Source organism: Labrus mixtus, chromosome 12 (assembly GCF_963584025.1).
Source record: "Labrus mixtus chromosome 12, fLabMix1.1, whole genome shotgun sequence".
NCBI classification, from domain to species: Eukaryota; Metazoa; Chordata; class Actinopteri; order Labriformes; family Labridae; genus Labrus; species Labrus mixtus.
In genome coordinates, this window is record NC_083623.1 from 20292439 (window position 1) to 20413041 (window position 120603).

Here is a 120603-nt window from a genome sequence, read left to right on the forward strand (position 1 = left end):
TGAGTGACCTTACACGGTGGTATCAGAGCAGGAACAGACTTCGGAAAGCTTCTAGGATGTCGTTGAAAGTTTGTGTGAGGCATCCCAACTGTACGCAAGCCAGGAATCAGAGCAGAAGTTTTTAAAGCCACTGGAATTAAGAGTACTTGTTTTTATCTCGTGTTACTCTGAGATGTAGTCCAAGTATAAACATCAGTGGGCATTTTGTTGTGTATCATTTTGAGTTTTGACATGTTTACAGATGATGATGATTGATCAGGGCGAAATGCCCAGAGAAGTGATCCTCAAATAAATATGTTTACTGCCCACTTAGCTGTAAAAGAGCAAGTGTGTGTCCATGTGTCTTCATACCTGTACAACAGCGCTCTGGGGGTGTTTGCAGACTAGCGTGCCATGAGGCCCGGGGCTCTAATCCACCAGCGCCACAGTGCCGAATCCAGGTAAAGTGATCCTAAAGCCTTCTTTACCCCTCTCCCTCCTCTGTTCTCCCTGCTCCCCTTTGAGCTCTGTCTATTAGCAGTGACGGAGATCAGACTGGTGAATATCCACTCAAAAGACCAGTCTGGACCAAGACCCACATTTTGACAACTTAATCTCCTCTTTGACGGCAGGCAGAAAAGAAGTGAATTGCCATGATACAAAGGGGTTCTGACTTGACCATATTCTTTTCAAATTCCTTCCTCTGGTGGGGGAGACAACCTTTATTCCTGCCCTTTGCAGCCTAGCATATACATAAGAAGCTCCACTTATCATGTATTTTTAAATGTGTTGTTGTAAAGTCTTTTCATTTCTTTACCTGTAACTTCTTGTCAAATATACATTTTCCATGTAACTGTGAGTGTCTTTAGGAAAGGCAGATAGGGACCAGAGGCTGGAAATAACAAAGCACAAATACATTTGTAAAGGTCAGTATAAGACATACAGTTCTTTCCACTAGGGTGGTCAAAAGTCGAACAAAAATATGTAGTTGCCGATCCCTACATATTCAAAAAAAAGCTCCTTACTAAAGCTGATGCATTTGAAGGAATTGTGTGTTGTTTTCATTTGCATCATTGTGCGCTTGCTTCACATACTTCAAGACTTCTTGAACCTTAATGGATGAGACAAGAACACATTAAATAAAGATTCTCTGGCGTCTTCCTCAGTGCAAACAGCATTCAACAGACAAAAAAATTACAAAAACAACGTTAAAGATGTTGAAGACAATATCTTAGCTCATAAAGAGCAGTAATATATTACCCATTGAGCTGATTTGCAAAGTGAAGCAAAGTTTATGTAAATTAGTTTTGATACATTGTATTGTTTTGTAAGTAAAATTTGAGTTTAAAAGTCTTTTTCTTTACATAGTAATCTGTACTTCTACGATTATGTTCACTTTTCCACGTCAGATAAGGACACAACATAAAAATCCAAACTTCACTCACTGCTTATAAAATGCCCACACCATAAATCAACCTTACTTCCAAATGCATGTTTATTCCCTTGGTTTCACAACACTGATTGAGCAAGGCGGCTCATTCCTGTATTTGAAGCTAACTGCTCCACAGTCTGTAACTCGCTGTGGTATTCCACTGATGTTGATCACTTTTGACCCGAGGGACGGTTTGCATTGCTGATATGACTTGTCTTTTGGTTTCTGTATCCGTGCCAGAATCACCCTGGGCTAAGTACACTGGGCGTGTACATCACTGTGGACGTTGCAATGTGTATGATGCATACACGTGTATGTGTGTGAGCAGAGGAGGGAGAAAGGACTTTCTAGTCTATTCTGTGGAACCCATAATTAGACCCTCGACTTTGACTCTCAGCCAAAACCCATATTTGTTATAAGCGTACATACTGTACCTGGAAAACATGTACACTACATTTACCCTGAGAAGAAATGTAAACATGATCCCATCTGGGTGTTTTCACCTTTCAGCTCTCTTTGTGATTAAACCCTGGATTAATAATAAATCCTCCGTTTTTCATCTTAGTATCCAACAATTATGGTGTTATGGTCAAATTATCATCTTAATTTATGACCTGAGTTTTACTGTTGAGAAGCCAAGTCAGTTAAAAAGTGCAACTTTAATCCCATTTGCCGTAGCAGCATGTCTGATGAGAGGGGGGTTGGGGGTCTCCTGAGGCCCCATACCACCATATCAATGGACTCTGCTGCTTTGTCCACCACTTCGGTCGTTCTTTTGAGATCATATACCCCCCCCCCCCCCCCAGGGGGAGCAACTCAGGAAGATTTCAGGGACAGTCGGTCTGACATTTTCTAGAAATTTTAAGGAGTGCAAATGGGCACCTGTGCAAATAACTCAAAATATACATATTTAGTATATAATATCAACATAAGATGTAAATTGTTATACATGTTCGAAATAACAGGGTCTGTATTGCATCGTCCTATGATGTCAGGTAATTTCGGTTAAATAGTATAAGCTGTTTCCTGTCTTCCATTCTATGAATTCAAACACAGAAATAGAATCACATCAGAATCAATGCACGTTATCAACTTTTTATGAAACTTTTTTAGTAGACATAGAAAGCATAAAGTGCTAGATTCAAACAGGAGCAAAGGCCACTTCCCATATAGGTCCATCCATTACGTTGTAAAAGAAAAGACTCCAATTAAAAATCTGCCACTTAAGTAAACATGGATTTCAGTGTGCTTGAAAGTGTTTTTGATAGAAAGACGACTTTCCCTGACATGCAAGGGTCGAAGGACAATTTGATCAATAAAGGAGGGCAAGGTTTCCATGTTTCATAGAAAGAAACAGTTCCATATAAAAGAAAGAGAAGGCATTCGGGTCTTGTCTCATTAGAAACTCCACTTCAGTCTTAATGCATTTCTTGTCATTAGCCAGGGCACAATATGTCACAATCCTCTTTAAAAGAGTTAGTACACATTGTTGGAATAATTGCCCTGTGAAGGACAGACAACCAGCATGTAAAATGGCATCATCATTCAGGTGCACTCAGCGAGGACTTTCAGGCCCTTCCTTTTCTTTGCTATTGTTGTCGAAGGCCATCTGATGTCAGACTGCCTCTCTGCTAGAGTCAGAATGAAACACAGAGCGATGTGCCAAACAGCAGCATAAGAGCTTGAGTGTGGACTTTCACACTTTTGTTCAGGGTTGCTGCTGCCATGATCAACACTTTCATCCTATAAAAATGTAATTCCCTGGTCTGATGTTCTGCTTTATACAGTGAATGTTACCCCCCAAAAACACACTCTAACAGTACTATCCTTCTGGTTGTCAATCAAAGAGGTGCAGGCCACATTTTCTCAGATATTTTAATTAATATGCATTGTTAATGAGCTTCTTTCTGTCAGACAGCGTAAATGGCAGCTTGCCAAGCTAAAAAAAAAACACATGCATGGATGACTGCCATATTGTCACGTGTTTTGTCATTACTCTCAGTTGAAGTCAAGGTTATCAGCACCCAGAGAGGTTCACAACTGATGACCTCCCCCTACATCAGTGCTCAACCGTTAAGCCTTTGGGAGGGCTTCTGAAATGTCTTCAAAACGACACAGTAAGTCCAGCTGCCCCAACTTGACGACATCCATCAACCTTACAGATATACTATGAACAGTCAGTACCTCTTGTGGGATGTTCAGGAATGTCTGCGGCCTTGAAGGCATCCTGTTACACCCTTTAGTAGTGTGCAAAAGGTGAAAGAAACCAACAAAAGGAGCACACAGACTTGGTCTCAAAGAAAGTGTTTGACATTTTGGGATATAGCTTTACTGCTTTAAATAACATTTTTAGCATTTTCATGCATTTATATCAAATACGAACTTCAGTCATCAGCTAGTTAGCTTTACTTAGCATAAAACCTGGAACCAGGTGTTAAGTGAATCCTTTTTTCTGACAGTAAAAAAATGCCAATCAAAGCCTCTCAAGATTATTGTTTAACTTATTTACCTCATTTGTCTCATCATAGACATGATGTTGACGGGCAGGTCAGTGCTCGTGGCCCAAAAAATAGTCATGCACGTGAAGCCCCAACTTGCTGTTTTACACATCAATTTTTTTACAGATTAAATGGAAAAGATTTAAATTGTCTATATTAGCTATAGGGATACAGGTGGTCAGATTTGGTTACCATTTGACAGAGCAGACTTCACTGTCCTCACTGAAGCAGTGGTTCCAAACATTTTGTCCTCTGGGCACCCCCTACTTGTATCTAAGAAAAGCTGAGCCCCTCCAGGGCCCACATGGAATAAAAGGATACATTTCTGTCAAAAGTTTAGATCAATTTAATTTGTTTTGATTCATAGCAACCCAACCGAATAGACCTCTACACACTTGTTCTTGTCAAAAGACCTTTGTATAAACTACCTGGTATTGTGTCATCATGATTTAAGTGAATTAAAGCAAAAACGTATTTTGACAACTTTGGAGCGGGGAATTTTTCACACTCTCCCTGAGGTCTTTGGCTCCCCCAGACCCCAGGGTTGGGGGAGCCAAAGATGTGCTAAACCAAGCTAAACCAAGCTAAACTAAGCTAAGCTATAATTTTTTTAAACATGATCAGGATGGTATGAACTATCTACTCAACTCTCTTGAGAAAAATTATATTAATGATACGAGTTTCCTCCAAAAGTCTAAGTGTTCTTTAATGGCACACTGATAAGTCCTTTAAATTCCTTTGTACACATCCCCATTTTACAGATTGTTGTATAAGTAAGTAAGTAAGAGGCATGTCTACAGCAGAAGGAATGTGGATGATTAGCAAATATTTGATTTTATATCAAATTTTATAATCAATTTTGTGAATTTTGTATTTGTTTCCTCCAAAAAAGTATGTCCCTAGCATTGATAAGAGCATTATTGCCGCAAACAGCATAAACAAATTAGAGCTTCTACTGATAAAATGTTGCCGAACATTAAACCTCTGAGGCTGCAGAGTTGGTTTGGTTGGTCAATATGCTGATACCACATCAGGACTCAAAAAGCTGACTGAACGAGCCTCAAAGCTATCTATTGAATAATCGTTAATTTCTAAAACTGAAGTCGGTGTTGAGTGTGATTTCCTTTTAAATATTGAAATAAGAGCAAGAGAGCCAGGGCAACTGTGGAGACGTAAAGTTTAATACCCGCACTCGGTCTGCCAAAGCAGGAAAAGCAAGGGTAGAAAAGGACACATTTTTGGCAGCCCTTCATCAAAAGCATAAAGCAGTAGCCACAAGGGGAGAAGTAAACAGATTAGAAAAGCTATTGACATTTCCACATAGCAAGGAAGGGGTGTCAAATGGCAGCAAGGATGATAAGGTGTACAGGCATTCAGTCCCCCCTCTCATGTTTTATGTATCTGTGATCACAAGTGATCGTGAGAGAAATTAATCAATAACAAAGCCGCCGGGATGTGTGGATGACACATGCCACTGCCCACCCCCACCGCCACCTTGTGCCGCCCCCCTCCTCCTCCTCGTCCTCCTCCTTCAACACCCCTTGCCACACTCCTCCATTCTCCACCCTCCTTCATTCTCCTCACCCCATCCATTTTGATTCAGGGGCCTGTTGTTCGCCCACGTCTAGGTGAGGGATTTTTACATCCCCGGCGTGCTTGGAGGAACTCCATATGGCCGGGATCAAAGGTGTTGCTGGGTGCATGGTTCTGCTTGGTTGCCAGCCACCGCCGTTAATTAGAAAACAAGATCAGAGGCGGTATTAAAATCCAATTAAGCCCGTATGAACAGATTGCCAAGTGATGTTCACTAATGCATTACTGAGCACCATGCAAATTTTAGTGGCAGCATTTGGCTTTATGTTATGTGTTTGTGTCATTAAGAGTGTGTGTGTGTGTGTGTGTGTATTGGGGGAGTGCAGCCGAGTGTGTGCGGGAGTGTGTCTATGCACGTGTCACTTGCTGGCTATCCAAGGCTGTGTGACATTGCCTGATCTTTTCTTTGATACACAGCTCTAATCTCATATAAACAATCAGCTAAAGCTCTGCAGAGCAACAACACCTCTCTGCACAATAAGATTGGATGATATTGCTTCTTACAATTAAAGCATAATTGAGAATGCTGAATTATTGATCCATCATAATTGAGTTCTCTTCATCTGATTTGTATGAGAAACTAATATGATGCACAGAAAATCTAGCAGATTTGGGTAAATTAGCTTAGAGTATTCAGTTCCTTACAAAGATCTATAACGTTTCCATTCGGTCTCCACTGGCCACTCAAAGACATAAATTACAAGAGGGACAGGAGCTTTCCATTAAAATCATTTTAAAATCTGAGATGGCTGTCTGCAGATATAATTAAACCATGTTAAGAAATTGGATGAGGCACATTAAAATGCGTACATAAAATCATTCTGCACAATAAGTGCCAATTTAGTCCATGAGTTTCATTCGCCACAGCAGACAGACAGGGCATCTGTACCAAAGACTGACAAGTGGATGCAGCTGGTGGCCTATGGCCCGAAGCATCCACATTATCACAGACGAGGGCTGTTAATGTTGGGCTGAATGGAGCCCCTTTTGAGATACAAAATAGCATTCTGATTAGAAAGCCAGGAAATACACATCTGAAGTGCCGGAAATTGTCACAATGCAGAGCCACGGCACATTTGGCACAGTCTCAAGCTGGGTATAGAGGAGGAAGATCTTAATGAAGGGATGTGCTGCTATCAAACACTCTCCCATTTCTCATATAGTTTTGCAGTTTATCAGTTTTGTTCGAATATGTTCTTTAAATCTTAGGTTGTGTCAAAGTTTACACCCTAATATTATGAAGTGACAAAACACTGCTGTACTGTGGGATGAAGTTTGATCATTTCTAATAACTAATTATATGGTTCAGGGTGTTTTTATATAGTAAAAAGGTTTTACAGATCTTATATTTGCCGTTCTCTGTGAGCCTCTCAATAGGCTATGCCAGCAGATTACATCTTACTATTTGTTCTAATCTGTTAAATCTTTGCAGGGCTTTTTCTTTTCTATATGAACAGATCTAGACTTTATAAAGTACCACTAAGGAATTAGAATGATGATCAACAGAAACATGTACCAATTGTGATTGCTCTATTACTGTATAAAGTATGGGAAAGGCACACTATTTAGCAAAAGTAAATAATTAGTTTTATTTTATTTGTTTACTTTTGATGATATCACTGTATGACAAGAAAAAAGAAAATCACAAGAGTAACAAGAAATATACAAAACCCACAAACTAAGAAAAAAACAGATTTTTCTGTAGATAAACAATATTCTGTAATGTGTGTAGAAAACTGTAATGCATCTACTTTTGTTGTTCCCAAAACCTTTAACTTTTGCAAAAACTGAGAGAACTGTTCCAACTCTCATCCTCTGTTAAAGTGTCAGCATGGTGGATCACCTTCATCAGGATTGATTTGCTAGCAGCCGTGTGTCGTTTGCTCGTTATGTCCTGATTGGTCAGTTCAAGTCACCTGCATGATACTTAAACGCTTCTCGGCTTGATGATGGCAGTGCAGCTGCTCATTCAACATGATGGCTTGTGTTTTCACTGCTGGGTAAGCATGGTTTTGTTTGTGACGTTCTGACTAATTTCTGCATGGTATAGTCACACTTTGTGTTTTTTTGTCAAAAGGGCTTTGCTGCTTGTTTTGCTGACTGGTTCAAGTTACAGCCGCCCTGTGAAGAAAGGTGGAGTATCTCTTTTATCAATATGTAAAAGTTGTTGTTCTTAAAACTTACGACCTGCTCTCTCTTCCTAGATAATAATCCCAGCTCAAGCAGCAGTCATGGTGCAAACCCTCCTGTTGGCTCAAATTGGGTAATGCCTTCCTATGGTAGATATGCCCCTTCAGCTACTGATTCGGGGGCTCTCTCAAATCCAGCTCCTGCACAAGCTGTCCCAGACAAAAAATATACTTATTCGCAACCCACTGGGCAGAAACAACCTAACGCTGCTGCACCTGTACCTCCAGGCTACGCTTTTCAACCAGCCACTATCCAAGGTAACTGGTGCTAATTTTACTGATTTTTTTTTTTTTGGTAAATTGTTTTGGCGCTATTTTTAGTAACTGTTGGTGCCTAATACTTGACACTGACTTTGAGTAACTTCTCATCCTAGAGGGCCCCTCATCCTGGGCTGTTGACCCTCCTAGGCTTCCTTCTGGTAGCGCTCAACGGGTGTCCAGTGGCCCTGATCCTCTTGCCTCCAGCTATGTCAGCCCTTATTATCCACAGTACCAGGGAGGTGAATTGTCAAAATATGAAGGCGACTTTGAGCACAGCAACTCTGAATCTGAGACTGAAACATCAGGCTTCCAGCCATACCCTTACTTTGACAATGTTCAAGCCCAACCACAGTTCACCAGTGATGTTCAGCCTCCATTCTATGGCCGTAGCTGGCCTTTTCTTCCTTATCCGTATGACTACATGTTCATGACCGGCCAGTATCCTGCAGGCACACTCACTCACTCGAGCCAAAGCTCTGAGCAGGGAGCAGACCAGTGGCAAGACTCACACTACATTAGGGACCACGTTCCCAGAACTCGGCAGGCTGAGATGGTACCTCAGACCTACAAGCAGCCCAGCCAATCTGTGGCACAAAGCACTGGCAGTGTATACTATCCCTACCAAAGAATTGGTCAGGCAGCTCAATAGGTGGACATGGAATGAGCACGGTAGGCTACTTCTTTTAGCTTCAAACAGAATTGTCAAAGCTTGAACGATATGAATTGTAATCTCTCTTTTTCATTTCAGGTTGGCTACTAAATTGATCCCGGCACACCTGTCTGTGGTTTCAATAAAGATCTCTTTAACTTCACATTTGCCTTGGTTCTGTTTGTTTAGTTGAGTCATCCTGCCAAAGACATCAGCAACATAATGGCTTGAAGTGTTTTCAACTTCGTAAAAAATATTCACCCATTCTACAGGTAGTGTTAGACTTGGGGCAAGTCAACTCCTTCGCACAATCATGTCACTGTAATGGGTTATGTTGGACATCTTACATGTAGCAGGTAAGCTAAAGGGTTTAAACTCTGAAGACTTAAAACTAAAGGCCTTGTTTATGGTACTAGAACTACAGTTATTCCTGCATGAGTTAATAATTGCTAGCCTTAAAGACTGCCTAATAAATGACGTTTCAATAGGTTGACCCATTGCTTGATATGTCTTGTAAAATAACTCTATGCAAGGGCTCTTAACCATAAGGCTGTTCTCCTAAAGTACCTTAAACTACTTGGCATGTACCAAGTTGGACTCCATCCAGTGGTAGTTTGAAAGTACTCCCGGTGGACATGTTTGGGATTTGCCTGAAACGATAGGGTGCTTTTGTCATCCTTGCCCATAAGCTTCCAGAATGTCTTTATGCCTAAATGAACTGACACATTTAAAAGAATATGCTCACTTTGTCTACTGCATGCCACAGGGAAACTGTGGGCCTGAATGTGGGTAATTAACAAGCATTCAGAATGAACATTTATATGCTCCCTCAAATCACTGGCATTTTCTGGGATCCATATTTTGGTGTGTAGAACTATTTACACAACTGTGGTTGTACAATGGTCTCTCATGGTACTCCTATACCCTTTAATTCACTGCTGATCTGCCTAATCAATGAATCAGGGTGTGGGAGTTTCAAATCCAACTTCCCCAGCTGCAACATTAGAAAGACATATTAGTCCATGGGCCAGACCAGATTCCGGTACCACTCAAGGTGGCAACGGTTAGTGAGGTTTTGGAAATGTCCATGTCTGTAGATTATATTTTGGTATGATAGACTTTCCTGAGTGGTCGCTGAGTCATAGAAATCAGCTCATGAAGAGACCCCCCCAAACTGAAATGCATTTTAGATGCTGGTGCATATCTTGGTTTAGGCCCATGTTCAGGACATTTGTCAATGTTTAACACTATTGTGTTTGGTATCATTTTAAAGGGGATGTTCTTGGCTTTCATTCAAGACCAATTGTGAATCTTTCTGACATACATTGGCGTAACTGTGGCTCTTGAAATTGTAAAAAACACACATTTTCCCCCAATTTCTGCCTAAAATATACTTTCTCATTTAGCCCTGTGACATCAAGGAACATCAGGGACACAAAACACAGAAACTGGAATACTCACAAGCCTCTAAGGATTCAGGAAATGTCTAATATGCCCATACTTTATCATTGTGAAACAATATTATGAGCCCTAAATCAGAACAATGACTGGCAGAAATCTCTCATGTTTACCCTCCCATTTCAGCTTGTAATGGAATGTGACGGGGCTAGAACAAGGTGAACTGTAATTTGTAACAGTATACTCTGAAAGAGAGTCATTTTGTGTCTTTAAAATAAATGTTTACTATGTTTTATAAAACAATGAAAAAATAAATAAACCAAATTAAAAAAATTAAGTACTTCGCTCACTCATACAGTACGCACTACTCACAGTACTTCCACTGTAAAAAAGTGAATCTTCTTTGAAGCCCACCACTACCCAGCATCCAGCACATGCCCTTTCTGCTTCAACCAGTACAGCTGTTCCAGCGTGTAAAGAAATTAGTGAGCCTGCAAGCTAGCTAGCTAGCTAGAGATCTGTGATTGACCCGGGAAATGGAAGCAAAGCTATCTTTTGGAGGGTATCAGAATATGTTTTATTGGCCAAGTATGTGTACACATATATGGCAATTGACTGTGGTTTACATTGCTCCCAGTCTATAACATATAAATAGACAAACAGTTATGAACAAGTTAAACAAATAATACATATTGACTGTGCTAACTTTACCCTCAACATACTGTATTGTTATTGTACATGATAAAAGAAAGGATTATCATAAAATTTTTACTAATTGCCCAAGCTTTGATTTGCTGCACCACTAGCCTGTGCACATCAGTACAGCCTTAACAACAATAACTTGCTGAATGCCTGACATACTGATTTGGATTGTTTAACCTGCATAGCATTAAGCATATACCACAGACTGTAAATATTACTGGACGGAGCCTGAGTGACGTCACCCATCTGTTTCGGCAGGAGGCTCTGGGGGCTCATCAGCAGCCGCCCTGATGGAAATCCTGTCTCACCCTAACTTTCAGTCAACCTAACGACAGGCTGAGTGCTGGAGCTGAGGCCGGTTTTAAGCCTCTTGACAAATAGTTGCATCGCGCCCAACTGTCAATCAGGTCAGCTACGCGCCTAACTATGGATAATTCATTGAGTTTTCAAAATCAAAACGGAGCCGTTCAACAAAAATTCACCCCCCGTACAGTGTGTGCCAGTGATGACAATAAATAATCAGACCTAAGTTTCAGCAAAAAGTGTTGACTCCTGGAGATCTCGGCTCAGGGCAGCTCAGATACAAAACCATGAACCAGTTTTGGAACTGGCAAAAGACACTCCTGAAGGTCAGGTCATTTCAGAAATCTACTACTGGTTGAAGCAGAAAGGGCATGTGCTGGATGCTGGGTAGTGGTGGGCTTCAAAGAAGATTCTTTTTTTTTTACAGTGGAAGTACTGTGAGTAGTGCGTACTGTATGAGTGAGCGAAGTACTTAATGTTTTTAATTTGGTTTATTTATTTTTTCATTGTTTTATAAAACATAGTAAACATTTATTTTAAAGATACAAAATTACTCTCTTTCAGAGTATACTGTTACAAATTACAGTTCACCTTGTTCTAGCCCCGTCACATTCCATTACAAGCTGAAATGGGAGGGTAAACATGAGAGATTTCTGCCAGTCAATGTTCTGATTTAGGGCTCATAATATTGTTTCACAATGATAAAGTATGGGCATATTAGACATTTCCTGAATCCTTAGAGGCTTGTGAGTATTCCAGTTTCTGTGTTTTGTGTCCCTGATGTTCCTTGATGTCACAGGACTAAATGAGAAAGTATATTTTAGGCGGAAATTGGGGGAAAATGTGTGTTTTTTTACAATTTCAAGAGCCACAGTTACCTCAATGTATGTCAGAAAGATTCACAATTGGTCTTGAATGAAATGCATTTAAGTTTGGGGGGGGGGGGGGTCTCTTCATGAGCTGGTTTCTATGACTCAGCTACCACTCAGGAAAGTCTATCATACCAAAATATAATCTACAGACATGGACATTTTCAAAAATCATCACTAACCTTTGCCACCTTGAGTGGTACCGACAAGTGAAATTTGGGGCTCTGGCCCATGGACTATATGCCACATATCCATCTTCTGATGCAATTCTTACATTAAGTAAAAGCCATACTATTACTGTATAAAGTATGGGAAGAGCACACGATTTAAATAATGAGTTTTATTTTATTTGTTTACTTTTAATGATATCACTGTATGACAAGAACAAAGAAAATCACAAGAGTAACAAGAAATACACAAAACCCACAAACTAAGAAAAAAACAGATTTTTCTGTAGATAAACAATATTCTGTAATGTGTGTAGAAAACTGTAATGCATCTACTTTTGTTGTTCCCAAAACCTTTAACTTTTGCAAAAACTGAGAGAACTGTTCCGACTCTCATCCTCTGTTAAAGTGTCAGCATGGTGGATCACCTTCATCAGGATTGATTTGCTAGCAGCCGTGTGTCGTTTGCTCGTTATGTCCTGATTGGTCAGTTCAAGTCACCTGCATGATACTTAAATGCTTCTCGGCTTGATGATGGCAGTGCAGCTGCTCATTCAACATGATGGCTTGTGTTTTCACTGCTGGGTAAGCATGGTTTTGTTTGTGAAGTTCTGACTAATTTCTGCATGGTATAGTCACACTTTGTGTTTTTTTGTCAAAAGGGCTTTGCTGCTTGTTTTGCTGACTGGTTCAAGTTACAGCCGCCCTGTGAAGCAAGGTGGAGTATCTCTCTTATCAATATGTGAAAGTTGTTTTTCTTAAAACTTACGACCTGCTCTTTCTTCCTAGATAATAATCCCAGCTCAAGCAGCAGTCATGGTGCAAACCCTCCTGTTGGCTCAAATTGGGTAATGCCTTCCTATGGTAGATATGCCCCTTCAGCTACTGATTCGGGGGCTCTCTCAAATCCAGCTCCTGCACAAGCTGTCCAAGACAAAAAATATACTTATTCGCAACCCACTGGGCAGAAACAACCTAACGCTGCTGCACCTGTACCTCCAGGCTACGCTTTTCAACCAGCCACTATCCAAGGTAACTGGTGCTAATTTTAATGATTTCTAAAATTGTTTTGGAGCTATTTTAGTAACTGTTGGTGCCTAATACTTGACATTGACTTTGAGTAACTTCTCATCCTAGAGGGCCCCTCATCCTGGGCAGTTGACCCTCCTAGGCTTCCTTCTGGTAGCGCTCAACGGGTGTCCAGTGGCCCTGATCCTCTTGCCTCCAGCTATGTCAGCCCTTATTATCCACAGTACCAGGGAGGTGAATTGTCAAAATATGAAGGCGACTTTGAGCACAGCAACTCTGAATCTGAGACTGAAACATCAGGCTTCCAGCCATACCCTTACTTTGACAATGTTCAAGCCCAACCACAGTTCACCAGTGATGTTCAGCCTCCATTCTATGGCCGTAGCTGGCCTTTTCTTCCTTATCCGTATGACTACATGTTCATGACCGGCCAGTATCCTGCAGGCACATTCACTCACTCGAGCCAAAGCTCTGAGCAGGGAGCAGACCAGTGGCAAGACTCTCACTACATTAGGGACCACTTTCCCAGAAATCGGCAGGCTGAGATGGTACCTGAGCTGAAGGCCCCTCAGACCTACAAGCAGCCCAGCCAATCTGTGGCACAAAGCACTGGCAGTGTATACTATCCCTACCAAAGAATTGGTCAGGCAGCTCAATAGGTGGACATGGAATGAGCAAGGTAGGCAAATTTATTTTAGCTTCAAACAGAATTGTCAAAGCTTGAAAGATATAAATTGTAATCTCTTTGATTTCAGGTTGGCTACTAAATTGATCCCGGCACACCTGTCTGTGGTTTCAATAAAGATCTCTTTAACTTCACATTTGCCTTGGTTCTGTTTGTTTAGTTGAGTCATCCTGCCAAAGACATCAGCAACATAATGGCTTGAAGTGTTTTCAACTTCGTAAAAACTATTCAACCATTCTACAGGTAGTGTTAGACTTGATGCAAGTCAACTCCTTCACACAATCATGTCACTGTAATGGGTTATGTTGGACATCTTACATGTAGCAGGTAAGCTAAAGGGTTTAAACTCTGAAGACTTAAAACTAAAGGCCTTGTTTATGGTACTAGAACTACAGTTATTCCTGCTTGAGTTAATAATTGCTAGCCTTAAAGACTGCCTACTAAAAATGTTTCACTAGGTTGACCCATTGCTTGATATGTCTTGTAAAACTCTGCAAGGGCTCTTAACCATAAGGCTGTTCTCACCAAGTACCTTAAACTACTTGCGCTGTACCAAGTTGGACTCCATCCACTGTCTACTGGTAGTTTGATGAAAGTACTCGCAGTGACCGTGCAGGCAAATGTTTGGGATGGCAGTATGACTATGCATGGGGCAACACTTGGGGCCCAGGAAAGCAAGATTTCAGTCCGTGGTCAAACCAAAGGGAGCTTTTGTCATCCTTGCCCATAAGCTTCCAGAATGTCTTTATGCCTAAATGAACTGACACATTTAAAAGAATATGCTCACTTTGTCTACTGCATGCCACAGGGAAACTTTGGGCCTAAATGTGGGTAATTACCAAGCATTTGGGATGACCATTTATATGCTCCCTCAAATCACTGACACTTCTATGGCATTTTTTGGCATCCATATTTTGGTGTGTAGAACTATTTACACAACTGTGGTTGTACAATGGTCTCTCATGGTTCTCCTATACCCTTTAATTCACTGCTGATCTGCCTAATCAATGACTCAGGGTGTGGGAGTTTTAAATCCAACTTCCCCAGCTGCAACATTAGAAAGATGTATGCCACATATCCATCTTCTGATGCAATTCTTACATTAAGTAAAAGCCATACATTTTTAACACGTGGGAGGCCAAAGAATGGCTGGTGAAAGGTCCTTTCTTTATCACACTTGAGTACGTCCATAAACGAATCCCAACGTCTTGTGTAGTTTTGATGTATAGTTTGGTTTGAGCTGCATCTCAAACAAGAGGGAATCAATACCCAATCTGTTACAGTGACATTGCCTGATGTCATTAATGGACAGTGGGCATCCTAATTCATATAACAAATCACCTCAGAAAGAGTCTCCATTGATCTTTAATTAGAAGCAGCTGTTAATCACCTTTATGACTCTCCTCGGTGGCACCGTAATGGTTTCTGCAGTGAAGCCACAGCAGTCTGTTCAAGCCAAAGAACAGCAGCATCAGCAGGGTGTGTTTACTGCCTCTGTTTATGTGCAGCAAAACACACTATTAATGGATCCCTTTCAGGTTATTTTGGACATTTAATAATTACACTTTTTTTTATTCTATTTCAGCCAGAGTGAAAAAAAGAAACACAATCTTCATCTCTTACCCCTCTGCCACTATAACAACCTAAAATCCTCTCTTTCTAATGGTCTTTTCAGGCAAAGGGACAAACAATGACCCACAGGAGAGAAATGGCAATTACCTCCAGTAAGGTGCCCACTTCACACACCTGTCACAACACAGATGAACCCATCATAAAAGGCCGGTGGAGAGGGACAAAAACGAGAGAGTTCTCCCCCGGTGACCCTTCAGCTTTCATAGTCTCCCCTCCTTTTCAGCTCGACTATTAAGACATAAAGGGGTCAGTCCCCAGACGGCTCCATCCTTTATCCTCCCCTCACACACTCATCTCTGACATAAAACCCTGAATGTGTTCTCTTATTGGTTGCCACTGAGCATTGACATCAAGATTGTAATTGTGGTTAATATTCTGAGGAAATGGCTTCTTCTATAGGGTTTCATTTATAGTTACTTTTCGTGACTTTAAGGAGTAAAGGCTTTCCATTTTAATGATCAATTGCTAGTTTTCTATGGTAACTTTGTTCTGTATAACCAAACTCATTTAAACTCAAATTACAAAAACAGGAAATTAGTTTGAAATATCACTTATAATAAATGTAATTTAATGCTTTCAGTGAGGCAGTGCTTGAAAGCGTTTTGCATGCAGCGCAGAGCAAAATGAATATACATATTACCATATGTTGCGATTTGGCATCTGGCGTCCTCCTGTGCCAGTCGATGTGAAGGTGGGATCTGGTTCGACTTAGCCATGTGGCAAATATCGGCCTAAACAAACATGGATTTCAGATGTCTGGCAGTAAAAAAAGCCAGATAAAAAGACATGGCTATATGGGGGAAATAATTTGCCCATAAAATTCATAGATCTTCATACTTGAGTGTTATTCCTCCAAGTGTTTTACAGCTCCCTCTTAACATAATGAAACAGAAATTAAATCCCTCGGGGGGGAAATATCTGACTTTTATTTACAGTCGTTCTCATCAGTGTGATTTCTTTTGATGAGATTCGGTCATTTATTGTCAAATTTACTTATTTATCTATCTAAGCTCACACACTCAATTTGAAGTGCACAAAGAACAGCAAATCCTTTATTCTCTGCTGAGATTCCTCACATTTGAATACCTTTGTGGTATGAAAACCATATCATTAAGTGCACCGCAGAAATAGAGGAGGCATCAAATTCCATTACCATGTACAACTGCTTTACTTTTTTTTTTTTCCAAGGGGGAGGGAAAAAAAAGGGATGTGTACAGACCAGTGTTAAAAATCTACCCCCAGCCACTGCGAACGGCCCAATTGCCTTGTGATTAACGCACAATAAAAGAATGTGATGGCTTAAAGAAGCAGCAGGAAAAGCTGCCCAGTGAAAGATGGGTGTATGGCACACTCTATAATTAAGCCAGTCTGCACTTGATGAAAGTAGATCACACTGGCGGGCCACGGCTTCACAGCCAGTTTGTTTTTACGACATAATTACAGTCCAAATCAAATGAGAAGATTTAATATTGCGCCACGACAAGCATGTGCCCAATGCCAACAATGACACTGACCCCCCTGTGGCAAGGTGTGTGTGTGTGTGTGTGTGTGTGTGTGTGTGTGTGTGTGTGAGCGTGTGGGGGGCAAGTCGGGCGTCAGGAAGCCTACACAGAGAATCTTCCCCACCACAGTAGCTATGTACCTGCGTCTGGGTCCACCTGGGAGGTCTGACACCAGTGGAATTAAACATACAGTGGGACGGGGGAGAGAGGAGAGTCTGTCTGTAAAATGAAGAAGGAAGGGAAGATGAGGAGTGGGAGGAAGGAGGAGTTATGTGGAAGAAAAGTTTATCTGGAGCTATAAATCGAGTAGAAGCAGGCAAGGTGACGAATCAGGGAACAAAGAAGTGAAAATAGATACAAGTGAGATTATGACAGACGGAGCGAGCCATGAAGAGAGAAACAGTAAAGGGAAGACTTAAATAAGCAGACACAGAGGGTGTGGCTGAAGCAAAAAGATAAATAAATGTTTAGCTTGATTGTGTCTCCATGGCGAGGTGACGGCCTGTTGAGAGGGAAAAAAAACATTGTTTAAGTGGATCACATCAGGTGTCTACGTTGTCATGTCTGCTCACTTTTTCTTACTATTGTTTGCAGAAGTCTTTAAAAGTCAATGTAAATTTCAACTACACCCAGTCTTATTTCTGCAGGTTTGGGGAACTAATCATTCAAACTGAAACAGCTATTTTATAATGACCTCATGTAATTAACCAAATGGAGACTAGCTGGGAATTTGGGATGATCTCTGAAGCCTTTAACTGATTCAGTGTTTTCTGTACAGAAAGATGTGGTGGAATATTTTGTCTGGCTCATTTGTTTCACAAGAGGTTTCACAAGAGGGTCATCTTTTTGACTCATTAGTTCTTTCTAGCGTCATAGCCTGGTAATTTAATCAGTCGGGTGTGTCTTATCAAAGGAAAATGCCTTCATCAGTGTATTTAAGTTAGATGCCTAACTGCTGATTCTGAATTGGAAATAAGTTATAACATAAGGATATCTTGAAAATGTCCTCTTATATTTGCAAACTAAAAACTTTAAGTATGTGTAGCATGAACAGATATCTCTGAATAAACGTCAGCCTCATTTCACTCTTTTCCATGTAAAAGTAACAATTGTTTTGATCTTTCCTATATATTTATGGGACTTGTGAATATAAGGGATCAAAAATAATCACAACCATAAGTTGTCATTTCTGTTTTCTGATGAGTGCAGTTTTGATGCTCGACGACATGGTTGCGTCGTAGACGACCAAAACCTCCCACCGAGTGGCTTCAGTGTTTTTCACCCTCTGAAAAAAAAACTGCATTTCCTGTCCTTTAGTTCCACGCTCGACATGACCACAAAGCCTTTGTTCCTGCGGGTCAGATTTTCCCAAAAGAGAGAGTCTTCCCAAGCCGCAGCTGTTGAGTGACCACGCTCGACCACACCGCTCTCAGTCTCCTGACCACCCTCCTCTCCCTGCTCGCCCTCCATCCATTTCTCCCTCATTTTACCCCCCTGTTTTCCCAGGAGCAGCCAGCTGTGCCGGATTTACTCTGGTGAAGCCTAGTGTGTTTACTGGGCGGGCAGTGTCATTTGACTGGGTACTGGTCAGGAGCAGTAGATTAGTGACTGTATATCTATAGAGAGGCCAGTGGGGCCTGAGCCCTGTGATCCAATGGAAAGTGGGGTCTCTGTGGCCGCCTTGTGGCTCTGTGTGGCCGAGGACGTCAACCGCCATCCCTGCTGACACCCTGTTCCCCGAGGACGTGGTTTTACTCCAAACCGTGATTTCCCAACTCCCGCTCTGCGACTCACTGTCTGCATCTACAGGGCCTCTGCCCTGCGCTTACTGGTGAAGAGGATACGGCACCTCCTCACCACAGGCGCTCCAGGCCACTTTTCTCCCACGGAGCTGGGCACACAGGAGGGGGGCCTGCTCCTAAACAAGCTTAAAAGAGAACTTTGTAACCTCGTGTCACATGTGGCTGGTGGTGAAGAAGTGGCCGGATCGGATCTGTGAGCAAACATTTGTGCGGCTTCCCGATTATACACAGAATAGCCCTTTCACAAAATAGACAGTTCAGAACGGGCTAAATAATGCCAAAATAGGTCGTGTGACATGAAGCATGAGGTTGTAATTACATTTGCGAGACAGATACACAACTGCTGCAAGTAAAATGTTTGCAATGCTGTGCAAATTGCATCCTCTTTATGTTTTCGGTAGAAAAGTAGAGAGCCTCGTTTGACAGAAGACTTAATTTCTTACTTATTTTGAATAATTTAAACCATTTGCTGCAACTAACCATGCAAAGAAAGTTGTGCTATTCCAATTGCTTTGTCAATAGTTCTGCTACTTCTGGGATAAGAGCTGTGGGAATGTGACATCCTCACAACATGCACATTTCTGCTGACCAGAAGACCAGAATCATCAACATGGCACCCAGATGTCAGCCTTCAGGCATAAACACACACAAACACAGTTAGGAAAGTTCCCCCCTGCAAACAGCGAGATTCTACAAACACCATCTATGTAATCAATTTGTATCTGCTTGTTTGATTATTGTCATGATATTCTCACATAATAATTATATTTTTACATTGGCTCATGCATAATTCTGAGATCCTGAAACACTTCATGGGTCGTTGTGTGTGGCAAGAACTGGCAAGCACCAAGAATTCTCACACGAACCTGCCCCCATTTTCTTTCTTCACTCCTCTATCTCTGCTCCATTGTTCTGCCTCTTCTCTCTCTCTCTTTTCGCGCTTTACACACAAGCTAGTGTGTACACACACACACCCACACACATAGACACACACACTGTGCACTCTTTCTGTTATGCTGTTATGTTATCCAATGGCCTGGAGGCTCAAGCGAGGACAGGCTTGACTGCGGTTGGCCTGATATCAAGAAATACCTGATGGGTCCCCACACTCATGCCAGGACTCATTTATGAAGCATGAGATGTTCAGCAGCTACATTCACAAACTAAACATATGAGTCATTTTTTCATTTGTATTGTTGTCTAAGACTAAGAGAGTTGTAGTAGCAGTTATATCTGAAAATTAAAAGTTTGGAAACTGATTTTCTTTCTGACCAATTACCTGGTGTTGCATCAAAACAAGACATTTTATCTGTGGGATTCTGATTCAGTATCTGTCTGTGTCTTGTCTTGCCCGCAGTACGTTCGCCAAATTGGTGAAAGTTAGACAGATTCTTCTCTGATAACATGCGGTAGATTATTAATTGAAATCCAATCATATAACTGTCAACTGATTTGAGAGGTCCACAACAACAACTTCTGTATGTTTTTATCCCCCCCTCATCACCAGAGATATCAGCGTTTTGGTGTTAGAATGAAGAAAAAAAAAATTGGGCATAATGTAGGGGGAATTTGATTCCAGCATTGTTTGAAAATAGTTTAAAATGAGAAAAGTACTACCTTTAAACTTGTTAAGAAACCATCGTATCACAGACGACTATCACAGCTTAACACATGAACTGCTACAACTCATTCACACTAAAGCAAACATTGCAACAGTGCAGGAGAAACTCTGGAAGACAACTAGGTCAACTTCTATTACCTCATTATTCTGCATTATGCTACATGCTAAAGGTTAAAGTTGTTCATCCTGTCGCAGTCTTTCTATAACTTAATAAAGCTTTTACACTTTTATTTATTCCCTTATTTACCACCGGGCTACACATATTTCACATAATAATAATAATTGAGAAGTCTTATTTTCTGTTCTAGTTAGGTGTGTCTTTTTATAGTTGTTTTAAATGCTTTAAATTTCAACAATGCATGGGTCAGCCACAGTTTGAAGGCAGATGGTAAAACTCTGACAAGTCATACTTTAATAAATCAGTTTGGACTAATTATAATTTAAATTGTTTATAGCTTATAACCGCCTGATATGTGTTGTTGTATGGGGTGTAAAGTTGTTGACATTTCCTGAAAGTTTTCATTGCATGACTACTAAATGAACATTGTATTTGGTAAACTCATAGAAAATGTTTTCTGTCTTAACAGATTGTTAAGTTCACAAGAACGGGCCTGAATCGTGGGATTCAAACTATAGAGTCTTGCATAAAGACTTTTTCTTTGCCGTGCACACAAACTAAGGTTCACGTATAACTGTCATCAAATGTGTCAACGATCGTTGAGTTAGGAGAAAAGGAAAAGCAAATAATCAGAATACAAAATGCCTCAATCGTAGAGCAATTGCAACATTTATTGAAGTGTTGGCTTTCTTGTATTGATTTTTCAACACATTACAAAAATACATATATGTTCAAAACAGCAGATGTGTACTGTTCTGAAATCACTTTTTTTTCACAATGATGCACTCCCCCCAAAAAGACCAAGGAAACTATTTTGTACAAAGAGTGTAAGTGAAAGTTGTGAAAAGTGAAATATGAAAATGTTTTTTTTTTTTTTAAATTACAGTTGTAAGTGCTGTCACAAGACCTTCAACCGACCATGAGGGGGGAAAAAAAAAAAAAGTTCATGAACATCTCAGAGAATTGATTTGGAAAAGCGTTCCGGCACAAAGCAACGTATTCCCCTGCCGAAGGCTCTTCTTCGTAATGATCATCTTATTCTTTTTTTTAAATTCATTTTTCTTTTACATCCATGAAGGATAGCTTCACCAAACAAACAACGGAAAAAAAAATATAAAAACTTTAAATAAAATAGAAAAGGTTGAAGAAACCAAGTCAATAATGGCACCACTCTTGTTAAAAAAAAAAAACAATAATCTGGCATGATTCTGCAATATTACAATTCAAAATGTGTCTTCCCATACAGTGAACAAGTAATCATACAGAAACATATCCATGAAGATAAAATCCCTCCACCAGGATAATCATACCAAACTGCTCTGGCAGTCAAAAACATTTGAAAGAACATTGGAGAAAACAATACTTTATTATCATTTTAAACACTTACACAGAGTATTTCATTAATGGCATACTTCAACACTGTAAACATATTGAAAGACTGAATGTTCATGTGTGATTTTAGATCTCAGGGTTCGTCGGATCATCACTTGAAGGTGATGTATTTTGTAGCTGTATGGCTCTTTGAGGCCTGACTCAGACTGCGTTGTCCTTAAATGAATACACTGTGCGTTCACAAAAGGATCTGGATTTTTGCACACATGCATCAATATGTGTAAGCAAGCTGAAAGCAGCTCTTCAGACGATTTCTTTGTGTTATTTCTCAAAACAGTACCAAACTAGGCTGCAACTGAATAGCTTATGGAGTGCTGCTGTGACCTCAACATCATTTCCTTTCTTAAAAAAAAAATCACAAAAAGACGAAATTTGCATTCAAGATAAAGTACAAAATTATTTTCCCATCAAAACAAGTATGTTTTGGCGCAAATGAAAGCCAGACAAGAGGGCATAAAAGGCAGGTCAAACTTTCAAGTGAAGATGATTTTGGTGATTGAGAATTGCAGCACAAAAATGAAACATGAGTCTCTGTCTCCTTTCATGTGGCTTTGCTCTCTCCCTCCCTCTGAGGCTCGCTGTCTCACTCTGACGGTCCGTTATATGATGTGGCCAGTAGATGTGCATTTAGGTACAAAAAAAAAAAACCTCACTTTTCATATGCTTCCAATTTCATTTGAATGACTCTTCTGCCTGGTCAAGGTCTTGCTCGCTCTCTCCCTCCATTTCTTTCTTCATTTCTCAGCTCCAATCTTTCATTTTTACTTTAAGAATAGCCCCTACCCAAGGTCGCCTGGCCTTACCCCCCATTGCAGCTGTGCTCAAAATTATCATAACTCATATAGCAAGATTCATTTCAGGATGAACGATGCAGAAAATAAAAAACTGTAATCCCCAAAAGTCACGAACATGCACACTGTCTCAGAATCTGTTACTGCGAGTTAAACCCATATCACTTTGTGAAGCGAATGAACAGGCTTCCCTTTTAAAAGCCGCTCTAATGCATGAATCTGAGCTAGTGAACTGTGAAAAGACGCCGTCGGAGAGAGGCTTAGAGCACGCTGCGGAGAGAAGAAAACACACACGCTAACACACACACTGATGTGAATTTCATTTGGAACCGTTTTGTGGGACACAGGGAGTCAACCTGGGTCATAGAGAGCGGCCAGGCCAGACATGAGAGGGAGATGGAGAATGATTCAGACGCTGTTACGATTGTTGAAGTAGCTTTAGTTTAACAAATGTGGGTGGGGAGATAAACAGGTGGGTCTGCAAAAGTTCTAATGAATGGTAGTTACACTTAGCATATACCGTGGATGATGCGAGCAGCTGGTCTTCTGATTGTTTAGTTAGTTGTTTAGGCCGTCTTTCACGTACAGTCGGGGCTACTTTAACATAAAAAAGAATATATTTACAAACAATAAACAGGACTGTTCTTCTTCTCACGTTAATCACAAGTAGTCTTAACTTTTTAGGGTGGTTTAATCCTACATTGGGAATGTACTGAGCATCAGTTAAGGGTGTCTCCATTAAGTGCAACCTTTATTTATGTCCTGACTGACGCGAGGACAGCAATACAGTAACTGCATTTGGAGATAATTATTCACATGCCAATATTCTAAAAGGACAAATTTCCTGAATAAATTTAAAGAAGGTAGCTAATCAGTGTCTCTAAGACGGTGATGGATTTTTCAAATCCACGCTGATGTTTTTATTGTCAGGCTGACATTCAGTGCTTTAGGCCTGTGTGAGGGAATGGATTGTAGTCCGCTGCTGCAGCTTATAATATAGAAAACAATTATTTTTACTTTTAAAAGCTAACTGCTTCACAAAAGTTTACTCTCACATGATAATAAGCTTCCTTAAAGGAAAAAAAAAGAAAAAAAAAAAAGAAAATTTGTATTAAGGGGGACTTCTTTCCAGCTATCTCATTTTAGAGAAAAAAAAACATGTTTAAGCACATTTCAAAACTAACTCCATATGAAATCCCACAAAGATGTACCTGCACATGCCAAATATCATTACAAAAAATCCAATAAATACAGAAATTATTGCACAGTAGAAAGGCTCCATGGATTCCTAACTGATAAAATCCTCAGACAGTTTGCCAAGAAACACCAAGCATGGCTTTCCAGACAACTTTTCATTAAAGTTTCCCTTTGTTTATATTCTCAGGTGGCAGTTTCTGTGACAAGAAAAAGATGGACATCAATCAGTCTAATTTTTTTTTTTTTTTTAGAGAAAGATTATCCAGCCAAGCCCCATAGCTGAAGAAGTGGTTATAGGGATTTTGTGTGTGTATGTGTGTGAGTGTTTGCTTGTGTACAAAGTCGTCTGTATGACTAATGTCTGCTGGCTTAACCTCTGTCCGCCTGCTCCAGTTTGACCTCACTGGCCATCAAATGTTCCCCGTGCCACTTCTTCATGTGTTTCTCCAGCGTGCTGTACACACTGAAGGGCATGTGGCAGATGTCGCAGCGGTACACCTCCTTCCCGAACTGCCCATGGGTCTTCATGTGGCGTGTCAACTTGGAGCTCTGGGCGCAGGCGTAGCTGCACAGGTCACACTTGTAGGGTCGTTCCCCCGTGTGGCTGCGTCGGTGCACCGTCAGGTTACTGCAGTTCTTAAACACCTTGCCACAGTACTCACAGGTGTCGTTCCTCCTGTCCTTAGAGCTCGGGGGCCGGCCGGGTCCAGGTCCCCGCATGAGGTGAGGAGTGCTGCTGCCGCTGCGACCTGAGGCGCTCCCTCCTTCCATCAGCTCCCCAGGTGGGGTTGAGAATCGAAGGCTTCCCGTCTCGGAGGAGGAGTGCTCCGAGGAGGTGGCGAACGGCGACTGGCGGGAATCTGTGAATCCCAAGAAGGGTTCTCTGATGAAATGGCGTGATGCGGCGTAGCCAGCGAGGAGCTGAGAGTAGACGTTCTCCGGGGAGATAAGGGGAATGGTTGGGGGAAGCTCCAGCTGTTCCTTCTCTATCTTGATCCTCTTGTTGTTGGAGGGGCTTTGGCTGGTGATCGGGGTAGGCCGACGCTGGAACAGCCCAGGAAAAGAGTCTGCTTCAGATACACTCATCCTGCCGTTCATCAAAGGCCTGTGCTCATCCTGCTCAGTTCGCTGTGGCTCTTCCTCCCTCTCATTCCCTCTTCCTCCTTCTCCTTCACCCCTCACTCCTCCATCCCCGTTGGGTTGCCTCTCCAGGCTTCTTTTGTTGGGGTTCAGTCTCAGGTGATTGTCCAGGTGGTTGTAAGGGTGCATGATGCCCATCCCAGCACTGTCACTTCCTCTATCCCCGCTCAGGGGTTTCCCCTCCGGAGACTGCCTTGTGCCGTTCTCCCGATTCTGGCCAAACTCTTGCAAATCCTCACTTAGGTTGGAATCTGTCCGACATCCATTCCTCAATTCCTCCTCCTCTTCCTCTTCCTCCTCTTCTTCTTCCTCCTCTTCCTCCTCCTCCTCCTCATTGTCGATTATCATCCCTCTTGAATCTCCATCCCTACTCTTTTCTTCCCCCTCTCCTTCTCCTCTGTTTCCCTGTTCTGGGGAGCCGCTCATGGACCCAGACTTGTTGTGCATATGTGTCTTCATGTGCCTCTTGAGCTTGCTGGCCTGGGAACAGGCATGATCACACAGATGACACTTGTATGGCCTCTCTCCTGTGTGACTGCGTCTGTGGACAATCAGGTTGCTCTGGAACTTGAAGATCTTGCCACAGAACTCACAGGATTTGGACTTGCCCGGGGTCTGGTTCTGTCCTTGAGGATCAGGAGGGGTAGAAGACCCGTGTCCCCCCTGAGAAGTTGGTGGCTGCGGGGCAAAGGTGAGAAACGTGGGAGGCTTGGCGCCAGGCTGGAAAAGTGTTGGACTCAACAGGCGGTGCATTGGTGGCACGCGATTGGGGGACAGAGGGGGTGTTGGCCCGCCATTATTGGTCGTGTTGCCTGCCAGTTCCCTTAGACGTCGTGAGAAGTCCATGGATGGCGGGTCCATGGGGGCCATCCGCATCACCCTCTCAAAGGCACTGGGGTGCTGTGACAGCAGCCCCATCTCCTCTGGGCCCAGTCGCTCTAAAGGGGGTCTAGGGGGTGGCGGGGGGCTGATGAAGGGCGGAGTTGCAGGCAGCCGGGTCTCCATGTACCCTGGGGGCGGGGCATGTTCCCTGAGCAGGGGCGCAGCCATGCGGAGGAGGTGGAATGGGTTGTTGGTGTCACCAAGGAAAGTGGGGAGAGGCGATCGAGGCAGTGCATCAGTGCAGGGGGGCGGAGGAAGAGCCATGCGGGGCATAAGGGAGCAGTTGACCAGGTGGTTGTCCAGATAGATTCTGATGCCGTGGGTGTGCTGGGCATGCTGGAGCAGGAACCAGGCGCTGGTGAATGTCTGCTTACAGGTAGTGCAGATGTAGCTGGATGGCTCATCTTTATCTGTTGGCAAAACAAAAGAAAATTTCATGAGTTTTGGAGACAAAAAAAGTTTAAAATCAAAATTCAATGATCTTAACCAACATTATACTTCATGTTCATTAACAACCTGTGTGGACTCATGTAAAATAAGAATTATTACTTGTACAGTTAACAGTCCTGTTTTTTTTTTTTTGCTTTATATGAGGGTCTGCCATGGCTTTTCATGTGTATGCATGATTTTGAGTGTATGTGTGTGTCTTCAGGCTAATGCAGATGGCAGATATTGCCCTAAGGCCATGACACATTATGCTAATTCTAATGTCAGCTTGGCTTTAATATACAGATCCATCTCGTCTACTCTGTCATTTCCATATGGAGACAGGGGAGGCAGTGATGGAACAAAAAAAGCACACCAATGGGAGAAAAAGGAACTACAGTAGAGGTGGGTGAGGAAGATGTGGTATGAGAGAGAAAGACAGACACACAAAGGGAGAGACAGGAGAGGTGATAAAATGTGTAAACAGTACAGACCCCTACGGTCTTAAAGCAGCATCCACATTAAATAAAGCTCGACGTCACTGGTGTAATAACAAGTACAGTAAAGTTCTTTGTTGTGGCTGCACACACACACCATCACACATCACTCAATGACAACTTGCCCCTTAAAATGGCACGACTTAATAATGTCAGATGAATCTATCAGTCACTGTGGCACGGCCCTGTCAGCCTGCTGGTGAATCACAAAAAAAAGAGTCTCGGTTTGGATTCATTTAATTCAACACAGGCTAACGTTGAAGGAGAATTTCTACAGTCTTGTGTTTGCTTGCAGAGCATCTGCATCTACTTTTATCATCAGTGGCTACCGCAAGCCGAGTCAAGTTGGTACGGTGGTCCCACAGCTCAGAGCCCGGAGGGTGAAAACAAAGACGGAGGAGTTACTTTTGCCCAAAGTCTCATGTGATCAAGAAAAAGAGCCCTTAAGATGGCTGACTGCCTCAAAGCGGCACATTGTCATGGAATGTAAAACACACATGCAGACACAGATACACGCGCAGGGTATTTTCTTTTCAGTACACCTAAGTACACTCTCAAACTCACAGGCACACACACACACATGCTTATATCTTGCAGAACAGATGAGCGAAAGCTGATGTTGGATCAGTGTCTCGTACAGGAACCTGATTTGGCGGTGTGATTGGTTTGGCTTTCCCCAGGGGAGACAGGGTCAGAAAGAGTTAATGAGGGGCTCATTTACTGATTCTGTCTGTTTTTCTCCACTATTAGTGGGGCTCTGCTGTAGCCGTCACTCTCACTGTATGTGTGTGTGGGTGTGTGTGTGTGTGTGTGTGTGTGTGTGTGTGTGTGGTGGGAGATGACCTGCCTCCTGTGTGTAGGAGCATGTGTGTGTGCATGTGTGTGGACATGTATGAGGATGTATTTTTGTGTGTGCGTGGGGGGCGAGTGGCAGGCTGCCTGCCCGTGTTTAGTTTGGCGACGCTTCACACGGCCGCTTGGCAGCAGAGAGCTGGACAGCTTAACAGCTTGGACGCGGAGAAGAGAGTGAGAGAGGGAAGGGAAGAGGAGGAGGAGAGGGGGTAAGAAGAGAGGTGGAGGGACTTTAAGGGCCAGACGTGCTATGGGCAAACACACACACACACACACACACTCACATTAACAGTGACACACACATAGAGAGCATTTACACGCCCCTAGGGACCAATGGGGTCTGTAGACTTGGGAGTTGTTTAATTCCATCAACAAATGAGGATCAATATGACATGAAGATGTGAAATTGGCAGAGGGATTGATCGTCTCTCTCAATTAATCAAATTCAGTTTTTTTCTCTTATTTTATCTCTGTTTTGCTCTGAACACACGGCCTCATCAATACACGCCACCAAATCATAGCGCTACCCCCACAACCTTCAAACCCACCGCCACTACAGCAACAAATTTGCATCTTGTCGTATCTTACACAGCTGTGCCATATGCTGTTAAAGGAAGCGTGGCAGCTAATAGACTGGCAGCTGATGGCTGCTGCCTAATGACGGCCAAAGACAAATTTCGTCAACATCCAAAACAAGCAGGCAAGCAAGAAGGGTGAGGAGGAAAACAAGATAGATAGATAGATAGATAGATAGATAGATAGATAGATAGATAGATTTCCTTTATGTACCTTGGCAATGACTATAATAGGCCATCAATTAAGGGAACATTTAATGCTTTCAGACTGACACGTTTGTTGATTGACAGCTGTATTGGGCTGTTGACTCAGTTATGGTTTTCTTCTGCTCCACCCTGACCTCGTCTGAAAAATTAGGAAAAAACCCAAACCTGCAGGATGGAAAACTTCCACTGAAAAACCTATGTGTAACATCATACTTCCCCCCTATAATATAACATGCACACCCATACATGCTCACAGATATACACACTCCAATCTTTCCTCTCACACACACACACACTTGCCCACATGCTAGGCGAGTGTGAATATTGTAACTGCGTTGCGCTCCAGCCAATAAAGCGTTCATTAGAGAATCACGATGGGCCGTGTCATGCTTCAGTTTGAGGTAATTATAGTCGTCTCTCTGACACACACGCAGGGACCCCTCCACTGCTGACCGCCAAGGTCAACTAGCAGTTAGAACAGTTACACTCTCGTCTCTCGTCACGCAGTCACTGATGCCGGACCTAATCGTCCAATTTACTCTGACACACCATATGCACACAGACACATAATGACGCACATACATTTACACACACGCTGGTCGGTAAATGCGTCTGAGATGAAAGGTTAAATGAAATGGATTTGCAGCAGGATTCTGTAAATTGGTGTTACATAATAAACTGAATGGGAAGTTTTTTTTTGTCATTTAGCCCGCAGTACAACAATATGTCAGTGTGACAGTGTGATGCATTTCCCTCAAAATGCTCAGAAACTTTGACTTATCCGTTTTTTTTTCGCTCCAAGGTGTCCATCCAGACATATTTTCCGAGGAAACAGATGATCACAACACGGATCTGATCCCAGCTCAGCACTCTTTGTCTTCTGCAACAAAACAAGGGCTAAGGGCCAGGAGGCCTGGAGGAAGTTATTAAAACATTGGCACATGCATGGAGCTGAGGTGGGCCAGTAATAATGCCCTCCCTCTCTCCTGGGTTTTTTTTTTTTTTTTTTTAACTAAACCACGGGTCCAATTAAGCCAGTCTTCAGGGACCAAGATCTGAGCTTTACATCAGATTTTATTCTTTCCAGATTGTCTTTTATAGCCATTATTTTGCCTTAAAAAGTACAAACAAAATGCCAGTGAATGAAGGGGAGCCATGATATTGACTGTTTGCATATGGCCAGTGGAGGAAAGTTGGTGTGAGCTTGGCAGGGTTTGAAGTAGGGACCAGGCGTATGGTGCAGACATGTGGATTTTGGTTTAATTTAGGAATTCACATATGCTATCCCAGCAGTCTGAGTTTGATTTATATTTTGGAGGCATGAGCTCCTTCCATTTACATTACACTTAGAGTTTGGGGGCTTTATCAGTCGCTCTAATCCAGAGGGACTTATAATAAGACCACAGAAGAATAACAAAAAATCCGCAAACTCAGCCTGCGACAAGATGGGCAGACTGGAGCTTCTCAGTGAACAGTGAGTGGATGGTAATGAACGCTCACTGATGCCAAATTAACTCTCTCAAAGCTTAGGAAAAAAAAGTAATTGAAAATAAGAAGGATTTGAACAGTAGCCCGCCAACTTCTCTGCTATGCTGCGTTCACTGACATGGACACTTCTGCAGCAGGCAGAAAAAAGACATACAGAGAGCAAGTTTGGAGCATGTAGTAAAATGTTGCTTTGTTGTAGAAAAAGAAGACAGTACACGGCCGGGTTGTTAACACGGAAGTGACTGGTGCAGTAGATGTACTACAGTAGATGTCACGTGTGTGTGTGTGTGTGTGTGAAAGTATATGTGTGTGTCCAAAGCAGCATTCCAGGGGTTCAGGTTTGCTGTTCTGCTCCGGCATTCCATCAAGGGCGACAGAACGCCACAGCGACAGATTTGCATACTGAACAAAGCCGCCCGCAGGCTAGGCCACTGGGACACAAACCTGCCCCTGCAGCCCCTCCCTCACATAAAACACACACACACTCACACACACATGTGCACACACAGGCACGACCCTGGGAGTATGTGCATGTGTGTGTGTGCACCTGTCAGGGGTTAGCTGACACCTCTGCTGTTGGCAAAGCAGCTCCTCATTAGCATGGCTGTGATCTAAGGGTCCCCAGGGGTCTCAGCCTCCTCACCTCGCCCGCTTGCCCCCCCTTGCTCCCTTTACACCTCTGCTCCTCTCCTCCTCTGCACATCTTCCATCCATCCCTCCTGCTCCCCCCTCCTCCTTCTCCAGTCTCCCCTTTGCTCTGACGGCATGTTTGTCATGAAGGAGCTAATCAGGAGGCCACTCAGAACAGGCTTGTGTGCGTGCAGGTGGGTTTCACAGGGTCACCGAGGGCTCAGAAGGTGAACTAGCACTGGCTGACCGTCGTATATCCAGTATGAAGTGAAAGAGAGAGAGAGATGGAGAGACAGAAAGAAGGAGAGAGACTGTGGAGGGTGGCGGTAGCAGGCAGGGGGTAAGGCTCTCACACAGTGTGACTGGCTCCATGCTAACTCAAACCAGCTTCGGCCTGCTAACCATATACATCTGTGTGCAAGCATGTGTGTGTGAGTGTGTGTGTGCGTGTGTGTGTGCGTGTGTGCGTGTGTGTGTGCGTGTGTGCGTGTGTGTAGCCAGTATGACCAGCTGAAATGCCTGAGAAGTTTTAAAGAAACAGTGCTGCTTAATGTGTTTGCTGGAAAGTGTGTGGGATGGAAAGCAAAAACTATTTTCCCTTTTCAGCTCCTAACTTCATTTCTACAGTTTCCTCTCCCTCGTGTCTTCTTTCTCTCTCTCACGTACACACTCAGCACCTGCACAAGGTATCTGGGTACTCCACCCTGACCCTCATGCCTCCTGGGATGCGGGTCAAATGAACAATAAAAGGGATCAGGTATCTTCAACAACTAATCACAGGCACACACACACACACACACACACACAGAGTGAGTCCCGCTCTACAACAATGCACGAGCAGAGGAGGCTCTCGTGTAGCATGTTAGTGACATGAGGCTAGCTATCCCAGTGAGGGCACAGGGGACACGCTGTGAAAAATAACTGGAAAGACCTCTCTGTCAGCGAAGAGCTATGACTTTTGGCTCGGCTTCTAGGACAAAGAAAGAGGGAGGGAGAAAGAGGGAGCGATATAGACGGAAGAAAAAAGGAATGAAAAGAAAAAGGGAGCTCCATAAAGTGCATTAGCTAAGCTCTCTGTGGCATTTCTCAAAGCCTGACTCATCGCCATCAGCTCCTAACTGGTCCCAGCGCCTGTATTTGTGTGTGTGTGTGTGTGTGTGTGTGTGTGTGTGTGTGTGTGTATGAAGGATATGTGCACACACTTGTGGGGTCTGTTGTCTGTCATGTGACGCTGACAAATGGATGACACTCAATCGTGCTTGTGGTTGCGAGAAGAAGCGAGAGAGACGAGCAAGATGGAGGAGAGGATGAAAGATGGAAAAATGAGGGCGGTGGGAGAAAGGGAGTAGAAGAAAAGGAAAAGACAGCACAACAGAAAATAGGGAATCACAGGAACTCTGGGAAATGGAAATGAAACAGCGCATAGTTTGTCTCATCACCTGTGCTTGTTTTCATTTTTCATAAAGATTAAAACCAATTTCATCTTCTGTTCCACAACCCTCCCATTTTACAGTGACACAGCATCAGGGTAGACGTGAGGCCATGCAATAGAAAATAAAGGAGCCAAGGTAGAACAGCAGGGGTGAATGTATGAATCCCTATTAGCAAATGCAACAATACAAGGTGACATCTTTAAAGTAAAAAGCCCCAACAGATGCGACGTACAAACCACAAAGACAACAGCATAATGTTTGGATAGGTGATGGCATCAAAGATAAAAACTCATGCGACTTCCACAATGAAATGCAGAGCGACTTTGTGGACTCGCACAATGTTTGTTCGAGGTTTTACATCCAAATGAGCTGCAGTCATACCCTCAGGGGCTCTCACTTTGTCCAGAAAGTTAATTTCCTATTCAGCGGCAGGGAAAAGGAAATTGACTTTGACATGAGAGTGACACGCAAATTCTGTTTTGTGGGTTTATTAAATTTTTCATCGGATCAATCATTTTATACAAACAGTGCAAAAAATGTATTATGTTATCCTTTGAATATACTTTTCTTGAACGGTCAACTTAACGAAATTAAATTGAACCAGAGTGTTTCAGCCTGTGATACAGCAGGTGTAGGCTACTTCTGCAAACTCCTCTAAGGCTGCAGTCAGATGTTGACTCTGCACTTACATGGCCCTAGTATGTGTATGCATGTGTGAGTGTGTGTGCCTAAAAGACAGATAGATATGGACAAGAAAAAAGGAAAAATAGTGCTTCTGTTCCTCTGTTTGTGATGTATGTATATGTGGTTTCATGAATGTGTTTGCATGTATATGCCCATGCTCAGGGTGTGTATCTCTGCTACCACTCTGTGACAGGGTGCTGTATTCTTTCAGCAGTAGTAATGGTCCCCAGCTGCTTTTTGCCCACTGGAGCCAAGCAGCCAGGCCCACTTAACTAGCAGCCCACAGGAAAATACCACCGAGGCCCTGAATGAAGCACACAGGCCCTTCCAACCCAATCAGCCCGCTATAAAACTTGCCCCTCACATGCTTTAGACATAGCGTAGAGTCCTTTCCAGTGATTAGGAAACAAAGCCTGAACATTTATGTTCTTATTTACTGTTATTCCAAAATGTTCTCAAGTTTAGTACGTGATTCTGGCCAGTAAAGGCTGTGAGAGGATGCATTCCTATTCCTCATGCTCCGACAACAAAGTAAAAGGCTGTAAGCATCACAGGAGAGAGCCCAGAAGTGTTGCATCATTTGACGCCAGTTTTGCAAGCCATCTAATGAGTGTTAGCTTACAAAAAGGAAGTAACAAAGAGGGGGGAGTGTTAAAAAATATAAAAATGAACCACAAATGTCTATAAAACTGCTTTGAATAATATTTGAAAGAAAAAAAGGTTTTTGTAGCCAATTTCAAAAACAAGGATGTGACTATGTGCTACCTAGTTGGCTTAGCTTGGCACAAAGAAGATGGGGAAACCGCTAGCTTGACTCTATCCAAAGGTACTATTCTTATTAAAAGTACCTCTTATGCTCAGTAATTAACTCTTTTTTCTTCTCGGTGTAATCCATACATGAATAGACATTTAATAATTACTCATTGTGGTTTTACTGTTCTGTATTAGACTATTTCCTGCTGTGAAGCAGTGACTTCCTGGAGTCTTCTTCTACAAAACAAGAGAAGAAATAACGTTTTTGTTAGTTGGAAGCAGTGCTTTTGAAAGGAAAAAACATCCATCTAACACCATCTCCAAAGTTTTTCTTTAACTTTTTAACTTTTTCTATTTGTTTGTACCTAGCTAAGCTAGTCAACTACTGGTGTTAGCTTCATATTCAGCATACAAACATGAGAGTGACACGTATTGTCTCCACTGAAGTTATGTTTACCAGAATGTCAAACTTTCAATCATTATATATCTGCAGACTAATTAGGAAAATTAGACAGAAAATTTGACATGAAAAATTAGTTTATTTCTCTACAAACATCTGAAATATTAGGAATGTAGAACATTTTAAATGTGCTATGATACAACACAATCATTGTCTTATCTGCTTATCTTTTAATCTGCCTTTCATCTTTGATCCCATTGTGATCCAGCGACGGCCAGAAGCACAGCATTATTAGCTGTAACGCTCATGTCTCCAGGTGCGTTCTGTTCCTGCTCTTTGGGTCCTATACATACTCAGGTGTGTCAAACCGTCTCCAACATTTAACCTTGAATGCTCCACACACACACCCAGACTCACACAGAGAAATTCAGATATGAGCATAGACCCATCTCTCATCATACACACCCAAGACATATTTATGGAGTGACAATTGTGTGTGAGATTGGGCTGACTTGATTGGCCTCAGGCCTCCCCCTGTGGGTTTAATGTGGCCTCTCCCTCTCTCTCTCTCTCTCTCTTGCTCTCTTTCCCTCCGTCTCTCTGTCTCTCACTGTTGTTTCTTCTGTCTCTTTCTCGTTTTTCTCTCTGTCTTTCTGGCTGTTATCACGCTGATACATTTCCTGCTCCTGGCACGGCTCCTGCATAGCTTATGGTTAAAGAAAGCTTTCATCTATCCAGTGCCTTGAGGACACACACACAAACCCACTCACACCCACACTCGCACACACATACTAACACTGGTACAGGCCAGCGCTGCCCGACCAGACCACAGGCCCAGACAAGCTCCGCTGGCACCAATCACCCTGATAACATCTTAGGCTTTATTTCATTTTGGCTCACTCTGTTCTGCTCTGGGAAAGACAGACACAGAGAAGAGGGCTTTATGGAAAAGTATGAATTACTCCGTATAAAGGGAGAGCGCAGCCCCCTTAACCTTGAGCAGTTAACTCCCCTGTCTGCAATGCCATCTACGGACATGACAGTGCAAGCCCTCTTTCATCCCAGAACGAGACCGGAGCAGACGTTTCAGTCCTTCTTGTCGTAGGTGAGAGTTCAGGTTTTGTGAGTTTAAGTGTAAGAAAAGCGATTTAAATAAAAACATTTTTACTTTTTATTTTTAAAAGTGAAGTGTCTTATTTTTTAATACATTTCCCACTTAAATGTATAAATAATCAAATCACACCAATAAAGACTTTGGGTGCTCACTAAAATAAGGAATATGCCTATGTGTTGAAAAAAAAAAAAAACATCAATGTTTAATAAATGTCCCTGGTGCTCTGGATGATCCTTAGAAGGACTTTGGTATTAACTGTTTTCACAGAAAATGGAACGACTTCCTGCCAAAAAAGAGTCCCTATGAAAATTGTTCAGAGCGTGTTCTTTGGATTACAAAGTAGCAAAGACGCTTTTTCTGGAAAGTGCTTTTGCTATTAAAATTCATTAATGCGTTTCTTTCTTCTTCTTTTAAACCCTAAAAATTAAATTCCATTAAACTTTCTTGTATAGGGCTTTTCTGTATAGGAATCAAAAGTTCATTTTTTAGGCTTTTATCTCTTGCTTTAACTTTAACTGCTTATAGGAAACAGTTACTGTGAGAAAAAAAAGATTCTGTTCCAATATTTTGTTTTTACACTTTTTTATTGGTACTACCTCACTACTGGTTTATATTTAAGTGACAAACATACATAAAGGCAGCTTGCGATCTTCATGTGTTTGTCTGTGTCCGGTGTGTTTTCTCTCTCGCGCTCTCTCTCTCTCTCTCTCTCTCTCTCTCTCTCTCTCTCTCTCTCTCTCTCTCTCTCTCTCTCTGTAATTGCTGGAGACAAATAAGTGGATGAAATAAGGGGAATCATAAGTGTACTATGAAAGGCTTTCAATATCTCGTGTGGCGGAGCAGCCTGTAAAAGGAAAAATAGGAGCATAAACGCTGTGTCCTCATTTTCTTCTCCCACAATCCCACCCAATCAGAGTGGGACGCTAATAAGATAAGAGGAAAGGAGCAACAACAGTGAAGCAAGTAGGATTACCCCCGTCTGACTGGCTAAAAAGCACCATCCCTTTTTTCTCTTTTCACAAATACTAATGGTAGCCCTCTTCCACCCAAAGGCAAACACTTTTCTATAGAGAGCTGGAGTGAACGCCCCGGTCAGAAAACCTCCCCATTTACTCCTGAATGGGGCATATTATATGTTATGGCACACTGACTGCACAATACCTGAACACACACAGACACATGAGTTTCATCGGTATGTCCTCAAGTTTTTCTATAGGGTGTGTTTCAAAAGCCAGACAGAGGTGAACATGTTGCTCAGCAAGTTCTTATGTAGGCTCCTGTATATGTGTAAATATGCCGATTCAAAATATAATTACTGTAAGTTTTTCAAAGAATTTTGCACCTTAACTGAGCACTGATGAAAGCACACCTGTAATCGAATGTCACAGCAAGAGAGGAGAAACAACAAGTAGCTTGAATAACTACAGAGCAGCCGTCAAATTACCTTGATTATAGCTATTTATGCAAAGAACATAAACACATTCACAGATTCCCACTGACACAAGACAACTTATGGTCCGCAGCAGCGAGACCATGAACTTCACATCAGCACTTCACTCAAAGCGATGTGTTTGTGTGGAATACCGAAGCAAGCGCCATCATCGCTCTCCATGCGTAGCAGGGACAGGGTGTGAGGTTTCTAATGCCTCTTAAGTAAGGCTGTTAAGGAGCAAAGAGTCCGCACATCTGGAAGACACAGTCAGTCGGCACATGCTGAAAGTTAGCGGTGGCGCTCGCAGTCCAAATTAGTGGCGAGTTTTATTCCCCCGCTGTGGTAGGAAAATATCAAATCTGCTGCCATATGAGTGCCATAAAGCTGGCTGTAGAGCGTTTGATGCCTTCATGTGGGAGCCTTTAAGCTGTGTGAGTGCATGCATGTGTCTGCCTGTGCACGAGTGTGTTAGGCCTTAATGTGAGTTGTATGCATTCCTGCATGCACACACACAATGAGTGTTTGTGTGGCTCTTATCAATGTGAGTATTCAAGCACTCTGTTGAGTTATGCGTAAACGTTTGAATGTATCTATCTGTAAGTGCATTTTGTGTAAGTGTTTGTGTCAGGTGGGAGTGTGCATGCGCAGCTGTGCCATGTTAGCAGCCTTCTTATAGACCTGGTTGACCCTGCTGGATGCAGCAGACAGACACACACAAGCAGAGTCAGACGGCCCCTGGGGTGGTCCTGTCTGAGGCACAATGTTATGAGCCAACAACTCTAGGGGCCCATACACAGGCAGGAACACGTATACTGTAATTGTACACACACGCACATGCTCACACAGAAGTAAGGTACTTGGACACAGATGCCCATAGACGCACACAAATAACGAGGGAATTGATTACAGAAGTTAATGGTAAAAGTTACTTCCGCTTTCTATTTCTGCAGGATTCCAATCACTTTTTATGTGCTCATCTTTGTTATTTTAGGGAAACATGTTGCTTTCTCTTTTAAAAATCTATAAGCATTTAATTTTAGAATTTTTTTTTTACAGCAAATTGAGTTACCAGGAGTAAATAAGCAAAGTTGATAGTATAGTTGCTCAAACAGAGAAAGTCTGCAGAAGCATGTGAAATAACATGCAATAGCAAAAATAATTGCTATTGCTAAAAATTTTGAATAATTGTCGCTGGGTTTATTTTTATATTTTTTTATTCTAATTCATATTTTAAAATATCACAAAAAATGGATCATCAAAGATCACCCTCTTTTGGAATTCTACACAACAATAGTGTTCATTAAGCTCAGAGTCTATCTGTGGTGACAGTTTTAAAATATATTCTGTAAATATCAGTACCATCCCATCACTTTATCCTGTCCATCTCTTTTTCTTTTCAATAATGGAGCTCAAAAGTGTAACAACAAAATACGCATGAGGTGGCGATGAGTTGAGTTTGTAATAATCAAATTTTTTGTGTATTTTATGGAGTAAGGAGTGAATACTTCTATTTTCACCCACAGAGGAAACAGAGGAATGAGGAAATATTTGCCAAATTCAACACACTCCGCGCACACACACACACACACACACACACACACACACACACACACACACACACACACACACACACACACACACACAATAAGAGAATAGAAAAAAATAGACACACATGTCTACCAGCAGACACAAGACAAATTCCCTGGCAAGCATTCAAAACACTCATGTAAGAGAACATAAACATACAGAGACTTGCACCAGAAACACTCACACACACGCACACACACGCACACACACACACATGCACGCACACACACAAAAGTGTACACACACCTCCTACACAACTGCCACCATGTAACCTCTAATCACAACCCCAGAGCTTGGACATCAAATGAAGCAAGTTTTTAAAAAAAATCATCAGGAGTAATTAACGCATTTTCATATGCAAATGTGATTAATGCAAAACTACAAAGTCATTATGCAAATCGACTTTTCCTTGAGCCTCTGTACAAATATTCGCAGCTCAAATCAGGGATCAGTCTCGCCATCTTTCTTTTTTTTTTATCTCTCACCCTTCTCCCTCTATCTCTCTCTTCTCTCTCTCCCGGAGTAGAGATAATGCGTAAGTAGCATGTGAAGTTATTTCTAACGCACACAGTGTGTGTGTGTGTGTGTGTGTGTGTGTGTGTGTGTGTGTGTGTGTGTGTGTGTGTGTGTGTGTGTGTGTGTGTGTGTGTTTTCATGCGATGGGCCGGGGCTATGGCATTACGCCGCTTGCCTACTGATTACTGGCTGCTTGGCACTGGAGCGAGACAGGGAAGCCGGCGTACAGGGGAAAGTATGAATATGCAAAAGCCTGATTGCTTTTCATGATTAAAGCCTATTTAATATGGAAATGAGAGCAAGCCAGGTGATTAAAGGAGCATTGGGTGGTGGGGCAAAAAGGGAGGGGAAAAAAAGATGGGGGCTGAAACAGAGAGAGAGGGAAGAAGAGAGGAGGGGAGAGGGACACCTTCAAATCCACAGCGGTGGTGAGGTGTGGAAACTGGAATGTCACAGATATTTAGTGACAAGTGTCGAACATGAAGGTTTGACCTCTTTGGGTACAGAGGTTAAATTCACCTTTTAGTCACTTTTAGTTTTTACGGTAATACCACATGTTTTCATGCAGAAACTACCACTCGTCATTAACATAAAGAAAAACATTCTTGATGCTGATTGGCTCAAGAACAAAAACTGATCCTAACACGTTTGAAAAAAAACAACATCTGCACACTTTCACACACTTTCACACCTGCAAAAATGTTCAACATTTAGGTGTGACAGTTTTCAAGTGGCGGGCGTCTCATTTAAATTATTTGATCATAAATCTAGTGTCAATCCAATTCAGTTCACATAGCAGTATCGGTATAGAATCAAGGTTTATCAGCAGTTTCCCATACAAAAAAAAAAGAAAAAAAGCCACAGACCTTCAGCCTAAAATAGTGATGCAGAATCTAAAAGAAAGAAGATCAGAGGTGGACGGAGCGAGAGAAAAAAATGAGAGAGATGTTTGCCGCTGTCGCTCACATGGTCTCATGAAATATTTAGTGTGTGATCTCTATACAAAGTGTTTGTGAGTGAGAAAGAAAGAGACAGACACAGAGAGAAGAGAGACGAGTTGTCATGACGCGACTTCGCCCGGATGTGCTGGATGTGTTTAAGTGCTCCAAGGGGGCCGCCAGCCGTCCTGGGAGGGGTTCAAAGCAGGGCCAGGGTCGTCTTAGCATGGTAACGCTCCCCTAGCGACAACCTCTCACTTGCCTGGTGACACGCGTCATTCTTCACAGACGCTGCGCGCATACACAAATTCATACAAGGTACAGCACACACATACACCCGCATATTAACATACGGTGACAAAGCCCACACATAAACACGCAGAGTGCATGCATCAGCAAGAGAAACTCAAGGAAAATAAAATAGGGCACAGAAGGGCCATTTTTCATCTCCCAATGTGTGTGAGAGCGTTTGCATGTTTGCATGTGAGTGTGTGTGTGTGTGTGTGTGTGTGTGTGTGTGTGTGTGTGTGTGTGTGCGTGCATGTCTGTGTGTGTGTGTGTGTGTGTGCTTGCACCTTCTGGGGTTGAATCTGCTAGCCTTGCAGCATGTTTGCAGTTTAAGCGAGAGGCTGACAGACAAAGAGGGCAGACAGGATGTTATAAAACACAAGCAGGTGAAAAAAAACAATCCAGGAGAGGAAAGGGTTAAGCGTTATGCATACAGCAATACAGCTTAGGTATTTCATGCACGCAGAGTTGCATTATGGTACATTTTTATACTTATGTGAGTGCAGGTGTGTGTTATGCACTCTCATTTTGTCCTTTTTTTTCTTCACCTGTGCTGAAGAATATGTGTATTATGGCTGCAAAGTACTCAATACCACATGCTTGCTAGAAAATGTGATGATATTTCCTTATGGGTGTGTGAGCGTGGGTGTCTTTGAGTGTGTGCTGCTAACACATTGGACTTAATTAGACCTAATAATGTAATCTAATTTGGTTGAAACTTGAGACTGCCTTGAGTGGCAATCTAATGTGTTGAACAAAGCGCTCCTCCTCTCCTTCATTTGGGGCTTGGAGTGCTTTCATGTCCTGTTCTCTTAGTGATAAGACTGTCAATATGTCTGTCTGTCTGTATGTGTGTGTGTGTGTGTGTGTGTGTGTGTGTGAGTGACTAAATGCTGCCGCTCTAACAGGCTGACTCACTCGTTAACTGCTGAAATGTTTTTCCTCTGACCACCCAACAGACAAAGTGCTGTGTAAAAATTCATTGAGTCTTTTTTCATTGCATGAGCTTCCAAATGACTACCATGTTTTTGTGCAGCAACAAGGTGGTTTTAATATTAATTTAATGTCCAAATTATGAATTTAAAAAAAAAGGAAAATACAGCAGTGAAGGTAAAATCACTTACAGAATGTGCTGTCTCAACTTTTTCCTTATTATTTGCGTGCTTAAAGAATGAGTGTCATATTTCTTGTTTTATACTTTAGATTAAATTAAGTCAGGAATTTCTTTGAATTTCCCATTACTTTTATTTTCAAATATAAACTACGACTGCGCTATCATGTCTGGTTCGTGAAAATAATTTTCCACTTTCAAAAATGATGACCACACTCACAAAATTCATGAACTTCACATATACATTCACACCAGCTTAAGTTCTGTCATGAACAACGCTCAAATATTTAATCTGTGTCTCTGAAACACTGTCCCTTTAAGCAAAGTTTGAAGACCAGCTTAAAGAGTCCTACGGTGAAAAATAGTACTGTTGCATTATTTTACATGCAGTAACATATATCATAATGCATTATGAAATTAACCCTTTACTGCTCGCACTATTAAACACCAGTTTAAGACACTGTGGTGACCAGCCTCTGGGTGTAATCCCTTTACATGTTAGTGTGACGGGTAACTTTCACGATGAAAGCCTCGCCCTCCTCTAACTGAGTCCCTCTTAGTCTACTGGAGTCTGTGTAATCCTGGATAGCCTTCCCAGCTCTCGGGTGTGATGGTGACTGTCTCCTGTGATAACTTTGAACTGGTTTCCCTGCAGCGCTGGCAGTCTACAGACCCCCCCCCCCCACCTCCCCCCCCATAGCCAGATGAACGGCCTTGCTGCTTTATTAATCCCCTTCTCCTCACCCCGCACACAGATGAATTTTAATCAGCTTTCTTAACCTCTTTTTTCACATGCTGCAGGATTTCTTTACAAACGTTAAGACACGTGACGCACACAGACGGGCCACTGGAAAAAAAAATACGCACAAACTCACATACACACTCACTCACACACACTGGGGGCGGCGGCTCCTCTATCACCTTCTTCTTCGCCTTTCACAATTGGTTTCAGCTGAAGAAGTCCTTCAGGCCTGCCAGTGTGTTTTTGTTTGTTTGTTTGGTATGTATTTCTGTGTGCGTGTGTTTGTTTGTCTAAGTGCGTGTGTGTGTGTGTGTGTGTGTGTGTGGGTGTGGGTGTGGGTGTGGGTGTGTGTGTGTGTGTGTGTGTGTGTGTGTGTGTGTGTGTGTGTGTGTGTGTGTGTGTGTGATGTTTTACTTTTACGGAGCAGAATAGACGCACACAGCTCTCACTGACTCTAATGAAATCATCCCAGGCTACATTAATCCCTCCTGAAGGCCACTGTCAAAATAACAAGCAGCTGGGATTCTTTAAAGACAGCTATCTGTCTTGGACAGGTGAGAGAGGTGTGTGAGTTTTTGTGTGTGTGTATGTGTGTGTGTGTGTGTGTGTGTGTATGTGTGTGTGTGTGTGTGTGTGTGTGTGTGTGTGTGTGTTTTGCCATGAGAGCACCACTCAAAACAGTGTAAAGACTTGAGCTGCTTCTACAAACTTTTAAATCTTTACGTTTGTGTGTCTGTCTCCGTACCTCCTCTTTCTTGTTTGGGACAGATTCCCCTCGCAGGCGTCATCCTCCTCTCCTCATGCTCCTCGCCGCCGGGGGTCACCTGGATGCCCACCTCCACTGGAATGGACCCTCTGCCCAGCTCCAGCGTCCGGATCCTGGGAGAGATCTGGATGCCTGCCACGCCGCCACTTTCCCCGGGTTTCAAGAAGGTCCCGGGTCTGCTCCCTGGCCCACGGCACAGACGGCGCTTGTGCTCGATGAAGACCAGGATGTCGCCCAGGGGGAAGTTGGTTTGGCATTGGCCGCAGGTCAGGAGGTCATGCTCCCCTGGCCCCAACCTCTGCGGGCTGGGAGTGGACAGCTGTGGAGATGGAGATCCAGCACCTGAATCATGATTGGCTTCAGCAGCTGCAGGAATTGAAGAGAAGTGGGGAAAATCAATTTGGTTGTTTTTTATAGAAACACAGGCAGAAAGAAAACAACATACATCTAGGTTTAGTTATTCCTGATTATGTTACTGGATAAAAGCTGCCCCCCCCCCCCCCCCCCCATCCGTCCGTCCGTCCATCCCACATGTGATGATCATAACATTCGCACTTGTGTCACTTTCATCGTATAAAACAATGCCCCTGTGAAGCTGCTTTGCCCAGACAAACACCTGTGCAGTTAATCTGTGAGAGATCTGCGTGGGTGGGACAATACACTGTATCATATGTGTGTCAGTGCCTCCATTTGTCTGCTTTTGTGTGTGTTTATATATGTGTGTGTGTGTGTGTGTGTGTGTGTGTGTGTGTGTGTGTGCGGCCAGGAAGCTATTCATCTCATGGTGCAGGCTGGGTTTCCTGTGAGGGCCTTTGCTGCACTGAGCTGTCACAGTTAGACGGCTGCCTTCACCACGTGGGAGCCCCGGCTTGTGCAGAACAAAGTGTTGCGTAGCGGAGGCCACATCCACCAACATGAGTGTGTCTGTGTGTGCATGTTTGTGCGGATCACAGAATAAGACATAGAAAAGAAAAAAGAAATGAGAGAAAAAGAAGAAGAAATGTGTGTGTGTGTGTGTGTGTGTGTGTGTGTGTGTGTGTGTGTGTGTGCATGAATGGAGCAGGTGAGTTCGAACACTGTATTCTCCACAGACAGAAAATCTATAAAGCCAAACCCGAGGTCCTGTTAAGAGAGTAAATCTCATTCTTCACAGATCTGACACGGTCATTAATAACCATTACACACTCTTCCCCCCAGCTCGTCCCCTATGGCACACACTGACTCCCTCAGCTTAACGTAAATCCCTCATGGACAAGCTCCTTCTTTTTTTCTAAAACCACCCTGATGTACCAGTATGAAGACATGTCCTGGAGGAAACCTGAAGCTCCAGAGACTTTAAGGGGGCGTCTGAGTGAGCGGGTACCCGGGGAGAGGTGTTGATGCCTGGAAGAGGAGCATAGCAGCGCCTGCCTGTCTCTGCACCCACCCCTCCCTTTTTTGCCTCCTTTTTTTTTTTTCTCAAACATGACACCCTAATAATTGCAAGATTAGACAAAGAGTGTGTGTGCTGCTGTGTGCGCAGCCGGAGTGTCGGTGTGTAGTTATCAGACAAAGATCCTTAACTCTCTTATCTCCCAGGGAGGCGTTACTCCTCTAAAAAATCCCAGTCTTAACCGTTAGACTCGGGTAGAGATCAGGCTGAATATGATGCACAGTTTTCCCGAATTTTTTTATTATTTCAAATATTCCTTTGCAACTATGAATCACCCCCCTTACTCTACCCAACCACGCACCCACCCTCCCTCCCACGCACACACACGTTCCAGTCCACTCACTTCGCCCTGGAGTGATGATCCAACGCCAAATATCTTTTCTCTAAATGGAGATGGGTTCCTGGATGCCTGCCAAATAATTTCCATCTCATAATCTTTGGCGGCAAAGAAGGAACACAAACACATATTTACCTACAGTTCACAGCTTGCGACCATAATTCACATGGAGCAATGTTCCAGTGTGTTCACACAGGCTGTGTAACCGTGCACATGCATGCATGCATACATGTATATGTGCAATGCATATCAATAAATGCACACAAATGCCAGACTATTCTTTGCTTAAAATGTAGCACTCTTGTTTCAAACGTCAAACCAAACAAACAAGGAAGGTGGCAAAAGACCCGGATCTTAGTGTTCTGTAAATCAGGATGACAGACACCTGGGCATTTGAACTTCACTTTCTCCCTGCACAGACAGATAAAGTAGGGCCTGTTCGTTAGCCTCTAGTTAAGTAACACGGCCTGGGGCCAGAAGGCTGTAAATTAGCAGGCGTTGGCACTGTCACTATGCCACTCAAATATCAGTCGGACATCTTCTAACAACCGCACCCCTTTCTGAAAAAACCCGCTCGCTCCCTCGTCTTTCCTGAGGCTTACCTGTGTGAGAAAAACACAGGTGCAAGAAGGAACTGAACATGGAATTCTTCCAGAGGAGGGGGAGAAAAAGAGAAGAAAAAAAAAACTACTGTGGACACAAACAGAGTGAAATGGAAACATACACATGAAAGAAAAACACTCTAATGTGGCCTATCATCGTGACAGACAGTGTCTAATTCCTCTGTATAAACTCGTATGTGAGAGGAACATGCTTGATAGGTAAGGGAGCATAGCAGACACACTGTCAAACATGCCATCGAGGAGAAGGCGTGATGATAGCAATGAAACCCAGCTGTCTAACGCGATATCGCACATACTTTATTCCTCTCTCTCACACACACATTCAGGGAGTTTTAGTCACCCAATGACAGTCCTGCTACTCTGCCTTATCAAGTGCAAGTTAAGTCAGGCAGCCTTAGAGCACCCCCTATCAGTTTGATGAGGAGAGAGTCAGTCAGTCACTCCACTGCTGCTGCTGCTGCTGCTGCACAATGTGTACCAGATGGGAGACAGAGGGGAAGACAATGAGCCTCTTTCACCAATATTTCCATTAGTGCTTAAAAAAAGGTGGAAAAATATATTGAAAAGTCTGCACAAAAAGTTCTCAAAGAAGAAGCTATTTTGCTAGAGGAGAAGAATTGTTGCATTTGCAAGGAGATTTTTTTTTTACTTTCAAATTTCTAAATGTTTGCACCACAGGTATAAGGCTGCATTATAATTTTACATTGGTGTTTAATCCAGTAAACGTGTCCTCTATGTCAGTGTTTTTCACAGTTGCAGCAGGATAAAAAAAAAGAAAGGTGGGTATAGCATGCAAAGGTGCATGTATGCGGTTCCTCTTAAGTCCTCTCCCGCTAATGCCTAATTATTGTGTTGGTCCTTAAATGTTCTCGTAAACTTGATGACTTTTTCTTGTTTGCATTGTTGCCTTAGGGAAAGGTGAAAGCAGAAATAAAATTCATAACATAGTTTAACAAGTCCCCCTCTTTCCTAAGAGGAGTTACAAGCGGAGGAAATGTAATTCAGCTCGGATTTGAAACATTTGTTTTTATTCAGTGATGCAGATTTGATTAGATTCTCGTGAGCGCCGTTCAACAGAAACCGTGAAACTATTTTCCGTTGGAGTCCTGACCTCACACAACATTTTAATACCAGCTGCACACTCTGTTCTGTTGGTGGAGGCAGAGTAAGGCCAGGGGCACTTGTATGACAGTCGACCATCCTGTATGGGTTCAGACCTGTCTCCCTTTCTTTGTTTTCTCCTTCCATTTGCTGAGTTAAAACAGACAGACACACACACACACACACACACACACACACACACACATGTGTGTAAACCCCACAGGGAAAGTCGGGTAAGATTCACGCTGTCATTGAAAATAAATGACACCAGCAACGTTGCAGATGGTTGCAATCAAAAATTCAAACAACAAGCGGCCTCGCTTAGCCTATCCCTGTTTTTGTCTTGCCTGCGATTGCCAAGCAGAGCTGCAACAGTTCGGTTGTGTAAGGCCAGGCCTGTGTGTTTCATTATCTTATCACCATTTAATCTGTAGCAGTCACATTTCTTATCATAAATCTTAGATTATCAGGCTGAAAGTGAGCAAAATACGGCTCTGCTGCTGACTGCGACTTGTCACTAAATCGTAGTAAATGACTTGCGAGCCATGAGGCATGACATTTGGAGATATAAATCAAAATTTGCCAAACAATTTTAGAAGATATAATAATAATAGAGGAGCTTTATAGCATTGCAAAATTGATTAAATGTGTTCAATAATATTGCAAAATGGAAAGAGAAGCTGAGAACAAACAGCAACGCTGCGCTGTAAATCATAAATCGCTCACCAATCATCTCCTGTGAGATTATCATCCGGTTACCACAATGTGTGTGTGTGTGAATATTTACTGTGCTGTTGCAGTGCGTACGGTTGGTTCTCTCCCCCAGCATTTGACAGCCATATGGTGTGAATAAAGGGGAAAACATTAACTGTTTCACAAGTAGCATGCCAATTCTGAGAGTAAACAGTTATGGCGAGGCGTTTCCATGGCTGGATGGCAGAAAACAATCCTGTGTATTAGTGATCCTGATATTAGATTGCAAAAAAACACCAGGTCAGACAAGGGAGGCCTGTGAAACTCGACACTCTAGGTGCTACATTAATGTGTGAGTGATTCATAAGGATATGTACCTACAGATTTCTTTGTCGCTGAAGCTTCACCATTTACAAAAAGAGTTTAAAAAGCCTTGAGGGGATGTTTGCCTGCAGGAGTCTTAATTAAACAAAAGGATGAACACCAAACTGAAGGTCAAAACAAGCTTGTTACATGTGATAAGCGAGTCTGTTGATGCATTTTCAAGGTGATACGTGCAGTTTTAATCGGATCTTTGTGTGAGTGCTTGCTTTCTGTGGTGCATACTTGAGCATTGTGTTCATTCACTGCTGTTACAGTCACTTGTGCGTCCCTCTTGATGTCTGGCCCTGCAAGTCGATTTCCAGTACATAGTCTTCTACAGAAAGCCTGTCCAGAAATATGCTGATATTCAGGTTCTCTGTTCACCTAACAACCGTGTGACCTATAAGCCCATGGCTGCAGGGCACCAGGCTGTGTTTAGTTGCACTGAGTAACCCCTTGTCTGACATGTGGCTGATATATGCCGGCACTCATGCAGATTATTAGTTGTGTAAGGAGATCTTGACACTCAAAATGACACTGGCGTGTTACACAACCTATTTACAAAGTAACACCAAATTAAAAAGGGACAAACAAGAAAGTCCGCTTGGTGCCTTTTTCTTTCTGAATTTCTAAAATGTCCTCTGTACATTTGCAAAGCTCTCCTCTTATGTTGATTCAATCAAATTAGAGTTTGGTTTTCCCCCAGCACTCCTCAGATCCTCCAGCCTGAGGTGGGATCCTGGTCCTCCTCAGACCCACCCAGCTTATTAAGGAAACAGCCCTCAGCGACACACAGCCTCCTCACACTGAATGATGGGTATTAAAAGCCTTCCATCCATCTATCACAGCCCCTGATGCGGTATCGTTATTAAGATGTCCTGTACGGATGGCAAACAGAAAAGGTGCTTCATGCAAATACAAGTTCACACACAGGGAGAGAGAGAACAATGGGAGATAAAGAAAATATGCAATTGCTTCTTTTGTTGCTTTTCTGTTAAGAATCTGTTTTTTTGTATTTCATTTGACCTCCTTGAATGCATCACAAAGATAAAAACAAGAAAACACCTGCAGGTTTAGTCCTTCCTTAATTGTGCACTTGTGCCTCTCAGGTCATTGTGACTGCTCAAGGCCACAGTTCATCAAACAGAAGACAGTGTGTATCATGTGAGAGAACAGGTAGGACCAGATTCAGGCCCAGATGGCCCTGCTTTATGGCACCTTACTGTACTTGCTCTAATAGCCGTTTCATAACAGTATTGACCTCTGCAAGACCAAGTTCAACAGCACCAAACATTTGTCAGCTTTTGCAAATACGTCAATTCAAGGTGTCATTTAAAACTGGTCAGAAATGCTCATAAAGTTTTATATGACTAGTCCTTAGAAGCTTCAGATAGAAACAAATGTATGCATGAGACATCTGAAGCTTAAACAAGGAACTAAGAAATTAAATTGAATCTGTTAAACCTAATTATCAGTCTAATTATGCAAGGATCTACATTCAGCACCACAGGTTGAAGAATTTGCTGACTGCACAGCAGGTGCTGGGAGGGTCTGTGTAAGTACTATGAAAAAAAAAAGATGTAAAAAAAACAAAAAAAAAAAAACAGTGACCCATGACTGGAAGGGGGAGAGGCAAATATTTAACATTTAGTCCAAATTTCTACCAATGCCGTGAAGACAAATGAAAATATGCTTGAGGTTGCAATTATTAAACGTTAAAAATGAGCACACATGCCCGAGGTCAAACTGTAGTTATGTTGGATTTTTTTGTGTGTGCACGGTTGAAAAATGAATTGTGAGGGATGAAGTCGGTCTCCACTTCAATGAAGTGACAGTGCCAGCAGAGGATAAACTGTCAGATCAATATTCAAACTGGATCGATCTTTGTCATGTGCCTAAAGTCTGCTGAGGATGCAACTCTGGAAAATTAGAAAAACTAAAACTCTTCTTGAAGCAAACATTTAGATTTCAGATTGCTCTTTACGTCTGGAATTACCGTAATTATTTGAACTCAACAGAAGAAAAGCCAGGGCCATGAAGCAGAGACAAAGTGAATGGGATAAATGATAAGTCTAAATGCCAAACGTGTCGGGTGGGACGGAATGCGCCGGAGCCCTTTCAACACAAACCAGATTGGCCAAAGATTACATCATGAACTTCTGCAATGAATTACCCAGATTAGGCCCCTATGAAATTGGATTTAGGCAAAGCAGGGAGCGCTGGGAGATGAAGGTTAGATTGATATAATTGATTTGAAATTGGATTATTTTTAATCATATGCCCACGAAAAAACAGATTCCTGTCTCAGATTTAATCTGCGCAATTTCATCACAATTTTTGGTCGCAGCTCTGGAAATCTGAAAATAAGTTACGAGCATTTGTGTTAAAATATTGTATGAATAAAGTTTAGGTTGATGGTGGTTTGTGTGTGGTGTGTGTTTGTTTTTCTTTTCCTGCAATTGAACTCGGTTGTTTTTTTTCGCACAATTTCATTTTTGTCATGTGTTGTCATGTGTCTAAATGTTACCACGAAGTTCAGATAGGCCTTTATGTGCCAGGGAAATTTTATTTTAAACTCTGTGTGTGTTTGTCTTAGTGTGTGTGATTGTGTGTGTGTGTGTGTGTGTGTGTGTGTGTGTGTGTGTGTGTGTGTGTGTGTGTGTGTGTGTATGAGTGTGTTTATGTGCGTGTGATTGACAGACTGAGATCAAAAGCGAAATATTATTTAAATCAAAATAAACGTTAAATTAAGTGTGCAGAAAATAAGAAAACACTGTAAATATACATCAGTAAAATGCTTAACAAAGAACACGTAAAGTATAAACACAATACCACATGTTGCAATATGTTGGAAAATTGTGTTATGATAAAATGTTGGATTCTGCACTCACGCGCAACACGCTCGTGCGTGCACATGCAAACACTCACACACACAAAAAAAGTCCTTAAAATAGTTGTAAAAGATCATCTGTTAAAGTTAAGTCAAGTAAACTTGCAAATTTGCATTTAAAATTCTAACTAAATTGTAGCCTAATGATGTGTATTTGTAAAAGTGTTTAACATGAATTAATAACCCACTGAGTTACTCAAATTAATTCAAATAGGAATCTTCTTAAAAATGGTATAGTACCGTTCTTAATTTCGTGTGCACGTGTGTTGTCACTTGGCAAATTTATTGTTACATATCAAAGTTATTGTCGGTAATCGGCTTCCTTGTCCGGCAAATTTTAAAGATTAAAAACACGAGTACGATTTGAATCATTCTTGAACTAATAAATTATATCCCCCGGAAAATAAGAATGAATAGTAATGATAAACTATAACTTGTTAAATTGATCAACGGAATCGATTAAAAAGTGTTGCAGGCAGAGACTCACCTTGTATTGTCTCCCTGTGCGTCAGTGATAAGTGCTGCGGGTTCACCTGCTTGCGGCGGGACATTGCCCCGGCATTTACTCTGGCATCGCCCGGTGAACGGCACTTGGAGTCGGCTTGGACCGTGGTGTCGGTTCCCTTTTGAATCACAAGAGACCAACTTTCCTTTTTTCCTAATTCCTCAGCTGTTCACAGTCTTCAGCTGCAACTTTGACGTGCGCGTGGGAAGGTGAGTGAGGAGCCGGACAGGCGCGCAATAAGGATGGAAGAGCAGTCTCTCCACAGTGTCCTGCAGGCAGCGTCTGCTTAGGAATCAACACCTGGATTGAGGAAGCCAAAGTTGAGTTTTAGGGTGCAGTAGTGGCCGATGTGCTGATAAATGCTCAGGTATTTTTTGTTTGCAATGACCTTTTGCGGATAAAAATCCTAGACTGCCCACCTCTGCAGCGACCGCGGTGGCTCCCCCGGTGATTCTGGCTCTTATTTGACTCCTCTCCCTTCCTTTATTCTAATGATATGATTATATCATCAGGGGTCAAACTGCTGCTGTATATTCTAGGATTCCCTACAGTCCTTCCATTTCAGCAGTGGTGCGCTAAAATGACCCTTTGGCACTGACTCCTCCTGTGCGTTTTGGCATCGGTGCGCGGAACGGCAACTCTTGGCTCTAGTGGCAGTAGCCTCGCTGATTGAGAGAGCGAGAACGAGAGAGAGAGAGAGAAAGGGGGTGAGAGAGAGGGAGCAGGCGGGCAGACAAGACACCTCCTCCTCCTTCTCTTCCAACAAGCAGAGGTCCAATGTTTCCTAGTTTCCTCCAATGTCGAGGCTACTTCTTGTTGACTCACACGATGAAAGAGGCTCTGTTAGGGAGGACCCCGCGTTTATGTGTGTCTCTGTGTGTGTGTGTGTGTGTGTGTGTGTGTGTGTGTGTGTGTGTGTGTGTGTGTGTGTGTGTGTGCATGTGTGTGTATGCTCTGCTGCCAGTGTTTTGTGTGAGCGTGGGTGTGTGTGGTTGGGGTTGCCTCCGTAAGTCGGATTGGATTCAAGTTCAAGTGCGTCCGTGACGTTTGCGCGTCAGACACAACAAGCACGGGGAAGAAGCCAGCGGTCAGCACGCGGACACTGGAGGCTCCCCGGAGCTCTGCGCGAGGCTCCTCCACACACTGAAGTGTCGATAACTTATCAGCAGTTGCTTACATGTGTCACATTCTCGTGCAGCCAAATTCCTTTTCTTACACTCACTTTTAACCACTTTGCTGGTCTGTACAGCACCTAAAAAAACATTGTTTCCTTTGGTATCTTGTTTTTCCATTCCACGCCCCCCCCCCATTTTTATTTTTAAATCATATTGTTGAAACTTTTTTCCCCCTCTTAGAATACCAGAAATAACACGTTTTAAATACCTTTAACGTCAGGACCACCCACACCTATCAGATTGTAGAGAACGTATCTGTCAATCAGGGTTAAAGGTCAGCTATAATTTGGACAGAACCTATAATGTTATTGTGACATTCTGGACTTTTAAATGACCAGATAACACTCCTGATTGGTTTATTACACACACCTTTTTACTCACATTAAATCAGATGGTTAAAACAGCATGCTGCATCTTTGTTGTTGGATCATTTAAACATGTTGTGAGGCAACAGTACCCTCTGTTGGCACAGTCAGGAGACATAACAAACTGTTCAGAGGATGATACCTTATACACACACACACACACACACACACACACACACACACACACAGGCAGACTTACACTGTTTTACTCTTATTTTTAGAATGAAGCCTCCTTAATTTGCCATTTATACAATTCAGAGTCTAAGAGAGTCCTTGAAGAGCGGATCAGGTTCACTCAGAGGCAATTAATGGCACTAATGGGCAATCATTCGACACATAATTCACTGTATTCATTTGTGTGTGCACAGTTAAGTGCTTTGTACAAGCCATAGCTCAGATAAGAACACGACTAAGTTCCTTTTTTCACCTTAGCATACAATTCAAACCTGCGCTGTGCCATAATTTGAGTGAAATACATTGTTGAATAAAAATACACAGCCTAATACGGCCATTTAAAGTCCACACTGTTTCCTGGCGGATCAGCAGAGAAGTGTGCAGCTATATGCATTTTATAGTCGGCCATTAATAAAACATGTTGGGCAATTTTAAGAGCATTAGAAGTTTGATTGCTTCGGGGCAGGCCTAGGGGACTTTCAGGACAGTAATTATTTATATAAATGAAATGTCATCTCAGCTCTGGCTCAAGTAGACATAACCTCAGCAGACTCCACATGGAAACACTACACACAACAGCTATCTTGTACACACACATGGCCAGCATGTTGTCAAGCATATTGCTTTGACTGGAGAGCATAAATTCGCTATGTGATATTAAATGAAATGTCTTCTTTTTTTTCTGCAAAAGGGGGCCAAGAGAGCAACAGCAAGTCGCGGACACGTCGGATGGTGAAGGAAAACATTATCCTGAGTTCAAACACACACACACACACACACACACACACACACACACACACACACACACACACACACACACACACATTGCGCTCCCTGCTGCCTGCAAGCAGCTCCTTGATCCTCACCCATGGGTTTCTCAATAATACATCAATGTCTCCATTATAGCTTGTATCTGCAGGCTGCGGGCAAAGGCAGTTTAAGCTGGGTTGCACAAGGCCAGTATACCACAAACACCGTGCTTGTGGACACAGGAAAGGTTTTAAGTCCAAAGTGTTGCCTCTAAGGAGACAAGCATGCGTGGTAAAGTGCCAGCGTCGCTCTGGAGATCCCCTGAACGCACCGCAGGGCAATGCCCACACAAGAGACGAGGACATGCTGAGATGAAAGTTTTGTCCATGTTGTAACTTTCCTCCCAAAAAATGACCCAGGAGTTTAGTAGCTTCTGAACTCTTATAATTTATGTGAAGTCATGAGACGATGATGCACATCAGCAGACAAAAGCACAAGGAACTTAACAGGCTTTGATTCTGGGTCACAACCTTTGTCACATCCTTTTATCTTCTATTCTTTATGTCCCTCCCATCTCTGAAGAATAGAACAATTGTATCTTAAAATAGACCAATATTCTGCATATAAATGAAATAAAATAAGAGTATGTTTTTTGTGCACTGGAGGTTAAGTGTAAAAGTCCGCCAAGACTGGCGTTTTGATGTGTTTAACCACAAAAGAACTGACACAAACAATGAGAGGTCCACTCCAGGACAGCTCATGGTAATATGAATATTGCTCTGGGATTTGCTTATAGTCGGTGCTTCATTATGCAATGTTTAATATTAATAAAGAAAGTACAAGTATATATTATTCATAAGCTGATTTACTGTAGTGTGTGTGTATGACTGTGTGCGTGTGTGTGTGTGTGTGTGTGTGTGTGTGTGGACTTGAGTGACAGATTGAGATGCTCCCTTGCTACGGGCAATACAACGAGACAAGGCTCTTACTTTTCTACAGGACACATCCTGACAATTTCTCCAGCAGTTAAGAGGATTTGTCCGAGCACGGGTGAATATATAATGCATGCAGATTCCAAATTTTAATTTGGACGCGGTAAATGATTCAATGCTGGCTTTTGTCAGGAGTGATGCTGGCAGGGGAACTAAGAGGGCACACCATGTTACTCAGATGTAGGCTGCTCTTATACGCTGTAACATATAATGCAGACAAAGGTGATGAGGATGAGGTGTTCAAATTTATTTAGATGACTCAGTGAGAAAAGAAATTGTTTAGCTTTATCTAGTGATCATTTCCTTTTTTAAATATCAGATTCAGCTGCTCAGCATTGTAACCTTGTTGTGTAACTCCAGCAGGTTTTCTTTTTTTTTTTTTTATAGCCTGCATCTTACTGTTATTATTATTATTATTGTTTTTTTAATGGAGACAAATGAAAATACATGTAGCTCTTATATTAAACAAGAGGCCTGGTTTGTTAATTAAAGAACAAACAAACAGATTTTATGACTGATTCCATTTCTTGTATTAATATCTTCACCCATTAACAAACACATCACATAACATCGGTTCTCAAATCATTTTTCACCAGATGAAATAAAACATCTCCCAATCCAGTTATCTTTGGGGCGTTTTGCCTTTTGTGTTTGCTTACTACTGAATGCAGTGATTCACTTTTAGAGTTAACAGTTGATATCATAGGCGTGATGTCGGCGCTCTTAATTCTTCACGTTTGAAGTGTGGGAGGGATGAAAAACATTCTGCAAGGTGGAAAGTTGATACCCTACCAAGTGAACGAGTGCTGTGTTCCCTCTGCTTGGTGTGTAGTGATCTAACAATCAGAGATAATCCAGCTATCTGCCTTTTGTGTTTGTTTGCCTGCTGCCTCTGGTATTTTAAATAATTATTTTTGTTTAAAAAAATTTGCACCCCTCACAAATTACCATCCAAAATTGTATTAAGGGGATGGCAATAATTATCTTTTTCTATTTATGAAGGGGGAATAAATATATATGCACTGGCCTCAGTGCTGCAACCATTTGGGTAAAATACAGGCCTGCAGTCTGTGTGCAGAACAGCAGTCTTTTTAAACAGAAACAGGTAGGCTTCAAAACCCATTATAAAGTGCATCATTCATCATGTGAATAAAAATATATTTTTTAGATTGCTTTCATCTGATCTGCACTTTAAAGCAATTATCAGAAAAGAATAACGTTTTCAGGAGAGATCATATTTCTAGTGAGTCATCTGGTCAACAACATTGGATGTAAAAATGTGTACAGTAACCCTGTGAGTCCATGTGTTATTCTTTGTCTCCCTCTAGTGGATATAATCTGAAATAACATGTTACAGCAAAAATTTAAGAAAATATGTCAGTGGCTGTTTTTGTGACATTTTACTGTAGCATGAGAATAACTTTTAAGCTTGGAACAAATTAATCAAAGCGAGAAAAGTTATAACTAACATGAAACCACAGCACACGTGCGTCAAAGGCTAGCGTAATGACGTCTGCGTCAACAGTCTCTGTGACGTACTCCAAAATGGCGGTGCCCTTGTTACAATGGAGATTGTTGGTTATCACTTTTTAGCCAACTCATGGTGAATATCTGCGGATTAAGACCGTGACTGTCCGTGTTGGTGTATTTATTGTATCGGCTTCATGTTAAAGGTAAGAGTTGTGTTTCATTACAGACAGACGGATAGATGATAGGTGTGAGTTTGGACTACGTCAGACCTCGAGTCGAGCTAACCAAAGCTGCTAACAGAGGGTCACCTGTCTGCTCGGTAACTCTGACCACCTGGGCTGAAACATAGAAACACATTCAGTCAGAGTGGTTACATCTATCTTACCTCAGGGTTATACAACACAATAATATCCTCGCGTTTGCGGTTATTTGGCAACGTTAGCTTCATGGCGGCAACTTTAAGAGCTTATTAACACTCGCTTGACTTCATATTATTAAATATGTTTCTTCATGTCCCTCAAACCTTCCTCGTTTTTTATACATCCATACTTGTGTTTTAACCATGCCCCATATTTAATGTCCATAATGTCATGTAGTGAGAGCACGCTTTAGCAGGGGCTGTACTTTATGTAAGTGACAGGGTGGGCTGTGTCTGTACGTTCAATCAATCAAACTTTATTTATATAACACATGTCATCTAGTCTCAAGACACATGACGTAATCTTTGTTATAGTGTTTTACAAAGACCCAGTATTAATCCATCATTAGCACAGCAAGGTGTTATAAAGTTACAGCTGCAAAAGAACAACTTTTCATTCATTTATTTTTTTTTATTTCGAACATGTTTTAAAAATAAAATTAAAATAAACATTACAAACAAAGCAAACAGCAATCAAAGCATACTTTCTGTAGTGACTCGATTATTTTTCCTTAACCAGTCCATGTTCAAAAAGGGTGTAGGATGAAGTTAAATAACTTATCCAGTCCTACCCTTTTATCTTTTTAGCTTAATAAATGAATCCCAGACTAAGCTTTAAAAAATAATAATACAGATAATGAAGTAACAAAAGCAACAGATATAATGTATTACACACATTAATTGGTAGACGGTACAGACCTTACAACTGATAGTGATTCAAATTTTCCCATTGACTGTTCAATTTTATATTTGTTAAATGTGTTATTCTTGAAAATGTGTTTAAACTGTGTTAATGTTTTACATGTTTTCATTTCATCACTGCAGCTGTTCCATAAATGAACACCCTTCATTGTAATACAATGTAGTTTCATGTTGGTCCTTACTGCTGGTTTTTTTTTTAACATAAATATTCTTCTGAGATTTTGTGTTTACTGTCCCTCTGCTGACAAAACCTTTGGATACTGTTCGGTATCTGATCATTTTTAACTTTGTACATGATTTGAATGGTTTTAAAGTCGACCAAGTCCTTAAGTTTCAGTTTCAACTTCCTTTAAGAGTCAGAAAACCAGATTCATGATGAACATCTGCTGAAACTGTAGTGGGAGGGGATAGAGGGCGAATGAGCAACGATGAATAAAATAGATTTAGCAACGATGCCAGTAATAATGGTAAAGGTATGTGTGGTATTAGCAGAAAAAGCTAAGTATGATAATATACTGATCAGTCTGATATCAACATTAGCCCCTGTCATAATCATGAAACGGGGAGGACTGATTATGATCGTCATAGAAACGATCTGCTCTCAGATTCTCTTTAACATTGATAGTAATGATAATATATGTAAGGCTGATATTAATGTTCTGCGTAAAACAAGTACACCCTCTTCTGTTATTTTGTGTCCTCGTCAGAAACCTGACATGGGGAAAATATTGTTGGGCAAACTGTGACCCATCTCTCAACCATGGTTTGACATTATGGTAGTTGCTGAGGTTGATTGTGTCTGTATAGATCTGAAATTCTACGTTAAGATATTACGTGTGGCTCAAGTTTTCTGAGTTGTCACCAGTTGCCCTTTATTTGAACTCTCCCCTTTGAGTCTCAGACTTAAGCAAGAGAACTGAATTTGACATCACATCACCTCAAGCTTTTATTTGAAACGACCAAATGTGAACTACAGAGTCAGACTATCTGACAGTTGGCTGAATAAACCACTGCATCAGGTAACCACTGCATCAGGCTATGATGCTGCTATTATATTTAACAGTAATTGAGAATAACTTTAATTTGAGTTGTTGTTGCTTTGTATCTAAACAGCCCAGCACAGCAGGTCCATCCTCTGTCGCCTCTCCTCAGCCAATGAAGGACTCCAAGGAGAATTACTCAATGACCAACCAAGGGATGCTGGACCACATCAAGCCGTGCTGGTACTGGGACAAGAAGGATTTGGCCCACACGCCCTCTCAGTCAGAGGGCCTGGATCCTGGCACAGAGGCTCGGTATCGGAGAGAAGGAGCGCGCTTCATTTTCGATGTGGGGACCAGACTTGGCCTGTATCCTTAATAGATTGATATATCTGAATACTGGGTTTAGCATCAGTAAACAAATCATTACATTTTCATTTTATCCTAATGAAAAATTTATAGAGAGAAGAACACCCCACTATAGTACCACTCTGTTTTATCCATGTACATGTGAATAAGACCAACAGTAGGTTACTGCATGTAATGGTCATAGATGATATAGTAATTTTATTTTCCATAGCTGCTGATATCTTCAGAATTAAGTTAGTAAATAAGTGTAAACAGTTATCAGGATTTCCTTGACTGTCATCAGACACTATGACACACTCGCAACTGGCATCATATATTTCCACCGTTTCTACATGTTCCACTCTTTCAAGCAGTTCCCCAGATATGTAAGTTCAGTGGACGGATATCCTCGCGTTTTCCTGTTCCTTGGAATGCATTAGTCGTGTGGGGCTGATGGTTGGATTTGTGTCTTACAGGTGACGGGTGCTTGCTGCCTGTTCCTGGCGGGGAAAGTGGAAGAAACCCCAAAGAAGTGTAAAGACATCATCAAAACCGCTCGCAGCTTATTAAATGACGTGCAGTTTGCCCAGTTTGGAGACGATCCGAAGGTGCGGTGTCTTTTATTTTTCCTCTGTGTTTAGACAGTTCCTCTGTGTGAAGTGGTGATTGTAAGGTAAATGATAAGAAAACCCAATATTTAATAAACCTGCTTTACAGAGCCCTGGGATCTCATGCAGAGATAGTTAGAAAAAAAACATGATGGAATATGTTTAGCAGTGTTAATTGTTGTTGAACTGCTTGAACAAACATCAGGCTTTCACTTCCTGACTGACAACTTTCACTTTTCATTTACTGAGTGCAAAGTAACCAAGCTCACACTATTGTGTAGACGTGTCTCCATCTAACTTTCAATGTGATGGAAGGATACAATTTGTTCAGAAAAAAGGACAAGTAGCACACGCTTATTTTCTCATCCAACTAAGAAAAAAATACTTTGATTAAGATCGACTTAATGTGTGTTTATTATCTTCTCTTTGGGTAGTTGGATCAAATTGGAAAGATGATATAATAGCAAGATATCAAAAAAATTAAATGTATATTTTTACATTCTGTTTGTTTTAAGACAATGTTTTATTAAATGATTACAGGATGCCGGCAGTTGTTAACTTTTAGAGTTTAGTGTTTGCATCATAGACGTGATGTCAGTGCTCTCACATCTTCACTTTTAAAGTGCGAGAGAGATGGAAAACACTCTGCGAGGTGGAAAGTTGTTGTCTTACCTAGTGTCCCCTCTGCCTCGCCTTGACAATGCTCAACAGTTGTTTTCCACAGGCTGTCAGGGTCATTCACAAACTGTGTCCCCCTCCACTGTCACACTAATCAGTATCAGAGGCACACAAGCTGCACTTGCACTTTAAATCACTTTAGACACTCATTGAATGGCTGTGGTGCCAACTGTATGCTGCATCGTGTTTTATTTCTTGTCTGCTCTTTTTGATTTCAATTCTTTTTTACTTTTCTTTCTGTCACACTGCTCGGGGCTGGGAGAAAACCATTTAGTCTTTTTAATGTGTGCAGATACATAAGGAAAAGGACAAATGAACAGAATCTTGTATCTCACCATCAGGGATAATCGAGCCATCTTTATCTATTCCTACAGGAAGAGGTCATGGTGCTGGAGAGAATTTTGCTGCAGACGATCAAATTTGACCTGCAGGTGGAGCACCCTTACATGTTCCTGCTGCGCTACGTCAAGCAGCTGAAAGGTGAGATGGGATAAGAGCCGCACACGGGGTTTAAATACTTCATAGTTTAAGGAATCTGGAAAGCTTATGGATCTTTTTCTTCCTGTTAAAGGTGAGAAGAATAAAGTGTGCAAGGTGCTGCAGATGGCATGGACCTTTGTCAATGACAGGTGAGCAATTCGTAATCAAACTCTTAGTATTAAAATATGACTTAACTGGCTTATTTTATATATTTTCATAGTTTCTTCTACTGTATTATTTAAGTTGTTGCTAGTTCTGCGTTATTTCCTTGTTAATTGTTTAGCACCAATACACCAAGTCAAATTCCTTGTATGTGTAAATGTACTTGGCAAAAAAACCTGATTCTGATTATCAATCTTGAAAGCATTTATTTATTTAGTATTTCTTTGCTTTCCTGACACTGAAGTCTGTACCTTTAGTTGCAGATCCATATATTCTGCATATTGCTCCCCACATTCCTGTTGGTCTCTAACCAGAAAATAACACAAACTTATTTGAACAATTCATTTCATGATAATATTGATGAAGGATAAAAATTAGAGAATAGATTCCTTATATTTTAAATAATTGAGAAAAGGCTGTGTGTATATTTCCTGTGTCCCTGCAGCCTGTGCACCATGCTGTCTCTGCAGTGGGAGCCAGAGATTATCGCTGTAGCTGTCATGTACCTGGCTGGCCGTCTTTGTAAATTTGACATCCAGGAGTGGACGGCCAAACAATCGTCTCGCCGCTGGTGGGAGCAGTTTGTCCAGGACGTCCCAGTGGAGCTGCTTGAAGGTATTCATCATAAAGCTGTATCACTTCTTCCTGTCTCTCTCCCGCCCCCCTCATCTTGTTTCCTGACTTGTCTCAATGTCAAACATGTCCTTGTCTTCCAGACATTTGCCACCAGATCCTGGACCTGTACTCCCAGGGGAACAAGCCCATCCCTCAGCAGATCCAGGAGAAGGAGCGGGCCTCTGTTCCTCCTCTCCCCGCTCCCCCGGTCCCACTGGGACAGCCGCCAGCCGCCAACCCTCCTCCCCCACCACCAAAGAAGACTTCCCCTCAGGGAGGCAGCCCTGCACGCCAGCTCAAACGCTCACATGTGAGTAATATTCTATTTGGCACAAAACAATGGCCAGTGGAAAAAATGTTCCAATCCGTTTCAATTCCCCGATTAGTTTATTAAAAATATTCACCAGATGATTTGTTCATTTGTTTAACTAGAGTTCTCTTTTTCCTTTCTCAGACATCCCCTAAAGATGAACCAAAGGCTCCAGGTAAGATCTTGCCATTAAAAATCTATTCCTGAGAGTAAAGTCTGCTAATGAATGGGACATTAAGACAACATTTAGACAACGTCTTTGAATGTATTACATTTATTTTTGTAGGTGATAAGTATTTTAAGTTTTAGGATTTTAAATTCAAGTCTTTATTTATCAAAGTCCCTGAATGCATCCACTGTTTTTAAAACTCTTATTGTCTTTTATGTTATATTTACAGAACAAGTTGGATCAAAGATTCCCAGACTGGAGAGCCCCATGCCCCCCCTGCCCACATCACAGCCTCCACCAGGTAAAAGTGACCGCCACCTTCCTTCCTCCTCTAGTCTATAATCAATACAGTTTGAGTTATTTAGTGTTACGGTTAGAGCATTGTACTTTGTTTGTGTGTGCCACCAAAATGCCCATTAAAACTCTGCCAGCCCCCCCCCCCCCCCCCCAGCCTGGGACTCCAGCTTAGAAAGCAATATTAAGTCTTTAGTCTTCTTACATAACTAGCAACTCGTCTGGACACAATGTTTCCTAACACACACACACACTCCTAACCTCTCCCAGACCAATCTGATTAGAGCCTGAGCCTGATAATGAGACCTCCTGTGTGGCTGAAGCCTGGCAGTCCTGCTCTGACTGTGCGCTCACAGTCTGAGAATGGAGAGGTTATTCCAGATCAGAGTCGTCTGAGGGGGTCTCAGGTTTTTACGAGAGATGATCGAAATTTGTAACCTTTTTGTTTTCTCTTTTTCCTGTCGCTCACCAGATCGCAAACCTGCAGCTCCAGCCCCTCCCACAGAGGCCGAACCAGGAAGTGAAACAGCTCCTCCACCCCCGCACGCCCCACCTCCTCATCAGCCCCCTCCACTCCCCCATCGCCCTCCTCCTCCTCCGCCCTCCAACTACATCATGTCCACCACCAGCTCCTACATGTCTGGAGAAGGCTTCCAGAGCCTGCAGTCCATGATGAAGACAGAGGGTCCCTCCTACGCCCCCATGCCTCCTAACTATGCTCCCCCTATACCACCATACCACCCCCACGTCTACCCACCGCCTGCAGCACCACCTCCGGGCCCTCCACCGCCTCCATCCTCGTATCCACCGCCCAACTTGCCACCCACGTATCCCCCACCAGGCTACAACAACTATCCTCCACCACCTCCGCGCATGCCGCCGGGCCATGTGCCTCCTCCAGGTATCGGTCTCCCACCTACCGGGTACCCTCCTCCACCTCCTGGGCCTCCAGGACAGCCACAGGTGCCGCTGCCCCCTCCACCTGGCATGCCCCTGAACCGTGGCGGTTGGATGAGATGAGAATGTGACAACGGAGTATGAACTGAGTCTCTGCAGCTGTAAAGAAAGAACAAGCAGGAACTGAACAGAAGGAGAGCCTGATCAGCTCCAGGCTGACTTATGTTGTCGAGGTTCTTCATGAAGGCTTCACAACAAATCGTTCTGAAAGTCAAAGTGAGGTCTGGACGGGTCTCACCAGGTCAGGTTCTCATAACCTCCAGTGTGGTGTTATCAGTAGAACCTGACCCGTTGAGAAAACGTAACAGTTTTGAATGGATAGTTCAAACATGTACAGGATGGTACTATTGTGCCCAGTTCCAGGAACTTGTAACAAAGACTGTCGGCTGTTTGTTATTCTGGAAATGTACCCGGAAATGTTTGAACCCTGAACTTTTTATTTGTGTTGTTTAGTCACACACACTCTTTCACTCAGTGTAAGGGGATGCCATGTACAATTTTACTTAACCTTTAGGAGTTCAAAGATGGAGTCTTTCTATATTCAGTTGGCCTGATTGTGTTTGTTTTTCTCTTTGATTGATTTTCATAAACACTCGTTCATATAAGTGTCTCTCTCCCTGCTATCCTTTTCTCCACATTCCTACTGTTTTGCTGAGAAATCAAAGTGCAGTAACACGAGACGATCGGACATGTAGTCGTCTTGTTATAAAAAGGAAATAATTTTTTTTTGTGAATCTGTACATGAACTTTAGAACAACAAGCCTGTTATCAACCATGTCTAACACTGGACAGTCTTACGTATATTTGTACATATCTGATCTTTCCAGTTAGAGTCCTTTGAGAGTTTTATTATCCATATGTGCCTTAGCCAGGCTTCTCTTTTCTGTATCCTGCACGCAGCTTTGGTTTGTGTCTGAGTCGGACTTAGGACAATAAAGAACAGCTTTTCCTACTTTGAACCAAGCTTTGCTTCTTCAGTCTGTATGAGGTAAGGTATTTCTCATTAAATAATCATGATTCATTATGTGCAGCAGTGGTTCAGAACACTTTTCTTGTTTACCTAAACACTCCTGACACCTGAAGTAATCCCATTAATTGAAGATAACCTATTACAAATGTTTTCCATGACTTTAAGCATGCTTACTTTAGACTTTCTTAGTTAAAGCTAATCATTGAAACTTTTAATCACATACTTGCAGTATGAAATGCATCGGTCTAATAAAGTTCATCTTCATACTACAAGTCTTACTACACTACCTATAGTTAACAATTTCAAGTTTTAAATCATTTGATTTTTATTAACTATAGAACAATTATGATTATTTGCTCCGTTTTTTCTTCTCATTAGTTTACTATTTAGACTGCTTGTTGATGAAAAATAAATCAAGACTCCGTGGCACACTGAAAATAACTTCACTGTCTTTTATTGTGAGCGAACAACTCGTTTCGCCTGTTCGCTTTCCTCAGGTTCGCCCAGCACTGGACGCAGTGTTCGCTCACAATAAAATACAGTGAAGTAATTTTCAGTGTGCCACGGAGTCTTGATTTATTTTTCACGGTATGTTCCTGAAACCGTGCGCACCTGAGAACGTAGCCTATAGGCCAATTGGATTATGCTTATCCATTACGTTAACCTAACTTTCCAACTGTTTGTTAACTCACCATTGTTTGTTCAATTTAGCCATCAAACTGTTTACCCGAGGACTTGTTACTCGTTATTGCTGAATTATGTAAGATCAGTAGCATTTGTAACTTGTCATATTTAGCGGGGTTCCTGTACCCTTTAGGATAAATGTATACTTTTGATAATCTAAACACTGTTGATAGTTTTTCATGAATTATTTGAGCGCTCACTTCAGTAGTACAAATCTGTAGCTTTACTTGCAGTACTGTGCCACCAGAGGGCAGTCTAACTCACCCACTGAAGAGAACTACACGTCTGCAGAGATGTTGACAGCAACAAATAAAGATAGCACACTGCACAGCTTTGGTAACCAACTTTGTTTATTTTCTCCCAAATTTTTCTAAAAGTGGCCTATTTCATTTCCTCTTTCACCCGCCGAATATTCCTCTCATCAGTGAAGTTCACAAAATGAAGTCACAGCCATGCTAGTCACTACAGGAATTGACTTTTACTCTGTAGGTTCTAGGACTCTGTACTGTGGTTTTAGCATTTAGGCAGAAAGAAAAGAAACACTCTAGATGTTAAAAAGTAAAAAGACAGCTGAGTTCCAAATCAAAACACCATGCAGAAAAAATGTGGCACATTTTAAATCAAATGCCTTTTTTTTTTTTTATAAAGTATTCAAAATTGTTTCATGGCTTCAAATTAGTTCCTAGAAAAAAGGACACTTTAAAAAAAACATACTTTGATTTATTTTTGAGCCATCATTTGAAAGAAGAGAGGTGCATGGCAAGTAGCCTTAAAATGTTCTAATTTGGAACAAATAACACTAGAGATGGGAGAGCTGGAGCTTTCAGTCACTGAACGTGTCTATGAAAAATCTTCACAGCTTCAGTCAATCTGATCAATCTAAAATAGGACTGTTTAGTCACTGATAGCGCTCCCATCTCTATCTAACACCCGGCAATAAATACTTTGACAAACAGTGTTTGCTCATTCTGACATCAAGAAATACTCGTTTTTAAATGTTAGTGTTTTCAGGAGACACCTAAGGGAAGACTTATCTCTCATATTCTATGAAACAAAATTCAACTTTAAGAAACATGCGCTGCATAAACACACCTGCTGAATCCAAGACCAGAGAAAAGGACTGTGCTTAAGTGGAGTGAATGTTTTTCATCTGTGATCCAAATAAGCCTTACAAACTGAAGGTAGACATCAGCTATTGGCCATGAACTTTTATATTTATCTATGATTTTATCATCACTGGGAATCATCATTTTGTATGGATTCAGCAAACGCCTTCAGCAGTCTTCAACAGAGTTGTAACCAGGGTTCAAGAGAGAAAAAGAGGATTCACAGGTTGATGCTACAGCTGTAAGAGAACCATTCAGTCTCCACACACACACGCGCACACGCACACGCACACACACGCACACATGGGCAAAAGTAAAGCTGTAGCCCTCCCAACCTGAGAAAATGATTGTCAAGCATGCACACAGCATACAATTTGAATTAATTTCATTAAGTAAGAAAATGATCTATCAATTAATCCATGGAGATGGTTTGATTCAGAATGGCCGTGAAACATTTTCAGAGGTTACAGACAAAAAGAAGAATAGCAATTAATCAGGAAAAGAAAAAAAAGGTGTTTTTTTTTTTAACCAAAAGCAAACCCTGTTTAAGGTCCACGATTCAAACTAAATAATTGATCACATGGCCACGCTAGAATACAAAATAGATAAAAGAAAAATCAACAATAACAATGAAGTAGTGCTATGGTTTTATACATAATATACACAAGTTAACAGTGATCTCTAGACTTTATAATCCATAGACTTGTCTTATGAGCAAAAGGCGCTAGGTCACAGTGGGTTTAACACTTTAGAATGCTAATGCTAGGTATACGCGTTGACCACTAGGGGGCGATACATGTGACAGGAGCTAGGGTCTCTACAGGAGGTACTATCAAGACGGATCTGAAGATACCGCCACCGTGTTGCCTTCACGTCCTGGCAACAAGTGTCGAGATTTCTGCCCCCCCGCCGCCTCTTCAGGTCTGTGCTTTAAACCATGTCACATCGCTAGCTTAGTGTAGCACAGCTATGCTATAAAGGGCTCAAAGGGGTGTGTGTGTGTGTGTGTTTATAGCTTTTACAGAGAGAGATCATTGTGTTGCTGGAAGCTTTGAAATCAACAAAGAGAAGTGGTGTATCGGTGAAACTAGCTGCCAGTCGTCAACGCTTCATAAGCTCTGAGATAAAAACATGTTTGACTAACAGGTCCATGTGGTAGCTTTCTTAGCCAGTCTTTTGTTGAAGGAATGCTGGGTGCTGTAGGCAGTAGGGAGCATGGCATGATGGGTTGTGTAGGCGCAGGTAGAATGAGGTGTTTTCAGGTGAGTGTAGGTACTGTAAATCCTGATCTCTCTCTCTCTCTCTCTCTCTCTCTCTCTCGCTCGTTCGCTCGCTCGCTCTGGATGATGTGCTACAGAGGCCCTTTGAACTGGTTCCCAGAGAGGTGCTGTCTGATGGACAGCTTTGATCCTGCTGCATCACCCAGCTTTCTCCACACCACCTGCAAACCAAAGCAGGGGGAGAAGTTGAGAGAGGGGAAGAGGAAGAGCGAGAGAGGCAGACTTAGAGGCAGAGACAGAAAAAGGACTTTCTTCTTCAAGAGTGAAATCTTCAAATGTTCACAGTTTGGCTTTGAGCTGCAGAGTCTGCACTCACACACATGTAACGGGAGAGCTATCTCTGAATCTCTGTCCTCTGTCTCTGCTGAGATCTCTCTGCGAGTGAGGGAGAGGGGTCTCTGGGGGAGCCCAGGGATATTACAGAGGTACTATTGTAGTGCTCCCCAGATTCCTGGCCTGTCACATACCTCTGCAGGGCCCAGATAGCCTTGCTCTCATTCTCTCTCTAATCAGCGGACCTTTTTATCTACGAGCGGGCCTTTCAGTGCCAGCGGAGAATGATGGCGGGAGAGGAGGGGGAGGGCCGAGCAGCGGGAGAACGGTTGGGTGAGGCTGAAGCAGGGGGTTGGTGGGTGCTCTTTTCCCTGCCGCTCTGGTTTAATTGCTCTGACAGCTCAACTACGAGCCTCTACTTACAGTGTGGAGTTGGCCGTGGAGCTGGGACGATGAGGGGGTGGGGGGGGGGGGGGGGATGGAGAGATAGATTGAGAGGAAAGAGAAAGCCGGGGACACTAGTGCAAGTGTCATTCCAAACCAAATGAGTCTAAATGAGGCTCCCTCATTAGTGAAATCAGCTCAAAGGCTGACCTGATTTGCACCGAGCGGAACAAAAAACGAAAAATCTGACCAACAGCAGAACAGACAGGAACATTCTGGACTTAAGGCTCCTTTGTTTACATCAATGCAGAGCATATTGTATGGAAAATAGTGTGATGCATTAACCAGCTTACGCTTCACTTATTTACTCCTTAATACCCGACATGTTGTGGAAGTTATTCTGCAGCCCTGCAGATGAATTTGCTTTGGTGAATCACATGCTCACCTCATGCTCTCCCTACTTCCTCCTCCTTTAAAATCATACATTTATGCAGGGCAGACAATTCGTGTGATCCTTTTTTATTTTTTTATTGCATTAAAAAGGAACTGAAATTGAAAAGCACATCAATACAATGAGAAGATTCATGAAGGGAAAGTTCCACACTTACGTTGCACATCTCTCGCACGATGGCCTTCTCTTTCTCGCTGAGGTCGTCCTCATAGTCCTCGGGAACCTGCTTGTCCAAGTTCTCGTGGACCTCCAGCACCTGATGGCACACGTTTTTTTTATCGATTAATTGAATTATCATTTAGATTGCACTATATCACCTGATTGCTCTATTCTTTACCCCGGGCTCTTGAACTGCTTTAACGCGGGAACTTCTAACAATAAATCAATAAAGTTTATTGTATCCCCTCTTACTTTATCTTTCATCTTCACTTATCTTATCTTCAGTTTGATTAGCATGCTAAAGCAATTTCTCACTACAGGAAGTTGCAACAGAGTATGCAGTGGCAAAAAGGGCTCAAACTCAATATTGGACTGTACAGAAAGAAGTTGCAAAACAAGATATTAGTAAATTACAGAGGGAAACTACATTTTTGTCCTGGACACAATGACACTGAGTTAATCTAGTACCTTCATGGCGTGCACCACGGCCTCAGGCTTCTGGACGCAGGACAGGTAGCCTGTGGCAGGAGAGGACTCGCTGGTAGGGAGACGACCGGTTCCCTGAAATGGGAAGAAGAAAGAGCGCAGCGTTTTTTAGAGAAGAGGTGGCCTGGGACAAGGTTAAGCAGTCAACATCTTAAACCAACAACATCCGGCTAACATTTTCTGCAGACCGTCACGCCCTTATCTCATCAATTCTGCTGTCACAGTGTTTAACCCGGAGGTCACATGAGCATCACCTCACGTAGCTCCTCATGTGAGCCAATTCCAGGAAACCTTGCTCAACAACAGGAAATAAACGGCCCTCTCCGTATCAGAGGGTGTTTTTCACTCTGATTTAAACAGGAGAGACTTCTTCTCGTGCAGCACTGAAAATGCCATCGCTTTCATCCTGACTCACATCACCTCTCCTTTCTCTGTGTTTAGCTTCCCTTTTCGCATTCCTCTCCCAGCCAGGTCTGCTACCTGCATGGTGTGATTTAACCTGCTGTGATGGGAGCAGCCAGCCAGGATGAGGACTGGGGGTTTGCTTGACTCATCCTACCCCCTGGTTAGTTCCAGACAGTGGCTCTCTGTTAGAGGGACACAGAGATCTCTGGGACACACAATGGCACCATTCAGCGTAACCTGGCATCGGGGCCCTGCATTAGACACAGCTCTGTGGCTCTGTTAGCCTGGGTTCAATTCTCTGCTCGCTAGTGATGCGCTTGTCAGCTCCCTCCGCACCCACTGGCCCCATTTAGGTGCCAGAATGAGCCCACACAACCTAATAGCACAGAGATAAAATAATAATCCCACTGCAGCAGAGAGGGAGGTTTGGTGGAAACAGCCCAACAGTTAAATCATATCAAATAAACCACATGAAAAACAGACTTTGTTTGCTGATTCTGCAGGTTTTGCCTGACAACTGCAAATCTGAAATCCACTTCAAGAAATACTGTTACATAAGTTTGTGTTTAATGTACAGGTATTACATTGTGGCTTAAATATGTAAAAATGAAAGGTGAAAGGCCATCAGTATGACTACAGTCTAAAGGCAAAAACAGAAATGTAGCAGTTGTGTTGCGTTTGTTTCCCTGCAAAAGTTGTCATCCACACACAGTTGTGGTTTTCATAAAGTCAAACATGCTCTGCCTGGGAGCACGGAGATGAGTCGCCTGCCTCCACTTATTACCGTCATGAGCTTAGGTTTCATAAAAGAATGTACAAAATGAAAAGGTTAACATGAAATTTGTATTAAAACAGATTCTTCTGCACGCACGGAAGAATCTGAGCTCCCTCGGAAATTCATCAACCAGGTTTGAAAAACTCTACTTGCAGCTTCTGTGCGTGTTGTCTTTTTAATTTTGCATAAAAATAATTAATTTGACAGCTTGTGGTTTTTCTTCACAGATTCTGGTTTAACATGTAAAAAATGCACATAATGAGGTATAAAGTAACTTCACATGTCAACTATAACACAGAAAGATACAGTTCACATGTTGAGTACATAAAACATAAAATGATACAATTATGCATGACACTTGAAGCTAATCTTGAAGAATATAAAAACATGTCAATTCATTGATATGCCTCTTTAGAAGTGTGTATCAGTACAAAGGGAATAGTGGGTATTCTATATACATACAAAATGATATGCAACCACTATTATGATAAATACAAAGATATTTCCCACAAGTGTGTTTTCTCTTGTTTAAAGGTCAAATGTTATGCAGCTCTGATGCTGTTGTACTTTGAAGTCAACTGCATGAAAAAGAATATGTAAATGGCCATCACCACTCTTCTGTTGTTTAGAATCATTTGAAATGTGTAAACACGTCCTGCTAGCATCAGTTTCTGTTTTGCCGGAGCTGTTGTGGAACAGAAACAGATTTGGACAGCGGACAAACGCAGGCAGCTCGAGGCATGTTTACTGTTCATATGGATGTACATTTTGGGACGGCTCGCCTGCATAAACAGGCTGGATTTGGGCCTTGCAGGATGAGGAGGGGAGGACGACAAACATTGTAAGAATCAATGGTTTGTTCTTTTCAGCATACAGGATCAGATCTGACTGTTGGATGTTTTGTGAGAATCACGCAGGCCGGCCGCTTCCTGACGATCTCACGCTCGCACACTGAACCTGAAACGGGGGCCTGGATTGGACAAAGGACTCAATATGAAAGGTAAGATGATAGATGTGTATATACAACATGCTGTTGCAGTCTTTGGCCATCACATCTCTCATCTTCACTTTCGCTCTTTGTCTCCTTCTCCATCTTCTAACGAGCACTTCTTCTTTTGTGGTTGAACTTAGGTCACATTATCGAGCAGCAAATCAATCATCATACAGATAAACAAGATTATTTCTCAACGACAACACGCCGTCATAAAAGGAGGACATAGTCATAGTAATAAAATGATTCTTAGATACTAATCATTTAGGTTGTGATTTCTCTCTAGCTGTGAAGAGGAATGGAGCAAGCTGCTTTAGCTCTGCCGGTTAGTTTTGGTAGCTAAGTTTCATTTGATGTACTGGATGTAAATACTTATAACAACTGGAACAACCTTGTTTGGTTTACTCTGTAACCCAGTGCTGTGTTAAACTCCACTAGTCCATATATTTTTGTTTGACATTTTCTCTGGTATCAAGGTAAAAACAGCTTATAAAAGGGCAAAAGTAGATTACTACAAATAAGATCATCGGAAAAGGTGAAACAAGCACCTGATTTAATTGAGTGATGCATAAACCTCCACTAAGAATGACGTCAAGTCCATATCATGACCTTGTTTCATGTGAACCCGCAACGTAACATTACATGCGAGAAGGCAACTATCGAGTTAATTTGCAGTTTATCCCTCCTCCTGCAGGAGAGACCTCAAGTGGGGTCAAAGTTCATGGACATTATTGAGCGGCATAAACCTCCGCGAGGAGGCAGGTTTGACCCATGAGCTTTAAAAAGGTGCAAGCCGACTCTGAACGCACTTGACCCACGCCCCACACTGAGGGCCCGTGATTAAAACAAAATATTGATTCGTACACACAGGGATGGGTTATTCCTCTGGTTAGTGGCGTAGCCCAGCTCTGACCTCCCTTAAGCAGTCAGAAAACAATTACCCAGCCTCTCCTCCCCCAGACAATGGCAGGGTCAGGGGTGGCGATGGATTTCAGAGGATTATTACGTTCATAGTGGGATTCAGTTCAAACAGGCTCCGGGGAAGAGGGAGCTAAAGGGCCAGGATATGAGAGGAAGAGAGGGACAGTCTAACATCTTAACTTCCAATCCTCATTTGATTCTGTTTCACTTTCTCTCCTTTCTCCCTTTCCAGTCAGTCTCAACCCCCTGCCTCCTTCCATTCCCCCTTTTTTTCTGCCCTCTCTCTTTCTCTGTGTGTGTTTCATTTCCTGTCATTTGTGAGAGAGTGAGGTTGCATGTGAAGGTATCATTGGAGAGTTAGAAATAAGGTAAATTAGAGCTGACTTGACTTGATTCCGCCGCGGAGGGACTGGCTCAGTCTTCTCTACAATTAAGTGTGTGTGAAATTAAATCCTGTCTCCGTACGTAACCACCTTTGTGTAAGCAGTGTGACAGTGTTGATCTTAGAGAGACTGAATGCGTGGGTGTTTCTCTACGCGAGTACCCTTCTTGTGCGGTACCTTGTGCATGCGAGTGTGTGTGTGTGTTCAGCCTCTTGGGGTTACTGACCATGTGCATGGCGTCCTGGCGTTGTGGCAGTGAGGACAGCTGGGACTCGGAGTGGTAGAGGGTCATCCCCTTCCTCAGGGCACGGAGGTCACCTGGGTTACACTGCTGATCGCACAAACAAAACACACACACACCAACAACAAAAAAAAACAGATGAGGCTTCGATGCAAGACCAAATATTTCAACAAAAACTTGACAAACTTGAGTCATACCAGTTTTTATTCACAAGCGCTTTCAAGGTTTAGTTGAATCATTTCACCGTATTAAATGTTTCCATCGTTACTGTTACAAAGAAATCAATTTATTTGCATGTGCTTAACACTTTAATGTGAACACCAATACCAGTGATGAGCAAATATCCCCAGTCTGCAAACTGGTCAGGCTGTGTTGTGACATGTGTTCTGTCCTCCTCCTACACTGACACATGCACTCTCTTCATCTTTCACGCCATTGCTCCGAGCAAGCTTCATAAATGGCACTTTAGTGACGCTGGGCTGTGCCACTGTGTGTCATCGATAGTACGCCGTTATGCTGGATCAAAGTTCAGAAGATCTGTCCTTATTAGCAGCTAAAGACCACTAGTCACTTGGGGCGGTAACCAGCCTGTCTCATGTCTGCAGGCAGGGACATGGCAGCAGCGCTGTTCCTTCTGACATTTTTCATGTCACGCACGAGTGTTCCCTCTGTGCGGGGCGCGCCGTGTAAACACACACGTGATGCCTACGAGTGCTCAGGCAATAAATAGCCCCAATGAGCAGTGGGTGTGCGACGTTGTGCCGCGCTGTCTGCTGCCTCTGTATTAGCGGCATGTCTCTCTGCGACACACACACACACACACACACACACACACACACACACACACACACACACACACACACACACACACACACACACACACACACACACACACACACACACACACACACACACACACACACACACACACACACACACACACACACACACACACACACACACACACACACACACACACACACACACACACACACACACACACACACACACACACACACACACACACACACACACACACACACACACACACACACACACACACACACACACACACACACACACACACACACACACACACACACACACACACACACACACACACAAAGCTACAATCAGCATTCCCCTTGTCTCTCCCTGTCCTTTGATGTTCTCCCTCCTCTCCTGCTCCAGCTTGGTATCCTGCTGCCGTTTCCTCTAACCTTTCACAATCCCTCCCCATGGCTCTTCTTGATCTACCCTCTGGGTTTCCATATTCATGCTCCCTCCATTCTGCGTGTTATCCAACATCTCTTTGTCATTTCTCCAAGCTTCTTGTCATTTAGCAAGACATGCCTTAAATGTCATATCCAGAACACTTACAGAACACTTAATCCATGGAAAGATCATGTCCTTCATTTAAAAAAAACAAAACAAAAAAAAAAAAAGATTCCTGTTTTGCTGACTCTAGCTTGAGCAACAAACCGACACACATCTACAACTTTACCACCGCGCCCCGTCTGTTGACCTTGACCACTGAGACCAAACAAAGCCATTTGTTAGCTCGACAGCTGGGGACAGTTGACCCTCTGCAGTCCAAACCCCAGACCCCGCCGTCTGCACATCCATCACAATGTTCTTGGTGGTGACAGGGAGAAGCTGTGGCATCACGCATCACTTCCTGTTGGAGTTATGAGGGGGCAGGGGTGATGCAGCCTTGACAATAACGAAGAGAGAGGACGGCAGCATGCACCTTTAGAGCTGGGATTCAGCTGAACACAGAGCAGAATCAGTAAAGGACGACCTTACATTTTTTGTTATCTTACTTGTAATACAACACTTAAGCTCCTTGTATGCTCTAAAACATCAATGTTCAGCGTAAGGATGCTTACTTTCTGCCTGGAGCTGCAGCTTTAGCCTCAATGTTTAATCACAATGTAATGAATGACACTAGCTTATTTCAGACCACTTTAAAAATGTTTGTTATTTATTTTTGAAAGAGTTAACAAGAAACATTATAAAAACAGCCAGTCAGCCTTCTGCAGGATCCAATGATTTAATGAATAACTTAGTAATTTGGAGTGGTAGATCTTGCAGTGTAATCATTGGTGTTCATATAGCGTGCAAAATGGAACACTTGACTTGTGTAGCAGCCATAACTACAGCAAGGTCTGCTCTTTCTTCTTCTAGGGCAATCAGTCATATCGAAACTTTGACACACAGTAATACACAATTTCATTAACCTCAAGGCTCCTGCGCCCTGCTGCGGTCCTCTCTCATAGATTGAGCTAGATTAGCCTACAGTTAACGGATAGAGGGTCATCTTAATCCATCGTATAAATCATTCAATTCTCAGAGTCACACTGAGAACTTTCGTGTTAATGACAAAGTAGACGAGAGCATGTCGGGAAAGCCACCGAGCGCCTCACACTTCACTGAGCTGACAGCAATGAGTAACGGTTGAAAGACACTGGAGATCCGTGTGAGAGAGGAGCAAGGGAGCGGATCGTGGCTGGGCATGTTGGGAGTGCGAGCGTGGGCGCGCGCGCGTGAACACACACACCTGTTTCCCTCACTGCGTTCACACCTGTGCGCGGTGTAGGCCCTTGTTAATATTCACCGTGGTACCTTGTTGTTAACTGCTCCCTTTGGTACGGTCAAGTCCTTCAGCAGAGCTGGTGTCAACATTCCTGTGATAAGAGGCTATTGTTTCCTACAGGCTCAATACCAGTTTCACTAGGCCAGTTTCATAACACAGGAAGTTAGGCAATACGTCCACTGAGGCAACTAATTCACTGTAACAATCCCACCTGCTAGCAGTCAGACAAACTGAGTTAGAACAGTATTGCATAAGAGTAAAATTAAAAAGTAAACTCCAGCTCATTTTTTCCATTATGTACCAGAGAAGTTCATTTAATAAAAAGATAAAAAGCAGTTTATTTATGACAAAGACATCAAGTTCTTTTTTTTTTTTTTTACACCCGACAGACATTCCTTCATATTTTAGATGCACTCACACACCAGTCGTCTGCCATGCATTATTGATACATTGGTCTACCTGTGTTAACCTCCCACCTTCAATTATTCAGCCCACCAGACGTCCCAACAAGCGAGGACGAGCGTGTATCATTTATGCACCATGGCACAAGCAAAGCATTCATTCACCTGAGGTAACGTGTACTCAACACTCACTGGGCTGTGCAAAAAAACAAAAAAACAATCCAAGGACAGAAAGAGGCCTTCTTGCCAAGTTCGGCCACATACAGGCAGAGCCACCTGTGCTCAATTGTTAGCCTAGCATGCTAGCAGTGCATAACAGGGACTGGACACAGAGGCAACACTCGTGCTCGGTGATGCAATCCACTTCATGTGGGCGAACAATACTGATACTGTAACAAGTGTGACATAGTTCTATGGTGATGTTGAAGGCTGCCATTTGTTTAATGGAACTATTTTGTGCACAAAATATTTGGTAAATCACCAAGGAGCTACGAAGTTATATTTATGACTTTTTTTAAGAAAACGCTCATTCACCTGATGACAGTTAGATGAGACAATTGAGGCCACTTTCATGTGTGTACCATAAATAATCTACAAAAAATAGCTGCTTGACTTAGCTTAGCTTAGCATGAAGATTGGAAATGCCTCTGTCCAAACAAGATGTGCCAATGAGCGCCTTTAAAGTTCAATAATTGAAAATGTTATATCTTCTTTTCTCTTCTTTTTTTTTTTTTAATCCTTTTTAATATGCTAAGTGTTTAAATGGGAATTGTGGCTTAGGTATTTCTTGGCCAGGTACAATGACTTCCTGGAGTCATGTCGTCACTTTAAAGTTGCCAGAGACTCCACCAAATGCAGGTTTTGATCGCCAGGTCCTGTAGCCACATGTTGAAGTGTCCTTCGGCAAGACACTGAGCTGCAAATTGCTCTGGCTGGGGGTGTAAATGCGTGTGAATGGAGCAGTTAAGCCATTCAAGTAGCAGCCTCTCCCTTCACTGTATGAATGTGGTGTGAATGGCTGAATGTAACATCTAGTTTATGAGGGCTTTGAGTGATCTGAAGACTTGAAAAGCATTATACAAGACCATGAAAGTGGTATCACTCTTCTCTCAGGCACAGCAAAAGGTGAATAAACATATTGCCCAAACTAGTCCTACTAATATTACCATAGAGCTGTTTCAGCAGCTTTGTTAAAGTGTCAACATCGACACATTATTCAGTTCATTGTAACAGGAAGTGAGTGCATTACGCTGTACAGTTGTGTCTCTGATTGTGTCCATTGTCTGCATATTGGAAAGCGTCAAGCTCCAAGCTGTGAAAGTCCCGCCACCACCAAACAGATAGAAGACTGAGAAAAAGCAAGACAGGGCTGAACCAACTGACCAGCAGAGGGGCCGACACATTTCACAACGTTACCTTTTTCGTCTGTATCTGTGATAAACTATAGCGGTTATGAGCCTAGAGAGAGAAAAACATAACGTGTACTGGTTCATTAATAGATTCTTGTCTCGTGGGAGCCATTATTAACATCAATGATGGCAACTGTACATAAGAAGACACTGTAAGAAAAAGTATTTTTAAGCTTTTACAGTCATATACAAATGATTGTACATTCAGAATGTGACAGTCTTGTTCTACTTTCAACTTTTAGTTGTATTGCTGTAAAAATAAAATATACTCCTGTAAAGACAAGACATCTTCATTTTCAAAAGTGAACATGGACAATTATTTAACTCAAAAAAAAAGCACGTTCATAATTGAAGTCCTGGCGGCTGTGAGACAAAGTGAAGCACCTCACTGTAGCATGTAAGGGCCAATTATGTGGATAACTTAGGTTTCTGTATCAGTGATTTCAGCCCACACTCTTCTGCCTACATATAAATCTGCTGGGAGATAATTGGGCGAAAAGAAATCACTTTATAAAAAGAATAAAGGCTTTGAATCAAAAGGCCATTTTAAACTGTGAAATTCCAAGTCGACTGTCTGCAGCCTGACTCGCATTCAAATGAACTGAAACACATCATAAAAGAGAAAAAAAAAGATCCATAAAGAGGCTTTGATGTGCACATATTTACCAGTAATTAAGGAGCCATAGCTGTGACCGTTGTGCTGGTTGACCCCTAACATGACCAATTGATGTTTCAGTTCAAATTTGGAGCCCCGAGTCCACTGTCTGTGGGCGTGAGCGTGAAACACACACCTCTGCAGACTGACATGTGAACTCCTGGTGAACCAGACTAAAAAAACCAAACCCCATCCCCTCTCCCTTCTCACACTCACACCTCAACTCACTCAGCCCTCCATCCGAAATAAAAATTAAAAAAAAATGGAGAGAAGTCAGAGCAAGGTCAACGTTTGGGAGAAATACTTTGCTCTGTCATCGTCACTTAATGCCTCTTTCTCCTCCTTTTTCCTTCCTCTCTTCTCTCACAGCTCGCCTCGGGGGCTAACATCACTGCTCGCTACAGAAGCTTACTGACTCCCCATGAATAAAACATAGATAAACATATTCTCCCACTAACAGGCAGGCTTGTTGTGAGTGAATAGCTTCACAGAGGCATCAGGCAACCACTTTATCTCATCACAAGTGCACGTCACATGTTTGGGGCGAATTTGGAAGTTGCCAAAGTGGTATTTAGTGAGGGTAAGTTCAAAACTGGACCGGGGGAAAATGGACAGGGCAAAAAAAACCAAAACAACAACATGATGATTGTGCAGTAGTGTTTACAAGTGTCTGTTTATGTGTGGCTCACCTGTGTGAGAAGCTTAGTGTTATCGTCCTCGAGGATCCGCACTTTCGTCTCCAGCTGCCTGATGTAGTTGGAGGAGGAATCTGAAGAAGAGAAGGAGAGCTGATTAGCATCTCAAAGACCTCGAGCAGAAAAGCAGGCGAGCATGGCCATGGGAGTTAAAGGACCACGTAGAACTCAAAAAGTTTGCTTGCACTTTTACAGACCTATAAACCCACTCCAAGGGGTTTCACGCCCTTATTCAACCCCCTGACCATGAAGAGGAAATATGTACAATGTTTAGTTTTATGGAGTTTGTTGGATTAAGTGTGGACTGGACACATTTTCTAGTCAGTTGGAGAACATGAGTCTCTGAAGACTAAAATAACCATGAACATTATATATTATATCACGTTATCAAAAGAGGTGAAACAGTCAGAAAAAGAAAAAGCAGGAAAAACAAAATGAAGAGTACAGCCACAGACAAGTCGTCGGCTTTGCAAGAATTATGTCATAAACCAAAGACTCATCCCTTAAGTCCATTGAGCCCACTTTCTTTTAGGAAAATTGCAAAGTCATTATTGTGTATTTCTGTTAAACTGTCCACCATGTGTGGTTCCTTTCACAAAGTCCTCATGTGCTATAAAAACTTGTTGTATCCTGATGTCAAGGGTCAAGCACTCAGCGCTCTCACCCAGATTAGCAGTGCTTGACCTAACTTTCGACCCCGTTCTTGACTGGAGCCATCTTTCCAGTTTGGTTCACATTCCCCCGCTCGCTTGCTCCCTCACTCACTCACTCACTCACTCACTCGTTGTAAAAAAAACAAAAAACAGACAATCGTGATATATTTGAGAATTTATGCAAAACTGTCTCCATACTGTTTACGCCCGCCAAACAATCTAACTGTGGCCTAATTGCTCCACAGAGATTCCCCCAACTGTTGTTTATCAGCATTCTGCTTTCACATGAATCAACTTCGCTGAGTTCAAACCAGGGACAGAGAGCCGAGCGAAGAGTGGAGGTGCAGTTTGAATCAGTAGGTGGCACAGAGCCTGTTATCTAAAAAGGCATGTTTAATTTACAGCGAGATCAAAGACGAGAGAAGCATAGGAAGCACACTCCGGCAGCTAACGGAGGAGAACGCCACTGAGCACAGATTTATTTTATTTTGTTTTCTAAATGGGAAGTCGAGACAGACGGAGAGAAGAGAGTGGTGGGGAGTTCTAAGAAAGTCGACTGGGAGGCTGCACTGGGTTGAGATAAATGGAGATGAGAAGTCAATGTTGTGCAGTGCAGCACACACACATTCTCACACACACACACACACACACACACACACGATACTGCAGCTTGTTGCATCAGTGAGGCAGCTTGACCTAAGTTTGTTTATACTTAACTGACCTTAACAAGTCCACACAGCCTGTGAGATTCATGCAAAATATTTGATTTGAATTTTTGCAACCAGGGGGCGCTATTCTGCAGAACTGAAAAAGCAGCAATGATCGATCAGAGACAGATTATAATTCTTAGTTTTTCTTTGCACACGAAGCATGTATAGAAGTAACAAGAAAGCTAGTTTCCACAATCAGGCAAAAACAGACCAGAGAGACCAGGTGAAAACATGCAGCTAGATTTCTGCCTGAGAATGTCTTGACCATTTGGTTAACTTTCTGGGGGGATTTTAAAGGTTCTGTGTCCGAAACAGTTACCAGAGATGACAAAATTTTTTTTAATGTTTATGTAGATTTAAAAATGTATGTACCAAAAGTACCAAAGTGTAACCAGTGTCAAGTAAGATCTCTCTCATTGGTTCACTTTGCTGCCATCTTTTCACAAGTAGAAAAGTGATCCATCTCCCAGGACCTGAGGGTAGACAGGAGTGCAGTATTTCTCCTACCATTATATTGGGAGGGGGCGGCTCGAAGGTCAAGTAAAAAAAAAATATATATATATATATTTAAAAAAAAAAAGATTTTTGGGGCTTTATTGTAGAGATAGGATAGTGGATAGAGTCGGAAATCAAGAAGTCATTTAAAGATACCTTTCCAATAGAAAAGGACAGCTGTCATTAAAAGTAACACATGAACACCAAGATTCCTTCAAGTCGTCGTGTCGCCATGTCCCCACCCCCCCAACGCTGTGCACCTAAGGGAAACACTGGGAGTGAGTGACAGCAGCACCCAGCAGGTCCTATCTGTGTCCGGCTCTTTGACTTTACAGCACGGCCGGCTGCAGACAGTGCCGTCAATCGACTGTTTAGACAAGAGGAGGAGTCTGCAGAGGCCAGAGCTGGTAATCCTCTCTTTCTGCCTTGTGACCCTCTAATCTGGATTCATCTGCTGGCCTGACCTGCAGCCAGATCTCAATCCGATTAGGTTGAAGGTTCCTCGGTCTTCAGTCAGCGCCAGCAAACTCAAACAACAAAGAAAGGAGCCTTAGGAAAACAGGGAGGAGGGGAAATCAATGTTCATTGCTTTTTTTTTTTTTTTTTTTTTTCCTCCTTGGCAATGTGGATATTTAGATTACTTACAGAGATTGAGATCTCGCCATCAGTAATCCAATAAACTCAAAAATCCTCCGAGTCTGTCAGGATTATTTTGTATCTCCTTAGATCTAATTAATCAAAAATCCAGATAAGCAATCAAATATAAATATTGATATGTAACTCAAGTGGGCTCTATTGAACTAGAAAAGCTACGAGTGTTGGAATTCCACCGTAAGTCTGAGTCTTCACATACCAGAACACTACGTCTCCCGTCCTCTTCCCCATCATTAAGCCTTTGATGTGTTATAGGGGGTTATGTTAAATCTCAGAGCGCATCACTCCAGCATCACACATGACAAGATTAAGTGGTCCTGCTTAAATATGTGCAGATCTTCCGTGGGAACATGCACAAAACGCCCAGACACCTCCCCCCCAAACACACACACACATGCTGCACGCACGCAAAGAGCCGGGGGGGGGGGGGGGGGGGGGATCTGCAAGGAGAACCCAGCCGTCACCCTCTCTCTCTCAAACACCCGGCTCCGGAGAGTCATCCTGGTGGGACAGAGGGGGTCAGCCAATTAAACTGTTCCTTGTCTCCCCCTGCCACTCCTCCATCCTTTCATCCATCCTCCATGCCTTCGGCTTCACATTCCACATCCCAGTGAAGCTGCAGGAGAAGCTACAGATGAGGCAGAGCATCTCATATCACACAGCCACAGCGAAATGATTACTGTCTACTGCATCTTCCCTTTTGTACATAACAAGCGCCCAAGGAGAGGCCTTTATTTCATATGCAGAACCTGAATGCAATCTTAAGGGCTGATAAAGAGAATAAAGGAGAGTCTAACTGAGCAGTAAACAATACAGAAAGAGACGCAGACACACAGGGGGGGGGGGACCTTGTCCTGCAACGCACAAGGAAGCTATTTTTACCCCCTCACAAGTGTTGTTTACCCAATGAATCGGCCGCATGTGAGAGCTCTTAATGTGAAAGCCTGTGTGTGTGTGTTGGCGTGCACGCAGGACAAAAGGTGACGCAGACGGTGGCGCGAGTCCGTCCCCCCCCCCCACCTCCCCGCGCGTCACTTTGTATCACGTCAGTGCGGCTGTGACCCACTTCCAGCGGCCACTCCCTCCTTCACTGCTCCCTGTTTCCCTCTCTTTCCGTTTTTATCACATCCCTCTGTTTTTACTTTTCCAGCCTCTGCTTTTCTTTCCTGCTCGCAGTGAGCAGCTATTTTAAAGCTGATCTGTCTGTTGACTCAGCTTTCTCGGAAGTTAGTTCTCATTCCTTTAACAGGAAAAGTTAAGCAGAGCGAAATCAAACTCTTGCAAATTTTGTTGCACTCCGCAAAAAAGGTTGTGACCTTAACTGGTCCTTCTTTGTACTCCGCCGAGCTCCAAACATCCCCCGTCCCCATCTGTCCATTACAGATCACTCAGCCTCTGCAGCACGCCAAAGTTACTCACACTGTTTGCACATTTCTCCAGATAGTTTTACCACCGCTGGAAATGAAGCGCAAACTCCATCCAAAAACAGCAGAACCAACAATCCAAAAGAGAGAATCTTGAAGAAAGAGAGTATTTTAACTTGTCCAGATATTCCCAGATCCTTCCCCCTGTATCACACAGGCCTAATATGTGAATGAAGTTTGCCCTGTTGTCATGGTGATAGAATCCATATGTGATATGGTTAATAGACCGGTAGTCATTGACTTTGGTCAAATTTGTTTGATAGTAATAATAGACTTTTTTTTTTGGAGTGAACAGGGAGGTTTGTTTTTGAAGTAACTAAACCCTGTTACATCTGGTTCTATTTTATAGCAGTAGACTTCACTAAAAGTCCACAACAAAACACAAATGATGTACCAAAGCTTGACACATGACTCAGTATTCTACACATAAAACATTGCTTTTTCAAAACTTTTTCTAAACCCAAAATAAGCCTCATTGTTTCCTCGTGTATTTACAACACAGTGCGTCTAATCAGCACTTGTAAATCGTCCCCAACATGTTTTTCTGTTTACTCCTATTCAGGTAATGTTTACTGAAAACTTAAGTGCTGTTGAGTTACAAGAAATATTATTTCGAATGCAAGTATATTTTTGAGACCTTTTTATAAACTGGGGTCTTCAGTTGGAACGAGCAGGCTTGGGGCTGAGAGCTTCAAAGAGGCTGTGGAAGTTAGGCAGTATCGACTGAGATGCAGAGTCAGACTCTGTTTTTTTTTTTTTGGGGGGGGGGGGGGGTTTGGTCTTTTCATTGGATTTGTTTACCGTAAAAAAGATAATGAATGCTTCCAGACATATCCTCTGAATGTTACACAAAATGAATAGAAACCAGTGGCTGTCTAGAATAGTAGAAAACAACAACATTCATTCAAACATTTGTTTGGTACAGCTTTGTGATTCTGTTGAGAGTTCAGTGTGTTAAGGTTATTTTAAATGAATGTGCTGAAACATAACAAACACTGTTATGGTCCTTAAGGTGCATGGCTGTCCAAAACCATATACTACATACTCAAAATATATACACTGCATACTAACCCAACCATTAGTATGTTATTAGCAACATGCTAAAATACGGGTCAAGCGACACAACGTACTTTCAGTCCGAGCTCCTTACGATGAGCTAGCATCAAGCTAACTCAACCATAGGTCTGTAAATACAATTCAACAACAATAAGCAAACATTGATTACTTTTACCACCACGTAGTCATTCTAATATTATTTGGCAACATGTGAAATGCATTTCAGCACAAATCTTTTATTTTAAGCCGCTATAGTTGGCTGGCTGGTGAGCTCTGCTATTGGATAGTCAGAGAGCCGCAGTGCATTGTGGGGCGGTTTAAAACGAACCAGTGTGCTCCTGTTTCATACTTTCAAATTCTGGCTGATCTAGTATACGTCCAGGTATTTCTCGCATACACAAAATTGCATACTCTGATTTCAGATCATAATACATGCTCAAAGTGACGTCACATTTAGTATGAATAGTATGAAAGTATTGGGTTTCAGACAGCCTGTGCCGAAAATATTCTGCAATGCAGTGTCTTCCTTACAATTCTAGTTTGATTTCCATCTGTTCATTTGTTCTTCCTCTCCGTGCCGCCCTCTCTATATATGTGTCAGCTCCCAGTATGGGGCAGTGGGTGGGACTGAGTTTATTGGAGGTCAATGCAGGCCACTGGATTTTGGGGCAAACTGGGGAGGTGCAGGCAGCTCGTGTTGCACGCTTGCTGGTAAAAAAAAAAAAAAAAAAAAAATCTGCTAGATTTAGGATGGCTTGTGTTAAAAATAGGCCGCACGTGTAAATTTACACTGTGCATTGAGCTGATACTGCCGGGGAAAGTTACAATTAGAGCAAAGCCCACTTTCAAGCTGTTGACTCCAAGGTTTTTGCTACATCAAAGAAGCTTTGGTAAATTTGTGTGGTTAAAAAGGACCAGGCTTCCCTTATGTTTTCAAGTCAGATCCCATGGCCTATAGAAGCCTGCAGTGAATTGAAATCACTCTGCTTTTATTATTCCTGGCTCGGCTCTGGCTTTCATCTCCTATTCACAGCTGTATCACAGCGTTTAAGCATGGAGACATGGATATTCTCCCAGCAATGTGTGTGTGTGTGTGTATGTGTGTGTGCTTGGTATGAGTAAGTGCTTATATGTGCAGCATTTGTAAGACAGGGAACGCATGTGGGATGCATGGCTGAATGTATGTGCAAGTGGGAGAGAGAAGCAAGAGGGTTTGTGCCAGAAAGGGGATTTTCAAACCCATCTGGGATTACACTGTATATATATGTGTGTGTGTGTGTGTGTGTGTGTGTGTGTGTGTGTGTGTGTGTGTGTGTGTGTGTGCATGCGTGTAGTTTGTGTGCTCAAGGCAGGAGGTTGGGTCAATTACCTCAAGATGTTGAAGAAAGAGCAGAAACAGTCTCTCTCCTTTTCTTCACCAACACCCAACGCAAAGTACATTGAATTCCATGAAATCTGACCTCACCCTTTCCAGAAAGTCTCATTTATCATACGGTACAAACCTCTCCGTGTACCAGCAACTTAGAAAAATCCTGATACAAATCAGCAAAACCTGAGGCCCATCTTTAAACTGGGAAAAGGAGGGAAAGATGAAAAGGGAAGGGGTTGATGAGGGGGAAAAGAAACAAAGAATGAGAGAGGCAACACTGCCTCCAGACAGACTTTGGTGAATGTCATGTGATCCAGGTTTGAAGGAAAGGAAAGGATTGTTCAGCAATGTTCAATAGGCCGAAAACATTTAAGATTCTCAATAGATACTGATGAACCTGGTGATGCCCCATGTTACCTGTTAAGTCTGTTTAGCAGTCTGAACCCAAAGGTATTGGATTATTATCCAACGACTTCAAACTGAAAATGTAAACTGTTGGAAGGTCATAAGAGTGGACAAACAACCTGTTTTCATTAGACTTTGCTGTCAAATTGGGCGGCAGTAGCTCAGTCTGTAGGGACTTGGGTTGGGAACCGGAGGGTCGCCGGTTCGAGTCCCAGTGCGGACCAAATATGGAAGTTGGTCTGGTAGCTGGAGATGTGCCAGATCACCTCCTGAGCACTGCCGAGGTGCCCCTGAGCAAGGCACCAAACCCCCTCCCCACCATCAGCTCAGGAGCGCCCACTGTGGGCAGCTCCGTCACTCTGACATCTCTCCCCTTAGTGCATGTCCATAGGATCCTGTTTGTGTGTATATACTTCAGCCTATGTGTGTGTTGCATGACTACAGAGTGTGAAAACTGAAATTTCCCCTTGCGGGGATCAATAAAGGTTAATCTTCTTCTTCAAATGTTTGGCTTTGCATCAGCAGAAAGAAATAGAAAACCACAGTCCAAACATATCTGTAGATACCAAGTATCTCTATAACAGCTTCATTGACAAACATTTGGAAGATACAAGACGAAGCTGTGAGGGTCTCAACTGCTGTTTTGAGAGTTTGAACTGTTTGATTTATCTCTACCTTCATGATGTTCGTACAAGATTAGGCTGTGCATGCCAACACACACCAAAGAAGCGCAAAGGATTGATGTGTCTGAACACATGTAGGTAGGTTAGTGTTACAAATTGCAAGTCTCTATTGATCCGTTGCACTTTTATCTTTAACAGCAACCTTCAGCAATGTGTGTTATCATGTATTTGCTTAGCCTGTGGGTGCCTCCTTTTGCTCGGCCCGCCCAGCGCTCAGTCATAGCTAGGGCTAGGCTGACCACAGCAACAGAGACGAACAAGTTAAGTGGGCACCCATGCTGCATTAATGAGGGGGATGGCAGAACCTGGCAACCCAAGCACATGAACCGCAGGCCCCTGGAAGGGCTTCAAAGGCTCACCCTGGCTCATCAGCTGGCAGGGAGCTAACCCCATCTGACAAGACATGGCACCCACTCTGAGAGAACGCTCCTTACCTCCCCACGCACTCTCTGCTGTGTGTGTGTGTGTGTGTGTGTGTGTGAGCGCGTGGGTGAGTGTGCATTTGAGAACGCAAAACATGTTTTTCATGTGCATGTGAATGTTTCAAAGTGTGTGTGTCTCTAGGTGTGATAACAACACAGTATTACTCCATGCCTGAAGAGAGACGACCCCATGCTGAGCATGAGTGTGAAAGTGCCAAATGGATTACACTTTAAAAGGACGGCTTGTGAGTCCCAACAACTCTTAAACACTGACCAGGTGAATTCAGCAGAGCTCCATAGCAACGAGGGAACGGCTTTGTCAGATTTGAACTCACCACTGAATTCATTTTCCATTTTGATGTGAAGTCACAGGTCGTTTGAGATATCATCTGTGTCAAACGCAGAACTGCTAGAAGAGATTTCGCCTCGCGGAGGTTTTAGTGGATTAAATATTTATCACCATTTAGTGTATCATGCTAGTACAATAGTTTAGTTGCTTTTTTTTTGCTGCTTGCTGCTGCAGTTAAAACAAGACTGCTGATTGGCTGTGACTGGACCTTGGACATTGACCACAAACAGACACGTAGTATACAATGGAAAGTAGGGATGTAACGGTTCACTAAACTTATGACACTATAAGATTCACGATAATGGGTTCACGATTTATTTTACAAAACGAGACTGAAGACAAATTATGAGATGACTGAAAAAGATTCCTTTCATTTTTTTGATGAAAACACTAATGCACCTCGTAATCTCTTTGGTTCTTGCACTCGTTTGGGGCGAGCGGGGCGGCAAACCCGCTTGTCAGTGTGGTTTTGCCTTTTAATGCTTAATGGTTAATGTTTCTCGCAACAAGAGGATGTGATTGGAGCTCCTCATTGGGGTGTCAGGTTAATCGCTGCATCATGTTGGTTGTGCCATTTGTGTAGTTCCCTGTCTTCTTGCAATATTTGCACACAGATTTTGTCTTGTCTGTTATCTCCTGTTATCCAATCAAATCCATACCCAACGTTATGTCCCACCCTCTATCTTCTGTTTGGTTCTATCCTGTTTGAGTTGGAAATATGTCGCGCTTTGGTACATAGATACCCTCAAAGTTCTGCTCTATGGGGACTTTACAAATATTGAAAATGATGTCAAATACTGACACCAATACCAGTATCCGTATGGGTTGCAAACATACTGACAACAGCTTTGGTAGTGGCACGAAATACTGATAGATAAGGTGCTGAACACAGAAAGTGTATATGCTTTTTGTATTCTGCCATTGGAAATTTTCTCTATTTGGCCAAATAGGCTCCCACTTGTTTCCTATTTCCTGTACCCAGGCTGAACCTCATTTCCTCTTCTATTCTCCAAGTAAATCAATCTGGATTAAACAGTGGGAAGTTGATGTATAATCACTATTGACTTAATCTAATTACACACAATAACCACTGCATGTTTTCTATGTAATTACACCCACATCAGTCTTTTAAAGTAATGCAGAGGTCAGCTGTGGTTCTTTAATGCACCAGAGGCTGTTAAGTGTCGATTGAGTGGAAATTGAAGACCAGTGTTCATCTCTCGTGTCTATTTATCGATCAGCCTGTCGGGGTCCACAGTGGAGGAGACAAAGAGAGGGACTGAAGGGAGAAGAAGCTTATTTATAGGTTCACAGTAGACAGTAACACAGACATGTGTCTCGCTGCTATCACACATCCTGTCCGGCAAAGTGATGCATCTCTCTCTGCTGTCGCCTCATCTCGTCGTCAACACTCATGCAGGGGTCAGCGGACGTCTTTACGTGCCTGCAGCTGTGAGCGTCACTGAAAATGTGTCCATGTACATGTGATGTTAGCGTTCATCCGTGATTAAGTTCATATCAGATAATGTGTTACTGGGATTTATTAACAAGTCCACTCATTATTTAAATATTATTGGATATTTTTAGCTTGACTAGGGAAAATTAAATCACTATTGCATCATATATGAATTATAAAATAACAATTGAAACAACGTGGCAGAGCTCATTTGATGCTTATAAAGTTGGTCCCCTCTGCCCTTAATCTTTTGATTAGGCTAGAAGAATAGCAATCTGGCAACCAGTTGGGTTTAATCCCCGGAAATCAAAGCTGTGGGCTTATGTTTGGTCAACATCCTTAATTACTGTCAGTATATGCGTGCGGTGGTATTCACTGAGAAACCAAAGAAAAAAAACAAGATTATTCAGATTTGGAGATGTATTGGCTATAATTTATCTTCAGGAATCAAGTCAGATATGTTGTGTTGCAGATAAGCTTCATTAAGAAGCTGGGAACACTTATTGAACAAATGAATGGACAATATCAGGACAAGCTATGTTTAAAGCCTGTTGGTAATGGGTCATACTTATATGGTTCCTTGGGTGTCGCAAGAGTCCATTAAAGCCAACTGGGATGGCTTATTAAGACTATCTACAGGGAGAAATATATATTCTTCACAATGTTTTTTTACTTTAATTATAAATGAAAGGCTTTTCGACTGTTACACACTCAGTGACAATCATGGCCCTTGACATTTAAAGTCAAAGGTCGTAACTCTTCACTGGTTTAGGGATGGGACGGTACATACCACTGGATCATTCAACCATTTAAACTTTCTATTCTCTTGTCACACACTGTGGAATAACTAGGCTTGTGCGAAGCAGTGCTGACAACTGTTTAAACTAAATTCAGTATCAACCGTCATGTAGATCAGGTTTTTTCGTTGTAGAGATCAAATGTGTTTAAAAAGGATCCCTTATGAATATTTACTTGCTGGTTAAACCGAAGTTAAATCGTGGCCTTTTCTACAAAAACATGAAGAAAATGTCAACCAAAACAGCAATTTAATTTAGCAGATTTGTGGCCTATAAACATCTGTATTTCGTCAACATGACACCAATGATAGGCTTTCCAGAAGATGCCTAAGCGATGGATGGTTGTGCCTCGCAAAGCCCACAAGCCACCACAGTGTGTAAACAAACACCAGAGGGCATTATGGGTAGGGAAAGTCATCCCCCAGCCCTTGGCCCTCTTTAACCTCATTCCTCTCCCTGTTACCACGGTTTCCCCACCACAAACCCCATAGCAACCTCATTTGCATGAATCTGCATACCGCCCCGCTACTTTAAAGGCCCGTCTGAGTGACTGCTGAGCTGGCAAAGGTTGTGCTTATGTAAGCACGGTCTAATAGGGAGCAGTTAGATGGTAAATACAGAGACTGGTATAACTCCCTGAAACCCCTTTATTATCGGACTCTGAAAATCCCCATGTGCCATGTGGTTTCTGATGCAAATATGCAAAGGGGGTTTCTTCCAATTCGGGGAAAATAACCTTTTCTTTCCACTGACATCATCTAGTGGTTTCATTACTGTTCACATGAATAATGACCGCCTCTGATTTTATTCTAATGCAAATCAGAGAGAAAGGCAGAGCAGGCCAGATTCAACTTGTGGTTCTGCTATTTAATTCAAGTGCTGACAAAATCCAGGTTGTTTTGGATCATTTTTTGTCTCAACAAAGAATGACCTGTGACAACAGAAACAAAGTCCTAAATTGCTGTAAAAAAAAATACAAGTGAGACCTATTCTTTACCGCCATTCAAATGAAATGTGTGATAACTAGAGTAGTTAAAGCTCTCAAATAGAACGAATCGGAGACTCAAAACCCCAGTGTCATCCGGAGCTTTAGCAACTATTAACGTGGCACTGATGGATAAAAGGGATCTCAGAAGAGCTATTAGCGCAGTAATTGCCACAAAGAGAAAGACATCTTACGTAAGAGCTGCCCAGATAGACAGTTATCTCATCCCTTCCACAGCTAAAATTGGATTGAAGTTGGACCACAGTCCCATAGCCTTTGACTCGGCCCGACAGCAGCGTTTTGAGATGTGGTGAAACTAAGCGAAGGCGACAGCGCAGTGGTTGGGAAAAGAGGCCATCAGAAAGGAAACAGGAGAGTGAGCGCGAGAGGCGATACAGTGGGAGTAAGGAGACAAGAGAAACTGTAAAGACAGGACAGAAACCGGCATCATAACCGAGGGAATTCTATTACATCCCATTATGAGTGCTTAGCACTGGCTTAAGGCTAGACTGCGTAGCTTCATCCAGGTCTCCACTACAATCGAGAACAAGGCTAGCCAGGAGTCATTATCCACGTCACCGGATTTGTCCCTTGAGAGTTTTTCCGACTCCAAATCACATCGACCCACTGGCGAAAAGTGACCAATGTATCTGGCTTTGAGTGGCAAACTTCCTCATCCTCTTCTGCAGGGCAGAACAATCTGAAACATATCCAAACAGGCACATGGTGCTAACACGGGCTATTTTTAACCCCCTTAACATGAAATCTTCTTGTAAGACGCTGCAGCAGCAAAGTAACATTTTAATCTTCTGAGCGTCTACACACATAAACACACACACACACACACACACACACACACACACACACACACACACACACACACACACACACACACACACACATTCCCTTTTTCTGTGCTGAAGTTGAGCAGCTTCAGGCAGAGAAAGAGAGTAAGCACATGTGCCCCCATCTATGTTTTTGACTTCTTCAAGATGAAGTGGAAGAGTCAAGTGAGCGTAGATTTTGGCGACCTTTCAGAGTTAAAGTTAGTGAGCCCTGACGAGCAAGCTTCAGGTCCGGGCTGAGTGAGGGTCTCCACAGAGAACATGTGTTCTTTAAACTTGTCTTCTGTTTGATCAGAGCTGACAAGCATTCCAAAGCTGTCTGATCTCGTGGGAGGATTGTTGTCTAATTGTTTCCCATTTAAAATGGACCTGGAGCACAGCGTGCCCTCTAAAATGATGTTTGTCTCTTTAACATTCTGTATCCAAGCAACCTTTACTCTAACACCTGGGCAGAGCACTGGAGGGGAGTTGATTTATAATTAGTCAGAGAAAAAACAACAACAATCTAATCTAATCTAATGTGCCAAAAACAGGTTACGCTTTTTAAAATGTCCTAGTTCCCCCTTGTTACATTTTTACATATTGGATGATTCTTTCTCCACAAGTCACATATTATACTTATCTAATTCTATGGCAGTTTTGAGGAGAAAAGTAGACTCAGAATAGCTAAAAAAGGTTTAGTGAGCATACTGAAGAAAAGTTTCTGAATAGAGTTTGGAACACTTTATTCCACATTGTTTTATTAATTGTTCCAGTACAGCACTTTCTTTGCAGGATAAAAAAAAGAGGGTGGACTCACTATATTTCCCACAATGCAACACTGATGGTTGCAAAACAATTACTTTAGAGATCATCTTGAACTCAGCCTTTAAAAAGCCATTTCATGCCATGTTTCAGAGGTGCAGTTGTTTCTTTTATAAAGTTCAAGTTTCAAGTGACATCCACCACAGAATGTATAATAAATAATAACAGTGCAGCATGTTCATTCTCAGTGTGCCAATTGAACTTTATTTGATTTCATTTATAATACTAACATGTAGTATGGAATTAGGTCACAGCTGGGGACAGAGTTTGGGAGGATTTAGGAGGTTCAAAAACTTAAGGGAATACATGAAGACATGTTGACTGATTGCTGACAGACACACACACACACACACACACTCATAAACTGTGTACATGCAGCAAGTGTGTCAGTGCTCTACAAAGTAAAAAAAAAACACAATTAAACAAGCTGCTACTCAACCTAATACAGCTCCAATTAGATTGTGACTAATCTAACCACTTAACATTTAATTGCAGATAATGAATGGCATCATCCTTCAGTTGTTCTACACATATTTTATTTTTCCTCCCAAAGGGTCATAACTGCTGCTGCTGCTGCCCATGTCAAACTAGTTTAAAATTTAGGGCATCACATTTATCGGATGATGGAGTGGATTATGGCATTATATATGTCCTGTAGTCCAGTGCATAGGGAGGGCTTTAAATGTCATTATACACGGGACTAGAGTATATTATGAAGGCCCTGACCCAATATCTGCTGCTACAGCACAGAGACGCTCCATCCCTTAATAGGCCTAAAGCCCACCTCTGACTTTATAGCCATTTGGTTTATTAGTGTAGCTTGTAGGAGGCAAAACAACACACACACACACACACACACACACACACACACACACACACACACACACACACAAACAGAGGGGACAATCACAGGAACAAATTCCATTAGGAGACTATCAGTTTATAGCCAGATGGTTAACCTGCCCTGAATCAATCTGACGAAGACCACAGTACAGCGGGACTCCATTTCACACATACACACACACACACACACACACACACACACGTATAAAAACCTCATAAAGCCTAATGGAAACTCATCAACCGGTAATTTTATTATTCAGGACCTCCCTGACACCCCATCGTCAGGTCGTCAAGCCACGCGTACTTCTCACTTTATGATGTATGGCTATAATTTACACTGCAGGGTGGTTACAGAGGCCGTTTGGTTTGATACATCCTTGCATCATATGCAACCTCATCACTCAAACAGGCGAACCCTTTGAACATTTTCGGGGGTCTGGTTACCATAAATGAAATACAAAACAGCAAAATGTGTTCCCAAACTATAAACTAAAACTGTTTGTGACAGGAAAATTACAGCTGTGGCTGACGCTGATATGCTGCCACTGGGATTCAAGAAACCACTGAACTGCCGGAGAGTGTTGAATCAAGTATCAGGCTACTGGGTAAATACTTTACAAGAAGGGAACATATGATGAATCTCGTAAAGCTGGTCCTGAAAGGAGTAATTCAAGAAGCAACATTCAGACCAATTTGTGAACTACATCGAGCTAACTGGGTTGCTTGAATAAAGCCCTGACTATGAACTTTTGAGCAGACTTTGTGAAATGTGCATATTTTCTCTCATTAAAAGAGCGAGATAAGAAGACTGGGGCCACTCTCGCCCTTGCATGCTAAATCAAGGTCTAAAGTTATATCCAACAGCTTGTTAGCTTAGCATAGCAAAGCTTAGTAACAGGTTAGAGGGAAAGAGCAAACCTGACTCTGTTCATAGGTTTAAAAGTATAGCATATTGTCTGGTAATGGTCCCTAGCCTTCTGCAAAGGAAACAAACACACCCAGTGCACACCTACCCCTCTAAAATTGTGTCTATGATTCAGTTTTGGTAGAAATGTAAAAAAAAAAAAACAGCAGCTAACGTGTAGGTACAAGTGTTCCTGAAAGGGCTAGGGAAGTGTGGTCAAAGCCAGGCTAGCTGTTTTAAGTGTCCCATTTCCCAAAAGTTGAACAACTTCTTTAAAGAAGTTGTTCAACTTTTGGGAAATTTGCTGTGTAGAAATTGTAGAAATGATATTACAAGTTAACTGTGGTGCCAGCAGATGGCTAGCTCAGCTTTGGTCAGCAGGGACGCTTAAAAACAGCAGGTAAACAGCTAGCCTGGCTTTGACCACACTTCTCATCCCTAGCCCTTTCAGGAACACTTACTGCTTGGACTGACCAAACACCGTTGGAGTTTGTTGATGTCACCTTCATACTCCAAACCACTCCTACTTGCGCTTGAGTCAAAAGGCAGCTAGACTTATTTAAAGTCCAGTTGCCTTCTGGATCAAGCCTTGAGTTACCATGACCTTGATGACTAACCTCCACGGATTCAATATTTTTTGAAGCCATATTCTTCATATCAGAGACAACAAACAGGCTGGTTAATATGCAACATACCATGCAAGGCCATAGACATTTAACGATGTGTAATATTACATCTTCAATGCGTTAATGTGTTATGACTAATGCTCCAAATTTAAAATGTTCTTTTTACAGCTTATTTTTGTTGTCAGGCGAACAGCCAGTGCTTCTTTCCCCTGAGGCTGTTGTCTTCCTAAAGTCAGCAGGCAGACCTCCTTTTACCAGAGGAACCTTTGCCTCAACAGTGAAAAGGCAGCAGATATGAGTCGCCCACCCAAGCAGGACTACCTTTCCCTTAGACAGCACAGGTGGGTCAGATGCTGCCTGGCCTCCATTGTCTATCGAAGAGGCCAACTGTCCTTTGGGAGCCGCTGTGTGTCAGCTCACATTAACCGTGAGTGACACAGATCAGAAGAAGCCAGCTGTGACCAGGTGCTCCCTCTGGATCAATGGATGTTACTTACAGACTGACGGAGAAAAGGAGGGCGGTCAAGAGTAAAACCAGGACAGAAACTGGTTGGGAAACAGCGGTGGATGAAGAGAAAGTGTTACCAAGGAAAAATGGTGGAAAATTTTCGGCTTTGAAAGACAAATATAGAGAAATTAAAGTGATTCTGAATTTGTAATGAAGGAAGGTTTAAGAGTGGCCAAATCAGAGCTAACTTGCTCCACAAAAGCCTTTGCTATTTTATGCTGTTTTGCACATGGAGGGATGTAAAACCTCTAATCATCTTACTGAAAAGCTCCAGATTAGCAAATAGGAACATATGCTAGCTCTTTGTCATTAACTTCAATCTGTTGCTTAAAAAATTGACATCATTCATAATTTTCAACTTGTTGAGTTCTTCTATTAAGAGTTTTACTGTTTTTCCTCATGTGGGAATATACGTCATGCTTAGTTTTACTCCCTGGTGACTGTTAATTGCCCTGAAATGTGAATGTGTTATTTTATGTGTGTCAGCATTGTGGTAGACTGTGGATCCAGTTCCCTCTAACTGTGTGCAAGATAAAAAGCAGGTATAAATAGGAATGGATGGATTATTGATTATGCAACATCTGGTGTCAGCAGTGATGAAAACAAAGATTCAAGCCTGACTTTGTGATGATAAAACAGGGGCTTATAAAAATGTAAATTCTTGCAGGCTTATGGATTGCGTTGGCGTATTACCACATGTGTTGCAATGGCTTCATTTACGTTTGTAGACAACATCATGTGTCCTTTGTCTGAACTTGTGGATAGCATAGAAATGTATAAATAATGGAAAACACAACACTCTCCCACATCTCTCTGAAATATAAACTCCTGACCCGTCTCGCACATGTTTCATTCCACATCTAGAATCCCACAAAGCAGTTCATCAACAGGGTATGTTCACAGATACCGACGTCTGACTTACATAACCAAACGCGCTGTTTTTTTTATAACAACGTAATGGTAATATGCTGGACTCTCTTTGGCTTTTTATCCAAGTTCCTGTCAGCACGCTCTTCCCGTTTGACATTCCCCACAACAATAAAGGCAGAGCAAGTTCCCACCCAAGAGCTCTGAACATCTGCATCGTTGCAATAATCCCAATTTCACAATCAAGGATCGCAAATTGAAGACCATAACTCATAGCAAAACTGTAAATACTTCAACGTCAGACCACCACTGAAACATGTGAGAATAGAGAAGCATTTAAGCACCTGGAAATGCGCCAAGTTGGATCAGTTGTGGAAAAAAAACACTCAGAGTAAATAAACAGGTCTATAGAGTTTTGAATAGAGTTGGGCCTGTTGGATTAAGCTGCTGGAATGTGGAGAGGGAGTGTACAGTTTGTTTACCTTTGTGTTTGCACTTCTAAGCAAGAAATGCACAATTTATTTCTCAGTTTCAAAGTAGACCCAGATAGTCAGGGACAACATTCATTTCTGTAAAAACTAGTAGATCTTTTCAGGTTAAGGAATCTACTTTTTTTTTTTAGTAGAAAACTTCCAGATTTCGTACATAAAATATTGGTGGTTCCAGTATCAGTCAAAGTTTAAAGTGATAGCAGCTCTGTGAGTCAAGATAAAAATTGATTTCCCTGTTGAAATATTAACTTCCCTGAAAAGAAAAGTGTGAAAAGTGAGCTACTCAGTGGTGTGTTATCTGGCCTTTAGTCTTTTTAACCCCCTACCTCTTGACAGAAGCAGCTGATGTTTCAGGGATGCCAATTTCCAGCTGTGCTATCCATAAAATGACATCCTCCTTTTCTTTCTCCCCTTACATCTGCTTTGCCTTCCCTATTCACTTTTTTAACAAATGGTGTTTTCAGTTTTTACGCTGAACTGCCTGTGTGAACGCAAATGACTAAAGTTTTCACCCAGACTTGTCCCCGGTAGCCCCCTGGTAAAATGTTCAGCGTGAAGTCTGGGTGAGCAGCAGGGACGTGTGATGCAGCGTTAGTTTTCTTTCTGTTCTCTCATTCTCTTCCAACCTTTACCCTCCATAACCCTAACCACCATTCCACTTCTCCTTATCTCACCTCTCCCTGTACCACGTTTGGACTGTGCGCTCCTCATTTCTCAGATTCCACTTCTCCTCAGCGCTCCGTCAGCTTGGGGCCACTGATGTGGGCTCCTCTTAAACCTCCTCCGTCAGCCTTTCCACCCGTTTGGTGAACCGCACTGCCATGACTGTGGTAAATACAACATCAATACAAAGGGAATCGGTTCCATGCTTCTGCTTTCATTCTACTTGGCGGGCTTTTTATGATACTTTTCCTTCATCCACAGGTCAATTATTAACCTCTGCATGGAAAAATCAAACTGGACCTTTCATCTTCTGCTGTGCTGCTGAATGAATACTGCAGCATGTGGAGTATGAGTTTGGAGAATCACTAAGCCATTGCACATGGCAGCAATCTCCCTCTTCATCCTTTTATACTTAATGCCTACTGTTTTTGTTTGTTGTACATGTGCACGGTACAAGACGGCCCTGCAGGTCCACAATTTCCTAGAGGGGGAACATAAATCCCTGGATCGAGACGCATTCCTCTGCAACAAGAGCCAACTTGTGTAGAAGTCCCCCAAACAAAAAGAGTGGAACTTGACAGAGAAAATTTATTAACACGGTAGGAATTCACAGAGCTGAAAGAGGCGCAACAGTGTAGAGAAAGCGCCGTGTAGCACACCCCATAATACCGAATAAAAGGGTATCCTAGCAACAAGCAAAGGCTGCTTTCTCTGTGCTGTCCTCTGTTGCTCCTGGATCTTCAATCTTGCATCTTTCTTTATTGTCTCCTCCAAGACCTCTCTTTCTTCTTAAACTTCCTGTTGGGACACCCTGTTGCACCCTAATAAGTGCACTTTCATCAAGTCTGCATGCCATTTAACAACGTTATGTGTCCTAAAGGGTTTAAGAGCTAAGCCTTTGTTCATAGAGTGCATATCATACGCAGGGCTACGTGCCATGTATTTAAAAGAGCGGTGGGCCGAAATACAGCACTGGATTCTGCTCCTCTATCCTTTCAACAGAGAAGCCCTCCCCTCTAAACCCTCGGCCATATTTCAGAGTGTAAAAGCAGCATCGATAGATTCACTCCCGAACATCTTTGGTCCACTGAGAGGAATAAGACAAAGAATATACGGTAGATAACCGACTGGAAATCATCTCCTTAAAGCCCTCTTGGCAGGCTTTGGGTAGTCAATTATTAATTTCAGGATTGAGATTAAAAAAAAAAAAAAGGTGATGGATAGCTTCTAAGACAGCCACAAGTCTAAGAGGAATAATCAAAGAAATGCATGATGCAATGTGTGGATGGGTTCAATGAGTTCACTCATCAGTCTAACATCATGCAGACATCATTAAAATCATCACAGCTGATGTTTCAAAACAGTCTTACTCTGGCTCTGATGTGCTTATGGAGAGACCCCGAGCAAGAGTTAAAAGGCCTTTGCAGCCCTGCAAGCTAGCGCCTGGTTGAAAATGTGCTGATGTTGAACTGTCCAAAAACAGCAGCGGAGGAGTGGAATAGTGTGAGATCTGAACTATAGAGGCCACAGTGCTGGAGAGGAGAAACGGCTGTAATTGACTGTCAGAAACGTTGTCTCCTCTCAGCGTGTGAGTGAGAAGAGTACGAGTATGCTGCGTGATGCCCCTCTAAAGATGAATAACTGGCTTCATTTGCCTCATCTGATGCCGAACAACTCTCTACCAAGCTCTAATGGCCTTCTTGACAAAACTGACTGCAGTAGAAGCATGGGAGAGTCGCATCTCTTTCCTCTACTTTAAAATGTGATTAAATCAAAGTCTCCATATCAACACTGCTATTCAATTCTCCACCAATCAGTCTCTCCAACACATCTGCTTTTCAAATCAATCACTGTGGCACACCAGTGTGTGTGATCAGGGAATTATGAGCTGAAACTCTCAGGGAGCTAAAGAGGATTTAGGGAAACCCAGGAACAACTCCAGAGTTTTAGATAATCAGGTAGACATCCCTTATGGTTGTTCCAAGAATGTTAACACTAATACCTCCATGAATTTCATATCAGGGCAAATAAATGAAGGGATAAATGCATTTGGGTTTGAACCAACCTTCGATCCTTTTATTGAGCCTGCAGTTTGATATGGTCAGCTTTCAACTCATCATTTTCATCTGCTTTCACCTAAGCGCTTTATGGTTGTGACAGCAACACTGGTGGATTGAATGCTCTGTATTTGGCAGGGTTCAAATAAATTGTAATTTTGAACAGATAATAATAATCCAATGCCAAGTTAAGTGGGTTTGTCCCAATGGGTTTCTGATGGAATTTGTAATGGCGATCAGAGAGTCCCTGAGGATTCTTACTGAGCAGTACAGCTGAAACACATGAAAAACTGATAAATCTTTTCTGGTTAAATATTTAATGTTTGGGGGAAAATTCACAGCAATTACTTTTTTTTTTTTCCCTTTCTTTTTTTTTATCAGAGGAGATATTTGACCTTCTGGGGATTTGCCTCCTTTTATCAGCTAGATGCCCTCTATACTATTTGACCGAACAGAGGACAGAAATACATTTGAGGTTAAGTGTGGGCTGTACAGTAAGTGTAAGGAAAATGTGCTCTACAGCAAAGCCTGAAGCTACCTGTGATTGTGCGAGACGCAGCAGTTATTGTAGTAAAATGCTAACCTTAACATGCAAACGTGCAAACAAACCAACAGTTGATAGCATCTTCATAGGGTTCATGAATATTCCTCCAAAAAACCTTCTGTGAAATAACATATGAATTGATTATTAATAATTGACTAGCTGCTTTTCAGATATTTCATTCTTAGCCAAGAGGTGAAATGACTGACCGTCCAACAAACCTTCTGACATCTCCACCCAAAAGACAATTCTACTAAAGTTTCTAACAGCAAAGGAAGAGATTGTTTTGTGAAAAGAATAATGTTCCTTTTTCATGAGGAAACTCAAGACACTTGGGGCAAATGTTAATAAAACTTGTTTAATCCACATACACTGTTCTTTTATTCAAGTGTCTTATACTGTGTCTGCTGTAAAGCACTTCAACTCCTGTTGTTTTTAAATGTGCTGTTAAAGTAATGTGACTTAATGAACCGTAGCTACTTTCCAATGTTTGCCCACCTACCAAGTCTTCTAAAAGTTCAGACAGACATTACTGAAACTATTTTTTCCCCTCCATCTTTCTAATGTAACGTGGATAAAAATATTATACACTAACAGATGACCATGACTGGATGGGAGGAGGTAGGTTACATTTAACTCCCCTGACTAAGTCACCTCCTCCACTGTAACACAACACTCATCATGTCCATGTTTCCACTTGTATGTCAGTGAATTCTTTACATGTTTCAAAAATCATTTCAATCTGCATTCATCACACAAACACAACACAAACCAAATCCCCTTAGATTGATCACTTGTCATACATAACTTTGGAACTATTGCTTCTCACTCGGCTCTAAGCGCCAAGATCAAGTCAAGAGAAATGTCTTTCTCAAGCTCTATCCCAAACCAAAACAGGTACATGTTTTCCCAAGCTACACAGTCTAGTCTTGGCACTTAAAACCAGCCTGCAAGAGGAAATTAGCCTCCAGACCAGCAGAGTAAGGTTACCTGAAACCATCCAAAAAAAACTTCCTGAGGATAGGCCGACAATGTTGAGACTGTAAAATTCACTCCAGATGCTTGAGCCGACCGTCAAAACGACACATTATCTCATCCATCTAGAGGCTCCACTGCCAGTGGGATGATTTTGTAAACACTCCTGTTATGTCTCAACTATTACTTTGAAGTGATCATTCAAGCAACCAATCAAGTGATTCAATATTTCAGTATTGCAACAGCACAAGAGATCTTTCATCATTTTAAACATTTGCAAAAAAATTAAATCTAGGATTTATGTCTCTCAGCTTGAAAACTATGATGCCTTTCCATTTGGGACTAACCAAAAGTGGTGCCATGCCTGTAATTCAAGCGGCTCAGCACCAGTAAACAATCTATAACTGTTAAACTACATGTTAAAGTGAGGTGACAGCACAATCTAAATCCAAGCAAGGTGAAGACATCTGCTGACTCCAGTCTCCAATGTCACAGCAACCTGACGCAAAGAGCTGACAGGCAGAAAATCCAGATGAACGCCTTGTTCCTCCCAGGCCTCGAAAGAAGCTGATGAAGAGGTGCTCTGTCGAGGAGTTGCTGACTTTTGGCAACCTGGGACAGTTTTATTGTCGAAGGTCATCGGGTGTGTTGCATAGACAGAAAACAAATTGCTGATGGTGAGTTTTGGTGCAACCCCCAGATGGGTTTTTGACACTGTGCCACCTGAACTCAGACACTCTTCAAACTCCACTCATGCAACTCTAGCTTGCATCTTAATATGTTAGATAAGTCTGACATATATCACAGATCAATATGGGTCTTTCAAGGGGTGCAGATGTGTCAGCTTAGGACAGGCTAACAATGGTACAGACGACAAGCAAAGGTAACCTTGATAACAAAAAACTCAGGTAGACAAAGGCTTTAAGAAATGTTTAATACTGAAATTTTCAACTTTGGGACACTAATACTGAGATTTGAGATTTGGTGGATTAGTAATTTAGATGTTTGGCTTTTCAAACAGGGCATTGTATTTTAGAAATTCCCTGCCATATTGTCATTATCTGATTCTAATAATAAACAATAATCAAGTTCAGTTAATTTGTGATTTTAAAAAAATGCATTAACTTTAGTAAAGGTAACTTTTTTAATATAATGAAAGTTAATTATATCCACAAATTAGCAGGTAGCTTGGACCACGCCCATTTTGTCTCTCATGAATCAGTTATTCAGCTATAGCAGAGACACACACACACACACACACACACACACACACACACACACACACACACGCACAACTGACCTCACTCTGGCTAGCATCATTCTGCATGGGTCATCCAGCATGGAGGCCAACAATGCCCAAACCTATCCCCATCCCCCTATCCCTTACTCCCCTTCGCTTCAGTAACTCTGAGGCTAGGCGTGGGCGCCCTCCACTCGCCCCACTGATCATTGCTGTTGCCTAAGCGACTGAGCAACCCAAGCCCCTCCAGCAGCCAAATGCTCAATGATCAGAAAGGAGGGACATACTTTTAGATCAGTATAGATGTTGGGAATACACTGTCAGAGGAAGTTTGAGCTAAGTGGCTGAAATTGACATATATGACACAAAATGTGTTATAACAACGACATGACTGTTAAAAATCATGTTGAAATTACTTTTCATAAAAGGCATGGGCATTACATTTTGCAGTTTGTCCATATTTATGCATGTGATTCTCAGGCTGGCTCTATAACCTCATTCTGTCGGCTGAGTGTTGTGATGATGGGAAAAAAAAACGGACAGCAGATCAGACAGCAGGTTCACAGGAACCGAGAGACGGAGCGAGCGAGAGATGGGTGCAGATGGAGGAAGAGGAAAAGACTGGAGAAGTGTCTCAGATAAGAGAAGACAGAGGGGGTAAAAGTTCAAAAAGAGACCCAGAAACACACGCTGTAGTTCCATTTCCACCCTCCTCTTTTCCATGCAGTCTAGTTCCTGCTGTGACACTAAGAGGAGAGAGACCCACTTCCTCTTTTGTTTATCCAGGAATGTGGGACGTCCTGACAGGCTTGCTTTCATTGACAGTACACAGCTGAGAGTTCCCCCTGTGGCTCTTTCTCTCAGCCTCTCCAGTGTGTATCTATTGTGTGTGGTGTGTGTGTGTGTGTTTCTATTCCATTATCTGTGTTATCAGTGGGCCAGGCCTCACGCAGGCAGACAGGGTGCTGGGAAATGCAAGCCAGAGATCGCCAGACAGGTCAGCGCTCAAGGGAAACTATCGAACAAAATAGATGACACAATTCAGACTCTGTAGAGGATGCATTTTGTCAAAATCATAATTAAGAATAAAAAAATATCCGTGTCCAAATCAACGTGTCTATGAGTGTCATTTGCAAATGAAACAACTTGTGAAGAAGTAAGTAGCTGAGCATTTTATGGTCAGCTTTTCTGTTAAAGTATAGATGTGAAAAAAGGCCATCAATATATCTAACGCATATTTTAACATGAATCTTTGCATCATGTTAATAATCTAAATTATTTAGTTTCCAAGTCCTCCTTTTTGTTGACGTTGCACCTCAAAGGAGTGATGATGGAGCTGTAAATATTACCATTAGGGTGCGGCTACAAAAAAACAAACAAGTCAGCTTCTTGGAACACACATATTTGAATCTGAGTGTGGACAAACAGGAAATCCGAGACAGACACTTCCTATTCCTGCTTATACACCCTTTTACAGCCAGCAGACATGCCACACAAAGACATGAAACCGCCGCCGAGAGAAAAAACACTATTGTTTTGCTGATGCAAGGGTTTCCTTTGAAATGAGAAAGGAGCTCACACAGAGAAACTCCGAAGTTCACTTTGATAAGATGGCTGAGATTGATTGATGTTTATTTGAAAAAGAAAAAAAAAAAAACTCAAAACGATACTGAAAGTCTGACTTATTCCGACAGAAGAAATCAAACTAGCTGTGAAGATTGTCTTTGATTATCTTAACCTCCATAGATCTTTTAATTTAACTATCAAAAAAAAGGTGTGCTGTGACTTTGAAAGCTACCTTATAATTAACCTCAGAGGAAAACGGCTAAACACTTCACTCAAACAGGAACAGGGATATCGAGTCACTGACTCATTTGAGTTAGCATGATGACACACAGACACACTGGTGGCCAACTGGGAGGGCTGGTTTTACAGTTCCATTGTGAGCTTTTAGGTCACGTCACTCCCCAAGGGTAAAAGAAAAAGAAACAAAAAAAAAGAAGAGTGAGACAGAGAGAGACAAACGCCTCCAAATCAGAGAGGGGATAAAGTTCACAATCACTGAGGCACCTCGTATTTTAAAGACACACACACACACACAGGCAAGGTGCTAATGATCCCAGTTTAAACATGCAATTTTATGAGTGTGGGTTAATTGACACTAATTTAGCCTAATTTGAGCCCAAGAGGTTTACCGGGTGACTCAACAGAGTAAAGACAGAATTCACCAGAGTCAGACAAGTAAAGGGCCTGAGTAAGCTGTCTCTTTTATGTGGAAACAAAAACATGAATCATCTTCAACTGAATTCATTGCGTTGAAAGTTTGATGGTACTTAATCCCTGGTGAATCAGTGACCTATCTGACTGGTTTCTGAGAGCCATGCGTGGCTATAGAGACAGATTTATGATAGTGAAGTGTTAAGGGCCACACTGACATTCTTCACTGCAGAATATTTGGTTCTATGGGATTAGTGATGCAGTGGGAACTAACAGAGCAAGGTGGTGAGCTACTTAAGCAAAGGAGCTAACAGCTCAGAAAACAAGCCGGACCAGACGTACTAGTAGCAGTAGAGCAGCTTCATCAGCGTCCTTCAATTCTTTCCGTGCCATAATGTGTGCAACATGGAAAGAATGATGGTAAATTTGAAATTTAAAATACTCTAAGAGTTTGTGAAAATGCCAGTGCAAATCGTTAAAAAAAAGTGCTGCCATGTTTTGGTGTTATTCTATAGGAGGATGAGTCTGTCCTCTGCTCTATGAAGACCACACACACACACACACACACACACACACACACACACACACACACACACACACACACACACACACACACACACACACACACACACACACACACACACACACACACACACACACACACACACACACACACACACACACACACACACACACACACACACACACACACACACACACACACACACACACACACACACACACACACACACACACACACACACACACACACACACACACACACACACACACACACACACACACACACACACACACACACACACACACACACACACACACACACACACACACACACACACACACACACACACACACACACACGTACTGTCAACATAGCTTGGAGGACATCGTGAATTTGTAGGTCAGAATTTAGTCACTTTTTTTTTTAATGCTGTACTTTAACTATTACAGAAGGGAGGGGAGGAAAAGTCCACTGTTATCTCTTCATTAATGAAGGTCCTCTGTTTTGGTGTGCCGTGTCCATCAGTCAACAGAAGTTGTGTTGAACTAACATCTCACTGGCCTGAGGCACACACGTGGAAAAGCAAACACACCAGTTCGTGTGAAAGTGAAAGATGGGCCCACCAGGGCTGCTTCCATGAGCTAGAACTAGCCTCAGTTTTCCCTGCATAGCTGGACTGAAATCCATTTAGTGAATCAATGATTTATTTAACGCAGGTTTCACTTTTCCATGCATTCGTGTAGGCTACATGTGTCTCCCCATGTGCATGCGCTGACCTAACTCAAATCAACAAGGGTATCAAAGCTGTCAGCCTCCATTGGTTGAAACAGAAAGTTGTTTATTAAATTGGTAACACCATGTGCAAGGACAACTTTCTTAAGCGTCTATTAGAAAAATAAATCCCCCTGCTACTCTTTCAACTGGGGAAAAAGTAGCACAACATGTTGGAGTTAGCCACAGTTGGATAACCACTCTCTCCCTCTCTCTCTGTTCAAGCATAAGAAACCTCCTTCTCTGGCTTTTTTAGAGTCCCTTTACCTGCTGAGTTAGGAACACTCTTCCTATAAAGCCATTTGGCAGCTACAAGGCCAGGAGCATGAATGAGGGTCCGCTTCAGGTCAACAAGCATTATCGAGGATCTTTATCAGTTTATCTGGACAGTGTCAAGGCAGCACTTTAGGGTCTCGCTTGGCCACTTTGTCTTAATCTCATAGAGCTATGCTGAGTCAGTGAAGCTCTGTAGGGGATCCTAATGCATGCTCTCGGTGACAGCATCAGGTTTCAGGGGGTCTTCGACTGGAATTGGGTTCCAGACCACCTAAAGAGAAGGCAGACGTGGAGAAGTCCAGAAATAGGAGTCAACACTAAAGGTTATGAAACCGTGCTATTTAATGTAGACCCTGCTGTTCTCTCTCTCTCTCTCTCTGTTTTATTTATTTTTTAACAGAAGCCTTCAGTCTGCGCACACGCACGCGCACGCGCACGCACACACACGCACACACACACACACACACACACACACACACACACACACACACACACACACACACACACACACACACACACACAGTCCAAGTTAATATGCACACACACAGCTTGTGTCCCCAAAGGAAGAGGATTGGGGGAGGTTGTCAGCCGTGTCAACGCACAAGAAATTCAATTAAGCAGACAGCAGGATGTCTCTGAAACCCAGCCTCCTTGGAGCGCAATATGCCCTCCAACAGTCCCCCACTGCTCCTCCCCCAGGCGTCCCAGCCAACCCCTTACCCTCGCTCAGCCACTCCCCCAACACCATCAAAACCTATTGAAAGACCTTTGCTGGGCCCCCCTTTCATACCCTGTTCCCCCAGTGCCTCTTTTCCCCCTTAAGAGACTCACTTCTAGATGTACTTTCACAAACAATATGAACAACTATCAAAATTGGCATCGAATTGAAAAACCTGGAGCCTCTATACCGGTTGGTTTTACTCATAGGACTACGGCATTTCATCCTCTTCCTCCCATGTGTGTGCGTCTGGCAACCTGACAGATGCTGTTCATTTAGCACTTGTGCGGCGATCCTCAAGCTTGTCTCCTAAATGCCCAGGGGAGCCACTGGCATTTACACAGCATCAAATAAAGTGACTCTGCAGACCGCACACCGCGAGCACATCTGACCTCACAACATGGTCACCCCACTCGAGTTTCAAGCAGCCAAATGAACGAAGCAATGCTGTTTAAAAAATAAAGAAATCATCAGGCCTGTGGAAGCTCTAGTCAAACTTCAGGAAATTAAATTGTAAATCTAAAAATGTTTTCAAGATGTATTGATTAAAAGAAAGGATGAAACACTACCTCTGGGTGCATCCATCCAACTTGTGTAATAGTAGATTTGAATCAATGTAGTAATTGCTTTGTTGTAGTGTTTATTGATCGCCCTCTTGAGTTATTTCACAACACCATCTAAACAGTAGCTCTGTTTTTCTTCACGCATGAAGTTGTTTTCCAATTATCTAAATCCAGAAAGATTTCTGATAATCATCTATGTTTGGGATAAGATAGCAGCGACCTCATTAGCAATGCATTGGTTTTAACAATGCAATCATTTAGACTGGGGTTTTCCCATGCTAGCTGTGTCATGTGTGTATCTTTATGTGTATCTTGCACATCATTGACAATGATGAACACACTGAGCCAGGGCCTCCGGGGCACACAATGTCACACATATCCAGCATAACAGCAGTTTAGAGAGGTGCTGGCCACTGCAGACACAACATTGTTATGTAATGACAGCCAAACACAGCCTAAGAGTGTGCATGTGTGTGTGTGTATGTATTTGTTTCTGGATTCTCTCAGATGTCCCTCAATGCATCCTTGAGCATGTGTTACCTTCACGGATTTGAATCCACAACTTCAGGCATGTCCAGTGAATAATAAGTGACCTGTGTTAATCTGATTTGTAGCAGCTGGCTTTATGCAGCTCCTTCTCCTGACATAAATCAGGGTGGAATAAAAGAAAATAAAGTTTCAATGGGATGGGACATTTTTTCCCCCGATATGAAACAGAATTTATTTTCCATGCCAAACAGATCATGGCAAGTTTTCAGCCAGTGTCCTGGCTAAACAAGGCTTAGTGTCCTCCTGTTCCATCAGGGCTTTTTCATCCGGCTTGGAGCTTTCAGCCGTGTATTTAGGTCTTAAAACAGGGACATTGATTTCTGGTCCCACGCCATGCATTTCAAACGGGCCTCCAGCAGACATGAGAGCTCTTCCACAAACCAAGGACGACGACGATTATCAGCCACCAACCCCCCAAAAAAATCAATTTGCTAGAGCCCCCTCCTTTAAAAGCTATTTAGATAAGTCCTCTTTCTTAAGGACCACAAGTGCAGTGACCTAAATCAGTGCAGATTGAAATGATGGGGTTGCGTGGGACTGAAAAGGCCACTTAAGGATGCAGTGTGTGCATGTGTCTGTGTGTCTGCGTTATAATCACCCCAATCAAGACTTACAGTGGGGTTAAGCCCAGACCCCCCATGATAATCCTTCACAGCGTTTTTGATCAGCATATGTTGTCGGTGCGACCACATGCACATGGTAACCATGCAACACATGCTAACTGTATCATCTATTAACATTGAAACCAAGAAGAAGGGTGTACAAGGTCAGTGGCAGTTGTGTATTTTTAAAGCTCAACTACATAGAAATGTATATTTTTTGAAACTATAATTTCAAGAGGAGTCAAAAGAATGATAACCTTGTTTCCTCTCAAACTCGGGTAACAATTTATTTTACATTCTAGCTTTTAATGCTGTTATTGAGATAAGAAAGCGCCACCGGTCAGACTTGAACCCAGGCCGACCCTTTGAGGGAAACATCCTCTGTACATGTGGAGTTCGCAAACTAACCACTAGCCCACAAGTGCCTCAAATTGGGGTAACCTTTAGTCAGTCATCTAAGCTCCCAAGAGTATTCTGGACCCAAACATTAAAATATAAACTAAATAAATCAATGTTCACTGTAAGGTAACAAGGCAAAACAACTTTTCTTTTCAAACTAATCCTTTGCCTGATTGGTTGGACTCTAGGAGAGGCATAGATGGCCCTGTGTTTAGTCTGCATGCAGAATGTGTGAGTGTGTCTACTCACCATTAAGTCCATTGGGGATGCTCCTATGATGGTGAGGTGCTGACAGGTCATCCATGGACCTCCTCATGGTGGGGCCCATCTTACCGTTCTCTGTGCTGGGCTTGTGTATGTGGTTGTGGTGGTCGGGGCTGCCAGCACTACCTGTGCTGGACGTGCTACTACCGTCTCCAACATCCCGGACCGTGCCGGTGCCCCCGTTCAGGTTGGTTAAACTGGACTGACTGTCTATGGAGCTTCTGGAGCCTGCTCCGTTCCTCTCCTCGTCCAGCATGAGGATAATCTCCTTCAGCTCAGAGTTCTCCCTCAACACGGTGTCCTGGTTGGCCTCCAGCTCCTTCAGCTTCATCATGTAGGTCCCCACCTCCTTCCACATGGCACTGGCCGTGTACCGGCCGAAGCGCTGCCACTCCCGGGACAGCTTCTTGCCCTTTTGTCGGTCGTCATCCAGGAAGCAGCACAGCTCTCGGAGCTCTTGGTTGTCGTCCTGCAGCTTCTGGTTGATCTCCTTCAGGCTTCGGATTTCGTGCAGGTGCACCTGCAGCCGCCGGTTGATGTCTTTCATCATGTTGCCATGCTCGATCATCAAGTTCATCTTCTCACCGTCCACCCTCCTTAACCTCCGGACCAGCTCCTCTTTGCTGCACCGGAGCAGCTCCTCGTCCGTCAGCTGGCTCAGCTCATCCTTCTGTCCCTCGGATGGATTTTTAGCCATGACTTGTCTTGGCTTTAAGTCTCAGATCTTTAAAAAGGGTGGCTCGAAAAATGACGGTCAAAGCTACCCAAGCCTTAGTTGCGGAATTGTGTGGAAACACATTGTCCAAAATATGAAAGTATCTCTTTGCCCTCCGCTTCAACAGGCCGTAAAGAAAATGAAAATAGTGTGATGCTATGGCAGCCCGTGCATGAACTGAATGCCCTCGAAAAATCCTATATGAATCTCCCAAAAAATGCAAATATTTACATTCCGTCAAACCAGAACACACATGATTTTAAATCGATTACCAGAGATTCTCAATCAGGTCCTGTCTGATAGTCATGTCAGCACAACAAACCGCGTCCCATTGCAATGTGCACCGACTCCACTGGACATCGCTCCATTCAAATGATGGTACACAGAAACACTAGTAAAAACACACAAGTGCTGGATAAAAGATCATATGAGCAACAAGAAGAAAATTTAAAAAAAAAAGCGTAAACAAGACACCTTAAAAAGCCCACTGTCCAACCCGGCGATGCTCTCCTGAACGCGTTTCCCCAAAGCCTTTCAACAACCCTGCTCGGATAAGCCTCTTTACTGAGGTGCTGTTGTTGGTGGACGGAGGATTGAAAGCGCTTCCAGCCAGCCAGTTCGGAATTAGCAGCCGACCCCCCTCCTTCCCGTCCAAACACTCGGGTTTGAAATCATTCAAGAGGATTTCGGCCAAGGCGGCCAATCAAGACGCGGGAGCGGAGTGGGCAGCAGGTAGATGAGAAGTGTAGTGAAGTCTCAGCCCTCTTAAAGGAACAGTAACACAAGTTCACCACTTACGCAAACATATTGTATTATTATTATTATTATTATTTTAAACTGAGCACTACAGATATTTTTAACAAGCGTTCATTTCAGTTTAAGCTTCATTGTGAATTTCGACCTTGTTAGTCATACCGGTAGCCTAAATTTCCCTGTTTAGCCTCAGACTCAAACAACAATTTCATTAACTGCTTATTATCCTAACTTTAATGGAACTGAGATTAATGAATACAAAGAATAAACAAAAAAACGTCTAAAGAGAAGTTTAAATGAGTAACAATTTGCTAGTTTTAATCCTCAGAGAATTTCACTTTAACAGGTGCTTTTGAGAATTATCGGCAATGTCATAGCGCCCTCATGGGTACACAGTCAGCAATAGCACAACACACTCACAGTTTGAGTTATCACTGTACAATAAACATTATGCAATGAAACTAGTTAGCCGGGCATTGAAGCATTAAAATGTTTATTTAGTGTACAATAATATGAACAAAAAAACCTTTACTCCACATTTACAAAAATATATATATGAAACAGATACAATAAACCATTTATTCATTTAGTAAAGATGTTTCTGAATTTCTATAATAGTATTCGAGATACAAAACAAGGTGTGAAGTAGGTAGGCTATGGAAAAAGAATAACACATTGCTAATGTTCACTTGAACATGACCATTGCTAATGATACTATTATTTGAAAAAAAAAAATCTGCAATCCTTCACACACACAAATCAAAAACATTGACGCATTAAAAAAGCTTTTAGTGCACAGCAGTCATTTTTAATTTAATCAGAGCAAACCAACAACCCAACTTTTTTATTTATGGCTATGGTGATTTTGCTTTGTGTTATGTTACTTTCTGTATTTGTTTATTACTTATTATCCCTGTGTATAGAGCACACTACTCCACTCATTGGTCTGAGCGTGCCGAAGTCCATTATTTCAAAGGTCTGTCTCGGTATAAAGGGTGAAGTCAAACCTCTAGAGCAACTTGACCATCACCACTTTAGGATAGGACATGGTTCTCAAGTTCCACTTTGGGGTTCAGAGACACCTTAAAAGTGCTTTTAATTTTTGTCCAAAATCTGTTTTTACTTTGTGTCACATAAGCTGGGTGCAGGGTACAAAGGTATGTTATTAAGTCTCATGGTTATATTTAATTTCATCAAATTTACATCAAATAAATGTTTTTAAAAATTGTGTTAGTGCCAGTTCATTTACCATTTATCTTTGAGGCACTGGAGGGTTCCCAGTAGAGCATACACAATAACTGGATATCCCCATTAAGATCACAGACTTTATAAAAAGATGGACAACATGACATCTCACCAAAATTGAAGCCAAAACATTTTGAGCTCCCAATACTCTCTGTCTGCAGTGAAGGACACAAAGCCTGCCTCCTCCATGTTAACAGATGGGACAAACTTCCAAATAAAAATACTCAACAAGTAAATTTTTTACAAACATAGTTTCATTCGTTTTAGTTATTTATTTTTATGATGATTTATGTGTTTGTTTGTTTGTTTTTTTAAGTCCACTTTTGTTAATTCATGCTTTAAAAAGGGGTATTAGGGCATGACTTACATCTCATGTTGACAAATGCGCCCCTTAGGTGCTATATTGAACTTTCCATAACTGTGAGTGCACGCTTCAGTTGGACTGTGCGGACCTGAGGGATCTTTGACATTTTAACAGCAAGTTGAATGTATGTTTTGGTTAGCAGAAGTAGAGGGCGGTCAATACTGCAGCTCCACCAGCTGATCCCTCCTGCTCACACTCTCTCTGCAGGATCTCAGCATCCTCAGTGGGGGCACATTGGCGTCATTGAAAACAGGAGGCGGGGAAACAGGTGTTATGTACTTCTTGATGTGCTAGATGACATAGCCTAATATTTGCTAAGTTAGAACATTTTGATGGAAAAGTGAAATAAAACACCCTCTATCTCGAAGGTACGTTAATTACTTGGGTGGGTTCCAATAGCTGTGTTTTTTAAATGATCTGCCCCATGAGGATCCTCTCTTTGCCCTGAAGTCTGCTGTGAGGAAGCCCTGATATGACAAAAGGAGCTCACCTGTGGCCTTTGGATCTTACCTCTGCTGGTTGAACACTGGAACATATATTTTTGTGGCGGTAAAACAGGCCTTTTTTGGATAATTCTACCTTTCCAGACATTGGTAGGTTTATCTGGCTGTCTGTTGAAGCCTCCATCAGCCTTGGAGCCATTTTGTCTCAGCAGGCAAAGAATGAATACAGCCCACACACTACAGTTCCTTTGGCTCAAATGTTGATAATTTGATAAAATGCTATTTTGTAGTTTTTATTATACATTATACATTTGATATACATCAGTATTACAGGTAAATAAAGCGGTTTGGACCCTCAGTGGTTAAAGGTATAAGAAATAAGGGCTAATTATATTGTTACAGTAAATAAAAAGTTTCCAATATTGTCATCCTTTCACACAAAATAATCATCATAAAAGTTAATAACCTGTTCAGCATCTCAGATTCTATTTCATCTGCATAAAGAAGTATTAAGTATAGGAAGAGTGTTTAAACACTTTTTAGCATTAAGGGCTTTTGTCACAGAGCCGCAATCGCGACATTAGTAAAAGCAAACCAACAACCCAGTTTTCACCACGTAAACTAATATGATTTATCCCCATGTTAAACTATTGTTTGCCTATTTCATTCTTATAATCCCTGTATTTGATGGAGCACACCACTCCACTTTTTGGCCTGAGCGTGCCAAAGTCCACGATGTCAAAGGACTGCCCCGGCTTCAGGGTGAAGTCAAACCTCTGGAGTAGCTTGGCCATCACCACTTTAGCCTCCATCTGTAATCACCCAACAAGCCATCAAATAAATACATTACGTTTTCAAGTATGTTTGTGTTGCTTAATTATGACCGTCAATTACCTGAGCAAAGTTCTGTCCCAAGCAGGATCGCGGGCCGAGGGCAAAGGGGTAGTAGCAGTAATAGGGCCTTAAAAGAGAGATAAGAGACAGCCCAGTTTAATATGTACTACTTATTTTATCCATCTGGGTCAATGTCCAAACATGTTGACCCAAAAAAATAAAACTTAATTATATAAAAGTTGTGCGTTACTTACTTTGGAGAATCTGGGTGAAATCTTTCTGGGTCAAATTTAAGCGGGTCCTTGAAGAATTGATCCATTCTCCCGCAAGTGTAGGAGCTTAACTGTAACATTTCAATAAATGATTACTGTTTATGTTTATCAAAACATTTTGGTCATGTGTTTTCAAGTGATAGGTGTCCTTTACGAATAAAGGGGGAATCGCACTATACAAAATTTTTTCTGTTCTGCTAACATTTCCTGTTTTAGGAAGTCAAGCCAACTGGATGACTCACAAAAAGTGTGACTCCTGCGGGTATGTGGACACCGTCGATGACCATATCTTCCAGTATGTCACGTGATGTGCCTGGAGCTGTTGGGTAAAGCCTCAGAGTCTCTTTGAGAACCTGGGGAAAAGTTACAGTGTGAGGTCCAAATCTCGTGTTTCACTTCAAAAACAAAACGGATACAACAGAATTTAAAAGAAAAAGGCATGTGAATAACCCTGGTTTAACATCTATAGATGGAATTGGCCCTAACATTGAGTTTGTAGAGGCTGCACAAAGAATTCACAACATCATAATGCAGTCCTACAAAAGAGCTGAGTCATGATGACCCTTCATGATATGCACCTGGGAAAGGTAAACCAGTTTTCCAAGATCGTCGTAACTAACTTCCTGTTTCATCCCGATGACATCATCCACCTCTTTCTTCACTCTAAGGGGGAGAATAAAACAAAACAACTGAATAAGCCACTGTTCAGTAGTTAGATATTTTGATATTTTAGATACTCTTTTTTTTAATAGGTCTTACTTCTCCAGGATATCGGGCTGTCTTCCAAGCTCCATGATGCAAAAAGCGAGTTGATTGGCCGTTGTTTCTTGCCCTAAAAAGTACAAGATGGCAAATGAACAGCTTTACAAAGACCATGTTCTACTGAATCCAAAATAACCCATTTCCCTTTGTAGAGTACATTTCAAACAAGCTAATACCAAAGAGTGCCCTGTGGTTGTTTCAATCACAGTGAAAACTGTCAATATATGAGTCTTTAGGGGCACCTGTATAAAGGTCAAAAACCTTTAAAAAATATAAATACACGAGTGTTTAAATTTTAAAGTAAAGTATCATATAATGATGAATAACAAATATCACCACTCTATGACTGAATAGGTTTTCATGAAATTACAGATGGATTTTCCCTTAAATAATTAGCCTTATTTGGTTGAATAAAGGAAGTCACAAGCTTAATTTAATACACTACACACACAAAGGAATAAAAATACTCACCAGCAATGAAAAATGTCACAAAGTTGTCCAACATTAACTCCTCATCTTCTGTTGTCATGCTGTCCTCTGTATTATTCAGAAAATACAATTATGCGAGTAAACAGTATTCTATTCAACTTAATATAAAATCAATGATAAAAAGATAATCATTAACACTGATGCCAAACATGCATAGTTACTGACTTGCTTTACCCTAGTTATATAATGTTTAAATGACTCAACAGGTAGAGGCTTACTATTCCATATCTGTACTGCAAATCTCACAACAATGAAAATAAATAGTGATGTCGAGATAGCGACACTTGCATTTGACCTCTTTCCTGCTATGGCCTAGTTACCAAACATGTCCTCCTATCTGACGCCATTGAATCTGAACCTAAGGGATCGTAACCTTTGCCAGCAGATTTGATGATTTGCGTGAGGATATCCTTGGGGACTTCTTCGCCGTTTTTCATGGCAGTCTTTCTCTCATTGATCCACTTGGCTCCAGTAGATCGCAGCAGGCAGCAAGCTTCCCTCACTTCATTGATGAATGGGCGGTTCTTTGGCTTGTACTAGAATTTCAAGATTTTAACTGTGTGTAACTTTTTTTCTTAACAGTTTTCATCATTGCCATTATTCTCCATCAAACTCTTCATACCTCAAAGAATGAGTCTCTCACGTAGTATACCATCCCTTTAAGGCATGTCTCGATGGCTTTTGGGAAAAGAGAACTATTCTGCAGCAGGTCTAACTCCACGCCGAAAGCAACCTAAGAATGAACAAGAAAACAAACATACTAATAGCGCTACAGCTTGAATTTTAAATCTTTCAAAACTTTTTTTGGTGTGTTTCCAAAAAAAAAAATTGGGGCTACTGCTTTGTAAGCTGTGAAACAGAATTTGGAAAAATACCTTTGCGATAACATCAAGAGTAACACAGTTGACTAGTTGTAGCATGTTGGCCTCGGTTTTCTTTTCAGCACAATCCGTAAGTGTCGTCATCAGTTTCTCTGCCCTCTCATTGAAGGTGCCCATGAGACCTCTCAGATACCTGGAAATAATGGTACCTTTAGAAAGTGCACTACAATATCCAGTACATATCTGCAAAGCTGCACAGGTTTTTATTTTAGTGTACAATGTTAAACAAAGGAAAAAAGAAAACAAGCATTCTGAACCAACAATGTATTTCAAAGGTCAAGCAAATAGTGTGATTATTAAAAGCTCACAAGCTGCTGAATGCAGGGTCCATGATCCGGCGCTGTTTATACCACAGTTCATGGTCCTGTGCTGTTATCAGGCCATTACCTAGAAACCTTTAAGAGGGACAGTGAACACAACACAAATTGAAATAACAAAAAAAAAGGTAAGTGAACCAACAAAGTCATTGTAGTGGTTCCATGAGTTTACTGAAACTACTAAAGGGTGCCGAGATGACTCTCATTATATGATGCTGTATATTAAAGCCCCGTTTCCACCGAGCGGTCCGGAAGTTGAAAACTAAACAAAATGTCAATATTACAAGCAAGAGGTCCTTCTATTTAAGTATTGCTCACTTGTTCCTTGGCCACTTTGACATGAATGTTGTAATTGAAACAGTATCTGTACATGCTTTAGATGAACACAGTATTCAAAGTTAATCTAGTCTGATACCTTTGACTAAACATGGAAAAGAGTCTCTTGTAGAGGAATTTGTCCTTGGGGTACTTTGGGGACATCAGGACTTCCTAAAACAAATCCAATGAAATAGGAGACACAGTTGTTTTAATGCAAATATTTCAGAGCGTATACTTATACATTTAACAAAAGCAAATGTAGAGGGCCTTTCATTTATACAGGATACAAAAAGCAGGTTTAATAAACTTTGACACTGTTTATTGCGCAATGAAATGGACGGTTAAACAAATACTAGGCTACTACAAGGCGTGGTGATTCAATGCAGTATCAGGGAAGGTCATGAAATTCTTATCCACAGATTCAATCTATTCTCTAGTAATGAGGGATTACCTTTGTTGTCTCTGGACAGGTCACAAGGAGAAGGATGTAATGCAGAGCATTTATCTTGCAAACAGGCCCATATGTCTTGGACCTATAACATCTGTATTATAAGTCTGAACCGAAATAACATATTTGATATACAATAGATAGATAGTTAAAAACGTCAGCTTAAACACATGTGTCACTTAAAAGCACACTATGTTGCCTTGTGTGTGAAATGTTCAAAGTGTGAGACTCGTCTTACAATCACGGTATAAAATAGCAGTAGCTTATAACAGCCTGTAGGGGGTCACATTTCGTTGGCATTGTAAAGTTTGTGTGTCAAAGGCTGTCATGAATTATGCAATGTTGTTCGGCAAAGACCACAGACTGTAAATATTAGGTACTAATTATTAAGACTTCATTTGCCTTTTGCTTACCATTCCAAAAACAGATCGTGCGTGTTTGTGCCAGCATTCATGACTTTCAAAAGCGATGGGGAATGTCCAAGAATGAAACTGTGAGGAAACAAAATAATGTCAGGTAACTTTAGCTTGCTTAGGTGACAAGATATCGAGTAAGGTTTTCGTGTCAAGTGGAAAACAACCAATGTCACTTACTTGTCTCTCGGTGGTCCAGGTATGTGGTCATATTTGTCATGAATGTGTTTTAAATACAAGCAGTAGCCAAGAAACGCAATTAAAACCAGAACGAGCAGAAACATAAACAATTGGGCAGTCCAGCCCAGAATTAGGTGAAAAATCGCCATTTTGAGACGTGAACTCCCACAGACCGTAATGCTGAACCGGTCGGTCTGTGAGTGACTGTGAAGTGAGTGAGTGAGACAGTCTGACGGTCGTTAACGAGCTCTAACGTGCTCAGGTACAGTAACTATGTCAGTACTCTTGTGAAATACAGGTTGTAAATGTATTGTCAAGTTGTGATTGAACTCTGATGGTGCTGTGACAGGCTCCATAGCTCAGTGGTTAGAGCACTGGTCTTGTAAACCAGGGGTCGCGAGTTCGATCCTCGCTGGGGCCTGCGTGTGAATCGTTTTCAGAATTTATATTTACCGTCCCGATTAACCTGTTTTGTTTCATGGGTTCGGTTTATGCCGGTGGCGTTATTACCTTTCTACATTAGCTTGACATTTGTTCCAACCGGAACTTCAAAGAAAAACATTTTGGATGCAGATTTTTCTTTAATTTCTTGTTCATGAATCATGTCAGTCCCACCAGGTCCATAACCAGGGTTTAGAAAATAGTGAGGTCCAGACTTTTTTTCTCTTATGTATTGTATTTAAGGCATTTCAGGTGTGCAAAATAAATGACTAAAAATGGTGTCTTCAAATGCAACCACACAAACTCATACACATTTACCTCGTATTTATAACTGTAACATTTGAAGCACCAAACATTTCTATCCTGCATTCTAATCAATTTTATGCACCAATCCCCGCTTTTACTGTACAATATTTTGTTTATAATCTAATATTTTCATCATTTTTAGTTGTTTTTTTCAAATCTCATTTTTGTTCATCAGACACATGTTCACACAATGATGAATGCACTCATTGCAACACATTAATATGGACTGGCGAGTTGTTGTGTTTTTGCATCATTCTAGTCTTGCAGAGTTTCTTAAGCTGTGTCTTTAAAAAGTTTCACTTTTGTCTCCGTTGTCGTTGTTTTCAAGACACAGCAAGAGAGAGCAGAATCACATTGCAGCATGCAGCTGCTGCTAAAAAAGAAAAGAACATTATTTGAAGTTTTGTGAATTTAAATAAACTTAAAAATGTACATCTCTCTCTTTTTTCTCTCTTTCTTTCTCTCTCTGGTCACCTGCTGAGTGTACACTCCTGCAATATGTAGGGGTGCAGACTGAGGGAGATCGGTCACCTACTAGTTCATTGGTCTTAAATGCAGATCGTATGGGCGGGAAATTTACAATCATTGATACAGATTTCTGTTTTAAAAATAATTTTTAATTACCAAGGTCCAGACTTCCAGGTCCAGGTGATCTCAGCTGGTTACGGCCACGAGTCCCACCCAAGAAAATTGTGGTCCAAAGTATTGAAATAGTATTAGAAGTATTTGTTAAGTCAAGACACTTTTGGAGTTAAATAATAAATACATAGGCCTAGCTACAACACAGTTTATTTTTCTACTGTTTAAACTGTTTACCCTTAGTGGTTTTTACACTTTGATGTGTTTCATCTTCCTATTCCACTTAATCTTACCAGACTGTGTCACATTAACTTTAAGAGGACGGAAGACAAAAGATGCTGCCATGCATTCTCTAAGAAGTAAGTAATTGATGAACTGGGATGAACATAAGTTACAAAGCTCTGACTTGGGATTAGTACTGTAAACAAATAGCTTTGTCTTAAAATGGGCTCGGAGATGGGAAATGTTCTCATTTCATCTTTTAATTCAAAGTGCTTATACTTTTTTGTCATTTCAGTTTTAAATGATGTATAAATTTATGTTTTCAAACCATGCAGCATTGTATCATTTTGGTTTTGTATTGAGTCATACCCTTTGTCAATTTACTGTTTTTCCTTTTAAATAAAGCAGAAGTAAATCTATGAGATATGTTCCTGGTGCATTTTGTAAACACCAGTTTACCAGTTAATTGTACTGCCTCCCAATTTAGTTTTTTCTAAACTGTGGCTCAGTTGGTAGAGTCGGTCATCTCTTTGTCGTTTCTCAACTGGAAGGGAAGGTTGGGGGTTCGATCCCCAGCTCAACCCCAAGTTGCTCCCGCTGCTTGGTCATCGGCGGTGTATAAATGTGTCTGAGTGGGATTAGTTACTTCTGATGGTCACTTTGCATAGCAGCCTCAGCCATCAGTGTGTGAATGTTTGTGACCTGCTGTGTAAAGGCACTTTGAGTAGCACTATATAAACTCAAGTCCATTTACCATTTACTAATCCCCCATTTATCAGTTTCAGCACATAGGAACAAGGGAATTCCTTCACAATTGAAAAAAGGATTGATTTTCCAATCAGAGCATACAAGTAAGTAAATCTACTTCACACATCAGATACTCCCTACATTCACTTAAGCTGATGAAGCAGCAAACAATCACTGGGTAAATACAATTACACTCATCTCCAGGAGCAATGGAATAACCATGATTTTTTGAGTCATCACAAAATCTCACAAAAGTTTAATGAGGAAATGCATACAGAAGTGATCAGGTTAAGTCATGCAGATAGACATTGTGAATCAGAGTCTTGCTCATATTTATATATTGGGTCAAACATTGCTAAACACAGAACAGCTCAACATGTCCTCTTCTCAAACTCACCTAACAGGCTGAGCAATAAGCAACACAGTCATGTGAGCATCATTTGAATCTATGGGTACTGATGTACACACACTATAGAAGGATTTCAACATGGTAAATCAAACTGTAAAGAGCTTTTCAGAGTCATATTGTGGAATTAACAACATGAGAAGAGAACGCACCGCACTCTATGCATGTAACTCTTAAAGTTCAATAACAACAAAAAGAAGGCTAAGAGGATTTTGATGAGCAAACATTAAACTGTTACATTTCTGAAGTTTTAGACGGAATAATGTTAGGGGAATGCGATGACAAGACTTTTGTAATTAGTCTTGGCGACCACAAGGGGGGGCCCATTGTCAGTCTCCTTCAAGGTCAATTTCCCCATCTTTGCTTTCTCCATGATACCATGAGCTGCAGACTCACTGGGAAAACAACACACATGAAGTGTTTTGTGATGTCAAAATATGACTTTGAATTGCCTGATTAAATGCTAATTCCTAAAAGACAAGTTTTCACATTCTGATTGGAGGCATCCAGGAGGCCTCATCTGACCTAAAGTACATCTTCCACTACTACTTTATCCTTCAATCTGTCCACTTCTACCACTATGGCCACTTCATACCTGTATATATTGTTCGCAATAACCTTCAAGCTTGTCTGCATTCTTATCTTACAAAGAACGAGCAATCATATTTTTGGTCCAGGGTCTTGGCTCTGGGTAAACGCTGGAGGCTAGGGGCTGTTTGATGTTGTTATGGCTGGCCGGCTGCCGCCTCAGTACTACTGGCTCTGCAGGCCCCTCTCATGTCCAAAGGTATTGTGTTGGCTGCTCTTTTGATTATATTATCAACAGAGAGGGAGAGATGGAGAAAATTAAGTCTTCCACTGGACATAAGTAAACAAACAAAAGTTTGTAGAGTCTGGTTCATCCAAAGAATGTCGGCTATTCAGACTTCTCTGAGGATATTGACGTCCAGTGTGGGATTATTGTGCTGAATATTGCTCTTACTTGATAGAACAATTTGCCTCTACTTGGTGTGCAAGATTTAGGAGAATGAAAAATATCAAAGGTGAACGATTATTTTGACACAAGACATAAAAGTAATTTACCTTTTCCATTGAACAGTCCAAGTACGAGTAGACAATAGTATTCTTAAAGATCATGAGCCATGCTAACTACTCTACATATTTACATTTTCCTCCAACGTCATACGGTTAAAGAAGCTAAAAGGGCTGTAATCCAGGTTTGCAAATCATATAAACATGGGGAATCTGAAAAATCTTTTTCATTACACAACTTCTTGATTGATCCCGTACTGAAAAGCCAAAAGACAGTTGAGCTCTGAAGGGAGCCCTGGCCAAACTTCAAATAAAATAACACATTGAAAATAGGTACAAACATCTGAATCTCAACATTAATGTCAGCATAAATCCATGCTAGGCATAATAGGCTCTATATTATGTTGTTGTACACTATCAAACTGTGATGTTAGCTAGGAAGTAGTTGAAAGATAATGTTAGCTGATGTCTTAGGTATCTAAGAGGTTATTGCATGTTTTTTAAACTATGAAATCTGTCCAGAGGTTCCTCAGGATTTTTACTTCAAAGTGCTTATAAAGTTGTAGGAGTAATTAAAAAGCAGTAAAATGATAATGGTTGATCAAATTCCCTACCTTTATATATTTTTTGCAAACCTGGAACAATGACTGAGAGAAAATGAGCTGCCGTTACATTTTTTTATTACAGATATTCATGCCCCAAAAAGGATGATTCTTACTAACTTGAGTAAAAAAAAAAAAAAAAAATCCACAGAAAATGATCTAATCTAACCATTCCAAGTGCCTTAACTAAGACCGTGAACCTAAATGTTATACCTGCTAAACATCAGCACATTAAAGTTCTTATAAGACAAACACAATGCACAATGTTACGGTTTTATTAAATATGTTATATAATATGCACTCTGCATATTTACCTGTTTCCTTTATTATTTTTTGTTTAGTTACAGAGTGATTTGTCACGCATATTGATTGGCTTGTACTTAAGCCTTAAAATGAATAAACATTTACGACCTAAAATGTCACAACATATAGCTGCTGGAGACTCCGTAAGTCTTGTGTTTGATGAGGGAAGGGACAAAAAACACGGAGAAAGCTTTTCCTTGGATGAAAATTTTAAAAAACAAAACCCCACCCCTGCAAAGGAGGATATAGATTAAGCTGAATGATTCAAGTTTTTCATTTGTTTCCCACGAAACAAATGAAATCTTTGCTCAATGTTGGGCCGGATACAAGCATGTGAGTGATGAACAGAGAGAGATATATAAGTGCAACTTTTTCTGATAATTCTTTTTTAACATTCCTTGAGTAATAGTGCTTGTACACCTGCAGAAAACTCCTGAAAAACTCCTGATATTTGCCAGAGGAGCTGTATGTGTGAACATAAATAGCTCACAATAGAACACAGCAGGATATAATCAGGAGATTTCACCTCTATCTATACTACACGAAGCATTGATATGATGGCAGATATTCTCAATAAAGCATCGAATAGCGCACACTGTTGCTTCATCTGCTACTTCTGCATCATTCTTTTCACGTCACGTCTAATTTCGGGAGACCCCCCTCCTGTCTGACAGGGATAGTCTCACTGTGAGGTGCATATG

At 41.9% G+C, this 120603-nt stretch overlaps 6 protein-coding genes and 1 non-coding gene across 13 annotated transcripts; 4 read left to right on the plus strand and 3 right to left on the minus strand.

Moving 5' to 3' along the window:
* The first annotated feature begins 7435 nt into the window (after window positions 1-7435).
* LOC132984571 (uncharacterized) lies at window positions 7436-8764 on the plus strand. Its single transcript, XM_061051424.1, has 5 exons — window positions 7436-7502; window positions 7580-7635; window positions 7707-7949; window positions 8066-8621; window positions 8701-8764. Exons 1-4 carry the CDS (start codon window positions 7477-7479, stop codon window positions 8599-8601), a joined length of 861 nt encoding a protein of 286 aa, XP_060907407.1. The 5' UTR covers window positions 7436-7476; the 3' UTR covers window positions 8602-8621; window positions 8701-8764.
* A 4037-nt stretch (window positions 8765-12801) lies between these two features.
* On the plus strand, window positions 12802-13888 carry LOC132985233 (uncharacterized). The gene is made up of 3 exons (XM_061052503.1): window positions 12802-13072; window positions 13178-13748; window positions 13825-13888. The coding sequence occupies exons 1-2, from the start codon at window positions 12892-12894 to the stop codon at window positions 13726-13728; spliced, it is 732 nt and encodes a 243-aa protein (XP_060908486.1). The 5' UTR covers window positions 12802-12891; the 3' UTR covers window positions 13729-13748; window positions 13825-13888.
* A 7191-nt stretch (window positions 13889-21079) lies between these two features.
* On the minus strand, window positions 21080-51147 carry bcl11bb (BCL11 transcription factor B b). 3 transcript variants are annotated; one of them, XM_061052505.1, is made up of 4 exons: window positions 50634-51147; window positions 50197-50514; window positions 42250-42636; window positions 21080-26241 (listed from the first exon to the last, which is right to left on the minus strand). In XM_061052505.1, the coding sequence occupies exons 2-4, from the start codon at window positions 50258-50260 to the stop codon at window positions 24179-24181; spliced, it is 2514 nt and encodes an 837-aa protein (XP_060908488.1). In that variant the 5' UTR covers window positions 50261-50514; window positions 50634-51147; the 3' UTR covers window positions 21080-24178. The 3 variants fall into 3 exon arrangements, with proteins under 3 accessions (XP_060908488.1, XP_060908489.1, XP_060908487.1); XM_061052506.1 differs by having other exon boundaries at window positions 50603-51147; XM_061052504.1 differs by having other exon boundaries at window positions 50197-51147.
* A 4057-nt stretch (window positions 51148-55204) lies between these two features.
* On the plus strand, window positions 55205-62820 carry ccnk (cyclin K). 2 transcript variants are annotated; one of them, XM_061052507.1, is made up of 11 exons: window positions 55205-55343; window positions 57374-57609; window positions 57893-57974; window positions 58065-58196; window positions 59249-59354; window positions 59446-59503; window positions 59962-60131; window positions 60233-60441; window positions 60586-60616; window positions 60840-60917; window positions 61377-62820. In XM_061052507.1, exons 1-11 carry the CDS (start codon window positions 55335-55337, stop codon window positions 61922-61924), a joined length of 1659 nt encoding a protein of 552 aa, XP_060908490.1. In that variant the 5' UTR covers window positions 55205-55334; the 3' UTR covers window positions 61925-62820. The 2 variants fall into 2 exon arrangements, with proteins under 2 accessions (XP_060908490.1, XP_060908491.1); XM_061052508.1 differs by having other exon boundaries at window positions 60840-60911.
* A 1027-nt stretch (window positions 62821-63847) lies between these two features.
* On the minus strand, window positions 63848-108364 carry ccdc85cb (coiled-coil domain containing 85C, b). Of its 4 annotated transcripts, none has more exons than XM_061052511.1 (7): window positions 106816-108364; window positions 77121-77200; window positions 75784-75825; window positions 71356-71457; window positions 67637-67729; window positions 67167-67265; window positions 63848-66062 (listed from the first exon to the last, which is right to left on the minus strand). In XM_061052511.1, exons 1-7 carry the CDS (start codon window positions 107525-107527, stop codon window positions 65973-65975), a joined length of 1218 nt encoding a protein of 405 aa, XP_060908494.1. In that variant the 5' UTR covers window positions 107528-108364; the 3' UTR covers window positions 63848-65972. The 4 variants fall into 4 exon arrangements, with proteins under 4 accessions (XP_060908494.1, XP_060908493.1, XP_060908497.1 ...); XM_061052510.1 differs by having other exon boundaries at window positions 71356-71460; window positions 106816-108360; XM_061052514.1 differs by lacking the exon at window positions 75784-75825 and having other exon boundaries at window positions 106816-108360.
* Window positions 108365-110605: 2241 nt separating this feature from the next.
* LOC132985237 (cholesterol 24-hydroxylase-like) lies at window positions 110606-115478 on the minus strand. The gene is made up of 15 exons (XM_061052509.1): window positions 115265-115478; window positions 115085-115162; window positions 114675-114756; window positions 114321-114394; window positions 113897-113983; window positions 113583-113721; window positions 113330-113440; window positions 113081-113243; window positions 112690-112755; window positions 112216-112288; window positions 112035-112119; window positions 111699-111809; window positions 111439-111527; window positions 111245-111311; window positions 110606-111162 (listed from the first exon to the last, which is right to left on the minus strand). The coding sequence occupies exons 1-15, from the start codon at window positions 115411-115413 to the stop codon at window positions 110998-111000; spliced, it is 1539 nt and encodes a 512-aa protein (XP_060908492.1). The 5' UTR covers window positions 115414-115478; the 3' UTR covers window positions 110606-110997.
* Window positions 115479-115612: 134 nt separating this feature from the next.
* On the plus strand, window positions 115613-115685 carry trnat-ugu (transfer RNA threonine (anticodon UGU)). Its single transcript has one exon. It is a non-coding gene; the product is annotated as a tRNA-Thr (tRNA).
* The last annotated feature ends 4918 nt before the right edge of the window (window positions 115686-120603 follow it).

What these genes read in the sequence shown, in the direction of transcription:
- LOC132985237 (XM_061052509.1), bottom strand. Translation starts at nt 115,413, where the DNA reads ATGGCGATTTTTCACCTAATTCTGGGCTGGACTGCCCAATTGTTTATG. An exon ending in TGAGAGACTCATTCTTTGAG is followed by an intron (nt 113,244 to 113,329) that starts GTATGAAGAGTT and finishes TTGAAATTCTAG; the next exon opens with TACAAGCCAAAGAACCGCCC. An exon ending in TGGGACAGAACTTTGCTCAG is followed by an intron (nt 111,163 to 111,244) that starts GTAATTGACGGT and finishes GGGTGATTACAG; the next exon opens with ATGGAGGCTAAAGTGGTGAT.
- LOC132985233 (XM_061052503.1), top strand. Translation starts at nt 12,892, where the DNA reads ATGCCTTCCTATGGTAGATATGCCCCTTCAGCTACTGATTCGGGGGCT. An exon ending in TCAACCAGCCACTATCCAAG is followed by an intron (nt 13,073 to 13,177) that starts GTAACTGGTGCT and finishes TTCTCATCCTAG; the next exon opens with AGGGCCCCTCATCCTGGGCA.
- bcl11bb (XM_061052505.1), bottom strand. Translation starts at nt 50,260, where the DNA reads ATGTCCCGCCGCAAGCAGGTGAACCCGCAGCACTTATCACTGACGCAC. An exon ending in GCACAGGGAGACAATACAAG is followed by an intron (nt 42,637 to 50,196) that starts GTGAGTCTCTGC and finishes CAATTCCTGCAG; the next exon opens with CTGCTGAAGCCAATCATGAT. An exon ending in TCCCAAACAAGAAAGAGGAG is followed by an intron (nt 26,242 to 42,249) that starts GTACGGAGACAG and finishes TTTTGCCAACAG; the next exon opens with ATAAAGATGAGCCATCCAGC.
- ccdc85cb (XM_061052510.1), bottom strand. Translation starts at nt 107,527, where the DNA reads ATGGCTAAAAATCCATCCGAGGGACAGAAGGATGAGCTGAGCCAGCTG. An exon ending in ACACTAAGCTTCTCACACAG is followed by an intron (nt 75,826 to 77,120) that starts GTGAGCCACACA and finishes TTCTCTCTCTAG; the next exon opens with GCTCATAACCGCTATAGTTT. An exon ending in TCGTGCGAGAGATGTGCAAC is followed by an intron (nt 66,063 to 67,166) that starts GTAAGTGTGGAA and finishes TTTGGTTTGCAG; the next exon opens with GTGGTGTGGAGAAAGCTGGG.
- ccnk (XM_061052507.1), top strand. An exon ending in TCAAGCAGTTCCCCAGATAT is followed by an intron (nt 57,975 to 58,064) that starts GTAAGTTCAGTG and finishes TGTGTCTTACAG; the next exon opens with GTGACGGGTGCTTGCTGCCT. An exon ending in AGTTTGGAGACGATCCGAAG is followed by an intron (nt 58,197 to 59,248) that starts GTGCGGTGTCTT and finishes CTATTCCTACAG; the next exon opens with GAAGAGGTCATGGTGCTGGA.
- LOC132984571 (XM_061051424.1), top strand. Translation starts at nt 7,477, where the DNA reads ATGATGGCTTGTGTTTTCACTGCTGG. An exon ending in GCTTGTGTTTTCACTGCTGG is followed by an intron (nt 7,503 to 7,579) that starts GTAAGCATGGTT and finishes TTTTGTCAAAAG; the next exon opens with GGCTTTGCTGCTTGTTTTGC. An exon ending in CAGCCGCCCTGTGAAGAAAG is followed by an intron (nt 7,636 to 7,706) that starts GTGGAGTATCTC and finishes CTCTCTTCCTAG; the next exon opens with ATAATAATCCCAGCTCAAGC.